This window comes from Populus nigra, chromosome 6 (genome assembly GCF_951802175.1).
Source record: "Populus nigra chromosome 6, ddPopNigr1.1, whole genome shotgun sequence".
NCBI classification, from domain to species: domain Eukaryota; kingdom Viridiplantae; phylum Streptophyta; class Magnoliopsida; order Malpighiales; family Salicaceae; genus Populus; species Populus nigra.
Window position 1 is genome coordinate 8,230,450 of NC_084857.1, and position 139,013 is coordinate 8,369,462.

The 139,013-nt window shown below is 34.7% G+C and overlaps 17 protein-coding genes and 1 pseudogene across 32 annotated transcripts; 7 read left to right on the forward strand and 11 right to left on the reverse strand.

Moving 5' to 3' along the window:
- The first annotated feature begins 4,337 nt into the window (after positions 1–4,337).
- Positions 4,338–9,203, forward strand: LOC133696739 (uncharacterized; annotated as a pseudogene).
- Positions 9,204–11,419: 2,216 nt separating this feature from the next.
- Positions 11,420–13,508, forward strand: LOC133696828 (transcription factor PERIANTHIA-like). The gene is made up of 7 exons (XM_062119106.1): positions 11,420–11,535; positions 11,712–11,815; positions 11,954–12,030; positions 12,150–12,347; positions 12,964–13,041; positions 13,129–13,210; positions 13,315–13,508. The coding sequence occupies exons 3-7, from the start codon at positions 11,959–11,961 to the stop codon at positions 13,353–13,355; spliced, it is 471 nt and encodes a 156-aa protein (XP_061975090.1). The 5' UTR covers positions 11,420–11,535; positions 11,712–11,815; positions 11,954–11,958; the 3' UTR covers positions 13,356–13,508.
- Positions 13,509–14,838: 1,330 nt separating this feature from the next.
- On the reverse strand, positions 14,839–15,639 carry LOC133696829 (uncharacterized). The gene is made up of 2 exons (XM_062119108.1): positions 15,151–15,639; positions 14,839–15,064 (listed from the first exon to the last, which is right to left on the reverse strand). The coding sequence occupies exons 1-2, from the start codon at positions 15,527–15,529 to the stop codon at positions 15,024–15,026; spliced, it is 420 nt and encodes a 139-aa protein (XP_061975092.1). The 5' UTR covers positions 15,530–15,639; the 3' UTR covers positions 14,839–15,023.
- A 1,321-nt stretch (positions 15,640–16,960) lies between these two features.
- On the reverse strand, positions 16,961–19,402 carry LOC133695772 (protein PLANT CADMIUM RESISTANCE 9-like). The gene is made up of 4 exons (XM_062117716.1): positions 19,250–19,402; positions 19,046–19,117; positions 18,127–18,336; positions 16,961–17,637 (listed from the first exon to the last, which is right to left on the reverse strand). Exons 1-4 carry the CDS (start codon positions 19,362–19,364, stop codon positions 17,561–17,563), a joined length of 474 nt encoding a protein of 157 aa, XP_061973700.1. The 5' UTR covers positions 19,365–19,402; the 3' UTR covers positions 16,961–17,560.
- A 1,328-nt stretch (positions 19,403–20,730) lies between these two features.
- LOC133696699 (cell number regulator 2) lies at positions 20,731–22,231 on the forward strand. Its single transcript, XM_062118966.1, has 4 exons — positions 20,731–20,971; positions 21,668–21,739; positions 21,842–22,054; positions 22,155–22,231. The coding sequence occupies exons 1-4, from the start codon at positions 20,731–20,733 to the stop codon at positions 22,229–22,231; spliced, it is 603 nt and encodes a 200-aa protein (XP_061974950.1).
- A 9,702-nt stretch (positions 22,232–31,933) lies between these two features.
- LOC133697959 (probable carboxylesterase 6) lies at positions 31,934–33,308 on the forward strand. Its single transcript, XM_062120802.1, has one exon. The coding sequence runs from the start codon at positions 32,020–32,022 to the stop codon at positions 33,073–33,075; it is 1,056 nt and encodes a 351-aa protein (XP_061976786.1). The 5' UTR covers positions 31,934–32,019; the 3' UTR covers positions 33,076–33,308.
- Positions 33,309–40,592: 7,284 nt separating this feature from the next.
- LOC133697371 (serine/threonine-protein phosphatase 2A 65 kDa regulatory subunit A beta isoform) lies at positions 40,593–47,093 on the reverse strand. 2 transcript variants are annotated; one of them, XM_062119854.1, is made up of 13 exons: positions 46,951–47,093; positions 46,271–46,675; positions 45,457–45,703; positions 45,037–45,149; positions 44,045–44,124; positions 43,748–43,889; positions 43,548–43,628; positions 42,967–43,071; positions 42,364–42,546; positions 41,785–41,877; positions 41,323–41,462; positions 41,166–41,232; positions 40,593–41,024 (listed from the first exon to the last, which is right to left on the reverse strand). In XM_062119854.1, the coding sequence occupies exons 2-13, from the start codon at positions 46,661–46,663 to the stop codon at positions 40,905–40,907; spliced, it is 1,764 nt and encodes a 587-aa protein (XP_061975838.1). In that variant the 5' UTR covers positions 46,664–46,675; positions 46,951–47,093; the 3' UTR covers positions 40,593–40,904. The 2 variants fall into 2 exon arrangements, with proteins under 2 accessions (XP_061975838.1, XP_061975839.1); XM_062119855.1 differs by having other exon boundaries at positions 46,271–46,687; positions 46,951–47,092.
- A 1,020-nt stretch (positions 47,094–48,113) lies between these two features.
- On the reverse strand, positions 48,114–51,857 carry LOC133696718 (aluminum-activated malate transporter 9-like). 2 transcript variants are annotated; one of them, XM_062118984.1, is made up of 7 exons: positions 51,670–51,857; positions 50,805–51,190; positions 50,098–50,238; positions 49,710–49,979; positions 49,487–49,623; positions 49,258–49,404; positions 48,114–49,049 (listed from the first exon to the last, which is right to left on the reverse strand). In XM_062118984.1, exons 1-7 carry the CDS (start codon positions 51,747–51,749, stop codon positions 48,450–48,452), a joined length of 1,761 nt encoding a protein of 586 aa, XP_061974968.1. In that variant the 5' UTR covers positions 51,750–51,857; the 3' UTR covers positions 48,114–48,449. The 2 variants fall into 2 exon arrangements, with proteins under 2 accessions (XP_061974968.1, XP_061974969.1); XM_062118985.1 differs by lacking the exon at positions 51,670–51,857 and adding an exon at positions 51,630–51,652.
- Positions 51,858–57,132: 5,275 nt separating this feature from the next.
- On the forward strand, positions 57,133–58,133 carry LOC133697717 (small ribosomal subunit protein cS23z). Its single transcript, XM_062120462.1, has 2 exons — positions 57,133–57,569; positions 57,659–58,133. Exons 1-2 carry the CDS (start codon positions 57,288–57,290, stop codon positions 57,944–57,946), a joined length of 570 nt encoding a protein of 189 aa, XP_061976446.1. The 5' UTR covers positions 57,133–57,287; the 3' UTR covers positions 57,947–58,133.
- Positions 58,134–59,344: 1,211 nt separating this feature from the next.
- On the reverse strand, positions 59,345–61,275 carry LOC133697716 (uncharacterized). Its single transcript, XM_062120461.1, has 5 exons — positions 60,842–61,275; positions 60,648–60,741; positions 60,509–60,546; positions 60,272–60,407; positions 59,345–59,944 (listed from the first exon to the last, which is right to left on the reverse strand). Exons 1-5 carry the CDS (start codon positions 61,196–61,198, stop codon positions 59,535–59,537), a joined length of 1,035 nt encoding a protein of 344 aa, XP_061976445.1. The 5' UTR covers positions 61,199–61,275; the 3' UTR covers positions 59,345–59,534.
- A 3,028-nt stretch (positions 61,276–64,303) lies between these two features.
- LOC133696252 (uncharacterized) lies at positions 64,304–67,303 on the reverse strand. The gene is made up of 5 exons (XM_062118384.1): positions 66,821–67,303; positions 66,614–66,717; positions 66,357–66,528; positions 65,323–65,445; positions 64,304–65,243 (listed from the first exon to the last, which is right to left on the reverse strand). Exons 1-5 carry the CDS (start codon positions 67,004–67,006, stop codon positions 64,497–64,499), a joined length of 1,332 nt encoding a protein of 443 aa, XP_061974368.1. The 5' UTR covers positions 67,007–67,303; the 3' UTR covers positions 64,304–64,496.
- A 3,048-nt stretch (positions 67,304–70,351) lies between these two features.
- On the reverse strand, positions 70,352–80,177 carry LOC133695893 (uncharacterized). 12 transcript variants are annotated; one of them, XR_009842567.1, is made up of 17 exons: positions 79,600–80,177; positions 77,865–79,024; positions 77,561–77,742; positions 76,815–77,017; positions 76,601–76,669; positions 76,393–76,465; positions 75,647–75,803; positions 75,252–75,543; positions 75,038–75,152; positions 74,706–74,869; positions 74,486–74,560; positions 74,206–74,386; positions 73,974–74,063; positions 73,487–73,547; positions 73,201–73,252; positions 73,056–73,087; positions 70,352–70,636 (listed from the first exon to the last, which is right to left on the reverse strand). XR_009842567.1 is itself a non-coding variant. In XM_062117860.1 (15 exons), the coding sequence occupies exons 1-14, from the start codon at positions 79,924–79,926 to the stop codon at positions 73,504–73,506; spliced, it is 3,132 nt and encodes a 1,043-aa protein (XP_061973844.1). In that variant the 5' UTR covers positions 79,927–80,177; the 3' UTR covers positions 71,903–73,252; positions 73,487–73,503. The 12 variants fall into 12 exon arrangements, 5 of the variants coding, with proteins under 5 accessions (XP_061973844.1, XP_061973845.1, XP_061973843.1 ...); XR_009842568.1 differs by having other exon boundaries at positions 73,201–73,287; XR_009842571.1 differs by having other exon boundaries at positions 73,487–73,552.
- A 4,335-nt stretch (positions 80,178–84,512) lies between these two features.
- LOC133696211 (uncharacterized) lies at positions 84,513–85,312 on the reverse strand. The gene is made up of 3 exons (XM_062118324.1): positions 85,027–85,312; positions 84,810–84,891; positions 84,513–84,732 (listed from the first exon to the last, which is right to left on the reverse strand). The coding sequence occupies exons 1-3, from the start codon at positions 85,054–85,056 to the stop codon at positions 84,551–84,553; spliced, it is 294 nt and encodes a 97-aa protein (XP_061974308.1). The 5' UTR covers positions 85,057–85,312; the 3' UTR covers positions 84,513–84,550.
- Positions 85,313–85,882: 570 nt separating this feature from the next.
- LOC133696209 (uncharacterized) lies at positions 85,883–89,551 on the reverse strand. 2 transcript variants are annotated; one of them, XM_062118323.1, is made up of 3 exons: positions 89,197–89,551; positions 88,992–89,073; positions 85,883–86,170 (listed from the first exon to the last, which is right to left on the reverse strand). In XM_062118323.1, the coding sequence occupies exons 1-3, from the start codon at positions 89,311–89,313 to the stop codon at positions 86,016–86,018; spliced, it is 354 nt and encodes a 117-aa protein (XP_061974307.1). In that variant the 5' UTR covers positions 89,314–89,551; the 3' UTR covers positions 85,883–86,015. The 2 variants fall into 2 exon arrangements, with proteins under 2 accessions (XP_061974307.1, XP_061974306.1); XM_062118322.1 differs by having other exon boundaries at positions 85,883–86,176; positions 89,197–89,546.
- A 1,476-nt stretch (positions 89,552–91,027) lies between these two features.
- LOC133696717 (uncharacterized) lies at positions 91,028–95,847 on the reverse strand. Of its 2 annotated transcripts, XM_062118983.1 has the most exons (7): positions 95,401–95,541; positions 94,165–94,227; positions 93,796–93,878; positions 93,577–93,699; positions 92,645–93,478; positions 92,270–92,486; positions 91,028–92,168 (listed from the first exon to the last, which is right to left on the reverse strand). In XM_062118983.1, exons 3-7 carry the CDS (start codon positions 93,808–93,810, stop codon positions 91,627–91,629), a joined length of 1,731 nt encoding a protein of 576 aa, XP_061974967.1. In that variant the 5' UTR covers positions 93,811–93,878; positions 94,165–94,227; positions 95,401–95,541; the 3' UTR covers positions 91,028–91,626. The 2 variants fall into 2 exon arrangements, with proteins under 2 accessions (XP_061974967.1, XP_061974966.1); XM_062118982.1 differs by lacking the exon at positions 94,165–94,227 and having other exon boundaries at positions 95,401–95,847.
- An 11,436-nt stretch (positions 95,848–107,283) lies between these two features.
- On the forward strand, positions 107,284–111,952 carry LOC133697470 (dihydrolipoyllysine-residue acetyltransferase component 4 of pyruvate dehydrogenase complex, chloroplastic). Its single transcript, XM_062120035.1, has 6 exons — positions 107,284–108,538; positions 108,669–108,860; positions 108,979–109,066; positions 109,184–109,254; positions 109,334–109,417; positions 111,595–111,952. Exons 1-6 carry the CDS (start codon positions 107,651–107,653, stop codon positions 111,697–111,699), a joined length of 1,428 nt encoding a protein of 475 aa, XP_061976019.1. The 5' UTR covers positions 107,284–107,650; the 3' UTR covers positions 111,700–111,952.
- A 5,219-nt stretch (positions 111,953–117,171) lies between these two features.
- LOC133696505 (protein NRT1/ PTR FAMILY 3.1) lies at positions 117,172–120,294 on the reverse strand. Its single transcript, XM_062118706.1, has 4 exons — positions 120,119–120,294; positions 119,822–120,039; positions 118,883–119,445; positions 117,172–118,232 (listed from the first exon to the last, which is right to left on the reverse strand). The coding sequence occupies exons 1-4, from the start codon at positions 120,192–120,194 to the stop codon at positions 117,341–117,343; spliced, it is 1,749 nt and encodes a 582-aa protein (XP_061974690.1). The 5' UTR covers positions 120,195–120,294; the 3' UTR covers positions 117,172–117,340.
- A 14,162-nt stretch (positions 120,295–134,456) lies between these two features.
- On the forward strand, positions 134,457–138,552 carry LOC133697784 (ubiquitin receptor RAD23d-like). The gene is made up of 12 exons (XM_062120554.1): positions 134,457–134,651; positions 135,065–135,226; positions 135,618–135,671; positions 135,896–135,957; positions 136,071–136,166; positions 136,339–136,516; positions 137,187–137,336; positions 137,423–137,491; positions 137,586–137,633; positions 137,707–137,816; positions 137,896–137,974; positions 138,178–138,552. The coding sequence occupies exons 1-12, from the start codon at positions 134,586–134,588 to the stop codon at positions 138,292–138,294; spliced, it is 1,191 nt and encodes a 396-aa protein (XP_061976538.1). The 5' UTR covers positions 134,457–134,585; the 3' UTR covers positions 138,295–138,552.
- The last annotated feature ends 461 nt before the right edge of the window (positions 138,553–139,013 follow it).

The window sequence follows — 139,013 nt, forward strand, 5'->3', positions numbered from 1 at the left end:
GCAGATTCAAGGAGAGCAGGCGATGAAATCCTTCCAAAATAAATCGATGGCACAAAGAATAACAGATATCCAACAAGGGCACCAAAACAAAAACAGAACAAGGAAGCTCGAGTGGATGCAACCCATTTGCCATCATGAAGACAGGAGCACTAAAACCCAAACAAATTAATCTGATGGAGAAAATCCAAAGTCCAAGTCTCCTTAATTCTTGAAAATATAAACTAAATTATAAGATACTAAATATAATTTTTTCAATATATTTAGTAAACACATGGCTTTTCAAAACTTGTTGATGCTTTTTCCAGTTTACCCTGTATAATTTAGAAATCAGTTTTCCAAAGACTTGTATTGCATTACCGAGCATGTATTAAGAAAGTATCCAAAAAGTAGCTCTGATTGTTTTCTCCTTTTAATTTTTTGGATGATTAAGAAAATCTTAAACGCGCCGACGAAGGAGGAAATGTATTTTTAAGACGATGTAAAGAAATTTAAATTGAGTTGATATGCAAGGTGCTCCAAAAATATCAGTACGATGGAAAAAGAAGAACAAGGAAAAACTGCTAAAAAAGAGGCTCGGTGGAAAAACTGGATTTACAAAAAACATAGGACACAGTCAGCAGGCAGCAAGAATCCTGGCTGTGCACGAATACAACACACCAATAGAACTCTCTTGAAGGAACAAAGTGTACAGGGAATATCCTTAATAAGGTTCCTAGATCGAACAGCCCATGGCAGGAGGCAAAAATGCTGAGAGTTGGAAGTTCTGTTGGTGACAGCGAGGTGATTAGGTTATATTTAATTAATCGGGGGTAGTAGCATCAAAAACCTAGCTTTTCTTTGACTAAAATTCTCTCTCAACAAAGTGGCTGATAAGAATCAGGTGTCAGATGAATTCAATAGTAAAGTGGATATAGATAAAAAAAAAAAAAAAAAAAAACAAGAAAAATGTAGAGTCCAAAAGGCATTTTGAGCTATTTGCACATATTAAATTACATCCGTGTATCCCAAATAAAACTTACATTTTACGGTATGTGACCATTAATCTTAATGAGCAAGGAAAATTAAACTAGAGACCACATAGAGAATATACCTATCAATCCTATTCATTTTACCAACTCAGTCACCCAAATGCAAATTTAATTCCATCTAGCCCAATGAATCCCCCGTGCCTGTGACACCAGCCAGAGACATCATAGTCGTTTTTATTTTATATTTTTATAACCTAGAAATCAATCCAGATTTCCAGTGACATTTGATGAGGACATTCTGATAAATAATCTGGGAAGCATGTGCTCATTAAGGAAGCATGGTTAATTTAGCTATATAATGCTCATAAAAAAAGATGTTGAAATGCGTTGGAGCAAAAATTTTATGAAATTGAAAGACCTTTTATGGTTCCCAGATGAACAAAATCACTGTAAATTTATTTTATTGCAAACAATCTCATGAGTAACCAGCAGAAACCTCGAACAATCCAATAGTGTTGAAGACAACCTTAAAGAGGTTAATATAGTTTGGGTATAGCATAGTTGGGACCTCCTTTCTTTTCATACAGACATGTTGCATCTGTACTGATAAGCATCTGCTTTCCTCAAGCTTGGAGCGCTGCGTACATAGGCGAAGACAATGCATGTTCATGCTGCGCGACCATCATGATTTGTGCAGGTGTGGAGAGTGATCATGAGTAGGAATTTAAAGGAAAGGCTCGTACATGTCACGTGCCCAGTGTAATAAGTACTTCTGACTCACTATCACTGGACACGGGTTATATATATGCAGTGCGCCTCCGTCATTTATATGATAACATGATGAATGCATTGCCCAGGCCGAGATCTCTCTCTATCCCATCCCGTCATAAAAGGCTAGAACTAACGCCACTATTCATCTTTTATTATAAAATTTTAAAGTACTTTTTTTATTTAAAAATATATTAAAATATTATTTTTTATTTTTAAAATATTATTTTTGAAATTAATATATTAAAATATTATAAAAACATAAAAAAAAAACATAATTTTTTTTAAAAATACTTTTAAAACATAAAAATAAATATATTATGAGATTAGATTATTGATATTGATGTATCAAAAGAGGTTTCAAATGGTACGTGTAGTTTAATTTTAATCTAATCAGAAATTATTTGTTATTAACGTAATTAGAGTATAATTCATGATTTATCAATTGTAAATCTAAGAACAGGTTTAATGATCGTGGAGGTTTACTCAATTTATTGAGTTTTAATGAGAAATTATTTTTTTAAAATTATTATATTAATACAAGGGATGCATCTGTAAGGTTATTCTAAAAGATAATTATAGTTTCGATAAATGATAGTTAAGAAGTGAATCGCCAATCATATAGGTGAGATTTTCAAAAAAAAATTTATTATTATGGATGGGTTTTAATTAGGTCGTAGGAGATTAATTACACCAACACTGATGTCGATAGCAAAGACAATCCAATTAAAGTAAAAAACTATAGGGGAATGGTTAAACATTCTTGAGCCGATAATGTTCATGCATTCACAACTTATTGTTGACTTATTATGTATTTTTTAATAATTTATTCTTGTTTTTAAAATTTTATTTTGAATAACTTAATTGTAATTAAAAACTAATTGCCTTTTATTTCTTAAACAAAGGTGAAATAAAAAGTAAAAGGATTGAAATGAAAAAGATACTAAACATGACTGACGTGATATAATTTTTTAAAATAATACACTTAAGCTCTCAAACTTTAAAAACAACATAAATTAGACAATTTAGATCTCTTTAGATTTCAAGAAAATTAGTTTTGGTACAAAAATTTATTTGTAGTATTTTTTTTCAGTTTTTTGTTAAAGAGAAGGGTTGTCGGGTTTCGGGAACGAGAGAAAATGTCGTTGTTCAAGCCATTTTCAACCACCAAAATAGATTTTTTTTGTGTCCATGGATTCCATGAGATATGATGAGTTGCTAGATTCCGTCAATGAGAGAGAATATCACTGTTCAAGCTGTTTTCGTCCACCAAAATAGATTTTTTTATGTTCACGAGTTTCATGAGATGAGAGAGTTTTTTATGGTGGTTGTTTAAAACCTCAATGTCACCTAAAAAACAAATATAAATCGAGAAAGATAAATCTAACCCAGTTTGATTTTGTGGTTTTGAATATTTTTGGGTATTTTGAGTTGATGGATTTGTTAATGGATGTTCCAAAGATGTTGGCGGTGTGTTTTTTGATTGAAATAACTTAAAACTTTTTTTTATTTTTTGGACAAAAGAGGTTTGCCTTTACTTTATTTTATAGTTAATGTATTGTTTTTTTTTAAAAAAAAAGAGTGGACACCAACCCCTTTACAATATATAAAACATAAAACAAAGTTTAAGTGTGCAGACCTTAGCTTAAAGGCCTACCCACGTGCCTGAGCTTTTCCTTGCAATGACCGAGACATATTAGGCCATATGCTTGAGAGCTTTAGCTTATTTCTGGCTCTTTTTTGTTTTGTTTTTTAAAAATTAAATATAAATTCAAGAAAAAAGATTAATGATCCCGGTTGAACTCATAGCCCGGAGTACATGTTTTGACGTGTTGAGCCACAACATCCAGGCTATTTTTTTCTTTTTAATATTGCTTTACTTATTTGGCATATTTATTCTTAAATAATTTTAAAATTCATGTTTCAATTAACATCTATTATCGATTTTTTCTATTTAACCTTTTTTGATAAAGATTTTTTTTAAGGGAGTCATGTGTATTTGTTTTTTTTGAAAAGAATATTCTGATTCATTTATAATTTTTTAATATTTAATATAAATGAAGTTTATTTTTTATAATAAAAAATATTTCCAATATGTATTGTCATGCATTATATATATTTTTTCAATCAATTTAACGTGTGTCTATTTATATTATTGTCTGATTGAATAAATAATTAATTTTAATAAATAAATTCAGCAAGCACAACCTAGTAAATATTTTATTTAGCAATATTAAATATCTTGATCTATATTTGTCTTTTGATTTTTTTTTAAATTTTTTTTAGTGATTTTTTTCTCATTTATGATCATACATAGTTTTTAATTTATTTAACTACATGTTCACATAAAATTTTTAATTTATACATTTTTTGTACATATAAAAGGACGTCAAAAAATTTAATAAATATAATTTTTTTTATAGGAAAAAAATATCTGATCGTTGGTAGACTGTAGTTATAATAGCCAGTTAAAAACTAAACTCTGTTGGATTAAAAATTAAACTCATTTCGGTGCAGAATTTGACAAATAATAGCGCGTGGCGGCAGTGCATTTCCTTCTCGCAAGTCGCAAGACGGTCCAAAACACACAATAAGCACCATGTTGGCGAATCAAAGCGACTTCCTCCAACATTTCCGTTAACTCCAATTTCTCTCTCTCTCTAGCCGTTGAGTTTCAGTTTCCCCTCCATTTCGCGCAACGTTCCTCAAAATAAACACTGCCATTATTTAGTCTCACAACTCTCCATTGACCTTCCCCTCTTCCCTTGTCTCTCACGTTTCCAGTCTCCCCACCCTCTCCATTTACTTTGACAAAACTGTTTTCAATTTGACCTTCTCCATTAACCATGCTTTAACCATTCAACTCATCCTTCAAATCACTCTCTTTATCAAAAAAACGTCATGAACGACTCTCATAGTTCCTCCTTCGATTCCGCCTCCAAGGCTGCCATCGATCAGGTTCTCTTTTCATCCAACTCTCCAATTTCCTCTCTCTCTCTCTCTACAACAGTGTAATTTTCAATTTCGTGATCTTAAATAACGAGGCAGTGATTTCAAAATTCACGTTTGATTGATGTTCGATGTTTCTTACTTTGTTTTTATCAAATTTAGAAATCATTCAGTGTTTATGTTTCGGTCTCGAGTCCTTTCAGTATCTGTGCGAGTCCCGTACCACCCGGGTGGGACCAACATGTACCTGTACTGTACAACGTTAGTACTGGAGTTTTTCAGTTCAGTGGCCATTTTTAGTATATGTCGACACTAACGTTTGGATTAGGGAACAATTAATTTTGATAGCTCTTTTTTTTATATATAATTCCCTGTAACTTTGATTTAATTTTACAATTGATTACGGGAACAATTCTTTATTATTTTTTTACCATTTTAATGATTGAGAATGCTGAATTCGGATTTTGTTTGTTTGTTTGTTTTCTCTATGCTTGATTGTGGTTGCAGAATGTCGGGAGGAGTCGAAGAAATGGGAATGGTGATCAAACACTGGCGACCGATATACCACGCCACTGGCATGATATTTTCTGGTTAGGAGTCTTTTTGTTTCATTTGATGGGATTAGCACTTGCTCTTGCAGTTCTTGGGCTCAATAGGTTTAAGAAATCAGATAGGTTTAATTTCGATAGATACACTACTAACAAAACTGGCCCCGTGGGAAATAGTCATGGACTTACGGAAGATTATTGGCCAATGTATGGTCTTGGTGGTGGAGTTGGGACTGTACTTGGATGGGCTTGGTTGTTGTTGCTTGGTTTTCAGGCGAATCATATGATGAAGATCTCGGTGCATATTTTGACTACTTATCTTGCTGTGGTTAGTGTTTTGTGTTTCTGGAGCGAGCATTTTTTATGGGGTGTCACGTTTGCAATTGGTGCTGCTTTGCAGTTTTTATGTCATATCTGTTATAGACAGGTACGAGCTTGAAATGATATGGTTTTGCGTTAAATGTGATTATGGCGAGTGTCTGGTGCTTGTAAGGGGGTGTCCTCTGGCTCACAATTTCATTACTTTAGTGCAAAAGGTTGAAAAGTTCTAGAAGAGAGTTGTGCATCTTATGTTCATGCAGTAACAAGTTGAGCACTTAAATTTGAGTTTGAAGTGTTCCTTATTGCTCCTTGTCAATGTGCTCTCCTTTAATCATTGACCATTTTTGTTATACTGGCCTCTATATCAGTGCTTTGCTTGTGAATCAGTATATTATAAACTTACAATCTTCTAATTTAGTCAGATCAAAAGCTTTTAACTTATTGTATTGCCTTAGTAAATTTGAAATGTAGTTGATTATCTATAACTTTAGCCGGTGTAATCTTTAGAAGAATGATTTTATCGCCTAAATAGGCTAAAATTTTACTTATTTTTTCATTTTCATTAATTATTTTATCCATAACTTTTGGTTTTTCAATTCTCATGAAATTGTTATTACGAGGCTTTGAACTGTATAAGAAGCACACCTACATGAAAAATAGATTTTAGTGCAGTCCCTGCTAAATTTGTTTTGTGAAAGCTAAGATATATTCTTCTTCCTGGAGAAGACCTGGAACATGTCAATTTGCAGGGGTCAACTTTATTCTTCACCGTCTATATCTTAAAGCAAACGTGGTAATTATTATGCACTGTAGTTTCAGTGATTAAATCATGCGTAGATCATAAGTGTCTGGAGTCAAAGCTTTTTCTTTTTTTCTTTAAACTTGAATATTTACATCGAGTTTCACTATATTTTTTTCTCCCATATTCCTTTCCAACTGGTGAACTTGTAATGAAACAACCTACAGATCTATCATGATAGTGATAAAATTTAGAACACTATGCTTGTGCAATCATGCAGTAAATAAACTTTTCCGTAATGCCAAAGCAGATACAATATTTAGTTTCCTTTAAGGGTTCTATGTCTAAGTGAAAACTTGGATTTCTAGAAATCCCTCTGAACATTTGCTATTATTTCAGACTCCCATTTACCATGCTGGTGCTTCAAAAAGCCGTGAAAATGGTATGGAGCCTTCCTGAAGTTATGAGAGTTTCGCAAGCATTTATGCTAGTCATGCTTTTGTGGATGGGATTGTGGTCTTTTGGGGCAGCTGGTGTTGTGGCTTCAAACATCAATCTCAATGGACGCTGGTGGCTTCTTGTGGTGAGCTTGCAAGTTTTGCTCTTTATTCCATCTTTTGTTACTGGGATGAGAACTGCAACAAAGCTCTACTAGAACATCCCTTAGCTATAAGAGACCTTTTTAATGTTGTTAATTGCACACCCAGGTTTTGTCACTAAGCTTATTTTGGACGGGCGCAGTCCTCTGTAATACTGTACATGTTATAGTGTCTGGGATGGTGTTCCTTGTTCTTATTCATGGTGGCCGAGAAGCAGCATCAATGCCTCCCAACTCTTTGATGAAGTCTCTGAGATATTCTGTGACGAAATCTTTTGGCAGCATTTGCTATGGATCACTCTTTACTGCTGCAATTAGGACACTGCGGTGGGAGGTAGGCATGCCAAAATTTCCTTTTATCTAACTGTTTCGCTAGCCTGTTTCCAAGATTGATTTGCTTCTGTTTCTCCATTTTTTAACTTCGAAGTACATTTTAGATCAGGGGATTGCGGTCAAAGATAGGCAAGAATGAATGCTTGATTTGCTGTGTTGATTTTCTATTTCATCTCGTGGAGACTCTTGTCTGCTTTTTCAACAAGTATGCATACGTCCAGGTACTTTCTGTCAATTATTTGTGGCTTCAATGGCAGACGATGCATCGCTCAGTATAGAAGCCTCTTGTTTTCATGGAATTTTACTTTTACTTTTTGTTTTGAGTTCATTAGAACTTTGTTGGTTTGTCATCATTCATGTGCCATTTTTTGAAAATTTATACAAAAATTCACGGTATTGCTCCCTCCAGATAGCTGTTCATGGGAAAAGTTTTAACCGTTCAGCTAGGGATGCCTGGGAATTGTTTCAATCAACTGGAGTTGAAGCACTCATCGCCTATGATTGTTCAGGTGCAGTTCTACTGATGGTAACGCTTTTGGGTGGGCTCATCACCGGGACTTGCTCAGGTGTTTGGACACGTATTAAATGGGATGATGATAGAGTGACAATGGTGGGATCCACTGCAATGTTGATGGGAATGGTCTTGGTAAATTCTGTTTTTCATTGATGTCTCTTTTGGAATTGATAATCTATTTATATTCTAAAACTGCGTGTGGCATTTAATGGATGTGGAGTTGGAAGTTTTAAACCTTGGTTATTTTAGAAGTTGGGTTTCAGAATTATAACTTAATTGATGTGGCAACTTACCCATCATCTGGCCTCATGATCATCCAGTCCCTTTTTCTAGCTACTTCACCCCTAGTTAGAGTTTATCACTCATTCATGCACGCAGACGTGCGCGCGCGCGCACACACACTTCCAAATTTGATCTTGCTTGACATTTCCACTGTATGAAGTATCAATGGACAGCATGCGCTCTTCTTCTTCTCTTTCTTCTTCTTGTTGTTGTTGCAAAATCAAATTATGGAAATATAGTTGAGGGAAACCCTACAAATCTGTCAACTTATGGACGAAACCCTACAAAAACTAATGAAAGAACTTGATCCCAATTAAATATAGTTGAGGGAAATCAAACCTGAAATTAGAAGTTGAGGGATTAATTCTCAAATGAGTTATAAGTTTACGGGAGATGGCACCCTGCATGGTAAGGAGCATTCCATCAGCTTTCCCCTCTTTTATTTCATTATGCATATTATACGAGTAGTGATTTTCCATTATCCCCACACAGCAAATACCCCTTTACAGTTGTTGGGTTGTATCAATTAAAGGCTGACTTCGGCTCCATGCAATGCTGAAAAAAAAGTAAATGAAAGCCAACCATTTGTCAACCACAAAATTAGGAGGTGGCGTGCAAAAACACTAATCCACAATGAGTTGATTTTAATCTGAATCATGAACCATGAACCATTGACTGTGCTCTCATTCCTCCATGACTACCATTTATTTTATTTTGATGCTGGGTGAGTTCATCTGTATAGACATGCCATTTTTTTCCGTTGGAGCTTAAACAATGGATATGCTTGCTACAGGTTGGGCTAGCTATGGTGGTTGTTGAGAGTGCTGTTACATCCATATATATCTGTTACGCAGAAGATCCCCAGTTAATACATAGATGGGATGCTGAATTCTTCAACCAATTGTCTGAGGCACTACACCAGCGTCTTCAACATAGAAGTTCCCGGGCAAGGGAAGTATTGACCCAGAATCGATTGAATGTTGGCATACAGGAAAATTTCCCACTCTGACAAGCTTCGCCCAAGCAAATTTTGTCCAGAAACACGCACTGTAATTCGTTGTACTATATTCCATCGATCGAAGTTCTTGAATCATTTTGTTTTAGTTTAGTCTGGGACCTTGATTGCATAGAAATCAGAAGAGTTGGTAAAAAATCAATTGGAAGCTGCATTTATTCAGGTATAGCTTTTCCTCCTCCTTTTATTTTTATTTATTTATTTTTGGTGTGTGAAGTCATATACAGCTGAATGGCTGAAAAGCGGTTGAGTGGATTCCCCTTGTGGTCAGAATTCAATGATTCTTTAGGCTGAGGAGGAATCGGATTGGTTGTCTCCTAAGGAGCCGTATAATTCTAAACCCCATCTTCTAGTGACGTGGTTATATTTTGGAGTTAAAAACTTGGTGCATAGATTGCAGCTGCAAGCTCTTCCATGGTCATTCGGTCTAGTAGATAGCCATTTTTTAGTAGCATTGCTTAAGGGATACAAAAAGTGAAGGTCGTTTGCATCATCATTTTCTGGTCTCAGTTTGCTGGCAGATTGCTCAAAATCTCTATTTCCTCGCTGCTCTTGTACAGAATGAGATCTTAGAAATCCCATATTTAATGATGGATTTTTGCTTGTCTAGAGGGATATATAGTTTTACAAGACATGGTACAGATGTTCCTTCCAATCTTCATGGATTCATAAGTGGTATCGTTAACGGAACCCTCTTGGTCTCAGCTCAGCCATTGTGCTTTACAGTGGTTATTTTGTTTTTGGAATACATTTTCTTCTTTTGCATATTTAAATGTTTACCTTTATTTTCTTAAAAAAATAAAATAAAATCTTGGACCCCGAGCCGTCAATCTGGGATTCGTTTTTGCTCGTTGTGTTCGGTCCAATCTTGTCTACTCCTATTGTTTAGCCAAGGCACCACCATAATCTTACCACAGGCCCATGTAAGGCTAACATATTCAAGCCCAAGGGGTGCAAATGGCAAATTGGCCCGGGAAATGGAGAAATGGGTCGTAGATGAGAGACATTCACCGGAGATTTAAGAGGGCACGCCCTCCTGGCTAGGAAGAAGTATCGGAGATCTTGGTTCGCGTCGTGGAACTGGAATTCTTGTTTCGTGATCACTCTAAGCTGTGAAAATAACTTCAATTTTGATTCAAATAAATGTAATGCATCCTCTAAATCCTCGCTTGGAGATGAAGTGCTATTCTAGTTCTTAATAAAATTAGAATTGAAAAAAGTAAAAGTAAAATCTTATTTTCAAATGTAATATTTTTATATTTAGAAAATTGAAAAAACAGTTTCCATGTTCTTCAGAGTTTATTTATAAGTTTTTTCACTGTTTTTAAGAAAAGACGTGATTATTATATATATTTTTATTTTATATACAAATATTTTTTTAACGATATAAGTTATTAAAAATGATTTTTATATATATTTATAGTTAGTTAATGTAACGAATTTGATTTTTATTATAAATATAATATAAAAATCTTCTTTTAATTTTTTAATTAATAGTATAGCTTTTTCATGATAATTTTTTATTTATATAAAATAAAAATAAAGTTAAATCATTATAAATTCTTTGAACGTGGATATATAAATAATTCATCTTTTTGGTTGCATGGATGTATTTTTAGTCTTAGTTCGTAAAAACTTAATCCAATGATATTTACAACCATAAAACCAAAAAAAAAAAGTTTTCCATGTAAAAAACCAATACAATTATTTGTTTATTTAATTAAAGAGCATCATCAGGGCACAAACATAGCCTATGGAAATTTAATGTGGTGCTGTGTGATTTAGTTATGTTTTGCTATAACTATAAATTTAAAATTTTAAAAATACCTGGTTAATTATCCAACACTATAATTTTACATAGATTATACTAAAAACTATTTTATTGATTAATTACTATACACTATAATTTTCCATAAATCACATTAAAAACCTTTTTCCTTAGAAAACTCCTACTATGCCATACACACACGTACTTTGTTATTTTAGTTTTTTTTATAATTTTAGAATTATTGGTTATTTTTTAAAACATATATTAATATAAAATTTTTTATTTTAAAAAAAATTATTTATGATATAGCATATTAAAATAATCTAAAATAATTAATTTTTTTTTTAAAAAAAATTAATTTTTTTAGAAATATATTTGGAACACAATTTCAAACAACCAACCTCTTAGTATCTGTTTGAAATTGTATTTTTAACTATGTTTAGGTATATTTTAAAAACATATTTACCTTAAAAAAATATTAAATTAATATTTTTTAGTGATTTTTAATAATTTTAATATATTAATAAATAATAAATAATTATTTTAATATATTTTTATTATAAAAAAAATACTAACTACAATACGCACCTTGCTGGACAATCCTTTATAATAGCAAGACAAACATCTCGGGAGTCGTAGTAGTAAAAGCCAGCAAGTAGCGACACACGTGCAGAGCTTCAAAGCAGCGATTCCTCACCCTGAAATGTACTGCCACTCTTCCTTCCTTCTTCGGTACTCACTTTCTTCTGCTCTCCTTCATTTCAGTTCTTGGTTTCTATTGCCTACTGGGTTTTTAAGGAATGATTTGTGCAGTAAAAGATGATCATACCTATGTTTATTTATTCATTTGTTGTTTGGTTTCTCTTTCCGTTTGTTTTTATGTTGAGTGAAAAAAAAAAAAAAAACAGATAAGATATTAGTAGCAGGAATCAGACGCGTCTCGCGGATCTTGGAAAACTTCATCAACCAGTTCCTGTTTCTCCTCACGACGATGCTGTTGATTTAAGCTCAAGTATCGATCACCTTTTCTTTCTCTCTCTTGAAGCCTTGCTGTATAATAAAAGAATATATACTTTTTTGTCTATAGGGAACTCAGCTTCTCTAACCATTAGTGATTTTTTTATTTGTTTTTAAAAATAAAACTTTGTAGGCTCCATGTTCTGTCTAAAATCAGGCAATGTCACCGTTGTGTCCCATAACTTACCTTATGCAACTGCCTTGAACACGGTACAGTACACTTCCATCATCCTCACCCACCTCTTTCTTTTGCTGAACACATGACTTGTTGGTATTTATTGATTAATGCTGCTAATGTATTTTGCTTTTGTTTCTATAATTTGTTAAAGAGCATTGGGTCAGCAGAGATAGCAACAACTGGAGCAGGGTGCCTGGACACAGGGCAATACGTGTACCAGAAAGGGACTGGGTTTGATTCCTCGTTGGGAAACGGGCAGAGTTTTGAGAACTGGGGAGACTCAGGGATGGCAGATAATAGCCTACAGACGGACACCTCAACAGATGTTAATACTGATGATAAAAACCAGGTGTTTTTGTCGCTTTCTCTGTTAATTTGCTATTTTGCTCTGTTTTCTTGTTGTTTTATTTATGCCGTGTACTTTATTTGGTTTCTTAAAATGGGAATCTTTTTGTGAGAGGTGGTCTGCTTGGCAATTGAGGAATCGACCACTGTGTACTTGCATTGTATTTTGTGTTCAGCTTTTGCTTGGTTTTGTAGAATAATGTGCTTGAGTTAGGTCTTGGTGACGGGGACTTTAATTTACAGTAGATTTAATTTACACTCTGTTTAACTAACTCATGGTGCTTGAATTTTCCAATCCTATCGAATTTTTTTTCTCCCTTTTGACAAAGGTAGGAACCCGTCCCTACCTCAACCTCTCACTCTCCACACAAACAGGAAGCAGGCATTGGGGAGTGTTTAACCTGAGCTCTCCTGAATATGAGATCTCAAGTTTTAAAACTATGCACCATTGATCCACCTGTTGTGGTTAATTCAGTTGAATTTTAAAATTGTTTACTTGTATGCTCAGTTAATAATTTGGACTTTTCTAGTCGCATTAGTTGCTAAAACTAGGAATTACATCCTGCCTGACTTTTCGATATATATAAGCTTCTGATTGTGCTCTTGTTATGATTATGTAGCTTCGTGGAGTTCCGCATGGTGCAGTCATGGTTGTGAATTCTATGGATCAATCCAAGGGAAGAACTAGTGACCAAAAGGTTTTTTGACATGATGTTGCATTGGTGATTATGTTGCAGTATAGTTTAATTTTCGATGGTTAGGTTTCAAGTGTTTACTCCTTGCAGACGCAGACACTTCGAAGGCTGGCTCAGAATCGTGAAGCTGCAAGGAGGGGTCGACTTGGGAAGAAAGTAATGTCTTTGCTAGGTATGTTATATTGTTTCCTTATGCTGATGATTGGGATTCTTAAAATCTTTTTTCTATTTTTGGAATCTTGTTTTTCGAAGTCTTACATTCTCTTTATCTTTCAGTTTTGCCCTTGAATTCCCCTACTGTAGGAAATAACGATTGAAACTCGTGAATCTACAACAGACGCCCAACAACACTTGTGTGAGAGAAATTTCATTAGAAAGATTGTGCTGTTTCATCCATACCCTTCTAGCTTGAAGGGTACCATGTAAAACTCACAGAAAAATAATAGAAGCACACCAGTTCATATTCTGTACGAGGTGTCTCTTAATCTATATCTAGCTGTGAACCTGGTAAAAAAACTCTATGCTTCTTTTGCCAAGAACAACAGTTCACCCTGAGAATCAGAAACATATAATTTTGGATCTGAATTAATTGGCATTGTCATCGAGCTGACTTGCTACAGCAATTTTGAAGTGGATCATTTATAAGTTTGGAGGGTGTTTGGAAATATGATTGCGATTGTTTTTCAAATTGCTTTTTACTTGGAAATGTATTAAAATAATATATTTTTTATTTTTAAAAAATTATTTTTGATATCAGTGCATTAAAATTATCTAAAAATATTAAAAAAAAATTAATTTAAAAAAAAAATTTAAAATTTTCAAAAATACTTTTAAAAGGTAAAAATAAACAAGTTCTTAGGTTTTGGATAGGCATTTGTCCAGCAGCTTGAGAATAGTCGACTCAGGCTTACCCTACTAAAGGAAGAGCTTCAACGAGCACGCCAACAGGAGCAGGAAGTTTTTTCATTATCCTCTAGTGCAATGTGCTTGGAAGTGTCCTGTTTCTATTTAAGTACACAGGCTATATTTCTTTCATTCCTAGTTTTGCAAATTTTACTGCCGGTATTTTTTATTGCATCTGGATTTTGTGGGGATCATGGCCATCAATGGATGGAAATGGTAAGGGATTTTGGATATACCAAAATAGATTCAGGTCCTAATGTTGAGCACAGCTGAATGTCTCTTCCTCAAATGGTTTTAAATAGATTGTGAAATGGTTTACAAATTAGTTATATGTATGTTAGATTTTGGTGAATGCACGAACCATCTGTACTAAGTTGTTTATTCTTGAATACTCTATTGATATTTGAAATAGCTGTATTTCATGCCGCTAGACATTGGTTACATGAATCTTGCAATTTGGAGTGAGTTTGTTTTTACCTTTCCAATGAAGAAGTTACTTTATGGACTCAGTGACTTCATTGCTGCAGTAAATGCTTAGATGTGATGCTACCTTAAAAGATGACTTGAGTACCCCATGCATGTCATATTGTTTCTTGTTTGATCTCTTTGATTGTTGCTGGGTATTCCCCCCCCCCCCTCCCCAGTGTCAAAGGTTCTGCATCATATAGAAGTGTATGGTATTGAGAAGAACATATAATACTATAGGTCGAGAGGTTGCTGAGTAGATTTATCTTGCATGTGTCATTAGGCATGCCTTATAGCCGTGGATGGACATAATCGTCACCTCACGTTGCGACAATAGTGTTATAAGATAGCTAGTAATCTAATGATGCTCTGCTGTATAATTGACACCCAGAAATCCCATTTCTTGGTTATGATCCCACAGCTGGGGTGATGTTTAGGATTCATGTGGCATCATTGTTAAAATATTTCAATCGATTTGCATACATGTCGTTAAAGCACATCTCTTATTGTTGGTACTGTTACAGCTGTTGATTCTTTTACAGGCGTTATATTGCAACCTAAAACCCCCTATCAATAGCATGATCTGGGAAGAATCAAATTTAGCTATCTGCAATACTTCACTGGCTTGTGTATCGTCTCCTCACGTTATTCACTCTACCTGCAATCCAAATAAAATCATTTGTTGAGAAAATTAAATACTTTGAAACAGGTTCACCTGTTTAGAGAATCATGTGAAGCGCATACCACGCCTGTATCTTCTAGATTTCACAATTTGAGGGATGAATACCCCAGTTCCATTGCCATTAGATCTCCATAAGTTCTCAGGCCAAGTTGGTACCAAATCAGTTTTCTGCCTCTCCCACCAGTTGAAGTGGCTTCCTGGCTGTAATGTTGTAGGAAAACTGTTGGTTAAGCTGTTCGAGTCCTGTTTCCTTTGAATATCAACCAACCTGGAATGGTTTGTAACATCAACTTCTTCGTCGTCATCGGCGGTCAAAAGCAAAATCTGCTTCTTAAGCTCCGCATAGTAAACATCGCTGTACTCGACACCTTCGAATTCAAGATTAGGGTCTGTTCCCATTTGCCTTTCAGATCGAGTATGACTGCTACAATGAAACTCCATGGAAAGGTTTGAGTTGAAGATTTGGGATAGGATGTTCCGATGGAAAACCTGGGTGGGGTTTATATAAAGGAATCGGTAAGTAAGTTCTTAGATTGAGGTCAGGTCCACGTTTGAATGAAATATTTCCAAATGGACTCAAATAGTCCAGGCACATGGAATATCTCCGTTTTCTGTACGTTAATGGATGTCTTGTTCTGTTGGTTCTTGATTACGGCTCCGTTAACATTTTTCTTTTCTTTTCTTTTTGATGAAGAATCTCCATTAAATAACTAATATATGCATTTGCAAAGCCTTTAACCCGTGTGAATGATTATGACTTCAGGGTTACAGTAGGGAATCCAATGAATGTGAATGCCGCTGGAACCTGGGATTGATCTTATATTGGATTCACACGGCCTTTTTCTTTCCCCGCTGTCAAAGGGATATATGTGAACTCATTTGGAAGAATCAAAAGGCTTGTTGTCGACCATCGCAACTGGTAGTAATAATAATTTATTAGTCAAATGTTCAGACAGTGATTCCTGGACGGGTGTTCTTTTTTTAATTTAAAAATCTATTTTTTTTTTGTATTTTAAAAGTTTTTTCTTAAAAATAATTTTATTTTACATTTTTTCTTTGAATTATTTTTTGTTGTTTTTTTTTAAATTATTTTGATGTACTAATATTAAAAATAAATTTCAAAAAATAAAAAATATTATTTAAATATATTTCTAAATAAAAAAAATAAAATTCATTTTAAAAAATAAACAGTAACAAACGGCCTGTAAGATACAAGCCAGCAATTGACGGCAGCCTGTTGATTTTAATTGTCCAACATGTATATTGTTTTCATTGTGTCAGAAAGAAATAATACCAGTCTCCCGCATGAAAAATGCTTGAAACAAATGGATTTTTTTATAGTAAAATTAGCTCATTAAATATAAAAATTTATAGAATAATATTATTTTTTAAAAAAATCGATGAAATAATATAATTTTATCATATTGTTTTTTTGAAACACAATATAATTAAAATATGTTATTTTTAACTCAATTGATCAACCAATTAAATCTAATTACATTAATTGATTGATAGTTCCACACTGAAATTTTATAAATTTTTTCTTTCAAATATATTTATAAGTTAAAATTATCCATGTCACATCTGTAAAGTTAAAAATAAACTTCAATTAAATTCTAGAAAAAAATTATAAGATCTGCCACAAACTGAAAAATTTGGAAGGTTGAATTTACAAAAAATTGACGTTAAATAACGATTCACTGTTCATACCGTAATTCAATTTTTTTAGTTTATATTAATTTTATATTCCCGACGTGTTTTTAATTAAAACTCTTAATTTTCTGTTTAGTTTTTAAATTCGAGGGTCACAAGCAAGCACATTCCACAAAACAAAAGAAAAGGTAAGTGTACAGAAAGAAAAACCATCACGCATGAAATGGAATTGGAAAGTCTTGATGAAAATAGAAATAAAAATTAAAAAATCACAATCCACGCAGACGGACTTCCTTTAGCCCAACATTAATTAGTATTACAATATTTATTTTTAATCAACAAATTACACTTGGAATGTCTCAAGTGAAAGAAACCAGGAAAGAGGTAAGCAAACGGTCCAAACACAAAGATACATTACAGATACGGGAGGAATATAATTATAGTACAGACCCATAAGTCTTCTTATTCCCATAAATCAGTAACTATTGTTGGGCTATTTCTATCTTCTTTAACATGCAAATAAAGGTCCGGGGGGTAACAATTTGGCTAATTGATAAATGATCCCTCAAGTATTGGTCAATCTCAATTTAACCCTTATCTTTTGATTTTATGATTAGATCCTTCGAACTATCATGTCAAAACAATGCACCCCTTCTGCTTCGTCTGTTGCTTTGATCTGATGGCTCGAGAGATCAAAACTACAAAAAAATAAAAGATTAGAGGCTAAGTTGAGCTTGACCAATAATTTGAGGATTATTTTACCAATTAGCCTAATATGTTTCCTCCGAATAAATATAGCATGGGTCGCAGCCTGCAATATTAGCGATCCATGCCTGGCGCAACAAAGGGGGGTTTAAGTCCCTCTCGGTTCCACTTCTCAACATTAGCCTGCCAACCTTCAAAGTTCAAGATAACCACCATCAGGAATTATTACAGATCATTTTTAACGATAACAGAGAATCATGCAAAATAGCTCTATCCGTTGTTGCATTTTACACCGTCGACCCCATATTTTTAATTTCTTAATTTTCAGGCAGCCACGCTAGACTCCTCCCGGGTTAAAATCTTAGCTCACGATGCGCTCCATTTCTTTTGATACATTAATTCTTGAAGTACGTACCAGGAAAGTTTTAAGATACAAGTTTGTAATTCTATGCATTTTAAATTCATTTGTATTAATTTGGATTATATGCCATCTATTTTTTGTTGCTGTTGAAAATCAAGGCTTAAAACTAGGAGAAAAACTATATTAAACGAGGAAAAATAAATCCAATAAAATAATAATACAAATTTAACTGTGAAATGTGATTGGTTGGTTTGACCATCTACAACATATAATTAATTATATAGATAGGTCTTGCAGAAAGAGGAAAAGGGATAGTTACCTAGAGAGGGATCAGCTCCATGATTTTTGAGCTCTCTATACTCTTGACACAGAGAACATACACAACAGCAACAATGGACCAACCAATCCGCGCATGGAGCTTCTGGTAATGAAAGGAAACCTCGCAGCTTAGATCGGTAAATACCACCATATAGCCACTCACAGCCAATATGGCTCATGGCATAGTAGATGAGGCCTTGAAGTCGACATGCTGCTCATTCAAACGGAAGGAATGTAAGAATAGCTGTTGTTTTCAACAAGATACATACGACCTGGTACTGTGGAATTGTTAGATTTTGATGCTGGTGATGCTTTAATTTACTTTAAAAAACAACATCCCTTTTGTTTTTAGGAACATGGATTGTCCCTGCATCCACTTTTAAGTTCTGGCTAAAAATACGCAATTCGCGTTGTGATTAAGGGATTTATCAAAAATTATTTCTTACAGATTGACAGGGATTCAACCCTAATAAGAATAAGCAAGGAGGGATGACATGGCGGCTTCACCCACCTATCGCCTACTATCACCTCTTCTTGAAAAATAAATCTTAAACTCAAAAAAGTCTTAACCACGCTACTCTGGTAGTAGTGGATGTAGATTGGATGAGACATAACTCAAAAAAGGTTATGATATACAGGGTCACAGGCTGATAATCCAAAAGTGTTGGGTTAAGTGTTATTTTTAAAAATATTTTAATATTAGTATATTAAAATGATCTAAAATTACCAAAAAATTTTAATTTGAAGAAAAAAAATAAATTAATTTTTTTAAAAACACTTCTAAAACATAAAAAAAAATAGTTTTTAATGCTAGAGTACAAAGTACCCACGGTCCAATAAATCTTCCAATGAAAAATAAAATAAAAACTACCAACCATGCATATAGATTGAGAAAAATTGAATGAGATAGTAGAGCTCACATGTGTTTCCCCTGTCAAGGATCTCGGCTATCCGTCCAAATGTGATGCATGGACAGAAACAGGTGAGCAAACCTTCAGAAAGAAGGCAACAGACGTGTGATTAAAATCAGCAAGAGAAATAACAAGCAGACATTGTAAATGGAATGTATTAATTTCAAGCGACAAATTAAGTGTTTGTAATGTGGCAGCAGGATATATAATTACAGTTAGAAGGGTCATCAAAACAATTGCATATCCCAGTGGACCATTGCCCTTCAGGAAATTGTGAAGGTGGTGGAACAGCTTCAGGGTATTCAGTCCCTTCCCTCCTTGAAGCCATACTGCCCTTGCTTGGTAGAAATAATACTGCTGATGTAGGAGATTTGAAGACGGTGGAAGGGTTTGGAGGTGTAGCTTCCCATTTATAGGCATGTAGCCTGGCTCTCAATCGCTGACATTTTTGGAAGTCGATTTTGCGGGGAAATTCCTGTGCATAATTAATTAACTTCAAATAGTGGACTAATTATTATTTTTTGTTTTATTCAATCGTTTTGATAAATGTGACCTCACAAATGGTTGAACTGGCCATTTCTTAACTTTGTCATTCTCAAATGTATGCTTTCCTGGTTATTTCTTTCCTGACCAAGGGCAAAAGATCTGGTACGAGTTTTTCAGTATATACTATATATATAGTAGAGTAAGTTAAGTTATTTTTATTTTTTAATGTGTTGATATTAAAATTAATCTTTAATAAATAAATATAAATATTATTTTAATGTATTTCTAAATTAAAAATACTTTGAAAAATAATAATTCCTATAATACCAAACACCATCTTAATGTAGCTATTTATAAAAATAAAAGAGGAAAATTACGTGTATATAAGTATAACCTATTAAAAAAACAGTACACGAAACCTGCTAGGAAGATTCAAAAATTCAAAATCCTGACATTATCTTAATCAAGGTTAGTAAGAGACGCAGTTAGCCGAAAGATGGACAATTAATGTTTTCATTATTAAACTCATGAGATCAAGACATACGAGCACATACGTTTTCTACCTGACTTTCTTACGGTCAATGACAAAGATTGTGATATGATTCTGGACTTCTACGAGGTTCGCAGGAAATATCTAATTATTATATTATTTTTTCTTTCCAATTTTTTTTATTAAAATAGGCTCATTGATATATCTAAAGTTAAACCCACACTCCATATTATCAAATCTCTTGTTCAACCTAAATTTATCCCACATGTGGACCTCGCACGGTCTTCAACGTGGATTTGGGCTCCTCATTTAAATATTTTTTCCAGACATTCATAAATTAAAATCACATACATGAACATGTATAAAAACTTAAATCCCAATCCCAATATCATATTTCTATAAAAAATTCTCAATACTAGGAAAAGTTCTTGTGATGGTTTTAAAATTAAACTAACATTTTATATTAAGAAATTAAAAGGCTAATTTTTATCCACTAATTGAAGAACATTAAGAGAAAAATGGATGCACATGAATTCTTACAGGCTACTCAAAATAGCACACATTAATTTGATAAGTTCACGTATCATCAAATCATTTTCTAAGGAAAAAAAAAACGGTTGCTGACAGTTAATTTTTGAAGAGACACGTTCCTTTGCAATCTTCCTATTTAAATCAACTGTGTGGCACACCCTTCCCCTTCCTCACCCTTTGCAACGAAATGTATCCTTCAATTTCCAGTGAGTTCCAAAAGGAGCCATCACATGCAACATCATCGGCACCACCGCAGCCACATTTTTTCAATTTTGAAGACGCCGTGGCTACTGGAATCCCAGTCCCTTTAGCGAATCAAAATAATCCTGATCCAAGTCCTCCTCTCCCGGTCAACAATGCCAGCCATTCTATTTCTTCAGGGCCTTGGTCCACTAGTCTCTGTGGTTGTTTTAGCGATCTTAATAGCTGTGAGTACTTTTCATGTACACATACATATACAGTCATTATGGATCGATGAACCGTGTTACAGTTTTTAGATGTCACCAAAAGTTTATTTTCAAAGCACTTGTGTGGTGCCAATATTGCATGGTAATTAAGTTAATAACGTGTAAAAGTAATTAAGAGTGTTTTGTAGTTGATGGTGCTTGTAGAAACAATTAGATTCTACTACACCATTGCAATTCTAAGATTTAAAGTTTGTTTTCAGTGGATTTTCAAAATCGCATGAACGCTGGTGCCAAAAATCAGATTCTGAAGATTAAATGGCCATGTAAATCGAACCTGATGTTATACTTTTATACACAGGAATCCTCTTCAATGACATAAATGGTGCTATATATCATGTGTTTTTTTTTCCTCTTGCAGAAATTAAGTAGTGTCGAGAAATAAGTAAATTTTGAGTATTTAGCTCTTCAAATATAACGTGAACATGTATATATAAATCAGATGCGGTTAAATTAAGATTTCCAAAAATGCTAGTTGAACATGCATATCTTTTTTTTTTTTTTGGTGATTGAGATCTTACTTCAATTTGCCAAATCTTTTTCTACTAGCATGTAGTGTGATTTCTTCTGCTTTCCTTTCTCTCATTATTGTAGCCATATAATATTCTAGATCTTGCAAGGAAGAAGTATGAGTATTAACAACGGACTCTTGTCCTGCAGGCTGCTTAACATGCTGGTGTCCATGTGTTGCATTTGGACGAATTGCAGAAATTGTTGACAGAGGATCAACTTGTAAGTTCTGAAAATTTAAATGAATTTAATTAATGCTGATTACATTGGTCTTTTTTTTTTAAGAATTGACTGTTTCTTAACTAGTTAAGGTGAAATATGCAGCATGTGGAATGAGTGGAACCCTTTTTACATTAATACTATGTTTGACTGGGTGCTCTTGTTTGTACTCGTGCTTTTATCGATCTAAGTTGAGAGGGCAGTTTTTCTTGAAGGAAAGCCCATGCACAGATTGTTGTGTCCATTGTTTTTGCGAGGAATGTGCATTGTGTCAAGAGTATAGAGAGCTCAAGAACCGCGGCTTTGACTTGTCTATTGGTGACCCCCTCCCTCCTCTTTTTTGGAGAAACTAATAGTGTTGTTCTGTTTTTCTCTTGTATTTTTATCTGGCTTACTTCTTCTGTTTCTGATGGAAAAGGATGGCATGGGAACATGGAAAGGCAGAAAAGATTGGCTGCCACTGCTCCTCCAACTGAAGAAAGGATGATGAGATGACTTGAAGGAAGGGAAACCAATTATAATGCTCCAATTTTATTTATTTTTTGCTCCCTAAATGGACGAACTTTCTTACGATTTTATTCTGCACATTGAGCACTTGCCTTTGTTACGTGGAAGATCCGTAAATGTATAAGAAAGTGCAGCACCACCCTGTAATTAATGCTCAAGTTTTACCTGCAAGTCCATAAAGAAAAAGGTTATGCGAAGAGGATTACGATATTTGGGCTATGTTTTCAAACAAAAAAGGTTCGTGTAGAGGCTCCCGCCTATAAAAATATTCCAAGTGAGAAATGCATGCAGGTAACTCTATGTGTTGGCGTTTTGTCATCAGAGCAAATTGAACCAAGACATCAGCCAATCTTAATAATCCTCTGTTTCGTAAGGGGAGCAAGCTGCATATTGTTAATCCTTTTGGGCTACCATAACTGATTGCTCTATATATATGTTGAGATACTGTTAGTGTTGGGTTATTCCCGAATTCAAACACACAAATTTACGTGGTTCGGCAACTTGCCTACTCCACGGAGCTACTGGTTTGTATTAATCAAGTTTAGAAACAATACAAACAAGAAAATAAGGAGGAGGAGAAAATCTTCTCTACTCAACTCAAGCTCTCTCTCACGTTTTTTCTCTCTGTGTTTTCACTCTTCTCTGCGTTCTTCACACACCAACACACCAGCTCTTCACTGAGCATACATATATATTAAGCTAGAAGAGTGAAGGGCATAAATCATGCCATGATTTATGCCCACCGCTTGTGTCCACCATGTGCCAAGTGGGAGATTAGGTATTCCCACTTGCATATGGTGGGACATTGTTTGTCTTCCACTTGCTAACAATCTCCCACTTGGAGACAAACAATGAAATCATCTTTTATCCTTGAAGACCAACTGAAGTTTTGCACAACTTCAGTTTATCAAGTGTAACTCCTTTGGTTAACATGTCGGCTGGATTCTTGCTTCCGCAGACCTTTTCTAGCAGTAATTGCTCCTCATCTAGCAATTGTCGGATGAAGTGATATTTGATCTGAATATGCTTAGTCCTGGAGTGATATGCTGGATTCTTGGCAAGGAAGATTGCACTCTGACTGTCGCTATACAAAGTACCCTTTCCATTCATCTTGCCCAATTCTTTCAGAAAACTCTGCAGCCATACGATCTCTTTTGCAGATTCTGAGACTGCAACATATTCAGCTTCTGTTGTTGAAAGAGCGACGATCTTTTGCAAGGTAGAACTCCAGGAAACAGCAGTACCTCCTAGAGTATATACATATCCTGTAGTGCTCTTTCTGCTATCAACATCTCCTGCTAGATCAGCGTCTACAAAACCTTCAAGTTTCAAATCACCAGCTGTGAAGGTAAGACATGTCTCTGATGAACCTTTTAAGTATCTCATGATCCATTTCACCGCCTCCCAATGTTGCTTTCCAGGATTGCTCATATATCGGCTTACAACTCCCACTGCATGGGCAATGTCTGGTCTAGTACAGACCATAGCATACATCAAAGAGCCGATAGCTGAGGCGTATGGAATCTTATCCATGTATCCACTTTCTAGCTCAGTTTTTGGTGACTGGTCTTTGCTGAGCTTGAAATGATTCCCCAGAGGTGTACTTACTGGTTTAGCATTATCCATACTAAACCTGCTGAGAACCTTCTTGACATACTCTGTTTGTGAAAGCTTTAGTATGCCTTTGTCTTGATCTCTGATGATTCTCATGCCAAGTATTTGTTTAGCAGCTCCCAGATCCTTCATTTCAAACTGTTTTGACAATTGTTGTTTCAGCTTGTCAATTTCCTCAATGTTGGATCCTGCAATCAACATATCATCCACATATAATAGTAGAATGATGTAGGAGTTGTCAAAATGTTTGACATAGCAACAGTGATCAGCCTGGCATCTTGTGTATCCCGAACTACACATGAAGTTGTCAAACTTCTTGTACCACTGTCTTGGCGCTTGCTTCAAACCGTATAGGCTTTTCTTTAGCTTGCAGACTTGGTTCTCCTTTCCTGGTATTTCAAACCCCTCTGGTTGTTGCATGTAAATGTCTTCCTCCAATTCTCCATGAAGAAAAGCTGTTTTTACATCTAATTGTTCAAGATGTAAATTCTCTGCCGCTACTATCCCCAGAACAACTCTGATTGTTGTGAGCTTCACAACTGGAGAAAATATCTCAGAGTAGTCAATCCCTTTCTTTTGTTGAAACCCTTTTACAACAAGTCTTGCCTTGAACCGTTTGCTTCCGTCATGCTCAGTCTTTACTCTGTAGACCCACTTGTTTTGCAAAGCCTTCTTTCCTTCAGGTAGTGTGGTCAGCTCCCAAGTCTTGTTCTTCAGCAACGAACTCATCTCATCCTTCATGGCTAACTCCCACTTGCTTGAGTTTCCATCTTGTAAGGATTCTTCATAACTTAGCGGCTCACCACCATCTGTCAATAAAATATAATTCAGTAGAAGTGTGAACCGTTGTGGGGGCTTTATAGTCCTTGAAGACCTGCGAACATAAACAATTGGTTCACTTGGCTCTGCATCGTCTTGTGTAGTGGTGGGTACAGATGTGCTTGAATCTTCTTGTAAAGACTCTTGAGTTTTGTTATGCTCGGTAACATCAGGAAGCCCTTCTAATCTGATGAATTCAGATTTTTGTGGACTTGTATCTGAATCAGTCATATCTGTTTCTGCACTTGATCTGTCTTTGTACAAAACTTTCTCATTGAAGATCACGTTCCTGCTTCTGATAATCTTTCTGTTCTGATCATCCCAAAACCGAAATCCAAATTCTTCATCTCCATAGCCAATGAAGAAACATTTCTTGGATTTGGCATCTAGCTTGTTGCGTGCATCAGAATCTATATGCACATAGGAAACACACCCAAAGACCTTTAAATGAGAGATTTGTACCTCTTTTCCTCTCCATACTTCCTCAGGCAATCTGAACTCCAAAGGAACTGATGGTCCACGGTTGATCAAGTAAACTGCAGTATGAACTGCGTCAGCCCAGAATGTTTGAGGTAGCCCTGAATGCAGCCTCATGCTTCTAGCTCGTTCATTGATGGTCCGGTTCATTCTTTCAGCAATGCCATTCTGTTGTGGTGTGCCTGGAATGGTCTTTTCCATTCTGATACCATTAACAGCGCAATACTCCTTGAAACCTCCATCAATGTATTCTCCTCCATTATCAGATCTTAAGCATTTCAACTTTAAACCTGATTCATTTTCAACCATAGCCTTCCACTTCTTGAATGTTTCGAACACATCAGATTTATTTTTCAGAAAGTAGACCCATACCTTTCTGCTGAAATCATCAATGAAAGTTACATAATACCGAGAACCTCCAAGAGATGCCACTGGAGAAGGTCCCCATAAATCTGTGTGCACCAGTTCTAGCTTTCTTGGTCTTAAGGCCCTGCCAACCTTTAAGAAACTAAGCTTCTTCTGTTTTCCAAGAACACAGCTTTCACAAATGTCTAGATCAATATTTTTAAGCTCTGGCAGTTTTCCCTTCGACTGAAGTATTTTCATCCCTTTTTGACTCATATGGCCGAGTCTACAGTGCCATAGCTGTGCTTGATTTTCTGCTTCAGTAGAGGCAATAATGTCTGCAAATCTTGTGGTCATATACAGGGTGCCGGTTTTCTTTCCACGAGCCAAAACCATTGCTCCCTTTGATACCTTCCACATACCTCCAGAAAAAAGGATTGAATGACCACTCTCATCAAGTTGTCCGACTGAGATCAGCTTCTTCTTTAGTCCAGGAACATGCCTTACATTTTGCAAGTTCCATGTAGATCCATTCATTGTCTTGATCTGCACTTCTCCTATACCCACAATCTTCATTGGTTGTCCATCGGCTAGATAGACTACACCGTGATCTCCAGCAACATAGTTTTGCATCATCTCATGGTGTGGTGTACAATGGAATGAAGCACCAGAATCAAGAATCCAATCATCAATTGGACTTTGTACAGCAAGAATCAAAGCGTCTTGCACCTCATCTGTGGTAGTGTTTGCAGAGTCAGCTTCAGGTTTTTTCGGTTTTGTGCAATTCCTCATGAAATGACCAGGTTTGCCACAATTCCAACATTCAACCTGCTTTCTGGGTCCGAACTTGCTTTTACTTCTGTATCTTGATTTGGATCTACCTCTGGATAAACCTCTATCTTGTCTCCTCCCTCGAGTGTTAATGTTGAGAGCTGATCCTGAACTTGAACTTTCACCTGAGTCTTTCCTTCGCACTTCTTCAGCTAAAATCAAGTCTCGAATATCATCATATTTCAGTTTGGATTTTCCAGCTGAGTTGCTCACGGCTGTCCTCATACCTTCCCAACTGCTTGGAAGTGAAGCCAGTAAAATGAGTGCACGGATCTCATCATCAAACTCAATCTCTACAGATGACAATTGATTTGTGATAGTATTGAAGTTGTTGAGATGCTGTGTAACAGAAGTGCTTTCTGTCATCTTCAAGTTGAACAACTTCTTCATTAGGTGCACTTTGTTATTTGCTGAGGGCTTCTCATACATCCCAGACAGGGCTTCCATCAGTCTTGCAGTGGATCTTTCTTTTGTAACATTGTGCGCAACTCTTCTTGATAAGGATAGCCGGATAATACCCAAAACTTGTCTATCAAGAAGCAACCAATCTTCTTCTGGCATATTTTCTGGTTTGCTCCCCAACAGAGGAAGATGAAGTTTCTTCCCATATAAATAGTCTTCAATTTGCATTTTCCAATATCCAAAATCTGATCCATCAAATTTTTCAATTCCCGCAGCCTTTATTTCATCTGCCATTTTTACTGTTTCTCCGATTTGAATTTGTCAAATCTGACCTTACAGATGTGTCCGGAACGGCCAAAACTATTGGAAACGACACTGAGATCACCCCAATCGGACTTCGGATGGCTCAGATTTTAACAATCAAAGTTTTGGATCAACGGACGGTGCAGATGAAGCCGCGTGTCAGGCCAGAATAGTGTCTGCGAAGCACTGGATCAAAACTCACTTTTGCTGACGTGTCAAGATGACGTGGCATCCACGTAGGCCAACTGGGACCCACTTTGCTGACGTGGCAAAAGCACGCGTAATTTCGGCTGACGTGGCAGTTGATGACGTGTCTGCTGACTGGACAGTTGACGTGGCGGATGACTGTGCAGGATTGCTGGCGTGGCTGCTGACTGGCTGCTGGCGTGGCGGGTCAACCCGGTTCAGTTGCAGACAATCGGGTGAAGACGACGCGTGGAGAGCGTGGCGCGAGTGGTCGCGCGTGGGCAGTGCTGTCGTCGGCGCGTGTTGGCGCGTGCGGGCATGCAGGACGTCGGTTCTTCGCCGGGTTTTCACCAGTGAATTCGTCTCTTCTTCCTCTACGCGATGGTAATGTCAAAAACACGTTTTGAGAACTTTGATTTTTGAGTTTGGATCAAACACCCTCTTTTTCAAGAACAAGCTCTGATACCAGTTGTTGGGTTATTCCCGAATTCAAACACACAAATTTACGTGGTTCGGCAACTTGCCTACTCCACGGAGCTACTGGTTTGTATTAATCAAGTTTAGAAACAATACAAACAAGAAAATAAGGAGGAGGAGAAAATCTTCTCTACTCAACTCAAGCTCTCTCTCACGTTTTTTCTCTCTGTGTTTTCACTCTTCTCTGCGTTCTTCACACACCAACACACCAGCTCTTCACTGAGCATACATATATATTAAGCTAGAAGAGTGAAGGGCATAAATCATGCCATGATTTATGCCCACCGCTTGTGTCCACCATGTGCCAAGTGGGAGATTAGGTATTCCCACTTGCATATGGTGGGACATTGTTTGTCTTCCACTTGCTAACAGTTAGGATCATACATACATCCTGATGAAGAGAAAATCACAGCAAGATAAAGAAGAAGGTTTCAACTATGCTTACGTCCAGGATTTATATATATATATATATATAAAACATTTTAATATTCCCTGCACCAGAAGTAAAAGGTCACATATGCCGGCCTGAGTTAATTTAGAACACAAATCATACTCGAGAAAAAGATGCTTAATTGTTTTGTCAAAACAGCAACAAAAACATAAGTGCTTTTGGAATAAGCTATATTGACCACATAATAAGGATTAAACAGTTTTAATTTATGAATATTTTGCAATTCAGTTCATTGACTGAAAATATTTAGGACTCGTTTATAATATTTATCACTTTATCCTAATGTGTCTAGACTCTTTAGCTATACAAAGGACCAAGAAGATATATTTTTTTTAATATTGAAGGACTATAAATGAACTTAAAAATAACTTTTATCTTCTTTTATTTGTAGCGAAGCTGGATCTTCTTTTTAACTTGCAGCTCTTCAAAAACTACTGTCACCTGAAACAAAACAGCAATTCACTGCAGCTTTCCATCGCCTCCTCCATCTTTCTTAAGATTCAAGCACTTGTATGAGTTAAGTGGTGGTCCAGTGGTAAAAACTTGAGATCAAGAGGTTTGCTCTCTCTGTGGTCTCAGGTTCGAGCCCTGTGGTTGCTTATATGATCGCCACTGGAGGCTTACATGGTCGTTAACTTTAGGGCCCATAGGATTAGTCGAGGTGTGCGCAAGCTGGCCCGGACACCCACGTTAAACTAAAAAAAAAAGTCAATTCTCAACCAGGCAAACACCTCATCAAAACCCATGAATTGTTCTTTGACGCGAGAAAAGAAGCAAGATTATGATGAAGGCTGTCATAGCGGTCATACACCCTCTCTGTTCTACTCTTTTTTTTTTCTAGAAGAAGAAGACATCGATTTATCTCAGAAAGGCAAAAATGGTACCCAAAAACATAAAGAAGGTAGGATCGTCATGATCGCCAATATACTACCGAGTTAGGAAACGATTTAATCACGATCTCATCCGGATGTTTTATGATCTTGCTTCGCAAATAAAACTGTACTATTTGAATCACGCGTTTCTACTAACCTTGCTTATATTATAGGTGTGTCTATTTGGAAATATAAAATCTCCGAACCACTAGACCCAGGAGGAGCCTTTACCGTGTCGATTTGATTTGATTTGAATTATTTCTCGAACAAGAAATAGTACAATTCGAATTTCCTCCAGGCACACCTAGTGAAAAAATTATTCCCATTCATATGCCATGTGCAATAGCATCCATCTGATCATGGCTTCATTTTTATCCTTCTCTCCAAGCCGCTGCGGAATACCAAGGAGGAGGGCTCGGACACATGCCATGTGCAAAAGGATATATGGCTTCCAAATTGCAGGGCTCGGAAGATTTGCTTGCCTAGCTAGCAGTATCCATACACTTCTTATCTTTCCCTTTGTCAGGTATTCTGTACATGACAACGGCTGGATATTCTTTCCCAAGAAAAGAGACTCAATTCAAGAACCCTTTCACTTATAATACACGAATATTCACTTTATTACTCTCGTGAACTCTATTGATGACTTTAATTTGTTATGGTGCATCACTTTATATATCATTTGCTTGCATGCACGCTGCTATAAAATAGAATTTCAGTAACAATAACTACATTACAGGTATTTTTATTATTTATCTGTAAAGATATTAATTTATATCAATTTTATTAACAATTAATAAACGTTTATCTAGAGATATTTGTTTCAAAGGCCATTAAAATGTAATGACATTTAAAAATAAATGCTTTCATATCCAATATTGATAAAAATATACTACAATTAAAAAATACAGTTAAAAACATAAAGTAATGACAGTTATAAAATCCCATTATTCTTCTACACACATATCACAACATTTATTTGAGTAATTTTTTAAAAACAAATTAAATCCATCAAAAATTAATTTTGTTGTGATGACATAAGACATAAATAAAAGGGATTGCCAATACTCTAGGAACAGGAACATTATATATTTTGATGCAAAAGCAAGCTTGTTAAATTAAATTTAGTGGAAATTAACCCCGATCGTAACTTTCCCTTTAGGCGTCATGCACTATTAATTGCAAGTGTTTCGTAGAAATCTTATGACAATTGATCTTGAATTATCTTCTCAGGAATAATTAAGATAGCAAAATGTTCTGATATTATTTAAGAAATTTGAACATGACACCTAAAAAAAATTAAATGATAACCATACATTTAGACTTGAATCCAATAAAAACTAAATTATACTTGATGAGTCCATTGAACTGAGATGTTAATGCAAACACCCTGTTTAAAATAGAATTTAATATAAAATATTTATATAAATACAATCTAAGATTTTAAGGTAAGCAATTCAAAGAAACCAGATCCTCTTTATATATAGGTAAATATAAAAGAGAATATATATATATATATATATATATATATATATATATATATATATATATATATATTGTGCACCAATTAAGTTGCGTGGAGGCATTGTCCAGTGACTAATGAGTGACGAGTAGTGCTTCTTTTTTTTATTTTATTTCTATAATGTCGGTATTATCCTTTAAATCTACCATACCTATGCGTGCTGAGTTATGGTCCAACAGGATGCCCGAACCCGAGCTGTGTGCATTGAATGTGAATGTTTAAAAGGACTTGACAAGCAAAGGCCTTTGACCAAACAACTATGGTTATATATGGGTCCTGAAAGAGATGTTATGAAGAATGAAGTGCATGTTCCATGGCAGTCGTCCTAAGAACAGGGAATTGAAGGGCTGCTGCTGCTAAAAAGTTACTTTTGTTGACATGCCCTGTCGATCTAAGGCCACACATGACACGTCCTCTTCCTTTCAGTGGGAGAAAAAATCCAGAATGCTCCACTTTAACTTGTGAGAAATTTGTCCCAACAGTTGTTTCGAAAAGATGTTATTGGGAGGCAGCCAAAAGTTATGTTGATGGGTTTTATGACTCCAGTAGTACTGCATCCAATATATATGCTTTTGTTACTCTAAATGTCAACAATGTCATGCCACGCACTAGGGAATATTTCTTAGTGCTAAGTGCTCTCCTTCCTTGTGCAAATGTTTTGCGTATACCTCGTGTGACCTTCGATTTTTTAATTAGTACATCCAGCACTCTAGCTGAATTTTTCTTCTTCTTTCAGGCCCCCCGAAACCCCTGGTTTAAAATCACATTTTGTTTGATAAATGTATTCCCATGGCAAGGATGAAAAAAAATATCATTGCTGGCCACACTTAGTATATAGTTTAATTGGAACCCAATTACTCTTCCTCAAAAAAAAAAAAAAAGTTACATCAATGATGGCCTTGGCTAGCATAATTGACGCAAATATCGCTCAGCGAGAGTCAACTATTATCATGGCCTGCCACATGTAAAATATAGAACTACAAAAGAAAAATAAAAAGACATATTGGACAGGTATAATCATGATATTACAATTCTTAAATTGCTAGTCAAATATTGTAACCCTATATAAAACGGCAAGTTTTTGATGCTTTCCTACACACCTAAATCCGAACGACTTGTTTAGAATTTCCCCCCCTTTTTGGTAGGCTGGAACAGCCCACTAACGTGCAATGGCACGACAACAAAACATTATGATTAACGTAACCTAACTTTTTTTTAATTTAAACTTGAGAGTGAGGAGCTCTAGCCAGGAGGCAGGAGCACAGCCCCCGGCCCCAACCCATACTTGAATCTCGTGAAGACATGTGTCCATTTTTAATTGCCCGCTTGCCTAGAAACAACAGCATAGGTCAGCCCTTATCTTTTTACCCTCCTATATATACACACAGCGCTAGGAAGTGTAAGGGACAGCGCAGTACTTGTGTGTGACCTAAAAACCCTCAACGATTCTTGCTCTTCATTTTCACTCCTCCATCTCATGAGAACTAGAAGAATGGCTGCTGCTAAAGTTGGTTCAAATTTAAGTCATAAGATTGGCAAAGACTGTCATCAACATGGGGCTGTAGCCGAGGAAATTGATGGCCTAATCAAAGCGTACAAAGATGGGCGAGTGGAGAGACCGCAGATTGTTCCATGTGTCACAAGTACTTTAGCTCCCGGGCTCGGTGTGACTTCACGGGACACGGTCATTGACAACTTCACAAACATTTGGGCACGTTTTTATGTCCCAATTAAGTTCCATGGTAAGCTGCCTTTACTTATATATTTCCATGGGGGTGGGTTTTGTGTAGGCTCAGCTGCTTGGAGTTGCTACCATGACTTCCTAGCAAGGCTAGCTGCTAAGGCCAATTGCATAATCATGTCAGTTAATTACCGTTTAGCCCCTGAAAATCCTCTCCCAGCAGCCTATGATGATGGAATTAAGGCTCTAATGTGGTTAAAACAACAAGCTCTTTGTGCTTGTACTGATAATTGGTGGGCTAGTCAATGGAATTTCTCCGACGTCTTTCTAGCTGGAGATAGTGCTGGTGCCAACATAGCCTTCAACGTCATCACAAGACTTGATTCCTTTAATGCAGGACAAGCTGCTGCAGCCATAAAGCCATTAACTCTGAAAGGCATTATCTTGATTCAACCATTTTTCGGAGGAGAGGCACGTACTCATTCAGAAAAACACTCAGTACAATCACCTCGGTCGGCGCTTAACTTGGCAGCCTCTGATACATATTGGCGATTAGCTTTGCCTTGCGGCGCTAACCGGGACCATCCATGGTGCAACCCTCTAGCAAAAGGGTCAGTGAAATTGGAGGATTTTGTGAGATTTCCAATTATGGTATGCATATCAGAGATGGACATTTTGAAAGACAGGAGCTTGGAGTTTGTTGCTTCTTTGGGTAGAGCAGGTAAGAGAGTGGAGCATGTGGTTCATAAAGGTGTGGGGCATGCATTTCAGATTCTAAGCAAGTCTCAGCTCTCACAAACTCGAACATTGGAAATTATGGCACGGATCAAGGGCTTCATTAGTGGATTATGATCCCCTCCCTCAGCCACAATATATACACAGAATTCTATTTAGGATTAAAAAAAAAAGGAGAGATTAATTCTCAATTGTAGTAATATTATATTAATTAATCTTCCCAGCGTTGACATTAGGGTCTACGTATATATAACTGTAGCCCGTTATGCGTGTGTTGTAGTGCATGTCAATATAACGTATGATTGTTGTACTTGTGCATATTGATTTTACTATCACGATGCAAAGGTCAATGCTCTCAGTGCCACAAATAGAATTAGGTTATTCCACTTATCCGAGTATATATATATATATATATATATATATATATATATATAATTTACGATAAGAAAACAGAAAGGAAGTGGCTCATGATATATATAGTGGACTATACCTTTAATTTCTAGTGTGACATAATAATTAATTAAGAGTGGTTTAGAATAAGAAGAAGAGTATAAAAGACAGGCTACCATGGCTGCTTTCCTCCAAAATGAGGCCATTCTAGAAGTAAAATTTGATATATATATATATATATATATATATATATATATATATATATATATATATATATATATGAGGAATGAGTTATACCATCATATTCTATCAATGACAAAAAATCATGATTATCGAATAATCTTTTTTCCCCTGCCAGTTAGAAACAAGTATATATCTCGTAATATTTATTTAATATCTATATCTTAAAACTAAAGAAGAAAGTGAAAACAAAAAAGTTGTAGCGTTAGGAAGTAAAGTTGTGTTTGAAATTGTGTTAATAAATATTGTTTAATTTTTAAAGTATATTTTTATTAAAATAATATTTTTTTAATTTTTTAAAATTTATTTCTGGTATTAATATGTAAAATCAAAACATAAATTTAATTTTTTAAAAAACTACTTTTTAAACACAAAAACAAATTTACTCTGAAATCAAGTTACGGGTTATTTGATGGCCTTCAAACAAACTCATCAATTTGTTGAAGAGGTTACAATAAGGGGCGCGAGACGCCGAGAAATTTTATGCTGTTAAAGCTGCAAGTATTCTATGTAAATTACAACTTAGTCCTGGCTTTATTAAAATAGATGCCACATCATCAACTCTTATAAGCCTCCATTCTTTTCAACTCCTATTCTTTTACTCTTTCTCACACATCTAGAAGCCTCTCTCCCCAGTCGTTGCTTCCTCTCTCAGCTTCACCTCTCGACTTCAACGCCAAAGCCCACGATTTCAACATGGCGAGTGTTGTCGTGGGAGGAGCCTTTTTATTGCAAGGTTAATTGATTAATGTATTGAATTTCTCGTTGTTGAATGTGAGAGTGGATTGGTTGATTATAGAAAATATTGATTCAGTATCCCGAGTGCTCCTGGAGGAGGAACCTTTTTCAACATCACAAGTTTTGGAGTCTAATAATGATGCTGAGAAAACCCGCTATTTCTTCTGTGAGAATTTGAGTCCTAAAGAACAGGTCGTGGTTTCATTATTAGCTTGTTTGGAATTAATTTAATTATTTTTTATTGTAATTAAATTCAACTATAATGTTTAAATTAAATTAAATTTATAAATAAATTGAATTCAAAAAAATATAATTTAAATCATTTTATTTTTTATATATTATTTTTATTACCAAGTAAATGGGTATTTTGAAAATTTTATTTTTTAGATTAAATTTCTTCGAGGTTGAGTTCTGATTTATTTTTGAATAATTTTAAGAAATTTAGAATCCAATTCTCAATTCTCAGAATGATTTTAAACTTGAAATTTCATTAAAAACATTGTATTAACTTATTCCATACAAGTTATATAATATTGTGCTGAGAGATAAGAGGCATTGCGCGGCTAAAATGGTTATTTTAATCTGGTTCATTGTGTGTGGAGAAGGTGGTATGGATGAAGGTTTTATAGCCAATTAAAGGTTGGAGGGATCAAGCATCTAGTCAAGGCTGCTGTGTGGGAAGTACTGCCTTGATGTAAAGTTTGGTTTTGCTGTAAGATCATGTAAAATATAAACCAGATGTTAATACCAAAATCTCCATGTTCTCGTCATTTTATAGTAGCTGTAAAAGGGTCTTTTCATGCACATTGGTTCTTCAGGGTTGATCTTCAAACCTTCTTGCTTAATTTATGCGTCATATTTGCATTTTTTGATGTATACTAATCTTACTACTTTCTAAACCTAAAATGGTTATTTTTATTGATCAACAGAAATGATGCCCTGCATTTGCCCACTTTCTTTGTGTTGTTTCTTGTTATTTTAATTCTGTAAACTTGAAAAGTCGTTTCTTACAGTTAATTGGGTTCTTTGGTACTATTACTAGAATGCTAGGATAATTGGGCTCTTTGTAGATTTCTCGAGAACTTGAAGCTTTTGTTCGGTCTTGAAAATTGCTAAGATGATTTACACGAAAGATTCTTTTCACTTGAGACTGCCATCTAGATATTAACAAATATTACTGTTTAAGCCTCGATCCGACTTCTGCCTGTCATTTTGCCACCACTTCTTTTCGCCATTAAATTCTGAGTTTTAATAAACAGAGCTCAAGTGGTGTTCAGGTTTCAAATCTATTACTTTCTTTGCAATGCGTTCTGCAATAGCAGAGTGTGAACTGGCTATACAAGCACCAAGAAGAACCGTCTAAAGAGATGGGTCATCTCTGCAATCTGCTTTCTCTATCAAGTTTTCTGCTTCTTCTAGCAAACCAACATGGCCTAGAAGATACATCCTGCAATTGTGATGCTTCATTCCTGATTTAATGTCATCTGCCTCAGTCATTGCGGCTTAATCCCTTCTTCAATGGTCTCATCGAATAATTGAAAAGGGCTCCTCCTACAGCAGAACTCGCAATGTTGAATCGATATTTTCTCTAACTTCACCCTCACATTCAACAACAAAAAATTCATGCGTAAATCAATTAACTTTGCAATAAAAAGGCTCGTCCCACAACAGCATTCGCGAATTTGACCTCGTGGGTTTTGATGTTGAAGTCGAGAGGGAGGCGAAAACAATGGTCTTTAGAACTGGAGTGGTGAGGCTGAGATTGGAAGCAACGATTGAGGAGAGAGGTTTCTAAATTTGTGGGAGAGAATAAAGGAGAAGAGGTTAAAGAGAATGGAAGGGGGAAAATTGAAGAGAATGGCTGCTTATAAGGGTTGATGGTGGGGCAAATCTGATGACGTGGCATCTATTTTAATAGAGCCAATGCGACCACCTTTGAGGGCTTTTAAATTTCTTTCGAGCCCATTGAACGCCTAGTTATTTTATGTGGTCTCGGCTTTATGTGAAAAAAGTAGGGTAATGGGTAGTCAATACGATACGGGCCTAACTCAATTATCTCCTCGGCCGTGCCATTTGGTTTGAATATTATGGGCCTTAATCGGGCTACCTCGACAAGTAAGGGCAGGTGAGAGAGTATCGGTTAGTTTATTCTCACAGTTGTCATCCGATCCGATGGATAAACACATTTACTGAAGAAAGTTTTTATTTTATTTTATGAATTTCTCAGATTTTCAAAATCCGTCAATGGAATGTTCCATCTGTGGTTGTGTATATATTTCCTTATGGTTGGGGTTACTGGAAAAACAAAAACTCTGATATTTAAATCAATTTGATTTTTTTGTTAAGTAGGTTAGAAAAATAAAGATCATGAATCGTGTCTTATTGTTGGGTGTAGAAATCAATCCCCTTCTTCACCTGCCCTCTGAATTTTTATTAAAAAACTATGGGGATGTGCACAACTACCTGGGCTGACCCAGGCCTGGATCAGGCATTTCGGCCCTTTTGTTTTTCCTTGGCACGTCAATTATATACCAACAATTGTAACAAATGTGGAAGATCTGTTACTTGATATATTGCTGATGAGTAACAATATTTACACACACACACACACACACACAAGAAGATATATCTTATGAATTCGAAAAAAATCTTACAATCTGAACCCTTTCTGTTAGAGTAGTCAGGTTTTAGCTATATATAATTCACCTATCTAACTCGACATTTTATCTTCCAAGACAGCTTTATAACAAGTCAGGAATTTTATTTTTTTTATTCTCATATATTGGTAAAGGTTGTTCCAAAATACTAGTGCAGTATTTCTTGTGCATGCATGTTATATAACAGCTCTGCCAGTAGTCAAATAGAACATGTCCAGGTGCTGATTCTAGTTCACGATCAAAGCTTTCACATATTTGGTGATTCAGTTTTAAGTGGTTTCTAATTAAAACAGCCTCGCAAACTGATCGGCCAAAAAAACCTAGACAACAACCTGTCCGTCTAGGCCTTGTTCCAGCAACAAACCGCAGACAGGTCACATGGATCGGGCCTCAATCTAACCCCCAACTATCTTGATTGGGTCCAAATCCTATGTGAATTTCACGGGAGCTCAACACCAGCACGCACCCATTTACGCCTTGTTAGTATCAAGGCGCTACGATCTCTAAGCTTACAAATGCACGAATTATCAGTGTGACGTGTAATTTTCTCACCAATGATGATCACATATGTACCTATCTTAGCTATCATTAACAGCAATAATAGTGAGAAGTAGTTTAATTAGTTAGGTCCTGAATTTATTTTCTAGAAATTACTAGTTTGAGTTTCATAAACTTTAAAGTCATTAGAAATTTATATGGTCGTTAACTTCAGAGCACGTGAAATTAATTAAAATATACATAAGCTGATCCAAACATCCATGTTAATCTGAAAAATAAAATAAAAAAGTTCAAATCTATACTCAACAACTCATGTTACAAGTCACCATTAGTACAATATATCTATAACTCTATGCTCCACAAGAATTTTATATGTTCAAGATATAAGTATATCAAATTACTAGGTAACAAACCATTTAGGTGGTGGTCTAGTGGTAAGAGTTTGGAACTAAAAGATTTGCTTCCTCTGTGGTTTCAGGTTCGAGTCTTGTAGTTGCTCATATGATGGCTACTGGAGGCTTACATGGTCATTAACTTCAGGGCCTGAGGGATTAGTTGAGGTGCGTGCAAGCTGACTCGAACATCCACGTTAAACTAAAAAAAATCACCGGGTAACAAGATACAAGATTATATAACAGGCCGCACAACACACGACCATCACCAAATATATTCTTTGTTTTCTCTCTCTTTGTTAAATCTTTCATATATTCTTTGTTTTCTCTCTCTTTGTTAAATCTTATTTTTCATCTATAATTTACTAATTAAAGTATTAGAAGGTTTTCTATCCTTATAAATAATTTATTTTTATAGGAAAGTCGTGAGACATTTTAGTTCAGACACATTAGCATATCAAACATGGATAGTTCAATTTCAATTTGAAGTTTATGTCAAAAGTTAATTAAAACAAAACCATCTATAAGAACATAGAATACCTCAAATTAATTGCCGGTATATTATTGTTTTTTCATGTTAAAAAAAAAAGGAGTAGAAGAAGGTATGATATATATTAATTAAGGCGTGTAATTGGGCCGAGTTTCCCACACTCCAGCTTCCTCGTGAGTAAATACCTCAGAGTATAATCATGTGATATATATTAATTAAAGCATGTTATTTGCCCGAGTTTCCCACACTCCAGCTTCTTCATGAGGAAGTACCCCAGAGTATATAATCATATGATATCTATTAATTAAGGCTTGTTATATTTGTATGGTGTTTTATTTAATTGAAGATTGAGCTTTGTTATTATTTGTTTTTTATAAGATTTCTTGCTGATTTTAAAAATGACTTGGGTTGTCTTGAATATTTTTATTTGTTGTTTTTTTGTTAAATTTAGTTTTTTTTTAAAAATTTTGTTTTTGAATTAAATTAAATTAAATTAATTGATAAAATATAATCATGAGTTATTAACTTTATGATATTTTGTTGATTTTCTTTTCGAGTCATTTCTCTAACGGCACGTGTGACCTCTTTCGATGTCTTCATGTAGCTTTTCGTAAAGACATTAGAACCGTTCTGATGAGATCTTTTTAGTGGTGAGGCGGTGTTAACAAAGAAGCGATGATGAGTCTCTAACAAACTTTTCTTTCTTCTCCTCCTAAGTGTAATATTGATAGTTTATTTTTTATAATTAATTATTGCCAAAAAATATTTCATCTTATTTACTATCGATATCTTTCCAAATCATTTTATTAAATTAATTAAGTTTATTAAATCTAATTAAATCAATGATCCAGATCATATATTTTTTTATTTTTTAAAAAGGATACTAGCATCACTTGAACATTTTTTTATATTAAAATTGTTTTAACTTTATAACACACCACAAATCATTTATCCGGTTTTTACTAAAACCGATTCAAGTTGATCTAGGACACTTATCATTCAATCCCTGGAATCCAAGGGGAGCATCTTCTAATCATACTAAAAGATAGAGGCTTCCAACCCTAAGGGGTGGGTTAATTGGTCATGTTCTAAGTTTACTTTCCAATGATCACGAGTTCGAGTCCTCTCAGAGCCACTGGAGGCTTATATGGTTGTTAACTTCAAGGTCCGTGAGATTAGTCGAGATACGCACAAACTAACCCGGATTCCCACATTAATAATAATAAAAAAGCCAGAGACTTCCACTTCAAAAATCAGATGTTCCTCTAAACCTTTGGTATTATTCGAAACTGTGATAAATATTATTTTTCAAAATGTTTTTTTTAAATATATCAAAATAATATTTTTTTAATTTTTAAAAATTTATTTTTGATATTTAAATATCAAAACGATAAAAAAAATATTATTATTAAAACAAAAAAATTTATTTATTTTTAAAACATGACTGAACCATACAAACAAACACAGACATTACACACGTTACCTTCATGACATACATTGATTCACGTCAACAGGCCAGCATGAATGCTGAACTGGCAGTTGTTCATTGGTTGCTTTAGCAACAACTACATCAACGATTTTTTATATTTAGAAATATAATAAATGTTGCTACTTAAAATAAATTTTAATTAAAAATATATTAAAATAATTTTTTTTATTTTTAAAATTTATTTTTAATATCAACATATAAAAGGATCTAAAAAAGCTTTATTTGAAGCTAATTTGTTTTTTTAAAAAAATTAAAAGTATAATTAAAACACAATGCAAAATATCACTTAAATAAAAAAAACAAATAGACAGAATAATACATTAAGTGACCAAGTATATAATTTTTTTATAATTCATTCATGTTTTTTAAATATTGACTAGTGATATATAATTTTTTATAATTCATTTATGTTGTTATTTAAATATTGACTGCAAAAAAATATAAATGCTTAGGAGGGCATACCCCTTGGTTCTCTCCAAGTAATAACTACTATATTTGAAATTATAACAAATATTTTACACGTGAAAAAAGCAACAGCAAACACCAACTAAATGGTTTAGAAAGTGATTGACATTAGATTTCAATTTTCTTTTAGTTAAAATTTAAATTTATTTTTGCTTCATTTTAATATACTGATAAAAAATTTAAACATTACCTCATTCCTAAACACGTTACTTAAACCATGTCAGGCCATACGTTCAGTTCACTGTTTTGGGCTCCACTCCTTAAAACGGAAGTAGTTTCATGAAAAATATCTTTCTTATGGAAAAAGGATACAAATAAAGGGGGAAGGGGATACAAAGAAGGCAAAAACAATATTTCTCGGGGGGTTACTAGAGGGGAAAAAATATTAGGGCGGTTCAGGGGCCAAAGGAAAAATAGCTTTTTACATGCCAGTCACAACTCACAAGAGATACAATTGCCTGCCACTCGAAACGTTAGCAAAGACGAAACTGATTCGATGAGCAGAAATTATGGCAACTCCAACAAGGGTCTTCACTTCAGTACAACTTGGGCTTCACAACGAGATTCCAATCTTACAAAGAGTCCGACTAGCTAGACATCATGACACTATCAATAGTCTGAAGAGCTTGGTTCGCGAAAAAACGGACATCGACATCTGGGTCCTCACTGAGCTCAACCAAACAGGGACGGATTGTCTTCTCTGCAACCTGGGGGAACATAATTTACAGCCCAATGAGGTTTAAAAAGTGAATGGACACCCATGGACAACATAACCAGTACTTGCATAGAACGATGAACAGATAAAAAAGGAAAAAAGTATAATATTTGGCTGAAAAGAAAAGACTTACAGACTGATCAACTATTGGAATGAGGGATTGCAGCACCTTCGCCACATTGAACTTGATATTTGACACCCTGCATAGTGTAATCAAGTCCCGCATTCAGAAACTGCCACTTAAGACACAATTTTACAAACCACACTGACAACTTCCACATATCCATTACCTGTCTTTCGATGCATTGACGACCACTGGCAGCAGTTTAGAACATGTAATTTCTGAACCCATGACAGGAGCAAGCAACGAGACAGCTCGTATAATTGTCATCCGGTACAAATAATGGGGATTGGTGCTCATCTCCAAAACCTGCACAAGCGAAATGAGACAAATGTCACCATCCATTCTGGATGCTAAGAACATAAATTTTATGTGAAAGAATTTGAACACAAAACTCATGCCAGAAACTGCTAAAAAACATGACTACACAGTTAGCTTGTTAGATTGAAGCAGAGAGAAACCATCGAATAATCAGGAAAGATGCTAAACCATCACCACAGGATTTATATTGATCATAAAGTACGGTGCAACATTCAATAAGTCCAACCCCACCATAGGGGAATAAATAGCAATGAAATGTCAGAATCATAAGACAAAGTGGTGAAATTCAAACAAACACTGTAACACAGACCTGTGGAATTATGTGCTCCATTGCCCACTCAGGACCAAATTCCTCAGCAAGGCGCTTTAAATTGTTTGCAGCAGCATCGCGAATCGAATAAACCTGCAGAAATATCCAGACAAGATGGTTCCAAATAAACCATTTAACCTTCATGAGAATGTGATTGGCAGAAAAGAGCTTAATTACAATAGTAAAGGATTATATAGAAATTCAAAGATTGTTTTTCCTTTTTTTTTGAAAAAAAAGCCCTCCAGAAAGCAATACTAGAGGAAAATACAACAAAACCAAAAGTAAACAAAGGCTAACAAACTACTTGAACAAGATTCATGTAAAGACTTCAACACAAATTCCGAAGAGCTGAAATCCTCATAGAGACCTGAACATTCTAGTTCTATGATGCACAACTTTTATCCATCTCTTTGAAAACGAATCACTGAAAATCTTATTTACATGAGAAATTTTAATCATTGAACAGAGATGCATCAAACAAGCGTACAGAGAAAAACTGAGATTAAAAGTTGTCTAGTACAATACATAAGCAAAAGTGAGAACTTTAACAGTTGTCACACATGATGTGGAAATACAAACCTTATCCTGTAACCACTGCATGCAAAGAGCGCCAAGTTTATCATCAAAGAACCCAACACCCAATTGACTTGCCAATAAAGGAATGTACTCTATAATTGCAAGCCGAACCCTCCAATGCCTATCCTCTGCAAGCTCAACAATTGCTGGCAATAGTGATTGGGATAGTAGATCAATCCCAATAACCTGCAGTGAAGATTATTTCCACATTATCATAGGCAATGAGGAAAAAATTGCATTTTGGTTACATGTTTACTTTGAGCTAAAAGCATGCTGAGCAACATTTCTAAGAGCCCGCAGAACCAAAAGAAAGGTCAAAACTATATCATGTGTTCTGGCAGTGATTACAGCATTAGCCTACTTGTTTATATTGGTATATCCAAGTAATGGAAATCAGACAAAATCTAAGGAATAATTATTGCAAAACATGTTTCAAGGAATGTTTGGATTTTTTTGACGACAGAGAGCTTCAGAGCACTCATTTAGGCAAAAAAATGCAATCTATCAAGCAAAACCAGATGACAGAGATGATTGAGCTGGCCCATGTGATACAAAAGACTGAAACCTCTTGAGAATCCCCTTGAGCTGTCTTAAGTTGTTGCAAACCTGATTGACTTGATCAAGCTTGCTGATGATGTTCAGTCGCACATCAGGAAATTCATCCTTCAAGAGGGATAGAAAAATTGGAAGAAGCTGTTCGATTGTGGCATCCTGCATTGAAAAACAAAATAAAGTTTAGAAATCCATTCCCAGGAATTTAGACAATTTACATTCATGCACTAGGAATTGAAACATGGATAAAATAACCAAGGATATTTGACAATACCATGCAAACAATACCACTTCTTAAACAAAATGAAAACCAGACAGCTAATCAGCTATATAAATTTACAGAAATGAGAACTATGAAACGAGGACTGCTAAATGGCCATCTATATAGCATCTACAATACAGCATGAAAATATCCGAGTAAACCTAGCAAAATTGGCCCAAAAGATACATCTCTATCTATTTCAAAATTTTTCATATATCATCCAAAACTTGAAGAAAAATATGTGGTTGAAAAGCTTCATATGACTCAAAGTCAGATCAGGACAAGAGCATTTAAATAAATAACACGTCTTACTGTACAAGAACCACGTGAACAATGACAAGGTCATGGACAGCCCACTACATTACATTCTCACCTTCCCCAAGACAGGAGCCATTCCCATTATAACTGAAGCCAAAGCAGAGCGGACATGCTGGGAAGAATCTGATGACAGTTCCTGAAAAATAAGTGAGAACACTACAATTAAAAGAAATATCAGGCAAAAAATCAGTTCATGCTTTAACAAGAAACAACATACTCAGATGCAGAATTCTAAAGTTTGAAATGGATATGCACCTTCACACAGGGGAGAATATGCTGAATAGCATGTTCTGGACTTAAAATGCGGCAGAATTTAGTTACTTTTCCAGCAGCTGCTATACGTACTTCAGCCTCATTATCACGAAGTAACCGCACATATGCAGGGACCAAGTCCGTCCTTAGAAACAATTACCATAAACAATTTTTTTTTATTAAGATACCACAGAATCCATCACTAGATCACCATCAAACATGGAATTGGAACTTAACAAAAGAAAATGGGCACAAAAGTACATCTGCATTTAATCCAGCAATTTCAAGTTAGATAGACACCTGGTAGGCTCAGGCCCCACAGCTTCACAAAGTTCATACAGTTGATTTGCAACCATGTAGCGTACACGCCAAGACTTGTCCTACGCAAAGACAATAACAGTTGATCCCAATATGAAACAAATTGAAAGATAAAAGCTAAAAGCTCGCAGAATCAGCAAACAGATATCATATTACAAATGCCACTAGGCAACGTATAAACTTTTTCTTCCAATATGGTATCATATTGGTACAAAGTTTTACCAAATAAAACTTTAATAACATTGGATGTAATCCAGTATAAAATTCCATCCCTCATCCTACCAAATTCATACATATCTTCCAAGTTGTCAATGACTGCCAGCTTTTGGGCCAAATGGTTTAAATCAGTGTTATCCAAAATGTGGTGCATTCTGAATTGTGGCACAACTTCTGGGACATGGTACACATTAATTTATGGCACAGAGGGAGGGAGGAGCTTTATTGGTGCATATTGGATGGTGGTACACTTTAAACCGCTTATATGGGTTTTTCCTAAGGGTTGAACCTGACACAAGGCAAGGTATCAGGCATCCCATATTTATATTTCTAGTATAATGCCTAAGGCAATAAAACAAGTGTGGTGGTAGTTTAAAAGGAGAGGAAAAAGAAATGGATAGGAAGCTTCCATTACTTACGGAGGTCAAAGTCATCAAATTGGGCTGGAAGAAAAATGTACCATGAATCGGGACATGTGATCCGGATAACGGTGCAGGGGGTAGCATTAGCCTGGTAACTCTGGTTCAAATCACCTTATCCACAATTTAATAAAACCAAGAGAAGAAAATATCTATCTTTAACATTGATTACTGAAATGGATGTTCAGTGACTTGTTACTCTAGTTAGGAATTGAAAGGTCTAGACCTTACACACCAAACAACAATGAAAAACCAAAATAATTCCAGAAAACTAAACAGAACACAAGAAAGCATAAACTACATTGCCCCTTTTGTTGGATCTATAAACTTCATTAATACCTGAGAGAAATTAACAATAACAGGAAGAATGTGTGCAACACAATCCTGAGGCTCCAATAATTTCCCAAGAGCAGCACAACCCTCGACAGCCAATAAACGAACAGAATCTTGATCTGAAGGATAAAAATAATATAATTAGTACATGTATGAAGAAATCCAAACATATCTAATTAAAAATGCAAATTGATGTCACTACAAACTATGGTATTGCATATATCAGAATATTATATTATAAACACAGAATTCGTGATACCAAGTTCATTTCTCATGCATTGTTGACTATTCCACCATTCCAAGTCAAAACTTTATATGAGTTCCATGTGCAGTCAACCACGTGATAGTAGTTATCTTAACCTTATTCCATGTTCAACATGCCCAGTTCAAATCACACTTCATTCAACATATTGAAAGTTCAATTACCATCTTGGGTAAGGTCCTCAAAAATTGACAGGATGTCAGCCTTCAAATGCACAGATTCAACAGTGGCAGCAAATTTCCCCAAATTAGAGGCCGCAGACCTCCTAACCATGGGCATGTCATCTTGACACAACTGACTGTATATTGACCGCAACTCTGTCTTCAACATCTCTGGGGCGCTAGGGTAGGCAATATGAAATAGCCCACATGCAGAAACTCGAGAGGTAAACCATTCCCCAGCTGCCAGTCTCTGGAGATAAAATTTAACAATAAGGTAATGAGGGTAGGCAAGAGCAGGAGAATAAAGTAAATCAGTAGTTAACACAAATAGGACACATCCAAAATTACAATATATTACACTCCTCGGGGGTTCAAAACACGAGTGAAATCTCTCTCTTTCCCAAACATGCATACAAACACAAATACAAGTGCCATAGCAGGCCACAGGGTAAATGCACATTTAGGATATAAGTTGAATAAATTGGAACTATGGAAGAATCAAATGGTCGTTCCATACTGCAATTCATTCAAACTAATTAGTTTCTGTAATCTTTGTTTTTCTGTAATCTTCGTATCTTTGGAAGAGCAACAAAAAAAAAAGCAAAATAAAAGGTAACTCTCACTAAGATGAGAAATAGTAATATGTGATGAATAGGACAGGCATGAGTAACCGAAGTAAATATAACGATCTAGCAAAGACGAACAGGGTTTTTTTTAAAAAAAAATGAAAAATTATTGTGCTGGGCAGGTAGATGCAATTAATTAAATCATATGGAATTAGCATTATTACAAACTCAGCAAAAGGAAGTTGTCTGACCTTGACAAGAGGAATGAACCAATCAACCAGGTCAGTCTCCCTCATCTGAGATCCAATCCTACACAGCGACTCCACAGCTTTATCTCTCACACAGGTTTCCTCAACAGTGCAGAGAGTCTCCAGAGGTGGAAGCAAAACATGAGCATACTCAACTCCCCCAACATAAGGAATAAACACCCCCAATTCCTCCGCCAATGCAAGGAGTACCTCATCATCATCATCATTATTTTCACTCAAAAATGGAATTAACTCCTTCCGGGTTCGTTCCTCCCCGAGAGCACGTGCAATAGTCGATAGTCTACGTATCGAGTTTAACCGTAGCTGAATGTCATCATTCTTTAATTCATCTATCAAAACGGCTATAGGATATAGTGGTTCTTCCATCGTTGACATTATATCCAAGATCTGTAACAAACCCTAGAATTCAAATCTATCGATTGATGAATATAATATATAATAATAAACAAATCAGATTGATAGATTTGCTAAGAAAAAGGAACAGGCTAATTTTTGCAGTTATAATAAGAAAATGAAACCGTCGAGAATCTTGAATTGAAAAAAATAAATAAAGAATTTAATTTGATATGGTTTATGCGCAGTTTTTTTCTCTGACAACCAAACAGAGAAAGTTAAGGGTTCAAAAACAAATAAAAACCGAGGGAAGCTTGTAGTGTTCTTACCGATCTGAAATGCGTTCCCGCCGGCTGCCTCTGAATAGTTACAGAAGCTGAGAGAGAATTTATTAATCTCTTTTTTATGTGATGATTTTTGCACTATAGTTTGGAGTATTTATATGCCTTTCTTTTTTGGGATTATTGTTGTTGTTAATACCAAACTATCTTAAAGTGAGGCCCGGATTTTGTATGTAAATACTTGGATCCTTGTGAAACAGGCTTGGGCCAAGCAAATTGCCTGTGTTCTTCTCTTAAGCCCGAGGCTAACAAGCTACGCCACGAACACTATAATGCTTCATTACATTTCTCTGTGTTGATTGTGAGATTTTTAAAATTATCTTGTGATCAATGACTGCAATTGCAATGATTTATCACGTTCATTGCAAGTATCATATTAAAAAACTCATGTAACGAGCCATTCCATGATCAAGAGTACTCGGTGTTCAAAAACAAAAAAAAAGACCAGGATTACTGTAATTTTTATAAAGATACGACCAAAAATACTTAAACAAGGACCAAATTGTAAATGGATAAAATACGGGGACTCTTCTTGTTGAAAGTTATAGAGACCACAGTGATTTTTTTATTTTATTTTTTTACACGAGATAGGTTCAAACTCGAGAAATTTTAAAGGAAAAAGGATACTAATATCAATTGAATTATAATTCATTGACTATAATAAAAATAAAAATAAAAATGAAAATGAAAATGAAAATGAAAATGAAAATCTGCTATTTCCTTGTTCCCTGCTGATTCATCAACCAGAGTAATGGTTGGGCTAACGACTATTTACAAGCTCGACAAATTGTTTGGGCCTAAGGTTGGCAATGGCTCCCACCTGCCCCTTGGGCTCCCTCCACTGGTCATATGATTTAAAATTAAAAGCAATTTAATTATTTATTATTTTATTTTTCAAACCTGATCTATAATTTTCATTCAAAACCAATAGTGAAATTTAGAAAATGACCGATCATATTCTTTTCCTGGAAGGCGAGAATATCCAAATCTCTAATTCTATTGCTATACTGACCATAAAAAATCATTGGTTCCAAAAACACATTACTTTTCCACATTTATTAATTTAATTTTCAGCTGAAAATAATTGAATCTCGTGATAATTTATACAACGATGTCTAAAATAAGAACTAAAATTAGGATTAAGAATACAATTAAGAAAACAATAATTTATGTATTTGGCTGAACATATCTTGAGCTACACAATGAGATAGTGCCCTCTTGTAACCTTAACTAACCAAGCAAAACTAGTTAGTTTAAGGTTTCAACTCTGCTTCACTAAAAAGAGCGATGAGGTAGACGACTGCTATGCCAAGCGTGCGTGTGACGCGACAGAGAACGTGATTTTATTGGAATTACAATTAAAAAAAAAAATTAATTCTCCTTATCTCTCCCAGGAGAAAACATATGCATTATTCTTTTCCTAAATACAGCTCCTAATCTTGCAACCCGCAGCACCTAGACAGGATGGTCCAAAACCCAGCCTTCTTTTAAACAATCTCAGAGTTCATAATTGGCTCTACAAAGTTGGCTTTCTCACTTAGTTCTTCAAATGATTCAACTACATTTTGAAGCCTAGCAGAAAACTCAATCAGAAGTGAAGCAAACATTGCTAAAGATAAGGCACTTGCGCTTTCATATGTTCTGCGCCCACTTTCTTCAATGCCTGTATCAGCATTGAAAGAAAGACGGGAAGGCCAGGATGCTTGTTTTGCAAACAAATTATCCTGGGAGTCTTTCGGAGGTAGGGAAGGTGTAGAAAGAGTGAGTGACCTTAAGTCCAATACTGCTTCACTTGCGGATTTAAATCCCAATTTAATATTCCCGTTCTCTTTAAGATTTTCAAGTTCTTGAAATACCTGAGGATCTCGTGCAATTTCCCAGCTTTCAGAATTTACTAAAAGGTATGATCTTTGGTCTATCTTCTTTTGTAGTTGCTCTGCTGCTTCATGCACCTCTTTTAGTATGTCTCCCGGGCCTAGTTTTTCCATTTTGTCTACTTTGCTTCCAAGCTCACGCAAAACATTTGCACCTTCTGCTCCTACTCTCTGGAGCTCGCTACGAAAGACTTGCCGCCTTTCAGCAGGAGCCTACATGCACAAATTACTTTCTGGTAATTTAATTCTAGCCATGCATGCCACAAACTCGGTTTTTCTGCGCCAAATTGAATCAGTCTTAAAAGTGACTGCACCACAAGGATGCCGGATAAGAGGCCTCTTAGTTATTGACTAGTAACTTTAATACTAGTATATTTTGATTCTAGAATTAAGATTAAAAGGGAATTCAATGAATAATCACCTGTATTTCTGACAGAATGCATCCATGTAGTGCCATGACCATAAATGCAGAATGCCTCAGTGCACCACTCAATTTGACATAGTTTTTCCAAGGATAATTGAACATTCTGAAACGACCGTGAGGTGGTTCCCAGATAGCGAAGCCAAACTGCAGAAATGACAATCAGAAGTTAGTACGTGTGTTGTCCAGTGAACTTGCTATTAGCATAGGTTCTCTGCTGTCAGAATACCAGACTATCTTCTCTTCTTGTAGATTCCAGCACTGATCTGTAGCCATTGTAAAGTGGATCATCATAAGCCTGGAATGTAAGAATCTTTGAGGGAACCCTTTCGTATTCAACACATTTCAGGTACCCATTAACACAACCTAAAGAACAAAATTGATAATTATGCACTCATAAATGAACAATACGCCTCTTTACGCAATATAATTAACAGGAAGTTAAAGCCAACCTTCCAGGGAGATAGCCAGGTCCATGAAATTTTTTGCCACCAAACTGTGCAATGCATCACCGGCCCAAATGGGGTATATGAACAGATTTACAACAAAACAAACACCAGCACCAACTGCAATAAGTACTAATCTAGTTAAGACTGCCGTGGTATATTCCCGAGTCCGATTCCCAGCTACCATAAGAATACAGTATGTTAATATGAATACTCGAAAACCATATTCATATGGCGCCATTGTCGGGTACAACTTCAAATAGGATGAGAAGAATCCTAATTACCACAGGGAAAGGTTGGTAAATTTAGAACATATAGCACAAAATTCTCTGAAAGAAGAAAATGAATAAGTCGATCGATCAGACACTAGCAAATCAAAAGAATTTATACAGACCTGCAATAAAAATACTAGCAACAATTAGGACCTCCTCTCCTTGATCACCAGCCAATATAGAGAGCTCAGCACAGAAGAAGGCAAGAATTCCAGCACATACTGTACCCAATACACGATTAAATCCTTTTATAAATGTTGCTCCTGTACATAATGGTGATATTGCAGAGCACTCTAATCAGTAATTATGACAAATGCATTGCTATTGAAACAAAAAGAAAAAAATTAACTCTCTAAATTTCAATAAGATATACTTAGGCTGTTCTTTTTGTTTATGAAACTAGATTGATTATCTTTCAAAGTGGTTTTTCCCCACAAACAGATCACTTACACTGATTATTACTGTTAGAAAAAACTTAAGAGAGACGGCCAACTCTTTCTGTATTATATTTCTCGCATAAGAGAGGAAGTCCCGCGTACTTGGACTTAGATTGCAGTACTGTCAACACTTATATTTATTCTAGTGTAGGGATAATTCAAGAGATCTAAAAGATAACTACATCATCAATACTTTGTATATGTGCACCTAGAATAACTAAATGAATTTTTTAGATGTAAACTTCAAAAGATTCCAGCAAGTACCTAAATTTTAACATTAGTTTAAATTTTCATAATCATACAGTTTAAAGTCAGGATCAAAAGCTTTAGGAACGATATCCAAAAGGAGAAACAAAATCAGAACAAATTTCTTAGGATCTTGAGAGTCATACCTATGCTGTATTCGAACATCACAATGACAGTTAAGATTGCCCAGATTGAATACTGAGAAATGTCCTCGTTGGATCCTTTCCAGAATATGAGCAAGGATACAATAGACAATGCTAATCCCATCTTGATAGCAAATATGACTTTCTTCGGATCAGAACGACCCATTTCCCAAGCTCTCACAGCAAAATCTTGGAAATCATTCAATGACTTGCTGATTTTTTCACTTAACAAATTCAAATACTTGCATTTTCCTGCTTGTTCAACATCTCCACTCAAGCTGCCCAAAAGAGGCTGCCATTCTTTACTACTTTCCACGTAGTTATGCCTATATGGCGCCATTTTCATCACCTTGTTGATTTTTCTCGATCTTCCTTCAACTGAAAATTCACTGTGCAGCAGTACCATCATTTAATTAAGAACAGAAAAAATAACAAAAAAAATATTAATTAATAATTGATGAAAGAATAGTATAGAAGTTGAGTAAACATAAATAGCTACACTAACGAAAACTGTAATCAACATGTCGAGTTACATAAGTGGGGATCCTGCATCGGTTAGAAAAAAAATATGAAGTAAATACAAAAAATGGCTTTATAACCCAGTAGCTTAAAATTTTGGATCAAAGGTGGTATAGATCAATGCATAGAAACCATCAAGTGCAGGCCGATGTATAAGCCTGGAGAACTGACTCACAAGAAGAAGAAGAAGATGAAGAAGATTATGCTATAGCATAACACATCCTGTTCTTTGACATGAAAAGAATAGCATGGCACATGCAGACTACTACTTGACATGAAAGAAGAAGAGGATTATAGTATAGTTCTTACTCAGAATATTGTCATATAGCTTACTGATTAGAACACTTACCGAATGTGCGGGAAGTGGTGTTTCAAAAAGGATTTTAGTACTTGAGAACTAATTGAATTTGCAGTTTGTTCTTGCAACATTAGCAGTCATGGAAGCATTTAGAAAAATCCCACTGACCTATTTTGATTCTTTTCTGAAACCAAATTAACAAAATCTTAAAAGTTTGTAGCCACAGGAACAAAGTGGGGCTCGTTTCATAGATCAGATTGGACAAATATATATGCACATCAGTCCTGGTCAAATTCATGGAGAAAGACATGTTAACCTATCATATGATAACTCACCGCTTTCGAGAAAATATAAAAAATAATCTGCTCCACGTAATATTGTATTTTTCCAGAAAAATGTTTACTGTTATCTTCTAGGGTTAAACTACGTACACTGAGTTCAAGCGATTAAAAGTCTGGAAAAATATCGGAATTAATATTTTTTAAATTCGCCGATGTATCAAGTTCAAATACAAATAGATCTAGTAAACTGACAGATTTATTATTTTTAAATTTAAAATTATTTTAAGTTCAAATACATATAAAATTAATAATCTTTTTAAATTTCTATTTGATTCATAATAATTTGTTTATTTATTCTTATATCTTTGAATATAAAAAGTTAAAAGTTAAGAATAATCTTCTTCCTATATTCTTAGGTGCATAAAAATCTCTTAAGGATTTATCATATTTCCATCAACTTTAATATCTTATAAAAGAAATTTATCCCTAATTAATATTGTAAAAATAATATTTGTCATTTGTTAATGTTATAAGAAGAAGATGACATTTCAATCCATTTATTTGAGCAATATGAAAAGATTCAAATGTTACATGTACCTTCTAAACCATTCAGATAAAATCTCATATTTTCTTTATTCTCAAAGTATTTATAAGTTTATTTTCAGGGCATTTATTATACGTTCAAGCTTTGTGAATGAAGTACACTACCACTAAAAAAGCTTTACCTCTTAGTGGGCCGACCCGGTTCAATCAGATTAGTTAGAGTCCAGTGAACTTCTAAATACCGGGGTTTAGAAGAAGAAAAAAGCATTTATCATATACAACTAAAAGCAAACACTTTTGTTCCTGTAATTTAAAACTCATTATTTATTGCAATTTTTTAAAAAAATTATTGATTTTATTATCAGAAAATCTCTAAATCCAATTAAAAAAGATTGTTTTATGAATATCAGATTTTATATCACTAATCATTAATGAATTCTTAAAAAAAATATTAATATGAATGTATAATTACTTTCTATCCAAACACTCAGAAAAAAAAAATCCTCATTTCTTAACTTATTAAATTTCATAACATCATCATTGTCCATGTTCTTATATGCACGCTACTTCTGCTACATTGTTTTGGATACAAAGAGCAAGAAAAAAACAGAAAATTAACTGCTAGGACAGGACCATGGGTACGAATCCATTATTGTTTGTTCTTCCTTTAATTGTGAAAGTTCTTTATTTCGCAACAAGATATTATCATCGATAATGAAAAAATAATAAAAAAAGTTCTCCATAAAACAACCTGCCCAGTAACTTTACTTCTTTTTTTTTTTTGTTTTTTTTAAAAATATGTTTAGAAATATAATTATCGTTGTTTTTTAAAATATTTTTTACCCAGAAAAGTATATTAATAATATTTTTTTATTTTTAAAAAATTATTTTTAAAAACTGTACATTAAAATTATTTGAAAATATCAAAAATATATTAATTTAAAAAAAATTTAAAAAATTTTTTAGAACTACTTTTGAAAAGCATTCTCAAAAGCGCTTTAATTATAAAAAAGCAAGTACAATGCCTTTTTGACTTGAAGCGGGGAAGGAAACAACGAGGAACTACATTGCTGCAGTCTTTAAAGGGGCGTTCTTTCCTGCTAAGAACTTCATATCATTCATTCATAAATTCTAAAGGGTGTATAAAACTATAAAATGGAGTAATTAAAAAACCATAATTCAGCACAGAGGCAAATTAAAGTCAACGCAATGAGAGTGGCCTGGAAATGAATTGCCTCCCTTAATTATTGTTTTGCTAAATAGATAATAGTATAATTAAGTTGCAGCTTTGGAATATTGAAATATTAATACATTTTGGAGCATAAAAAAATAGTATAATTAAGTTGAAACTTTACAATATTGGTTTGCAGCTTAACCAAGCTTTTTGAATTTTGCCGCCGATCGATTTTTAGCTTCGCCGCCCAATCAAGGACAAGGGACTGAACCTTTCTTATTCCAGCATTATTCACGGGGCCACAGAGAGGATAGGATGCATAGGATGTACGATTAAAAGGTTGTTACGTGTGGACTCCATTTAGTTTATTAAATTAATTTTCTTCAATTTTATATTCTGTTAAAGGCAATATTCCATTCCATTCTCGGTCGGCTATTAATTTCAATCCATGGTACTCCGGCTGAATTTCATAGAAAAATAAAGCTACATGCCATTTTCCACGAAGCTTCCTGCTAGGTGAAGCCATCGAAGAGCTAGTCTAGCCACCCCACCATGTAGCTCACTCACTCTAGTCTCGAGGAAATTTCTTGTGAGTTGGTTTCTTATGCCTTGTTTTTACTTGTTTTGTCCTGTTCCTAATGGGGTAAAAAGGATCCACTTAATTAACAATTTTCCAGATCTCTTTTCTAATGGGTAGACTGGATTAGTTAATAAATTTCTAGCTCTCTTGGAGCCTTGATGGTTCGTATCTATGCAAATACACGCAGACATATATACATGCATACGTTCATGTGTATGTATACATGCATGTGTGTTTGTATAAATTTTAACTGATGAAGTCGTAAAAATCTAAGTAGTCTAGGAATAATACTCTCAAGTTAAATAATTAATTAATCGACATGTTTTAACAATTTTATTCATTTTCTCTAAGTAAAATAATTGATAACTTATACCTAGTATTAGGTAGATAAATATAGTTCATAGTTAGTACAAATATATTTTTAAAGAGAAAATATAATAATATTCTAAAGAAAAATGCTTTATATATATATATGCAGTAAAGAGTGAAAATTTAAAATATTTTACTTTGATGGTTCGGGAATATTTATATCCCTTGAATCTTATCATTTTTAGAAAAAAAAAGGGACTGAAAAGTTCTATGCTTTTAGTGACATTAATTAGAGACAAATATCTTTTATATATAATTAATGAGATAGTGAATATGACATATCTTTTAAAAAACATTGTATACACCCATGAGTATATAAATGGTGGTTTATCATGTCTTTAATATTTTTATTATAGAAATTTGTTTACGATTAAATATATAACCTTACAACTTGATAATATTCAAATTCTTTAGACCTGGTTTGTTCGTCAAATCCACGTTATTTTGGACTTGACTATATGTCAAGTCCAAGTTTTTTGGATATGACATGTTTATCAAGCTCACATTACCTTCAACTTAGTTGAATATCAAGTCTAAATTTTTTTAATTTAATATATTTACCAGATTCATATTACTTTAAATTTAACTAAACATCAAATATAAATTTTTTAAATTTAAAATGTTCATCACATTCATTTTATTTTAAATAATTTCTACTTATAAAAATATTAACCAAAAAGTTAACTCATCATTAACCATGCAAAAACATCAAGTGCGAGTCTCATTCCTAAATAAGACTTTTCGAGAAGCAGATCGGCAACTCATTTGCCATGAAAGAAAACTTTTAAATCGTTGAAAGAATTATTGAGAAACTTGAATCGGGTATTTATTTTACAATCATCATCTCTAATCTTACAAAAAAAAATAAATCTCTACTCAAGCTATGCGACCCCATTTTCCGGTGTTGCTTATTTACACAATCACCCCCCTTTTCTTCCACTTGAGATTTGACTTAAAAATGTATGAGAATTTCCTTGAGAAGAAGGAAAATAAATAAAGGGTTGAAATCATAATTAATAGCTAGAAACGAGCAATGACTTAAAATTAATGAATCAAATGAAATGGGCTACAATTTTTTAGTTGACATCAAATCTCATTTTTGTTCACGATGCAGCTGAGAAATATAGCTTCAAAGTTCAGAAAATGAGAATTTACAGTTATACGTGGCCAAGTTGCACTTTACTTAAGCTTGCACTTATGGTGGTCTGGGAACACGATGTAAATCATATTTTTAAAAATTTTATTTTTTTAATTAAAATTAAATTTGTTTTTGTATGTTTTAGATTGTTTTGATGTGTTGATCTTAAAAATAATTTTTAAAAAATAAAAAAAATTATTTTAATATATCTCAACATGAAAAACACTTTAAAATACAATCACAGCCGCATTCCCAAACACATATTCACCAAATGCATTTTACTGCTAGTACTGATTAAATATAGCGGAAATCCACTTCCTTAGATTAATATAACGAATATAACGGGGACACAAAATGAAAGTGATCAAATTTTTAGGAGACTTTTTTTTTAATTTTTTAGGACAAATTTCAAATCTATTATACAATTATTAGCGTTTTATACTCAAAAGTATTTTTTTTATCAATTATATTATGAAAAATATTTTTTTATTGAGTTATTTTATTAAATACAGATACTAATATTATTAGATATCGTGTGGTTTTCACTTGATTTTCATTAAAGGTGTAAATTAAAGAGAAATTTATCTTTTATTCTTTAAGACAAATCACATGTTTACGTAACATTAAAATATAAAATCTCAATTTTTTCACACAATAACTCTAATAACGGTTCACTCATATATATATATATATATATATATATATATATATATATATATATATATATATTAACACCTTTATAGCCATGTAAGTTTGTAGCCCCGAAGAATGCTTGTATTTAAAGCAAAGTGCAAGGAAGTTTCCCGTCTGTATCCCGGATTAAATAAAAATTCAAAATTAGTCCCCAATGTATATAGCCACTGATAAATCAGTTCATAACTTTTAAATTTTTGCTAGTTTCTCCCTAACCAGTCCACCACTCTTTGATTTAAACATTGAAGAGTCCCTCATGCAAGAGGGACGTGTTTTTTTAAGGCAAACTTCAAGCCAACGATTAAGCCCAACAACCAGACCCGGATATGAAAGCTTACAAGCCCAGGCCCGGTATTATAGCCCATGAAAAATCCAATTTTTGTTTGAGATTTTTTCACAACTTTGTAGCTGCTTTAAACAATTAAAAAAAAAAAAACAATACAGCTACCAATTACTCATGTTCTGTTCTGTAAAATATAAAAACCATGATGTTACTAAATTCATCCCTGTACGTTCATCATCTTCTTCAAATACTTGGATTTTTTAATGTTTGTGTGTGTGCGTGTGCGTGTACAAGTCTTCCTTTCATTCACCGACAAGCCTAAAGTTGGAATTCTGAAAAGAAGCCAGCCTGATCTCATATTTGGGCCTTGACATGACATAGGCCGACTTATATAGAAACTGTGTTATTAATCGAAGCCAAGCCTATAAGTCAACCCATTCTTTTGCACACCAGAATTTATTCCATCACCCCAAACGCCTTATCCAAACCCAGGTGGTTCTCATCTCTGATGTCTGAAGAGAAAGACCACCATGGTTTTGGTCAGGACATAACCAAGCTTTGTCCTCCTCTCTATCTCCAGAAAGTCTCTCTCTCTAAAACTCAATAAGATGTTATCCGTGGCATTTCAGTGTGGTTTCAGTAATGTGTTCACATATTCTTCATTGCCTTGTCAGACCCCTAGTTGCAAAACATTCAAAGCCACATTTTCCACCAATCCCAAACCAAATCTAATACATTCTTCAACATTTCTTGACCAGAAAAGGAAACGCGTTTCAAGAAACCAAAGATACACAACTTTCGCCGCCCCAGAAGCTCTCACAGTTGAAACACCCACTGACACTCCCCCTTCCACTGAAACAGAAGAATCCATCCCCACCAAAGAAACCGAGGTGCAAATTCTTCTCTTTCTTTAACTATTAATGCGTGTCTATATGTTTTTTGTGCTGTTTTTTCAAAGGGGTTTTCTTGATTTTTGCAGAAAGCTGAGGTGTTAGTAAAACAAGTGGAGAAACCAAGGTTGGTGTTGAAGTTTATATGGATGGAGAAGAATATTGGACTGGCTCTTGATCAGGTGATACCTGGACATGGCACTGTCCCGTTGAGTCCTTATTTCTTTTGGCCAAGGAAGGATGCATGGGAAGAGCTTAAAGCCGCTCTAGAGAGTAAGCCATGGATATCCCAGAAGAAGATGATCATACTTCTCAATCAGGCCACTGATATCATCAATTTGTGGCAGCAAAGTGGTGGCAATCTTACCACACAATGAAATTGATGGTTAGTTTTTTTGGGGCGTGGAATTGGGGTTTGTTTTGCAGTGTGTTACTGTGCTTAGGCTGTAGCTTGCTTGCATCCTTTTGTATCTTTCTGGTATAATTGAAAGTAGAATTATGTCCATGGTCGTGTAATCATATTGTTTTAACTTTGTGAAGGTTTAATGATACTTCAATTCTCAATCTGTAATCCCACATTTGAGAATTTTGGAACTTGGTTATGGTATTTTCCCAGCTCAAGTTGAAGGTGAGATAGGGTTGGATTGGAACTAAATGATCATGCAACGATGTTAGAAACAAATGACCAATGTTAAAAGGTGTACGTTTTCTGCCTCAGTTCACGTGGGCTGCAATACTAGAACTTAGAAGATTCAGTGATGCCCGCTGCTAGTTGTTTTGGGGAGATTTTCTGATACTGTTACCAGGAAACTTTCTTCTCTGTGTACGCACAAAGTTTGCATCGGTGGAAGATTGTTGACTCTAATTCAGCTGGTGACTAGTACTTGTCACATGGCAAAACATAATTGTTTGCCATAATTGATGTTTCATCTTAAGAGATAAATGAATTTGCCGGCGATTTGTTTTACTCTTGGTGAACGCTACATCAATGTCTTCTACTGTCAAAATGAATAACAGGAGAAATTATAAAATCGAGCCACCCCAAGCTAGGGAACCGTCCAAATTAAGAAGTTTGAAAATTACAAAGGAGGGGAAAGATGGGAGACAATCAGCCCAACTCAGAAAGATTGAAAAGTACAAGTGAAGAAGGATTGGAAGGACCCTGTCAAACAAAGAGAACACCAAATCCATCCTTCCCCGAATCCCTCACTTCTCATATACTCTCCCTCATCCATCCTTCCCCGAATCCCTCATAGAAGAGTTTGCTGAAAAATCGTATTCGAGAACTGCTCTGAATTTGCGACACTGAAGCTAACACGATTGTGTCAGCGGGCCTCATTTTCATCTGCTCTGCAACATCTGGTATTTAGCAGAATAGTGCATGTCCAATCTAATTCCAAAGATATCTATTCTCAGCATCACCATTAACAAATTCCTTTGTGCAATGCAAAAACACTAAGGGAATCCATGACATGAAATAAAAAAACTAGGCTAATTTCCATGACATGAAATAAAAAAACTAGGCTAATTTCTGTGAAATTGTGCTCTACACCAAAAATGTCATTTTCTGCAATAAAACATCCTGAAAGATGATAAGGAAAAAAGCCATTTCGCCAAAGTTCATGAGAAACTTGAAAGCATAATACTGATTATTGGGCAAAAAAGAAAGGAAAAGGAAAGGGGTGCTCGTAAATAGCTTCTGCTCAAACAATATAACAAAGGATCTTTCAAATACCGTTTCTGGATTGATCATCTGAACAATAGAAGCAGCTAGATATAAGCAACGCATCTCCAACTCATTATTGAGCTTCACTGTCATCAACCACAAGGATTCACTTGTACATTTTCTTTATAATACTACAAACACAGATACGAAGATTCCTTTCATGTACATATTTAAACTGGTTTGAAAACTCCAAAGCTGACCCCAACTCAAATCTAGTAGAAAACTACATGTAGCTATAGCTACTCGTCAAGATTTAAACAGAGAAGATAGGCCACCAAGCCAACCACAGGAACAAATCTAAAATAATTGACCACGCCAACTTTGCTTTTCTGAACATTTTGCAAATTTTCACCTATCAGCCAGGGCTGGAAAATTATGTAGAGACATATATCCCAAATGAAAGCATAAGCAAGCCTCTCTGATTCTAAATAACTAACCAAGAACTCACATCTGTCTGTTATGCTCCCAAAATTACCATCAATTCGACCAAAAAGAGCCCATAATACTGATATCAGGCATGCAGCTCCACCAATCAGTCCGACTACTGGTGCGCCAGTTGTCATGATAGTGCCTAGTTGAGAGCGCTTGCTTGGTGTATAGTCGGAATCAGCCTCATTCAGCCGGATTGCCATGTAAGGTATCAAGAATGCTGATAATACACATGAACAAAATGATGCTTTAGTTAAAACAAAACGTAACTAGACTCTACCAATATTTCCTTATACAGCAAAAACATGAGGAAAAGGAAAAGGTTATAAGCGATGGTAAGGGGGGCTTGTCCTCTGTGAATTTGAGGAAAATTGCCCATTTTATGACCAATGCAAACAAAAGAAAATCACCGGTAGCTATTAAAAGCCAGCTAGCCAGACCAAGTAATCATCCGAAAAGATCTTCCAATCTTGCACCACGGCTTTAAAGGGAATGGTCAAAGCTAATCTATCTACTCATCAATCACAAGAGTGTAATGGAAGCATACTGTTGGTGAGGAACATCTGGAAGCCCCATAAAACATCCAGTGACCATCTGTATCTATCCCTCTTGCAATCAGTGAACAGCAAAGGAGCAAACATGAAAGTCCACCCAATAACAAAGTTGAATAATCCTTCAGACATCTGGTAAAGGAAATAAAAATCACCAGCACCAACGTTAGACTGTAAGAAGGGTACAAAACCAAGTGCCGACCAAATCAACATCACCTTATGATCATTCTTACCGGGTGAAGAACTGGGGCATCAATAAGACGTATGCCGACTACTCTGCCAGAAAGTGCATTGCCATCAAGATTAAAATATACTCGACAATTAGTAACTCATTTTATCTAACAATCAGAAGCGAATTCCGAAAGGACAAACCAGAATTGATGAAAGGCAAGATGAAGAAGAAATTGAGAGAAAGTCCAATGAGAGAATTAACAGTCTCTGTACTGATAGCCCACACTGGATCTCCCTGTGTCGATCAAAAACATATATACAAATTCACAAATTGCATTTTATTTACGACACGATACAATATTTTAAACAAAGAAGAAGAGGAGTAGTTTACTTACAGGGGCATAAGGGAGTAGAAAGAGCCACAAAATGTAAACTCCTTCAACAACCCAGAGAATAATCTGAACCACTTTCCGTGCATTATCATCGCCCTCTTCGGCAGAGGAGATGGTCTTGGTGTTTGGCACGGTGGGTGGTTTGCGGCGGGTCGCGTGACATAGGAAATTGGAATTTTGGGACAGGAAAAGTGGTGTTGCTGGAGAGCATTGGGTTTTGGAATTAAAAGCTCTGATATGTTGCAATTTATGATGGGGAGAGATTGAAGGTGGTCCTTTTGAATTGAACTGTGTTTTGGTAGCTGCTGTGACCAAAGAGCAGTAGTAGTTGCTGCAGAGGAGAGCTGGAGTTGCTGCCATTGTTCGCGATAACTTTTAGCTAACTCCGAGTCAGCTACTGCTAACTGCTAGGCTACTGGGTAATGGGGCCATTGGCTGGCTCAGTTTTGAACACGAGGAACAGGGTGAATTATTCTCTAGTCCCTGCGTTGTGAGCGTTTTACAACTTAATCCTTCATAATTGAAAACCTATGACATGACATGATCAATTGCTTGGTATAATTGAGATATATAAACACGTAAATATATGTTTATAGAGGATTGTTATCTGCCTTCACCCGTGTAATTATTCAATTATCCCCCTCGTATTACCTTTATATATATTAAAATTTTAAAATTGATAATTATAGTTTTGTCATCCCTCCTTCATTTAACAAGGGTTTTCCATTTTTTCTCCGATCATAGTTTCATATTTTGAAAAAGGGTCGATTGAATTTTTTTTTATATATTATCTGGGATTTTTCACCGCCACTCATACTCGTTGAGGACAAAATTCAAGGTGAAAAATCATTATCTTTTCTCTTATTGAATATTTATTTTGGATTGCATGAGAAGTTTGAATTTATATTTTATTTAATAGTTACTTGAAAACTCCTTCTAAAAAACTAATTACCTGGATTTTTTATTTTTATTTTTATTTTCCAAGAAGACATTTCTGTTACTTGGAATTCATTTTAAAAAAATCACAGTCTTAATACAACTTTTTGTTATGATTCTTGCTTCATGACTTGTTTTATATGTTGCATTGCATTCTCAAATTATATTTTACAGAGTTTAAAGTTAAAAAAAAAATCTCTCTGTCTTTAAAACAGGCCACGATGAATAAAATTCTATGAATTTAGCAGGGATATTTAAAGAAACTTGAGTTATCTATAATGTTAATACCCGATTTAACCTATGTTTCAATATATCAATTTTTTTTTATGTATAACGCTAACTATATGTTTGAAATACCGTAAAACACATTGAATTATCAAGTGTGATTAAAGACAAATAATTATATGTTTTTGAAACAATATTTATTTTAAAATTATGGATGAATAAGAGAATTTATATTCTCAACTCGTGAATATTTATAATATCTATAAAAAAAAAATTAACTCAATTTAATATATCCAACCTATTCAAGTCTTTTTTTATATATATAAATTGGGTCTATAATTTATAAAATATTAAAAATTTAATTGGATATAATTATGGGCAGTGACCCAACCCCCACCCATGAACACCCCTAGAATTTAAGTTAGCTTATCTTTAACCATATTAAAGATGTGAGCTTAGAGAAAAGTAAAAGAACCAGGGGAGTATATTGTTCTCAATAGCAACATAAGTAATGGAATGCATGAGGAAAGGTCAGATTCGTCCTTTTGTTGCTGAATTTTTTTTTTTTTTTTAAAAAACCGCCCAGCACAACAAATGAAATAATTAAAATACGTGATCGACAGTTTGAAAGATGGAAAGTGACAAACCATGTTAGATAATGTATGGCAAAGACATTTGATTGACTACAGTTTCTGCCTTTAAAAATATTAAAAATTATTTTAATATATTTTTAATTAAAAATAACTTTTAAAAAACACTCCCCACAACATTACCCTACACACACTCAACCCAGCCAGGGACCAAGAAGTAATTTACCTCCGGCTCCAGGGAAACAATCAATATGACAGCGTATCGGTATAAAAACTTAAAGAACAGATACGGCGCCGTACGAAACAAGTGATAAGAAGCCCAATTTTTCTTCGTATCGAGTAAGTTTCAATTTTTTTCTCTTATTTTGTTTTCCCGGGTCGAAGATAGATGGATCCGATAGCACCGAAGGTAGATAACCTCCGAATCTCAAGAAAACACTCCAATAACTTTAAGCCTTCATGATGAATTAGAACTCAAATCGTGCTCGATCGCTTCTTAATAACCGTTTTAGGTTCTGTTTATTATTTAAAGCTTTAAAATATCATCTCTTTGTCTGCAGCTATCGTGCTCAACTTCGTGAATGAGGTACGTAACCATTTCCCATTTTTACTACAGAAGAAATAAATTTTATCTATAAATTTGAATTTTCGGTAGGGTAGCAAAATAGGCCATTGAATTCTCAGAATGTGGCTGACTTGTTGCCAAAGTTCAAGCTAAAAAAGGCAGCAATACAGAAAACACTGGGTAATATCTTTCGGATAATGGGAAGATGTCGTTTAAGGAGTATGGTAAGCAGAAGATACATCTTGCTCGGAAAGACCATTTTAACATTCCCAACAGCCAAGAGCTTAATCAGATGAAGGAAGAAAATGCTAAACTGCAGCAACAGCTGGATGAGCAGAAGAGAGCTATTAGTGAGGTTGAGGGCGGTCTGTTCTATACGCGGCCGTTATGTGTTCCAAAGAAATAGGCTTTTTTTTTTCTTTCATTAAATGAAATGAATATTGCCTGGTTGAATCTGATGAATTTCGCGTTAGAACAACTACTTAAGATGTCTCAATTGTTTTAATATGTTATGAGAAATACTGATTGATGTACACAAAACTTGACACGGATTTCAGCTTTGTGAATTTCAGGAGAAGTACTGCTAACAAAAATATGATGGGAGCCGGGTTGATGTACACTATTGCAGAAATTAGAACCTTGGAGTCGAATCTGACACTGCAACAGATACGCGATAAAGAAGCCAAGCTGAGGAAGGGGGTAAATTACGCGTGGGCTTTTGAAGTGCTTCTTTAGTGGGAGTCTTTTGAAGTTGTTTCTGTGAAGAAGAATGGATAGAGCTCAGGACTTCTGATTTCCGTATCAGGTTAAGGAAATGGAAGACAAATTGGTAAAATTGCGCGAAGGAGTTACCTTGGTCAGGCCAGAAGAGCGGAAGGCAATTGAGGAAATGTATTCAGAGAAATTAAGTCAGTGGAGAAAAAGGATGTTCAAGGATGTGTGGGGTGTCATAACTGAGAACTCACCCCAGGATCTAAAAGAATTTAAGGTCATCCTTATATGTTTCCTGTTTTGCCAGCACATGCAATCTGTCTTTGCAGGAGTTGGGTTTAATAAATATATTCACGTTTTTGCAGGAGGAACTTGGACTTGAATATGATGAAGAGATGTTAGTGTGAGCTTGCAGTCATTTAGTGACCTGCTGCAACGTTGCAAGAAGCGAGCCAGAGGCCAGTAACTTTATAGATTCCTCTGTTTTTTTACAAAATTCAGTAAAGATACAAGGCAATCACAACCAAAACAACAAAATAAATTCACAAAATTTAGGAAAAAGAATAAACAGATATAACCTATAATTAGCAGAGCTCGCCAAAACATAACAGACTCAATATGCTCATGCTTCTCAGAATCCTCGCACTCGTCTGGTCCTGACAGAAATCGGTCCCTTCTCTATGTTTAGGCGCTGTGAACTTTGAATACCAGGTCCTTCTGTAGCACGTGCTGTGGAATATCCATGTCTTGAATCCACCTTCAGATCACCTTGAATGATTTTAGAAATTTTCTTATTAGAATCTTCTGTTGTAGGGATCTCTCCTTCAAGCTCGCTGTTGAAATGCAATTCGTGACTTTCATTGTCGCTCTCATCGAAAACTATATCCTTCTCTAACTGCTTGGTTGGGTCCTCTGCATCCAAGGACGTTGCACTTACCTTCAAAGTCTCTTCTGATTCCAGACTTGAAGTAGACACCAACCTCTTGAGTTCTGTTACACGAGCCTTCTCTTTCACAACTTCATTTTTTTGGTGGATCTCCTGAGTTTTAAATCGAGATTCAATTTGTATGGGCTCGCCTTTCTGAGACCTGTTTCTTCCTCCATTGTGACTGTTCTGATTATCAGGTTCATGAGGACCAGATCGAGAGAGTTCCACAGCTGCTCTTGCAGCTTCGGCTGCATTGGCAGCTGACTCAAAAGCTGCCTGGGCTGCATCCGCTACATCCCTGTACTTTTTTCTTGCACGCACTGAATCAGATAGCCCATCTTTTTCTATCTCTTCAGGCGACATTTGCAAATCGTCAATCAGTTTAGTGCCAGCAGAACTAGTTAATGTCTCTGTTTGGGCTTGTTTTTGCTTGTTGGCATTCAAATTTTCCTGCATTGTTCATATGTTTAGTCTTGACTTTATATATAGCACTATAGTTGACTTCATGTTCTTATTGAAACCTGCATACCTCAGTGGTACTGGAAGAACTCTCCCCGAGTTGCAGAATTATGCTGTTTTCTGAAGCAATTTCCTCGAGCACCTTCATTCTGCCCTCCAAGTCTGGCTGCCGGGTTGACAGCTTTTGTATCATCTACAGAAACCAAGACGGCACATTATAACTTGCATATATTGTCAAATATAATAGATAAATGAGAGCTGCCATCAAAATAATTCTGAATATTTCTCTCGATTTAGACAAAATATGCATGTTACTAGATTATTAGACATTTTATACTCCCAGGCAAACAAAATAATTGAAAGTGCAGTTTTAGAAGCTTATCTACACAGCATGAGAAAACAGCTCCTCTTCTTGCTGCCTTTGCCCCTCACTACAATGTTCATCAAGCCCAATAGCAGCAAGTTCTGCCAATAAATTAAATTTTCCATTCCTTTTTTTTTCTCGGTTTTAAGAAATGGGTGTTCTAATAGACTAATCACACAACCTTTGATGGGATCCCCGTGGTATCTATGTAGTGGTTGAAGCTTAGAGTATCTTTAAAGGGGCTAATCGGATGTAGAAATGTCACCTTTCTAAAAATTCATGACGGGACTCTAATATGAGACTTACGTTGAATGAGTCTTCTCCTTCTCACTTGAACCGACCCCTTGGCAACACAGTCCATTCCTCGTAACCATCATTTATCAGACCTCAAAACAACTAAAAAAACTAATTCTCCGAACTTATGCTTTACTACCATCATCAAGCACCACATCAAACAATTGTATCACCAAAATCTCACGAGAAACAATACCTTTGTTCTTCTTTACAGCACCATCATTGCATGACAATGATTGCCTAAAAGGGTGTCTTGACAGAAAGTATAGGTTTTTGGGGAAAAGATCGATCAAATTACTCTTACAAAATTAATATGTTGTGCTGATTTTTATGGAAAAGATCGGGCAAATGCCTTGTTTACAAAATTAATGCGTTGTGCTGAAATTAACCAGGTGGGTAAATTCTCTCCCTGCTTAGTTTGGCAAATTCTTCGAATCAAAACATACCTTCGGGTTCACTCTACAATTGTTTCGCAATTCAATAGCACTAGCAACAAATTCCTTGCCATAACGGGAGGTGAAAGCAGTACGAATTTCTTGAAGCTCGGGGAAATCCCCACACCTCGAAGAAGCATAAAGCAAGCTTGATATGGCCTCCTTCAATTCATCAGGACACACTCTGTAATAAAAAAATAATCCCATCAACAGAATGAAAAACTGAAAATTACTGATGAAAGGATAGGGATGTGGAAACAGAAAGCAACCTTTCTTGTTCAATGAGCTGGAGTCTTTCTACCATTAAATTGCAGTATCCTTCCATCATCACATATACATCCAACATATTCTGATCCTTGATCAAATACTCAACCTGTTAAAAAATAAAAATAAAAGAGACTAGTAAACAAAAGTTCATAAAGAAAATAAAGAAAGAGGTAAATGGAGGCATGGTGTTCATTCGTCAAAAATCTTACTCGATGAAGAGCACGATCATGGTGTCCTTTTTCAAGAAGCTGAACCACATCAGAGCGGGCTTGGTTGCACCTGACCTGGCGTTGGCTCTTGAATATAGCAATGCGAGAGATGGCAAGACTGGCCACTGCTTTCAACTTATAGGCTTTAAAGGTCCTTCCCAGAATAGCATCAAGCTTTTTCCCCATGTATGCCCGCTCTTTACTGTTTGATTACTAAGCTTTTTGAATGAGCTCTTAAGAGCCAAGAAACACACACTCTCAAAGGAGTTGATGATAGTACTTCGCAGGGGCACGGGGACAGGCACAAGCGAACAAACAAGCAGATGCTTGTTTGCTCCTTTATGTGATGACGAGAGAGAGAGAGAGAGAGAGAGAATTGCTTTTTGAAGACCTTGGAGTTAAAAATAAATACGCGTTTTTGAGTTTTCTTACAGACCAAGTTTAGAGATGGCAGAAGAAAATGGAAATTGAAGGTTTAGATCTACGCGGTTGGTTTGTCCATTTCGAGGAAATGAGAAAGGTTTTGGTTTCCTTGTGGAACATTGTTTTACGAGACAACTTCTTCGGTTGTGTTAACTGTACGTGTGGAATCATTTGTGGGGCCAGTTTGGCTACAGGTAAGGTGTAACAGTCTCACCATCGTTTTCACTAATTTTTATTTTTAAATATTATAAATTAATTTTTTTATGTTTTTAATTTTTTAGTATATTAATATTAAAAATAGTTTTTAAACAATAAAAATGTATTATTATAATATTTTTTCAAATAAAAAATATTTTAAAAAAATCTTTATCGCTGTTTCAAACCCACTTTAAATAAAAAATAATTGTTTTTTTTTTAGTCCTACCTACTATGAAAAATTATTAATTAAATTATTTAACTTACATAATTCAAAATGAAAAGGTATCAATTAAATTATTTTATAAAAAATTTGGAGAGTAACATGTCTTGATGCACTTCACACAATCACTTACCTGTAACACTCCTTATAGTTTTATAAACTAGATTAACAAAGTTGCGCTTGAAAATAAGTTTGCAAGGAAACCTTAAGGTATCTCATATAAAGTATGAAGTAATATTCTCCTGTTTTAATTATTTTTCTAATTAATTTTATATTTAAATTATTTATTTTCTACTTAGCCTAAAATTTTTAATTTAATTAGTATTTTATTATTTAAAAAATCTAATGCTATATATAGATTTAGGTAAATTTTAGCTAGAAGTCATTTTTATAAAGGGTTTTAGAAATAATATAAATATAAATGTCTAATTTATTTTATGAAAATAAAAATTATTATTCAAATATACTAGATAATTTTCTTTAGATTTCTTTATTTTTTAGCCTATAACCTTAGAGTTTGAAAATTTTAATTTTATTTTCGCTGCATAAATCACACTACTGAAATGTATGTGGTGTGGTCTTCAGTCGTGTTTATATTTGACGAGGAGAAACATAAAGCCACTGAAGTAGCAAGTTACACTAATCTCGTAATATAATTAAGTTTTTTAAACTCAAATACATGCCTGATTTAATTTACATTTTGCGAGTCCAGATATTGCTAACAACCTCACACGCACGGTTTTGTTTTAAAATAAATTAAGTTTGAAACTCTCGGTATCGAATTTCAAGACATTTAAAAAAAAATAAAAAAATCACGAGGATATGAAGAACAAATTGAATCAGATACCATAAGATTTTCTTATCGAAGCAGTCTTCTCATTCCAGACTATATGATGTGGATACATTTCTTTCTAGATAGTCACCTTAACCTCAATTTGTTAAATGAGAAACTAGTGGTGTTTTTGAGAGATAAAACTAGATTATTCACCTACATTATATATAATACAGATCAAGTTAATTTGTTTTTGAACATAAAAAAAAAATTAAATGTTGCTAATAATTTTTTTCTAATAAAAAAAATTATGAGTTAACCCAGTATGATGTAATTGATTTTATGAACCCAAAAACAATCCGAATAACCAATATAAACATAATTTAACTCAAAAAAATTTCAAGATAACATGTTTTTAATATTAAAATAACAATATAGTCTATGACTCAAGTTATAAAACTATGTTAATCTTATAAAAAACAAATCAAAATAAATTATTAAACTTTATTCTCAATCAATCTAATGTTGAAGGATGAAATAAAAAAAACCTAAAAATATATATAGATTAAGTTGCCAAGCTTGCTAACTAGATCATAAAATCAAGATAACCCAATAAAAAATAAATCAAAACAAATTATAAAGTCTAAAAACCAAGATTTTCTTTTCAATGTTAATAAATTTTCTTAGATGCAATTCATTTTACCCACGGCCAACTTTATTTCATCCTCATTAAAGAAGATGAGGCTTCAAGAATCAAACTCCGAAACACTTCATAACAAGAACTTGTATATTATTTTATTAGTCTCTAGATTTATACTACGTTTCTCAACCGTCTAGTGCCAATTCCACTAAGATCACGACGTTATTCAACCTGTTTGAGAGCCACAATTGATTGTTTAGCTTGCTTTGTTTTTGATATACCCCTCCTTTTCTCACAAAGATGTTGAAGATTGATCTTCAATCGAGATAGAACCTGCTTTCTCGCTCCAAAATGAGTGCTCGCCTTGTAATGGGCTATAGTACATACTCTTTTTTTTTTTTTTTACCTGAGGAGTAAGGGAATTTTTTTAATCAAGCACACATTATGTGTAATACCACGTCAAGATTGTGTTCACGTTCCAGCCACGTGAATAAAAGTCATTGTTTTCCTCGACATGCATTTGAGGGAATGAATTCCCCCTAAAAATACATGTCAACAAAGATCAAAAACCAAAATATTGACAAGCGAAAACCCGAGGGCATACTCCACGTGGCATAAATTGCAAATGCAAGGGCATGATCGAGGTCATGAATTACGAAGACTTCAGCAGCAAACCACTGCTGCAAGAAACTATGGAAATAAGTTTCCTCCAGCTACTGCAGACCTAATAGTTTGTGGAGTACTTTTCTTGCAGTGGTAGAAAAACTATCAAAATCAAACAATCTTTATCTAATGCACCCTTGCATTATTACCATCAGAAAAGCAATGAGGCACTTTTCTTGTACATTGTCTCTTGATTCTACTCATTCATACCACGGGATGGAATAGCATATAAATTTAACTTCGTAAAAGAGGAGGTGAGTGACATCAGAAAACATAATCAATGACCCAGGATCCATTTTGAATAGTTATGGCTGATATGATTTTTGAAAAATGTTTGATAATAGGTATTATGTAACCCAAAACATTAGCTAAACAAATTGAAAGAAATCATTTCATGATATCATACTCAGGAACAAACAAGGAGCTAACAATACTCATTTTGCAGGAAACAAACGCCTATATTTTTTTTTCTTCTGTGAACACAAGGAAAAACAAACCGTTCTAGAAATTGCATTCAATTCATAGCCTCAGTTGTCATTTTGGCGATGGATGGCAAAGCTTAAAATAAACCGTTTTAGGAATTTTGATGTGAAACATAAAACGATGCGCTTAATGTACTGAAAAACGTGATATACGTGACAAGTATAATTGATGTGGCGCTACTATCACATAAAATTGCATGACATGGGTTCAAAACAATAGATTATACATTCAAACATATTAATATCAAAGGCATCATAGAACACAGATCCACAAACCTCTGGCCAACACCATCCTCCATGGATGAGGCAAAACTTTTTTTTCTCTCCACCCACGCCATCTCCACACCAAAACGAAAGGGAGGAAAGGGGTGAACATCTACTAGGTCTTAGATAACACTAGTCGGTTGGCACGCATCCGCTGCATGTCAAATAAATGTATAGGGGTTTAAATATTTTTAGCTTCAAAGACGCTTTTAATTGAGAATTTTTGACAAACATAAATGTTAAAAAAAACTGTTTGACCTGGAGCCGAGATTATGAGATTTGATCCAGGTCAACAAGTATTATTCATATTTTTAATCTAATTATATGTTACAATTAGTTTTTAACAAAAGTAAGAAATTAAATTACATTAAAATAAAATAATGTCAGTGTAATTAATTCTTTTCTTATTAATCTATTTTCCTTGAAAAAGCTTTTTAAAAAAATCAAAAAAATAAAAATAAAAGAAAAGATATGTTTACAATCAAAACCATTGAACATTATTTAGGAATTTATTTCTTACCTGAAAATTTATTTGAAAAAAAAAACCTAAATAAAAAACCATAAATAACCCCGAACTAACTTAAAACATAAAAAATCATCCCAAATAAAAAAAAACAATCCCAAATCTAATTTTTATTACTAGTCTCATAAAATGACTTTTCAATTAGATTCTGATCTTGAGGTTGAGTTTGAATGTGGAATTATTCCTTGAATCACCCACTACAAGATGTTAAAAGTTCAAAACAGAACACAAATGTCAATTATAGGTAATGCTTACACGGGCTATTTAATCTTTTTTCAAATAATTGTTCCACGGGGGTCAGTATCAAAATGGACTTGAAGCACAATACACATCAGTCCAGCAACTCAGCACGTCATTATTGAAACCAATTTGAAGGCAGAATGAGGAGAACAAGTTTTCTTTGACATGTTTGCAGGGCAATCATACAGCACAAGCACGTGACTAGGCTATTCATAGAAACAAACGGAAATGGAAACCCAGTAATGCCTAAAGTTAACTGACATCAAATAAGAATCGCATGTCCTGCATTTTTTTCTATTGAAATAGTGACGCTAAATATGGAGAATATTTACTTTAATAAACTAGGTCTCCAGACATTGTCCCTCAACTTCGCCCTAAATGGCAAACAATCCGTACACAAATTCAATACAATGAACTCCCTACTTCCATGTTGTGCAAATTTTAGCTCCTCAGCACGTTTACCATCAATATCAGATCCTGATGTTTAATAGAAGGCTCCAACCTGCCTTAAATTAAATTATATTTTGTGTATTGCCATTTCAATTGGCAGATCACCATGAGACAAGGCATCAAGTATCTGGGACTCATTTCAATTTTGCCAAAAAAAACATATCATCTCTATATAATTGAAAAAGAAAAGGAAAAGAACCCATCCGATTAAAACACATGGAAAAAATAGCAACATCATCATTTATGTTGACATCAATATTCAAATCTACATTTTAATCTCACTATCATTACTTTCTCTTTCCCTCTCCATCCCCTGTTTATCTATTCTACACCCAAACCTAGACCTAGAACAATCCTTGTAGCCATACTCAATTGGGAAACTGAATACAGATCTCATGTTGTTAAGGTCATAGATCATGAGGGTAGATGAAAACCTTGGAACTTGACAATATCATTGGACTACATATTGCCAAGCCTCTCCCTTTGTGCACAAAATAAAAAATCAATAAACTTGAAGGCCTGTAGCTTGTACAATACTTCTCCAAACAACCTACTTTCCTGACAACGTGTCCAAACACAAAACGCTTTCTTGCTAAATGTAAATGTCGACATGTGATGTCAGAGTAGGCTATGAAAGACAAACAGCTCAACTTCTTCCAATCCATAGTTACCAGTCATGGTTGAGGCTCACAGAAAAATATTTGGGTCTAATGCCACATGAGCTTGACAGATGTCTAAAACATCATCTCAAATGACAATGATAGATGGGGACTAAAAAGGGCACAAAATGAAAGTTGATGACTGCATGTATCAGTTTTTTTTTTTTTTTTGCAAGGATTATATTGCCATTTAGAGATCAAAAAACCAATTGGGTCAAACTTCACCTAATAGTGACTATGGGTTTTGGTGATCACATCCATCACAAGAGGGTTTCAATTTTCAAACAAATGAAATTAACACAGATAACTGGTTAAAACGTAGAGGAAAGTTATCCAGCTACTCAGAAACATGTTAATTGGTCTATATTAAACTATAATTTTATCATTGTTAGGACAGACTTGTAATAAAAGTGTCAACAAGTTCAACTAGATTTCCTACTTCAAGTGCAGTTTTGACTGAAGCTTATGCTTCACAATAGCATTTCGTCACATCCTATGTTCTATATTCAAGTAACTAATAAGACTTTCATAAGAGAAACACCGACTACCACATAGGAGGCGATGCATGAATCTTATGAAGCATCTGTGACAGACACTATACCAACATTAGAGATCAAAATTCAAGAAACCTAAATATCAAATATTTAGAATTTTTAAAAATGTACTAAGCTCGGGCAACCAATTTGTTTTCAGATACTTACCAGAGCTGCAAATGGATGAGATAAGAGGAGCCCTAAAAAGCACAGGAAGCAATGTTGATACATTAGTATTTCAAATTGAATACAACATGTTCCCCTGATAGTATTTAAGGAGAAAAGTATCAAATCTAAAAAATGAATTACTTACTAAAAATTACTTTCACTTCAAGTTTGCAGCGGCACATCTCCAGAACAAGTGCCTCCAGAATGACAGGCCATGGATCAGATGCATTCACTAAGTTAGAACTTATATTAATATTAACCACATAAAAAATATGAACAAAGACTCCCTATGAAGTCTAACATGTCTCAAACACAAATACATATTGTGAAACAAAAAAGGATGCCAGATGTAGCAGCACTGCCATCTAAAAAGCATATTTAGCACTTTCAAGGGGTTATCAAATAAGCTCCTAATAAACAAGCCAAGGTACCTTCTCCTGGGAGCCTTTTAAGCATTTAAGCACTGGAAGGATGCCTCAATGCAGGGGCAGACTATCCTGAATGAAAAATTCAATTAGACTCTCAAGGACCAGAAAACTCACATAAAATGGTAAGAGAACATATAGACTGCAAGTATAAAGAAAAAATAATTGAAGCAGTTAGAATGACAGATGTTTTGATATTCAGCACTAAATACAAACTACACAAGTAGAAACTAAAAGTTAACACAACAGAAAACGAGATTCTTCCTGCCATCTTTAGCAAAGGGTCTCAGAACAAATACAATTACTAACTCGTGGGATAAAAAATATTTCTTCCCTTATCATGTAACCCACAAATCCAATTGCAGTGACCATGTTCAGAGTAAAAAAAAAACAACAATCCTAGAGAAATAAGAGCAAATATGATAAATTTTCACAATGACCACGATTAAAAATGATTACAAGAGGAAAAAACGCCTTTGGCAAGTTGTCTTACAATAGAACCAGTACACCACTGAAATGAACCCGCCTGTAAAGAGTACTGCTGACCACATATCACCAGTTTTGACTTCAACCATGCCAAAAACTGCTCAAAGCTCAGAGGCCAGAACACATAAGATAAAGATAATGTGCAATGATTAGATATCTGAATGAGTTAGGTCATAATGTACAAAATCTAGCGCAACAGCATTTCTGGAGTCAGAAAATCAGCAACATGGTTCACTTGCCCGTGATGAATGGGTGAGCTAGTGCTTGATTAACTGTCATCCTCTTCTCAGGATCCAACACAAAAAGTTTTTCTAGAAGATCTTTAAAGTTTGCTAACATCTTTGGATCCTCACCAGGAGAACCCGAAATAATAGATCCAATATCTTTTGCCTTTATGTTCACAATAATCTTTTTCATAATCTGCAGAAGAAAAATATATATCAATCAATTTGAAATTGAACTACCATGAGGTACAAATGTTAAGAACAGGTCTGTAAATGGGACGTGCATACAACATACCTTTTTAGTGACAGGATCTTCCTCTGTAGCATGAAAATTCAAATCACGGTCAAAATGTTGGTCAACAAATGCACCCTGCATACACAAGTCAAATCAATATCAGATAAACAATGAACCCCAAATTCATTAACAGATATGCAGACCACCCTAGAGAACAGCTTACACCAAAAGGTTGCCTTTTTGTGAACCACCAACAATGATTATCAGGTGTGAATTTTACCTTCTTAAGCATCTTCTTTGGGAAAGGGCCCTTCAATTCCATGTGGAGTCGTAGCATGTCATTGTTTGTAGAACCAGGAAATAGAACTTTTCCAGTATAAAGCTCATACAAGCAGCAACCAACAGACCACACATCCATTGGATGATCATACGTCAAACCAAGAACTGCAAAGTAAGTCAAAATAAGCAAATACTTTTTCCTATATGGAAATGAAATTTTAGTGTAATAAATGTTAGGCCAATATCTACTTATTTTTTCTGGAGAACATGTCAAAATCAATTTATCCAACAACAAGACAATATCCAATATAGTAGTTTAACAATGGAGCTTACTTATTTCAGGAGCACGATAAAACCGGCTTACAAGGTATGGTGTAATTTCATTTTTACCAGAAAACATCGCATTACCAAAATCACAAAGCTTCAGCACATTTTTTGCCTCATTTACCTGTGGGAAACGAGAGAAAAGAACAGGTCAGTTAAATAGCAGGTAATCAATGGATGATTAACTAAAGCAAAATAACACAATTGTGGCACTGAAACTTACCAGCATATTATCAGGCTTTATATCACTGTGAAGAACACCACAGTTTCTTAGATGCTTCAGAGCAATAAAAAGCTGCTTTGCATAAGCTCTAACAGCAGTTAGTTTAAGGCCAATATCTCGACCAAACTTTTTTAAGACCTCACGCAGGTTCATGTGAAGAGATTCAAAAACTAAACAAAGATGATTTCTATACTTGAAACTTGAAAGAAAACGAACGCAATGACGCTTGTTCTCTGGATCTTGACCTGCTAATTTCTTCAATATTGAAACCTCTGTATCCCCAGCCTTGCGCCTAGAACATAGATGTAGAATCAGTGGCCAGTAAGATAGGTTGCCAAGACAAATATGGATAAGAAAAGGGAGAGCACAATGTTATTAAAAAAATAAATACTAACATTGTTTCATTGTTACGTATAATTTTTATAGCCACTTCTTCAGGTTCATCAATGCCAGCCTTCAGATCCTTCGCACGAACTACTGTAGAAAAGACACCTTTTCCATGAGCAGCAACAATCTCATATCGACCATCAAGTACTTCTCCAAATCGGTAGCCTACATACCAAAAATGATATTAGCATAAATAACTGAAATAACTATTTGAAGAACAATAGCAGCATATTGATCAACCAAATCCATAAATTTTCAAGAACTATAAATGTTTGAGACAAATTGAAGGCATGCCTTGTACTTTCTACTATTGCCTCTGAAATGATGTAAAGTGAAGTCACATCTTCCAGAACAGGAAAAACACAAGCTCTGGATATAAAGGAAAAGAAAATAGAAGAGGAACACTTGAAATATGATGTCAAAGAGACTTCTTTACTTTTCTTTTTTTAGCAACAATGAGAAGTAATAAGAACTGAACTCTTTCTTGTCTCTCACCAAGATAAAAACCAAATATTTCCGATCTCTTACTTTAGAAAAAAAAAAACCACAAGATATTTGTAGCTTTATCGAAACCACTAAACAAATAGCTAACATTTTATTGGGATAGAAAAACAATCTCATAAAATAGATTAAAAAAAGGCCTTTAGCATGAAAAGTCAAGTTCAAAACCATCCGTATATTTTTAAAAAACAGATTTCTGTATTGGGTTCTCTATTTGAAAAAAGAAGAGATGATCACATATTAGAATACTTACTATAATACCCTACAGGATCATCCCAATTGTCATGGAGACCACTCCTCACAATTGGCAAACCTTCTCCTTTACCCTGCAGCACATTCAAATCACAAATCCTTGGCATAATTGAGCACGACTATTTTAAGAAACTGCATTATACAACTAACAAAGCAAGTATAAACAGCACAAAATACAGAAACAAATTGCAGGAAAAAGTGGATCTTACTGATTTACGAACTCCAACAGGCGTCTCTCCAAAAATATCATCACAATATTTTTCATCTGATCTCTCACTCTGTAAAAAATAGTAACCAAAAAGAATTGATCAACTCCAATATGATTCAGTAGTAAACGTGCATACACTTCCCACCTATATGAATATTAAGCTTGATCCCCCAAGTAGCTTAAAAAACATGACATTAGAGAAAAAATGGACACACCTTCGGAGAACCTTCTCCAAGCCCTGCAGCACCTGAAGTCCTCTCAGAAGTAACATGTATTCCATTTTGTGAAGGTGATTTCCCAACAGAAAATAATGTCTCGGCAACATAAACGCCAGCACCATCTGTCCTACCATCGAGAGTTTCTGGAGCAACATTGCCGGTTGCTGCTGAGTTACCAGGACCTTCTAAAGGCTCCTTATCTGCTCGACACAAACAATTTTATTGTTAAGAGGAAATTGGCATGAGAAATAAATGATAAATCACAGAAAACAGATAGAAATCAGTTGGTTTAACTATCCATAGGTACTTAACCCTGCTCAATATAAATTATGAATCAGCAGATTTTTCATTTAGGATTTTCAACTTAAACACACACATCATCCACCCACCATCGTTGCTTGTGAGATGGCACCAGAATTATTGCATGGATGTAACTCAAATTAACAAGTTAAGCATTTTCTAACAACAAAATCCAGAGTTTTCTAGCACTAAGATGAGAAACAACACACACATGTAAAAACACATACTCATTGTTTAAGATGCAAAAATTGCAGGCACTAGTGGAACTCTGAATCGTGTTTCTTGAACTTCAATAAGAAAATTACCAGATCTAAGTGAGACTCATCAAGCAAGCATGTACACCTTGAAAATCATGTTTATATATGATATCACAAACCAAACAGTTTACTGCTGATCTTGAGCTCAAGAGTAAATATAAAACATTACAAGGACAGGGAAAGTACCTTTGTCTGCATCTTCTGATCGAGACTCATTCTGCTGCTGTAAATGCTGATTTCTATATTTTTCAAGAATGGCTTCCCTTCGCTTTCTACTCTCCTCCTTTATTCTATTGAGATCTTCCTCTTCCTGTTCAGCTAATTTTAATGCCATCCTTTTTTCAAAATCATCTTGTTCATCTTCATCTCTGAAGCCAAATATAAAAAACATAATGTTAGGTCCAAAGGTGCCCTACAGATACATATTTTCTTTAAGTAAAAAAATGTTTTCAATTAAAGCAAGCATTTTTATTTTATGTATAAAGAATACCTCTTTAGATTGTCTCTTCCCTGTCCAAAAGAATTGCTGTTGATATTATAAAGTTTTTCTGAATCACTCTTATCCCTAGATTTCTCCCTATCCCTGTCATTTCGCCTCTCCCTTTCCTGTTCATTCCCACGATCATGGTCCCTAACTCTATCCCTTTCCCTGTACCTATCCCTATCCTTCTCCCTTTCTCTCTCCCTGTCTCTATCTCTGTCACTAGCCCCATGCATATTTTTGTGTTTGCTCAAATCTGTTTCCTGCTGTCTTTTTCTATCTATCTCCTCCACCCTGTCCCTACTCCTCCCCAGTTCTTTCTCCCTCCTCCTTTCCCAGTCTACCTCAACATATTGATCCTTCTCCCTTCTATGGTCGCTTTTCCTACTCCTCTCATGTTCCATCTCCCTTCTCTGGAAGCTTTCCCTGCTCCTCTCATGTTCCATCCCCCTTCTCCTAACCCGATCCACCTCCCTCTCCCTGCATCTCTCTTGTTCCTTCTCTCTTCGTTGTTCCCTCTCCTTGCTCCTCTCTCTATCCTGTGAATTCTTGTTGTGATACCGATCCTCTCCATCAAAAGACTTGTTGTAACTAACACTGCTTTCCCTATCCACATTTCTCACTGAATCTCTACTGCCATGTCGAAGATCCCTGCTGTTTCGAGACATTCTTTCACCATCAGAGTCATAATCAACCCTGTCATGGTGTCTTTTTCTTGTCAAAAGATCATTGTATTCAATAAGGCTACGAGAACGCGATCTTTCCCTAACTAGATCTCGTGACATTGATCTACTCCTAGAATGAATCTCATAATGGTACCTTTCACGCGAAGGTGATTGTGCCCTCTTATGCCTATTCTCACTGCTTTCAGAAGATGATGACTTTCTCCAATCCCTTAATTTGCTATCATCACCCTCAGTTGTAATATCCAGGTTACTTTTTGGCTTGTTACTTCCCTTTGAAGGGGACCTAGATTCCAAGTGCCTCTTCTTATCATCTTTATGGTATTCACGACCTAAATTACCATTGGCAAGATCCTCTGAGTCAATTTTAGAAACTAGCTCATCTCGAAGCTCAGCCCTAGAATCTCTTCGAAGGCAGACCTCATTGTCAAACTGATCAACAACTGGATGATTATTCACAAAACCAATGTCACTCTTGTCAAATCCCTGCCATAAAATATATGAATAATATTAAGTAACACAAACTTGCAACATGACAAGCAGTGTGAATAATTATTAAAGGAAGAAAACACATGTGGCGAGTATGCAGTAAAAAAACATAAATGATGAGAATAACAACTTCTTACGAATGAATATAAAGCCACCAGTTCTCCATTGAAACGCCTAGAGGACACTTCTTTCTTTTTGCAATGCACACATGTTCGTGTTTGTAGTGCAAGCAGGTTCTTACATATGTGTATGGAACATTCTCTATAAAACTCTCACCAACCAAAAATTCATCACATATTCCAAAAATCAAAACAAGCATCCGTTTGGCCGCTGAGAAAAGCATAAAAAAAATATTTTCATTCAGAAACTCAAATTTTCAAAAACCGAGGAAAGTCCCAGAAGGCAAGCAATTACCAAATTTTTGTAGCTATAAAACGTAGTATAAAAAAAGAAATGAAATTAAGATTCCACATTTTGTTATATTTCTCAGCGACCAAACAAGAAGCAAAACAAGGCAAAAGAGTAACAGTTTGCTTAAAAAATAGAGATAAAAGAGGGCAAACAGAACACACCAGATTTTGAGAATCTGGTACTTCTTCATGCAATTCATTGGCCTCGACATCGACGCCACCAGAACCTTCCTCCTCAAGGATCTCCCCTTCCTCCACGTCATCATTATCAGCTCCATTACTATTCGCAACAGGAACCGGAGGAGGAAGAGTAGCAGGAACGATGTCTTCACCGCCTTGTTTTGTATCCTCTCCGTGCTTCTTGCTACGGCAGTGGCGATGTCGGTGGTGATGGTGGCGATGTTTGTGGCGTTTCGAGGACTTCCCCGCCTCGTCATCGGAGGAAGATCGTCGGTGCTTGCGACGAGAGGCATCGGAATCGCTGGCCATTGTTTGGTGTTGGAAATGCTGCAGCGACCTAGGTTAGGGTTAGGGTTTTGTTGAATTAGGGATTTACTTATTTGTTCGGAGAGGGAGGTCGAGAGAATGAAAAGAGGGTGAATTTTGAAACACAGTAATTTGGTAGCGTAAGTTAATTGAAGAGGAGGGGAGGTGGTTGTGTTGCGCTGGCGGGGTATCTATCATTTCCAGATTTGGAGGGTGGGGCGAGTGCCTAATAGCGTGTAAAATTTGAAAATTTTTTGTTTTTTTTTTTTGCTAAAATTTAATATGGTTTGTACGTTTTGGATCGTTTTGATGTGCTGATGTCAAAAATGATTTTTAAAAAATAAAAAAACATCGTTGGCATGCATTTTGGCACGAAAAGTTATTTGAAAAGCATCCGCAACCACACTGCCAAACACGCTCTAATGGGCCCATTAGCTCATTTATTATGCTGCTGTCTCGCTTTTTTCGTCCCTTTCGATCATGGGATATGCAAGTTCATTGGAGATTCCACATAAAGCAGTCCTACCAGTTGTAATTGTTTCATTCTGCCCTTTTTTTTAATGGTTAAAAATCATTTTTATACTTGACCAACAAGTAAGTCCTTTTTTTCCGTAAAACAAAATTTATATTAATTAAATCATTTTTGAAGCGGATATGTGATACAACAGAGGCAGTGTACAAATTTTCCTTCAGTTTCTTGGGGCACGGACTAGATGCATCAAATGCCCAGGGGGTAAAAATTCAGAGACCTATGGAATGCAAAGAAGTTTTCTCTGGGTCCGGAAAATGTAATCCCACCACATGCTATTTGAATGGAAGCAGTTATATCTGGGTGTTTATTTTTGCGTTATAATATATTTTATAAAATGTTTTTAAAATTATTTTTTGTATGAAAAAATTAAATTGATATTTTTTTAGTTATTTTTTTATGTTTTTAATGTATTAACATTAAAAATTAAAATAAATATATAAAATACACATTAGCCCTACTTCAAATAGAAAACAATTAGATCATAAGGTCAATGTTACATAGTACATTGGATCATCTTTTCTAGTCTTAAAAAAATAAAGACATTAAAAAGTAAAATACAATGCATTCTAAATGGAATATTTTAAAAATATTATGATAGTAACATAATAGATAATACATTTAAAAAAATATTCAAACACGACACTTTAGATTTATCCAACTTTACCAAAATTAACATGTAAAACTCGCGTTCTAGGATACAAGATCATAATAGCCCCTTGAAACACAAATTAGAAAGTTATGTTCTAATCAACCAAACATTAGAGGCTGAAAATAAAAATAACATTTAAAAACAAAGATAAAAAAAGAAGTGATATCTAGGCAATTAATCTAACTTAATTCTAAAACATTAAAAAAAAAGAAAATAAATTTAATAAAAACTGATAAATAAAAAACTCGAGAAAACTAAGGTTATTTTCAAAATTAATGAAGAATCCTATAAAACAAAAAAAAATTAGTAAAGCTCAATATCCAATTAAATTAAATGATAAATGATGAAACTAAATAAAAAAAAGCTTAAAAGAAAATAAAATAAGTAATAAACATTAACGAATATCTTAAATCAGTCAACGTTACATCGTAGGTTGGATCATCTTTTTTAGTTTTAAAAAAATAAAGACGTTAAAAAGTAAAATACAATGCATGCTAGACGTAATATTTTTAAAATCATAGTTATTAAACCCGGATCGGCCTGACGGGTCGACCCGGGACCCTGCCGACCCAGGGGCTAGACGGTCCGGGTTTTTCAAAAGATCGGTCGATGCAATGACCTTGTCAAACTCGGTCGACCCGGCAGGTCAGCCAGTGACCAGGGCGAGACCCGACCAAGACCTGGTTTTTTTTTTCAAATGTGAGATTTGAAACTCATTAGTATATATACTCTATACTCCCAAGAAAAATATTATATTTTTTCAACGTGGGATAAAAAACTTTTTGGTTTAAATATTTTAACTTAAAAGGATAATATAATATCTTTTTAATGTGGGATTTGAAATCCATTAGTATATATACTCTATGTTCACAAGAAAAAAAAACTATGTTTTTTCAATGTGGGATTGAAAACACACTAATGTATATACTCTATGTTCCCAAGAAAAAAGTTATATTTTTTCAATGTTGGATTGGAAACACATTAGTATATATACTCTATGTTCCCAAAATTTTATTTTTTTTTTCAATGCGGGATTGGAAACTCATTAGTGTGTGTGTGTACTCTATGTTCACAAGAAAAAAAAGTATGTGTGTTTTCAATGTGGGATAAGAAACTTTTTTGGTTTAAATACTTTAACTTAAAAACTTAACATAATATCTTTTTAATGTTGGATAATTTTTTTTAAAAAAAATATTCTTTTAAAATTTATTATTTACAATATGTATAGCCTATATTTACATGAATTTTTTCTTAATTTTTTCATATAAAATATTAAAATTTTAATTTTTTTTAATTTTTCAGGGTTGACCCATGAAACCCAGGACCCAGCCCCTTGGCCAGGTCAACCCCCAGACCGGGTTTAATAACTATGTTTAAAATATTAAGATAATAACATAATAGACAATATATTTTTTTTAAAAAAAATTCAAACACAACACTTTAGATTAACCCAACTTTACCAATGTTAACATGTAAAGCTCGCATTCCAGGATACGAGATCATAATAGCCTCTTGAAACACATATTAAAACAAATTAGAAAGCTATGTTTTAATCAACCAAACATTAGAGGCTGAAAATGAAAACAACATTTAAAAAAAAAAGACAAAAAAAAGTGATATCTAGGCAATTAATCTAACTTAATTCTAAAACATTTTTTTTAAAAAAAGAAAATAAATTTAATAAAAACTAATAAATAAAAAACTCGAGAAAACTAAGGTTATTTTCAAAATTAATGAAGAATCTTATAAAACAAATAAATTTTTTTTAGCAAAGCTCAATATCCAATTAAATTAAATGATAAATGATGAAACTGTGAAAAAAGACTTAAAAAAAAAGAAAAAAAAGCAATAAACATGAACGAATATCTTAAATCTAGGTTAATCTCTCAAATTTACAACTCGTGAATCTCAAACATGTACTCAATCAAGAAACTTAATTCTTAATCAATTTAATGTTGAATAATGGAATTGAAAAAAAAATATCAAGTTAAAAAAAATCCAAAGTAAAAAACCAGTAGTCAAGAGAATGGGGATAAAATCCTATACAAAAAAAAAATAAAGGATGGAATCATAAAAAAAATTAATTTTAAAAAACATTTCAAATAGAACAAATAGCAATGAAAAAAAATAAAAGTCAAACTTGACATATAAAAAAATTAATAATGAAGAAATTGAAAGCATATTTCAATTTTATAAAATTAATTTTTAAAAATACCAATTAAAAGTACAAAGATCAAATATAATGAAAAACACAAATTAAATGGCTATTATGAAATTTTGAAAGGTCACGCGCAAATATTAAAAAGAAGAGAGAAAAAATAAAAAAGTTAATTAGCGTCAAACCAGAGAGAATTAACCCACATGCGTCACCTAAGGATGGAGGTCACATCGTGATGCTTCGAAAAAAATCAAGGAATTTAGTTTTTGGTCGTCGTATATATTATCTAAATATAGCGGAGTGGCTTCCTCGTTGTTGTGTGCAACGCACACGCCAACCATTTATTATTATTATTATTATTATTAAAATACTTAATTACACGCTCTCACTACATGAAAAAAAAACTAAGATTAAATTAAAAAAAATTATTTTTAAAATCAATCAAATCATTTTATTATACTTTTAAATAATAATAATAATAAAAAACACTCCTAAAAGCCATTGATTGAGTTTCGCTTTCAAGTATAATGATATCATTTGAATATGAAAAAAAGGCAAAAAAAACCGAGTTATCTCTAATCATTTTTATAATAACTAATAAATCCGATAAAAAAACTACTTTACCCCCAGAGACCAAGCTTTTATGAGAGGGGAAAAAATGTACCCACATCATTTCAATTCACAGCACTAGTGTTAAGCTAAAATACCTTTCCCACATCCTTTAGTTTTGTTAATTAAATTTATATCATTTGCATTTATTAAATTTCTATCATTTAATTAAATTTATATCATTTGCATTAATTAAATTTCTATCATTTACAAACTACAAATGAAGTGTTTTGCAGAACTCATATTTGTGGATTTTTTTCCGACTACCTGTGTTGTTCCTAAGTACATAAATATTTAATTGCATTTGTACATCTCTACACCAATCATTCACATTTTGCTTCAATTTTCCACATGCCTGCTTGAATTTTTAGTTTCCTTTCTATTACAGCAGCGTCTGCCAAATTTCATGAGGTATGGTTTGGTCACGCGTACTATAATCGCACGAGGAATTTCGTACAACATCATCATAAGAAGACAAGAAGCGGGAGTAATAATGAGTGATGTGGCTTAACTGGTTAGCTTTAAATTTATCCTTTAAAGATTAAAGATTATTAATTTAAATTTTATAAATTTTAAAATCAGATTTATATAATTATTAATTTTAAAATATATAAATTAGTTATACACAAATCAGTCCGTTGCTAATAAAAAGAAGAAGAAGTGGGAGTGGGAGTACATGTTAGCCAGACACCACTGGCGTCGGGTCTTCCTGTTCTTTGCTGCTGCCGAAGTCCTGAGTGACCAGTATTTCAACTCTGCGGTTCATCTTTTTCCTTGGTTTTGTCGCCACATCAGATGGTCTAAATCTTCCACATACGTTTATCCTGCATTGCTGCTTCTCAATCATGTGTGTCTCTACCTCTTCAATATAAAGGGAAAAAATAAAGGTTAATTTGCTATTAAACGAATGCTAATATCTTCATTCAAGACAGTTTCACCTTTCATGTTGAGAATGATTCTCCTAGCTTTTTTTGAACAAGCATTGCAATCAAGGTTAATTCTCAGCACCATGCAGCAAGTCTGCAGTCATGGATCATAAGTAAGAGCCTATTTACTTTGCAATCTTATAGTTTTCTAGGAGAATGAGCTTGACGTGGGGGGAAAGGAAACGGAAACAAAAACAGAGCCCGCTTGAAGACAATGTTTGTAATTTACCCTAGCAGGTACGAAGCTGAGAAAAGACATGGTACGAAATCAACGATGGGTCGATATGATGGCCAAGAACATCTGGAAAAATAACGATTTTGAGAATTTGAATAATCATAGACCAACTGTTTTTTCGGCTTTTGGAATGTCCGCTGGAAATCCTTTGCGTTCATTTTGGAAACTTCACTTTTGTGCTTTGTTTATTTTCCACACAGGTACAAGGGGAAGCATATCTTTCCCTCTTGTCCCATGCTTTGTTTTACTCCATGACACATTATACGAAGCATCTCTTTCTTGTTTGTGTCAAAGAACCATCTCAACCTAAAAGTTTAAGCTATTAGGTGAGGTCCTAGGATATGATTTATATTATTCTCTAACATACCCCCTCAAGTGAAAGTCTTTTGGGCTTGAAACTTGCACAAGCTCACTTTACCTTGTGCTTAATTTTTTATCAAATAAATGGGAATGGTGAGATTCGAACTCGTGACCACTTAGTCATCAAGGCTCTGATACCATGTTAAAGAACCATCTCAACCTAAAAGCTTAAGCTATTAGGTGAGGTCCCAGGATATGATTTATATTATTCTCTAATAGTTTGCAAAGGTTTGTGTTACGCAAAATTGAAGCCATCTTACATGTTAGCCTGCCCTGAATTCAATGCCCTGAAAATAGAAAAGGTTAATAATGGAAGATTTTACGTTCATGTAGTTGTTTAACTCCTTCCTAGAAAAGTACTTTTTTTCCCTCCTTCAAATTGGAAATCAAGCTCTGCACAGGACTGCACTTATCAACAAAAACTCATAATTTCCATGTCTGTCCAAACATATCTGCCTTTTTTTATCTGTTTCCCTAACAAATTCAAGCATGCTCGATAAGAAGTATCTGAGATTCTATTTTACTTTCTCAACGTAATATAACAATTATATACGTGGTTATTTCACGCAGCCACGATCTTTTGATAATAGAACTGTGTTCATTGTCGAAACATTTACATGTCATCAAGGGCAGTAAGAACGAAAAATTCGCTTGATCACTGCCATTTTGCCTAGAGGATTTCTGTATACAGCAGCAACTTGCCTTGTAGAAACTCTCACAACAGGATACCTACAAGTGAGAGTTACCTTCTTTTCCAATACATTGATCGATATAGATTCTGTCTCTGCCAAAAAAAAATTGTAAAAAAAGAGGAGCAACAGTTAAGATGCTTACTGTGTTCATAGAGAAAAAGAAAACATTATCCAGTATCACACTATGGAACACGGAGTCCAACGGGAATGGCTTTCTTATAATATTTCTTTACGTGGATGATTTAATTTACTTGGGAAATGACCAGATGACAAAGGATTTCAAAAAGCAGATGACGAGTCGGTTTTAGATGACTGATCTTGGGCTTATGAGATATTTCCTAGGCATGCAGGTGAAGCAAGAACCTGGGAGAATTTTTATTTCTCGGGAAAAATATGCAGCTGATTTGTTAAAGAAATTTAACATGTCACAAAGCAAGCCTGTGAGTACTCTTTTTACAGTGAATGAGAAGCTCTCAAAGAATGGTGGTGAAAAGAAGATTGATGAAACTGTAAGCAGAAAGCTTTTTGGCTCACTCGTTTTCTTATACACACAAGACCTGATATTGATAATGTTGTTAGCATAGTGTCAAGGTTTATGAGTAAACCAGGCAAGGTATTTTGCAGCAGTCAAGAGAATCCTGAGATATGTGTAGGGAACAAGAAGCTATGGTGTCGTATATGAAGTAGAAAAGGTGTGCAGCCCGATTGGTTACACTAACAGTGACTGGGGAAGGTTCTGTTGATGACAGAAAAGGTACAGCTGGGTATGTATTTTGTTTGGGATCAAAGGTTATCTCTTGGTCATCAAAGAAACAACAAGTTATGGGTTTATCATCAGCAGAGACATGACATATTTCATTAACAAGTGCGGCAGTTGAAGCATTTTGGCCTAGAAGAATTCTGGAGGATTTGCGTCAGAGGCAGTTTTTTTCAACAACCATGTTTTGTGAGAACATGTCAACCATTGCCTTGACTAAAAATCTAGTGTTCCATAATCGCACAGAGTACAATATTAAACTTCGTCATTGCTATATCAGAGAGCTTATGAGATAAACAGCAATTGAACTTCATTTTTGTAGAAAAGAACATCTGGCAGATGTCCTCCCCAAACCAGTTGCTACAGAGAAGTTCTTTTATTTCCGAGACAAACTGGGAGTTGTAGATTTTTTGAATAAAAGGGGAGTGTTAGAAATAATTAAGAAAAATCTAGATTCGTTATTCATTAGAATTTCATGAATGTATGTAGTTCATGTATTTAGTAAGGGTTCTTGTATATGTTATATGAATATATATTTAATGAGTCTCTAAAGAGTTACTTAGAACCTCTATGTAAGGGGTGTTTTATTCTCTTGTGATAAGAAACTTGTAGACACTTTCAGATTCATTAGAAAGACTTCTGGCCTTATGCTGCTGTTAATAAATTATCACTGGTACAGAGCTAGATCAGTCTAACAGGAAGGGATTAAAACATGTGTGTAGAAAGAAGAAATCCCAAAAGAAAATGGAAAGTAAACCCTAGAGTGAGAGGATGGAGGAGTGACATCAAAAAATTAGAGGTGCGAGATAATAGATTCCCAGACAAAAGAACTAGGACCTTGCATCAAGAGAAAGATAGAAAAAGTCCAAGAGGGGCTACCTGCAAGTTGACAAATTCTTGCACAAGAAATGATGTGGTACAAGAGAGACCACACATAAAGAGAGAAGAGAGCTCTTCCTAATGAAGGAGGTGGAAAATGGACAAGGAGTCATGATAAAAGGAAGGTAGCATCTTGATGAAGAGTAAGCACAAAAGCCACTTGAAGAGCCAAATCTTGAAAGAAAGATGTTTGGCTAGAGAACTGTGGGGGCGGCCATAAGAGGAGAAAAATGACTAAGAATGGCCATGTTTAGACAAATACAGTTGCTGAAGAAGGAGATTGAAGAGATGGCAATGAGATTTCATTAGCTAGCCATAATGAAAAGAGATGGCTCAAGATGGCGTTGTAAGAAGAAGGAAATGGTGGCAGCAATGTAGTTGTCTAACAAGCTATAATGAGACAGTGGCTACAACAAAGCAATGAGTGCTTTCCAAGGAAAATGGTAAAGAGTAGGAAAGTTTGCAAGCATCTGCAATACATATCTAAATTTCAAGAATTGTGAGATTTCCAAAATTAAGGGGAGTGTTGGAATTAATTTTAAAATCTACATCAAAAGAATCCTTAGTTATTCTAGGTGCATGTATACCTTGTATCATTGCAAAACGACATACAAATATGCAGGCTAGATCCTTAGTTGAATAATATTCCAACAATCAGAGTCATCTAAAACGTGGAATGTGGAAAGGAAATAACTGGAAGTGTGAATAATTTACAGACAGAGTCTGAAGGTCCAGCCCACAAGGTAACAACTGCTGGATTAGGTATTATAGGAAAAAGGATGTGTATTTCTCAACAATGACAGGAAAATGAACTTGTGCCATTTCAAAGGTTGATGTTTAAATAATGTTCTTCTTTTGTACCAGCTTTTCACATAACAGAACATAAGATGAAACTCATGCATTGCTACAGCGAGAGGCCTAATTATTTGATACAAGGAAGCATTTACACGAAATTGCTAAAAGGAAGTCAGTAAACCCCAAGAAAAGAAAAGAAGGGAAGAAGAAGGATGAGGTTACTGTGGCAGCAAGCAACCAGACCGCCCTTAAAGGAAATGAAAGGGCATTTTTGCGGTTCAAAGAGTATTATTAATTTTAGGACCACATCAGTGACCGAACGTTAGCTCAGTCATCGCTATAACTCCAAGAGAATTCCTTGGAGGTGCTTCCAAAGACATCCAAAATCATAATTAGCAGCCTGGAGGAATCCTAAGAACTTGTTACATTTCTTTGAAAGCTTAACACCTAAATGGCCAAGTTTCAAGAAATCTTACCGTTCATTCTTGACATTATGTCAGCTACTCTCCTTTGACATTCTGCACATCGAATATCTGCTGAAAGAACAACTACCTGAACCTGCTTGCAATCAGCACCCACAATAAACCATGAGAACTTACACAATTGTTTGACTGTAGGTGAAAAAAATAAAACATGTAAGCTCAACGTAAGCAAATGGAGAGAGAGGGAGAGAGTGCTAACAAGAGGCACGGTTAAGGATTCAACAGAGGCCAGGCTAGTTCCAGAATATAGCATGTTCTTTGACTTCTTGATTCCAATTCTCTGTATCTCCTTTTTAGGCCGTGAAGCAAGAGCCATATCTTTGTTCTGTGACTAAAATCAGCAAAGATACTCATATAGGAAAGTGAGGTAACAAGTTCAATCCCATCTTGAAATGGGCAAGGGAAAGAAAGATGGAGAACGAAAATGATCTGAAAAAGATCTAAGAACAGCTTCTGCTGTGCTGATAGAGCAAGCCCAACTTTTAAGATGCTTCAATTGTTGGAGAACAAGGAATCAAGATAGAACAGGTTACAGAGCCTAGTAAAAGTGAGAAGGGGTCTTTAGTGCTTGGTTGACAAAGATGTTTCATTCACTGAGGCAGGCCCACACAAAACACTGTTTTTGAATTTTTTCTCCTCTTGAATTATTCTTTGTAGCTTGCTTATGAGACCAAACACTTGCATTAGTACTGTAATCTTTTTTTAAGGTCAATTTAGATGTCGTGTCAATAAAGAGTTTGGCTATGGCTCTGCAGGCTGCAGCGAGCCAATAGAGCTGAGTTTTTAGACGAAGAGCGACCTTGTAGAAGGTTTGATGGGTCTCATTCTCGGCTTTGTCACAGCTCCGCGCTAATCAAGCCACTAAAGCTTGTGTTCTTTACCATAACAATGTCAAACGTTAACAGCTAAACAAACGAAAAATTTCGCCTACTTGATTTGATTGTTCGGCAACTTTCATGCTGAACAACTGGATTAACCAAAAAAATCAAACAAGTGGCTTGTGGTTTTCTACAGACAAGCAAATTGCCTGAGGCCATGTTTGAGATAGGGTTGATTATCTTACAGTATTTTTTTTATTTGAAAATATATTAAAATAATTTTTTTTTATTTTTTTAAATTTATTTTTAATACAATAACATCAAAAAAATCTAAAAAAATAATTAATTTTAAACAAAAATAAATAATTTAAAAAAAAACTAGTTGAAAGCTACAAAATTAATTTGAATACGTATCTTTTTGCTAGAGTTTACTGGCACGGAGTGCTTAACCGCTAACCACTCTTTGATAGATGATGCTGTTAGCTCATCCAGAATATCGATAATGAAATTAAAAAAGTTATTAGACCTAAAAAGGATAATAATTATTATTAAGCCAAAGATTAGTTTGCGGTCTACCAAATAAGTTCTTATTTGCCATTGAGATTGAAATTGTTTTACGTCAAAATATGATATTTTTTTAAAAAAAATTAGATTATTTTGATGTTTTAATATTAAAAAAAAAATTTAAAAATTATTTTAAGATATTTCCAAACAAACAATATTTTAAAAAGTAATTTTTATTCCTCTTAAACACCCCTTAAAAAAATATTTAATATTACAGTGCAAGATATTTTTTTTCTTAGAAATAAATTAAAATAATTTTTTCAAAATACTTTATATATATATATATATATATATATATATATATTATCAACCTATCAAAATCATCTCTAAAATAAAAGGAATCTTAGAATTGAGCTGTTTATATCAACCAATGGACCACTTTTGGATGTTTCTAGCACGGGAACCCACAGCCATAACAGAAATATAAATATATAGGTTCCTAATGTTATCGAAGAATCACAAAATGCATCATACTTGCCACAGTGGCATTTGTCAGTTACACTACAACGCTGGTTTTTGCTGCTGAAGCGAAAAATACAGGAAAGCGGAACAAAAGGAAGTCCCAAAAGGCGGCACAGCTAATATCCGTTCAACTTAAACCACGCATAAAATGAAACTTGTCAATCTAAAACAGCTTGGGCATGGAGATAAGTAAGAAGGTAAAATTTTATTGCCAGAGACGATATACAGATACAAATCACAAGCAGAAATCATGCTGCAATAGTCTTTCAAGGGTACAAGTATATGCAGGGGTTAGAACTCTATAAGGTCATTCAAAATTGCTGCCTGATGTTTGTGGACCCCAGCGGCTACTGTTAGATACAAATACATAGCTCCGGTGAAGGAGCTTGGGATTGGATGCCATCACTTCTCAGAAAATAGTTTTCAAAACCGATGGCAATGGCCTGTAATCTATTGTGTTGCATCGAGTACATGCACCATGAGAATATGTACCTCTGAAAAGAGGAAGAACAAAAACTACATCTACTTGAGAGATGGACGAATAACCCTTCCACGTCCCAACAAAAAGAAGCCTGTCTCAGGCAGATTTATAAGCAGGCTTGTTAGAGGCTGAACAACAGAAAAAGAAAGAACCCCCAATGTACAGCAGCTCTCTTCGTCCACTTTCGAGGTCGTCAACATCAAAAATCTATCATAGGCAAGGATTCTATCGGCTACACATGTATACCTCTGCAAAAGATCAAAAAGTAACATCTGCTTGAGATATCCTAATAACAGGGAACCAATCATCTAGACATAACCAAGCTTGATAGAGGCTGCACAACAGCAGAGGTAAAGAGAGAATCCCCCATGTACTTGCAGTTCTCATGATCAACTTTCAGGGCAGTTGGAATCAAATATCTTTCACCTGAATTGGATCCGATGACTTCTGATAACCTTCGACCCCCACTATTGTTGAGGTGCATCTTATGGCCAGAACTCCCACTACCACGTCTTCTCTTCTTGATTGACCTCCACCTCAACTGGGCTAGCAAATTATCCTTTGAAAGATCTGGAACTACCTTCAATTCTTTTCCCATATCACATCCAGAGTCTAAAGAATAATCAATACATCCAGGGTTCCCTTTTCCTGATTGCCTGGTATCAGGAATAGCAGCCTGGGCCAATTTACTCTCATCAGATCTGAACTTTAATTGCTTTCTTTCCAAGCAGGATGACAAATGGGACAGAATGTCTGGTCGTCCCTCGATATGTATCCACTCATTTCCCACCCACTCTTGGGAAAGTCTTAGGTCAGAGCAACAGAAAACTGATTCCTTCTTTTCTCCTAAAAAATGTTAGGTTACAAAATTGAAGTTAACAAAAAAAAAATGACATGGGACTGAATAATGTTACAATTTCATTTCCAAGGAAAGAAAGTTTCCAAACCTGGGAAAAAGACATGGATTCTATCTTCAGATTCTTTTTGGACAATGACGCCTTCCCACCAAGCATCATTCCACCAAGCATCTACAGCAGTCCCCACATCAGCAATTGATGCAGCTCGGTCTTTATTGAACTGGGGGGTGGGACGGACAACAGTCCTTCCACCAATCCGGATAGCTAATTGGTCAGGAGCAGCAACCCTAGAGGCCAAAACCCATTCCTACAACATAAAACAACACTGTATGTTGGAGTGAACTTGTAAAAATATGGGCTTAACGGGACATAACTACATGCGAATGACTTCTTTATATCCCCTCCTGTTTTCCACAATGAAAAGCAAAAAAGTTTGCAAACATAAGGAGGTTTAACAATACACACCTCTAGTTTATTGGCTTCGTCAGCTGCATCACTGATATCTTGATATCTCACCTTCACCTTATCTTTGTGCTTCTTAATTATCGAAGCTCGGAACCAACAACCTCTAATACCACTATCCTGAGAAAGCACTTCAACTTCAGAGCCAACATGTAGATTTTGAGGATTTTGCATAACCTCTGTTGTGGACAAAAAGGCAGTATGCTCTTCTCCCCTTTGACTGCATATCTCATTTCCAGTTTTGCTGTCAATCCGACTGTTACGCAGGTTTTGCATGTTAAAACACCTAGAAGTAGTTGATTCTTTTCTGACAATGCAAAAATCATCATTGTCTTTTAATCTGCGAAGCCTCTTCTTAGGTCTCATCCTACTAGCATTATTGTCATGTCCTTCACCTCTCAAGCCATTGCCTGGATATTGGGAATTCGCCAGACACTTTGAAGGAATGACACTCAAATACCCAAGAATTTCCTGTCTCCAGTAACCTTCAACTTGAGTAATGTCAAAGTGATTAACATCTTCATTGTCGAACAGCTTGTCACAAACAAAAGCATTGAACCTAGTACATACAGCCTCATTTAAGAATTTCTTGAAATGCTGAGGACTCAAAACAGTGGCCACTCCATCTATGCATTCGATATTGAGATCTTGAAGACACAGAGAAAAGAAAATCTCTCTGTCATTAAAATTGTGAGGCAAAACAATACCAACCTCATCAATTTTGTGAAACCATCGTACCATAACCATTTTGTTCCCTTTCAAGTCCTCGTAGAGGTCTTCCAAGTAAGCAATGAGTCGTTTATCCTCCTCGGCTAAGACATAAACAAAGTCATGAATCTGAAATGTTTTCAAGTAAAGCACATAAAGAAGTCAGATACAATTGGGGGGGTGGAACTAGGGTCCACAGAAAGGAAAAAAAACACAAACACACTCACAGAAATTTTGACACCATTCCGGTAAAAAGACTCATAATGCTTTCTTTTCTTCCTGCAAACCCATGGAGAACCTAACCACAAAAATTCTGAAGAATAATGCCCCAGCTTTTGCGACTGAATATCCTAAAAAAATGAAAACAAGTAAGAATCAAAAAGGCAATGCCTGCATCCTAAATATCTCAATTTGAAACATCACTGAGTCAATAACACCACTCTTACCTTAAATATTTCCATATCGAACTGAGAAGCATCACTGTTATCCAAGGAGCCTGCTTGAAAGATTGGTGCTTGTAGAAGGGAACCTGAAATTCCATAGCAAACTCAAAAGTCAATAGATGGCCATCACTGAGGAAAGAGACAAAGGAAAGACAGAATAGGGAGCTGATGCAAAGAGGAGCGTACATAACCAAACGGGGAGCATTTAATGGTTTATCATCAGATAAAACCCATGGTACAAATGCAATTACACAAACAAGAGGCCTTGGCGTTTTTACAGGAGGGTATAATTTCAATATGACAGCATAAAAGGGTTGTGATCAGGAAATTTACTTATAAAGTAGGATAAATCTAGCCATGAAAGATCATAACCTAGATAGTGAAGGCATAAGCATCCGATGCTCTAACCAGCTCTTTAAAATTGAATAAGTATTCCTGCATCCCAGATCATCATCAGTTCGTAGTAACATGGCACAGAAATAGGTGATTATGACAAGGGCAGAGTTAATAGTTAGGGCAGTAAACACATAATAGGGAGAAGACATGAAAAAAGGTTAAGGAGAGCAGCCTGCTCTTAATAACGAGAGGGGTATAGAGCTAAAAAAAACTGATTATGAAATAATGGGCTGCTGGCCTGTAGAACGGATATTTAGAGCACCTATAGAAAAATTTGCTCTAATAAAGAGAGCAAGGATTTGAATATTTTATCTCCCTTCAGATCCAAAAACAAAGATAAATTATGAATTTGTTATTTGGACTTGGAAAGAAAAATTTACATTTCTAGATATGCTTGAACAAAAAGAAGTGTTTTCCATTATCACAAGAACACAATTCTTTCCTCCTTGAGAAATAAAATCTAGGAAAAAATAAGAAATGTCAAGAGATGCCAAAAAGAATTCACCCATCCTCTAGATGGGCACAGCACGCGAGGAATCCAAGGAAAGAAAATGGATAAGCGCATCTTCGAGAAGAAAAGGCACATGGACATGACATCATTGACAACAGCCCTAATTAGGGCATCTACAGGCATGTACTCGCCACGACAGATTGGAAACAGATACTTAAAGATGCAAACTTTTCAATTTGATATAATCGGTCATCTTTGGGCAAATTCTAAGAAAAAAGATTTTCCATATATTTCAATATAAATGATAAATTAAAGAAAAACATCCAAGTATATTTCCTATTCAGATCAGGAGAGGTAACAGATAGAATTCTACCGCGAAATAAGAAATCGCAAAACTAGGCGAGGGTGGAGACATCTTCAAAGATAAAATTCAAAGGCCTGAAAAAGCCCGTGCAGCAAGGGAAGCAGCAATAAACTGAAAAACCAGGCTAGTATTAAAACGAATTAAGAACAACACAACACAGCTCCGCGAAGATTTACATCCCCCGATGCAAATATCGGAAGAGTTTGAATTTTGGACTGAATTACAAAATCCACGATCGTATTTCCAACTATGCCAAGAAAAAAAAAACTGGGATCCAACATAATACCGCAAAGAACACAAACCCTTGAAAAGAAATCCCCTAAGCTTCGAGATTTTCGGAATTTAGAGGGAAATTAATAATAATAGAAAAGTTTCAATTAGGTTTTTGCTTATGTACCTGAAACAATTGAATCGAGCAAGTCAATAACCTCTCTTCTTGACTTCGGCTTCAGAGAGGGTGCCATAGGAAACAAATTCGACCGGTTCCTAATTTCAAAATAATAAGACATGTGCCGTGAGCTCTTCTCTTTCCCTGTAATTGCCAGGTCTTTTCCACCGTCGTTTCTCTTCAGATAATACTGCACCTCTCTCCTCCTTCTGTCGCTGGATACGTACACCTCCTCCCAGCTCACGTACCCCAGCGACGTAGCCTTCTCCGGCGGCGACCGAGTCCCCGACCTCTCCATCAATTGCTATTGAAAAATGAAAAATGAAAAACGAAAACGATAAGTATAAATGAAGAGGAGGATTAGGGTTTCTCTCTCTAGCCTCTCTATTTTATCATTTCATCTGTTTGTATCTTATCTCCGCCTGTTTATTTGAACGGGGATTTAAAAAAGGAGGGGTTGCTAGGGTTTCGTGATGTGGGGATTTTAAGGAGAGATGGGCGGTTACGATTGCGTCCACGAGGGTGCCACGAAGGAGAGGAGTTTGGAACTGCGTGGATTGCTATGGTGGGAAAACGAGTTTCCGTAAATACCCTTATTAATGTTCGCGAATTACCTTTGTGTTTTGTATTTTTGGTTACACGACACGTATCCTGTACGGGATCCAGGCAACAGACAAGGAACAAGTTGAAAGAGAGCGAGATAAGGAAGTGGTGCCCGCAATTGCCGGGTTCTTATATGGGAGACTCGCTCAGTCTATTTGCCAGTTGTCAGAAGAAATTAATTGTTTTCAAACTACTACCACTACAAAAATAATTGAATTAATTACTAGATTCAAAAAATTATGATAACAGCTTTATTTTTCAAAAAATGGTGTTATTTCGGATTTTGGTTTGGAAAATATGTTAAAAACTTTAATTTCACCTGCTGCCTGTTCATTATTCGGTGTATGTTTGGGAGTGTGGTTGCGGTTATTTTTTAAAGTGTTTTTTATATCAAAATACATTAAAATAATATTTTTTATTTTTTAAAAATTATTTTTAAGATCGGCATATCAAAACAATTTAAAATATATATATATATATAAAATATTTTTTAATAAAAAAATAAATATTTTAAAAATACGGATTGTCTCGCGTTTCCAAACAGAAAATAATAAATCCATGTTATTTTGAGTATCAAGATTTATAATTCAAATAATCAGACATTGCTTATATGTAAATAGCATTTAGATTTCCTAAACTTGATCCTGGATTGGATGCTGTTGATTGAGTTGAAGTGCGTATGTCATGTAAATAGATGTGCAGTCATGGATTTTTCGTGAATTGATTATGAGTTTTTAAAAGGGTGATTTTGATGATTAAAGTTTTGATTTCTTATTTTAAGATATATTGTGTAAGTGTATGTTTCGAATTGATTTTTTAACTATATGTCCGTGTATGCTAAAAATATTTTACTTTAAAAAAAATATTTATATTTCTTAATTATTTTAACGTGTTAATATTAAAAATAAAAATAAATATATTTTAATATATTTTCAATTAAAAAATATTTTTTAAAAAGTCCATATCCCACGTTAACCAACATACATTGAAGCCATTCTAGAGAGGGGGTGGGAATTTATAAACAAGTAAAGCCTATTTTATCGATTCGTTGTTAACTATAGCTTGATGAAAAGAAGACAAATCAATTAACTATAACCAGTGTATAGTTGCATCATAAATACATGAACATGTGGTTAGAAGTCGCTTAGTTGTAATTAGTTTACTGGGTTGTGAGATGCCCGCCTCGAATAAAAAAAATATGTACTTAAAAAAATATTCACTGTAATGAATTACTTGTTATTACTATTAAATTTGGTTTAATATATTAATTTTAAATTTTTTTTACTCTGATTTATTTTCTAGTTCAAATATAAAACTAAACCATATAGAAGTTAATATAATATAACTAAACTGATTTGATGGGTTCAAAAACAACTGAATTATTAGTAAAAAATATAACTTGATTTTTTTAAAAAAATAAAAATCAAGATGATTTTTTTTAATATTAAAACGTCCACAATTCCACATGATTGATTTGCCTTTGTGGCTTAATACGCTAAATTCACAACCAAGAGACTTTACTAGGTTTAAGATTTTTTATTTAAAAAAACTATGTTTTAACTGCATGATAACAGAAACAATTGTTTATAAAATTAAATATAAATTAAATATTAAGATATTTATTTAAAATTATGATAATTTTATAGAAAACAAACTAAAATAATTCAGGTATATAAATTCAATATCCAATAAATTTTAAATGATAAAAAAAAAGGAGATTAAGAGAAGTGCAAAAAAAAAAAAAGGAATGCAAGAAAGAAAAAGAAAGTAACACGTGGAGATGAGATATAATCCACTTAAAAAAAAATGTATCAGGCAATTTGCAAATCCAAAGTTTATTTTTGATTTTTAAACAATTATTTTTAACACTATCATTTAAAAATACATGACGTGCCGTGTAAACAAGCATGGTCAAACGAGATTTCTGTGTAACCGACGGCGGGAACGTCAATTGAAAAAATAATCGCTGGAGTTTGTGAACCACTTTCTACTTTGTTGTTGAAGAGGGTAACAGTAATTCCTTTTTGAACTTCCTTACACCGACGATTGATTCAAATCCCCCATAAACATCACCTCTAACAAATAAAAAAACATAGAGAAATCAAACCACGTACATTAACAAGTCAGGTCTAGGTGAGCTAGAAGAAACATAGGAATAACGATTGCACAAAAATATTTCATTTAAAAGAACTGTAAAAATATTTTTATACACGCCTAACTTCAAAAAAAGCAAAATATCTAACTCCAACTCAATGCTACCAACTCATCTGGGTTTTTTCGTATGAAGAAAATTATTCTAAAGCTTCACAGATAAAAAAATATTTTTAATTTTGATCATACATCAGATGCAATTTAGTAGATTTCTGTTGCGCATTTTAAAATTAATTTTTTAAAATATATAATATTTTTAAATGATCAATGCTATTTTATTCTCAATAATAATCTATTTAAATTTCAATAAGACTTTTTAGAGTTAACTAATAATCCTATCAATCATCAATGGAAATTATTAGTTGTGATCAATTTAAAATTCAATTAGAATATTTTTTTAATAGGTTAGTTACAGTCAATTTAAATTATTAATTAACTTAGAAGGTTAATGAATGACTATCAATAAAATTCAAATGTGTTGTTACTGATAGCTATTTCTCGACAACCTTTTTAAAGTGTGATAGTTTTTGAAAACCCTTTTTCAGATACCATTTGCAAGAAACACTTCTTTGCTGTAATAGAATTTCCCATTCCTGGTCTCCTCCCATCCTAGTCACTGTTTGTAGCCGTTGGTCGAGATAACGTTGTAGAAATTGCCGAATCAGTCTTGCCCTGGATGTTTCCTTACTTCCCTGTTCAAAATCAAGGGACCGCTACTACTGGCAATATATTCATAACGCTATGAATTTGAATTTAATGATTGCTTTTACTGTTTTATTCAATTCAATAATCCACTGGACTGATAATCCAATGTCCATCAATATCAAAGTTGTTCACACCCCTCCAGTTTTTTAATCGGTACAAGATTTTCTATACTGAAACATCTCAAAGACCGTTTCGAGAGTGCGCGCGTATATATGTTAAAAGTAGACTTTTTTAAATTAAAATAAATAAATCAACCTCATATATATATATCAACAAAAACAGCATGTCAAGCGTCTAAGAATATATTCTAAATTTTTTATCATTATCGGATATCTAAACTAAAAAAAAAACTAATTTAAAATTGTCCGTCACAATGAAAGTTAAATATCTAAAATAAGGAAGTTTGGATATGTTTCAGCCTTGAAACATAAAATAATCCGATATAAAATAATATTTTAATTGATATAGAATTTCGCTAGCTTTAGAGATGGAGGATTTATAACCGGAACAGTACTGATATTAGGTTAGTGCGGAAACTTCCTTCTGGACTGTTTGGAATGCACATAGTGTTTTTTAAAAAATTGCTTTTTTTATTTAAATTTTTTGATATATTAACATTAATAATATTTTAAAAAAATATTATTTTAATATAACTATATAAAAAAAAAACTTTGAAAACAATACTCACACCAATGCCATCCAAAGCTAAAACGACAAAATGGTTGCCACGAGCGAAGTGGCTGCCATTACAGAATTAAGAGACCCCACATTCCTGCCTTGTAATCAGATCAACCGCCCGCCTTCCTCCGGCTGGTGTGGTTGTGTAATAGCAATTATTTTTTAATATTTTGCAGCCCGCCAGTATAGCGTGAATGCACCGTGACTCCACGTTATGCTTTCCTTTTTTAAAAAATTCAATTAAAAAAGTCAATGATTGTTTCGAAACAAATTTAATAAACAATTGTTGCTCGATGAACAAATAGAACAGTGGTGAATAAAGGCAAAATAGGTGACGTAGTTCTGGGAAATGGCTCCAAGTGACAGCTAAGCCGGCCTCAGATTTAGCATTTTAACATTATCCACTGCATGTATGTGAGTGTCATACGTAATGTTTTTTAAAACAACTAAAATAATATATCTTTTATTTTTTAAAAATGATTTATGATAAGTTTAAAAATATAAAAAATTATTTTTTAAAAATTATATTTTTAGTTTTTAAATGCATGAATTTTTATTTTACTACTCGCAAAGGATTGTTTATGATTTTATATACACATTTAAATTTTTTTATGATTTGCAAATGCTAATGCAATTTGCTCGAGCTTGAATATTATTTTTATAAAATTAACTTTTTTAAAATAGATTATGTCGAACACTTGATGGGTAATTGTTTGGTGGGAAAGTTTTTTTTACTCATTTTGAGTTTAATTTTAACTAACCAATCTCCAATTGCCTGGTCTATTTTTTTTTTTTTTTTGTGTGTGTTCTCATATTTTAATATTATAAAAGAAAAAAGAAAAGAGAGAAACAAATACATATTTATGTACACCAAATCTCCTAATCTTGCATTTTTTATTTGTCATGGAGACCTATTTCCGAGAAGCCTCTAGTCTAGTCTTTTTATTCCGGCTTGTTAGGCAGCGTGCGTGGAGAAGGCTGGCATCTTCAGTCCACGTTCTTCGTTTCTTGCTTTAGGATCTTTGAATATTCTTAACGAGGCCGAGATATCGCTCTTTTCCAAAGCTAGAGTGATGTCGAATTATATTATATTCTCCAAAATATAGTAAGTGTTTGTAAAAAAAAATTATTTGAGATTATTTTTTTTTATTTTTTTAATGTATTGATATCATAAATAAAATAAAATAAAATTATTTTAATATATTTTTAAACAAAAAAATTGTTTTAAAAATTATTTGATATTTATGTTTAGTATTGTTTTGACGATTGATTTTTAAAATATTTTTTAATTAAAAATATATTAAAATAAATTTTTTTTTATTTTTTATATTAGCATAACAAAACAATAAAAAAATTAAAATTAAAAATTTTAAAAACATATTTCCCACCCAAAAAGTCTATAATACACGCTTGACAATCTAGTACATCGAGCATTTTCCGGAAAAAAATGGTTTATTCTCCGTATGCAAGAAACTTGTGTCCAGGTTCGTCTATTTCTTTTGGGTTTATTTTCAAAAGGCTAAATAGTAATGTGACCCTGAATTATTGATTGAATTCAACTTGATCGTTGATCTTTTAATTTTTTGAATATGATCCCTCGAACAGTCTCTGTCGGAGATTTGGGTGGGTGGGGTCGGAGATTTGGGTGGGTGGGTGGGTAGGGGGGGGGGCCGCATTTGCTCGGAAAATAATATACATCCACGTGTCTCCGTTTATTCCTTTGACCGATTACGAGATATTATTTTTACCCCACATGCTAATTTGAAGTTTGACCAATTATCAAATACTGATTTTATCCCATGTCTCTTTTACGAGTTTGAAAAAACAAATTATATATATATATATATATATATATGAATGATAGAAACAAAATTATGTTTAAGATAAGATAAGATAAGATAAAATATAACAAAATATTATACTATTGATATATATATATATATATATTATTGTTTAAGAGAATAATTAGATATTTTTTTTCTTATTTTATTTTAAATTGAGTATTGAGATTGATAATAGTATAATAACTATGGTTACAAAACCTGAATCATCTCGAAAAGCTACCTTAAGATTGGTCTGAATTTTTTTAAAAATTGAGGAATGATTGACCCGATCATCCTAGTAAAAAACCTGGATCGACCCATGACTCTATCAATTCGGGGTAAAACCCAAGTAAAATCTTGTTTGCTTTTAAAAAAATGATTAAAACAATGTCATTTTATCCTTAGTTTTTGAAAAATGAGGTTAAGCCTTACAATCTGTAACTCAATTCTTATTTGGGTTGACTCTCGAGTTGAGTTTTAAAATTGTAATGATGATTATTTTTATCATTTCATGTTTTAATTTGACAAGTTTAGAATTAAAAGTTTTTTATAATAGTAAAATATAAAAAATATTATATTTGAGTATCATATTTTACTATTTAAAAGTATACAAATTTACTAAAAAATTATTATATAAATATATTTAATTTTATACGTGGATAATTGTTTTTTAATTAAATATATTAAAATTAATCTTGTTTTTGTCTCTTTTGTCGCGTGAATACAGCATAACATGGCATATATCATTGGTTGTGGGTCGTAATTTTTTTTAAGGTAAGAAAATAATTAAGCATGGATAACGTGTCTTCCAGTAAAAAACAATTATAAATTCAAAATATTATATATGTGATATGGTATTTTTTTTTAAAAAATATCAATATGAAGATATATTTGATATTATATTTATCACACATGTGCGGCGTCGCGGCGATCGTCCTCTACACTCAATATGTGTGTATCTCATCTGGCAAATATGGGGAAACAAGGAATTCTTGTCTTTTTATCAATGGAAAAAATAGAATGAGAGTCGCCACATAATATTCTGGTCACTAGGAATCTTAACTGGTCTCAGAGATCGGGTACGGAGACTGGTTGCGTAAAGAGAAGGTATTAACACCACAAATACGTCCTACCCAAGGTAAGCTGCATTGTTTTATTGTCTGATAAAAATCTTAGGTCTTGTCATGTTTTTTAATTGTTTGTACGTCTATGGTTCAAGAAAAACCCTCCTCAATAAGAAGGTTTTTATCTTATAGGGCAAAGTCTAACCGTTCTAATTTCTATAAAAGAAAACTACCTTTTTAATATCGGGAGTACGTTTTATGTATAAATTCATAATCTATGATATTAAGAAAACAAAATATTTTTTTGGAATTTTTGAAATATTAGCCAAGTTCTCGTAACTTTAATAAACTGGTTATTAAAGCCAAAATGCATGCTAAAACATTTTTTTTTTTAAGTTTTCTTTATTGTATGAAAATATGATGTAATTTTTTCTTTGAGAGACTTGGCCGTATACATGAAAAAAAAATATTTTTTTCAAAGTTTTGACGAAAATCGTGTATTTTAATACCGGATTTGTATCTTTACGATATAAAAATACATACCGATATTAATCAACATGGTGTAGAAAAATACGCGAAAAAATCACAATTTTTTCCAAAAATGATTTTTTGAATATATATTTTTTTAGACTGGGCCGACTCGACCCAATAAAGAGGTTAGGCCGAAATACACCCAAACTGAAATTGGGTCAGGATTGGCCCAAAAGAGAACCTTGTTGTGGCTGGACTCAACCCAGTCGCGTGGGCTGGGCTGATGTTCCAGCTCAAAAAATAAATAGTGAGTTACTGTGCAAGCAGAACATGAGCACAATAACTCGTTATATATAATTAGTCGTTACTATACGCAGCACAGTAACCAGCTAATTATTTTCCACTTTGCTGCAGAACGTGAATTGCTCACGTTCTACATGCAAATGGTCAACACAACAGAGGAGCCAGAAAAGGGGAGGAGATTACCTGGAGTGAGGGAGCGTGGTGGTTGGGCCGACGGTGGCTCGTGGTGGGCGTTCTCGGTGAGGTAGCAGGCGATGATTCTTCTGCGGTTGTTCTTCTTCCCTTGATGTAGAGACACAACGGTCATGCTGGAGGAGCAGACGATGGCTTCGCTGATGAAGACGGTGGTTTCCCTTCCTCTCTGTTTCTGCTCTCTCTCTTGTTCTCTCTTATTCTTTGTTTTGTTTCAATTTCTCCTATGTTGCTGCTGGTGGCAGCACTGATGGTGGCAGAATGGCAGTGCTGGATGGTGGTGGCCAAATGCCACGATGTAGAGAGAGGAGCAGCTGCTGGGAACCTGAAAAGGATGATTTTTTTTCTAACTTTGGATCTGCTTCGTTCCCTCTCTTTTTCTGTTTTTCTTCTCTTCTATCTGACCTCTGTTTTCTATTCCTCTCTCCCTTCTCTCGTCTTGCTTCCCTCTATGTCACTGCCCTTCTCTCTTTCTCCAAAATTTTGCCCCCTCAGTTTCCTTTTTTTTCTTTTCTCCCCTCCTCCTTTTTTCTTCTGCGCGTCACTCTGTATTTATAGGCAGTTGGGGAGAGGTTCGCCATACCCTGTTCAAGTGCAGGGCATGGGTCTCCGCCTCATTTTTCTTCCATAATGCTTACAGGGTATGGTTGTGTGGGTATGGGTCATGCAGGTTTTTTGGGCAAGTGGGGTGGGAGAGAAAGTGAGCGGGAAAAAGATTTTAAAAGCCTTCTTCTCCCCTATCTCTAAACGGCACCGTGTTCCTTCCTCTTTTTTTTTAGAAAATGGATTGTAATCAGGAAGAACCCAAAAATGGATTATGACAATATTTATAAAAATATTAAGATGAAAACACATTAGATTGACTGCAAGTTAACTTGCCAAACATATAACTCTAGTTGTGAGATTGTGATGAACTATAGAAAACAAATCAAAATAAATTATGAAAATTGATTTCTAACCAACCCGGTGTTAAATGACATAATAAAAAAAACATACTGAATTAAAAAAAATAAAAAAACTACTCGATCTAACCTGTCAAACTTGTAATCTGGATCATGAGATCAAGATAATTCAATGTAGAGCAAATCAAAAAAATATACAAAACTCAATTCTCGACGAACCAACAATGAATGATGAAACAAAAAAAATCAATTAAAAATTAATAAAATCAACCAAGGTCAACCTAGTCAACCAAGGTTAACCTTATCACGACCTGAATCTCAAGTGCATGGCCGACAACTCAGGAGTGGTGTCGTAAGGACACTTCACCTACGCTAAGTCTTAGAACAAAAATATCAAAAGAATAATTTATTTAAAAATATACAACATTTCATAATTTTCCAATATATTATATTATTAAAAACTAATAAAACCAAATGATAGTTAAAACTAATCATCAATAATTAAAACAAAAATAATCATCCACAATACTCATTACATTGTCAAAATCTAAGCTTAATTAAAACAAGGTAATGGTGAAGCATCCAAAACACTGGATCAAAACTAAAATAAAAGCCTCGTTAAACAAACAAGGCATGCTGGCAAAAAATAAAGAAGCATGAACACTCAACAAGGTCAGTTCGCTAACAAAAACCAATGATCTGGAAATAATATAGAATGAGGAGTGAGTTCAACCAACTCGGTGAGAGGATAACATTTAATACATATCTTTGATATTATTAATTTGTAAGTTGTAAATATCTTGATATAAATATACATATTGAGCATATTAACATACAGTAGTAAAATACATGTCAAATATCATATGACACCCGAATGTGACCATCATGGAAGGATCAGTTGCCACAGTAGGTGCCTCTCTCACCAACTAGGTATACAAAATACTATGTGCACATGAACTAACTACTTTTCGTTGGCATAAAGTTACTGATAAGTCATATGTCAAGGCATAATAGATATCCACGTAATTATCAAAGCAATATATATCACATCAAATATAACAAATTCAAGAATAGATGAGTATTTGAAAAATCATACAACATATATAAATATTCAAAAAATTAATTAGTTGTACTCATCATATAATAAACATACATATTTATTTATATTACATGCATATTAAAAATTATCCCACTCATCCGAGAAAAATATAAAAGTAAAATGGATATCGAATGAAAGACCTAAAAATCTTATCAATGATCGTTAGAGGTACCTATAATGAATATACAAAATATATTAAAAAAAACTTAAAACAACATAAATAAAATACTCTAATATATAAAAGAAAATCAGGTTCTGTCTCATGAATTTACGGACAAAACAAATTTTTTTAGAAATCAGAGGCAAATTCACAATTTTACAAGAGTTGGATGATCAAATTGTAAATATTAGAAATACATAACAACACTGAAATTTCACCCATAATCCATCCTCCATTATGTTCATAATCTAAATTTACATTATAGGGACCAAATTGCAAATTTCTAAACTTTAGGGACTAAACTGTAAATCTCTAAAGTTGAGGGACTAAGTTGAAAATTACACAAATAAAATTTCAAACCGAGATTCATCATCCTTAAACTTATAAGAATAATGCATATAATTCCTAAATACACTTCAGGGGTCAAATTATAATTTTATAGAGTTCAAGGACTAAGCTGTAATTTTTATAAATCAATGATCAAAATAAAATTTCATCATCTTCAACTTCAAGACCATCCTGTCCAGATTTTCCAGCAAAGTTTAAACAAATTTCTTAACTCGTAACAAATCAATTAACAAATTATTTTCTAATAACACACTCAAAATCAATTATTTAAACCTTAAACCCATAATAATCATGAATCAATCTTAACAACATAAACTTTAAATCCTTATAAACCTTAATCTCCTTTTTAATTCTTCCATAAACAAACCACAATTGAAAGTAACACGAGAGGAAATCACTTGCTTGCTACTTTCACATTTCTTGAACCTAAAATCTCAAGATCAAAAACTGAAATATTTGGTTTTATGAGGGGAGGGTCACGACAACCATATGAATTAGAAGAGAGAAAATAATTCTTTTGCAACTTTTTCTTATATACTTAGGTTAACTTAGGTTGAGCTTGGGTTGACTTGAGCTTGAGTTTGGGCTAAAAGTTAGGGTTTTACAAATCCAATATTGAAAAAAAAAGTTGCTGAAATGTGAAATTGAAAATAAAATATTCCATTAAAAAAGGATAAAAAATAAACCGAATAATCTCGTGTTAACCTACTAACCTCCAACTTGGATCATAAATTCGAGATAACCCCGTACAAAGCAAAAAAATTTTAAAAATACAAAGCCCAATTAAAAAAGAACAAAAAACTAAATAGAGTAAACTTGGTTCCACATGTCAAACATGTGACAAAGTTTATGAAATTGAGATAACTTCATATAAAACAAAGAAAAAACCACAAAGTTTAATTCGCAATTAACCCAATATTAAATAGTAAAATTAAAAAAAATAATTAGAAAAAGTAACAAAAAATAACCCGAGTTAATATAAATTTAACTTGTTAAACCCATGACTTGAACCATAAAATTAAAATAAATTCATAGAAAATAAATAAAAAAATTATGAAGCTCTTGTTCCTAAGGGATCTAATTTTTAAGGTTGAGATTAATAAAAAAAATCACAAATTATAATTACTAAAATAACACAATATCAAAAGAAGAGTGAAACTGAAAAAAATAAAAAATAAGAGGTGAAATTAAAAGAAAAATAAAAAAACACCATACTATTTTAATGAAGGGATTTAATCATACTTTTTAGTATTTTATTAATTAATAATTTTAATGCAAGCATTATACATCGAGACCTTGTCCGATGAATTTTTCACTTCACCGCACGAACCAACACCTCCACTGCCTAGCGGTGCCCAAAAAAAGTATATCTCAATCGACAACAATACAACATCACAACATCAGGGAAGAAAATAACACTCGGGGGAGTTGGAACTTCCAATGAATTGACAGTGGGAAGCTTAGAAAGCTAAGCTCAAAAGGAGCGAGAGAAAAAAGAAGTGCACGAAAGATGAAAAAACATTGTGTGCTAACAAACTTGACGACTAATAAAATTAAAGGGAAAAGCCACGGTAGCGGGCGATGTAAACACAGCGGGGGTAGCTCTTTCTCCCAACCAACTTCATCACCTCGTCATCTCCGCCCCCTCCCCTTGTCTTCCACTTTTTAGCTCTTCCAGTCGCTATTCCCCCTCATTTCATTCCCCCTCTCTTTCGCACTAGCACATTCTCCGTTCCAGTCTCTAATCTCTCTTCAACCAAATGGCTTCATCTCCCTTCCTCTCCAGAATCCCCATCAACAACAAAACCATTTCCTTCTCCTCCTCCCTCTCCCCTTCCTTCCCTTTCTCTCCCTCCACACTCTCCCACCGCAAAAGAAATCCAAATGCCTTGAGAGTCCAAGCCAAGATCCGCGAGATCTTCATGCCTGCTCTCAGCTCTACCATGACCGAGGGCAAGATCGTCTCCTGGATTAAATCCGAAGGAGATGTTCTCTCTAAAGGCGAAAGCGTCGTCGTGGTTGAATCCGATAAAGCCGACATGGATGTCGAGACCTTCTACGATGGCATTCTCGCCGCAATTGTAGTTCCCGAGGGTGAAACCGCTCCAGTTGGCGCTCCAATTGGACTTTTAGCTGAAACTGAAGAGGAAATTGCGGAAGCCAAGGCGAAAGCTGCCTCCAAAGCTGGTGGTTCGAGTTCACCTGCTACTCCCATTTCTCCTCCTGATTCTTCCACTCCCGCTCCTGCAATTCCGCAACCACCTCCTGCTCCGGCTGCACCTGAGGGACCGAGGAAGACGGTTGCCACGCCGTTTGCGAAGAAATTGGCTAGGCAGCATAAGGTGGATATTAATAAAGTGGTTGGAACGGGGCCGTATGGAAGGATAACTCCTGCTGACGTGGAGGCAGCTGCGGGAATTGCTGTATCAAAGCCGAGTGTGAGTCCAGCTTCCCCTGCTGCCGCTGCTGCGCCAGTTATGGCTGCAGCTAGTTCCTCGGCTCCTCCTCCGCTACCGGGGTCTAATGTTGTGCCATTTACTTCAATGCAAGGGGCTGTTTCAAAGAATATGGTGGAGAGCCTTTCCGTTCCAACTTTTAGGGTTGGGTATCCAATCACAACTGATGCTCTTGATGCATTATACGAGAAGGTACATTGTGTTAACTATTAGAATGCATCCGTTCATTTTGTTGGTAATGGTAATTTTATTGACTTGATTATTGAGGGTACGAGATGTATGAGTTCAACTTGTTTGATGATATCATTATGGTTATTTTCAGGTTAAACCGAAGGGTGTGACAATGACTGCATTGTTGGCAAAAGCTGCGGCGATGGCACTTGTTCAGCACCCAGTTGTGAATGCAAGCTGTAAAGATGGGAAAAGCTTTACTTATAACAGTAACATTAACATTGCAGTAGCTGTGGCAATCGATGGTGGGTTGATAACCCCTGTTCTGCAGGATGCAGATAAGGTAATCTTGTTATTTAATCTATATGATTCTCGTTTTATTGATGGATGATCGATTTTTTATTGGTGTCAGGATCATGACCATGTTGAATTTAAATTAGTAAATTGCTTTGTTGGTGTAGTTGGATCTATACTTATTATCAAAAAAATGGAAAGAGTTGGTGGAGAAGGCCCGAGCAAAGCAGCTTCAGCCCCAGGAGTATAATTCAGGTTTTTACTATATGAGTTTTTTATTTTATTTTCTCTCTCTCTCTGTATCCGCTGAGGGGCTTGGATTCATGTTAAAAATCTTTTTGGAGTGATAATTATAACTCTATTTGTACGCAGGGACTTTCACTCTATCCAATTTAGGAATGTTTGGAGTGGACAGATTTGATGCCATTCTTCCTCCAGGCCAGGTGAGTAGTCATAGACAGGTCCTTTTTTTTTTGTCATGACTTTTTAGAAATTTACTAAAAAGTTGGAAACAATGTTCAGGGGGCTATCATGGCTGTTGGAGCATCAAAACCAACCGTGGTGGCTGATAAAGATGGATTCTTCAGTGTGAAAAGTAAAATGCTGGTGAGTGAGATTTCTATTCTTTTATCATTTTCTGTCTGAAAACAAACAAAGGTTTGAAAACATTAGAGACTATGATAGAACATTTTTCTTTTAAATCAACTTTGATGTCAGTTTTCATGTTTTGAAATTATCAGTAATTCTGTAATTCATACTTATGGCATCCTTTTACCAATTGATTAAATCTTGGGAAACTTGAAGCCTTCTGTGGTGGAATATATAACATAATTACTCAGAACTATCACTGCAATTTTCCTTCATCAGCACATGAGCTGAGCCAATGTCAGGCATTGCATAAGACTAATTAGGAAATTCTTGAAAGATCAAGTGAAATTCTCTTCAAATCTTCATTTGACACTGACTTGTGCTTATTTTATTTCAGCTAAAGCTTCTCCCAATTTCACTTATTATTAGTAAAATAACAATAGATCAACACCCCTGGCCTAAATAAATCTTTCAGCTCATTGCCTTGAATTATGAACTACACGCTATTATAATTCTCTCTCTCTCTCAGTTTCGTGATCAGTAGCCTTCAAATTAGGAATTCCTTGTACATATCCATGAGGCTTATAGATGGCTCTGGATGTTGGTTTCTACACTGCATAGCTTTCCAGTGGTTACGCTGTCTAGCTTAGTGACTCCAATATACTGTCATTAGTGGTTATGCTCGACAAATCTGCTGGTTTCATGGGTTAGAAGTGATGTGGTTCATACTAGTTTCTGAAACATGGAAGACTGGAATGGATAGGGACGATGGGAAGTGTAAATTTCATGAGATTATTGTGGCATAATGTGATTTTAATTTGACCTCAGACTGTTAGAAGTGAGTTCTCTTTGGTTCAATTCAACTTAAAGATACTGTTATAGTAGTCAAAGAGGTAAAATATTTTGTTTGATCCATAATCTAGTTTGTTTTATGTGCATCAGAGGTCCTTGGGTGGAGTGGGGCTGTAAGAACAAAAGATTTACTAGTGCATAGCCATTGACCTTAGCATATGGTTTGTTGTTCATCTGAGAAAGTGATTTACATTTCACAGTAAGCATCAATTATTCCTGGTGCTAAAAGCTAACATTGATAAGCTTTAATCTACTGATGATTAATCTGAAATGCAATTCACTTTCCTGGATGAAGCATAGTTCAAGAAGTACAATTGTATCAGATAACTTGTACATATCAGACACAAATTCCTTCTCATCAGCAGTTTGATCATGAACCTCCTTGTCACCATTTTGAAAAACAATATCATTGTTTTTCCTGGTGAAAAACAATATCATTGAACTTCAACTTGAGGTGCCAAAAAATGCTGCCATTTCTTCTTACCTCTTTGGATTATTTTACCAGAAGAAAACCCACTATTTCTACTTATAAGTGCCTCGGCAAGCTTCTCAATCTTCTTTTTTGTAATCAATTTATCTATTTTCCTTTTGGGGTCTGTCTGTGATTGGTCTCAGAGGAGCAGGGGCACTGGGTTAGTTAAATACACAGGATCACTAAGTGATGTTAAGTGACCTTGGTCTCACAATTATTTGGTTTCATACTTCAGGAGGGATTATGCAAAACCTCTATGGTTGTCTCATGCTCAAGTGATTGGCCTTTTTCTCCTTGAAATATTTTGTGACTAAATCATCAGAGTATGTAAACTAGAATTAATTTTGAAACTATAGGTATAGGAACTCCTTTTGTGTCTTTTTCTTGGAATTTTGTCCTCGAAAAAATTCACTGGTTGCTAGTTGAAATACTGTTGCTGGAAAACGATATTTCAACTAGATGTTAACTTGAAAGGCAACCAAAGTTTTAGCTCTAAGGAGGAAACATCAATGGAAAAGTCATATGAGCGAACCTCAAGTGCTGTATGCTCTCTGGAGGGGAACACAATCCCTGCTTTGGTGCTGTTCTGATTATTTATGGTCCCTGGCACCTATCCTCTGAGATAGATTAATATCTCTTATTGCTAATGGGATTGTCATGCATTAGGTCCCTTTGCTTGCCCTTTGTAGGTTATTGTATGTTATCTGATATTCTTGAAAATCAAAGTATGTTGCTATTTGGTCATTTGATGTTGTCAAACATCAAACACAAAAGAGCTCCATAGCTTGCAGGGGATGTACCTTTCAGCTTTCCTTCCAAGCAAATGGTTCTATAGGATACTCTAATTAAATTGGTGTTTGATTGCTTTCAGGTGAATGTGACAGCTGATCACCGAATCGTCTATGGTGCTGACTTGGCTGCCTTCCTCCAGACCTTTGCTAAGATTGTTGAGAACCCAGAAAGCCTGACATTATAGATGTTCCAGATTTTTATAGAAAGAATGCAGTTGACTCTGGCCCCTATTCTTTGGTCTTTGGCGAGATGATGGCATGTCTAGCGAGAAGAGCACTGGGCACATGGAGCTGGTTTTGCACTGCCTAAGTGATACCGTGCTTCTTGTATTTCCTCTTACCTTGATTTTGTAAGAGTTTCAGTACCAGGACAGATACTGTTGATTATAATTTTAAAGATGAGAATAACGAGCTAGTTCTTGAATGTTTTTGACAGAAGCCAGGGTAATGTTTTGCCACAAACATAGCATTTGGATAAATCTTTTGATGATAAATTGGGATAACGGTGGGTATCAGGATTTAGACTGTACTGTTTGATTGGTTTTGAAACGTAAAACATTAAAGAATTTCCCCCACAACTGCGAACTGATAAAGGTGGTAAAACTGGAATGTGATTCAGTGGTTGGTACCAGAAGGAGATCATGTCATGCGTCCAATTTGGATCATAAATTTCATGATATACCACTTTCAAAACCACCAGATTTCTTCCCTTCAAAAAAGAGATTCAGTACCAGGCATCAAAACAACATCTCGTGGACAGAAACTAAAGAGGTCATTCACTAATAGCAGGCATTAAAGTCTAGAAAGGAAGGGCATATGCTCAAGTGAAACAACGTGAAGATAAAGCCTTCCCCAGGACCAAGTCCTTAACACTGAAACGTGGGATAAATAACCAAAATACAATCTAACATGTTGCTGAAGGATTCAGGTAGGTGTTTGGACTCTGGCTAATTATGATATTACATGATTTGTTTGGTGGTGATCAATAACCAAAACAATCCTGTCAACTATATGAATACGTTGCCCTAGCCATGGCCATAAAATCTGAATTAGAGGTCCAAGCTGATGTTCCTGGAAATTTAAAGCCTATCAATAGACTCGATGACTGGAAGCGAATCATTGATATACCTTCTCATGTTCTTCTCCGCTGACTGATCTGCAACTACAACTACAACATAAATCAGAGGTCCTCAGGACGAGGAGACTAAATTTGAATTTCAACCGATCTCAATGGTGACATGTGTTCAGTCGAAGATATAATGATAAAGCATCACTGAAGAAAATGGAACAGCATCATTTAGCATGAAAGGACACTGCGTGTGCATCAAACTGTTTATACATGCAAGACATGTTATAAAAATGGACACAAGCTCGCCAGTTTCATTGGGATTCAGTAGAAGTTGGTCCCTTGTTGGAAGAGTATGCATCCCAGCATAAACTGTTGTCTTAACAGCCCACGTAAGGCATGGTGCACAAACTTGAGAATAAGCTGTTGCAGCGCGGCTTCGAGTAATCACAATAAAAGTAAGTAACAACCTAAATGTCAGATTGCACAAGAACATAACCTTAGGAAACATTAAACTAGTATGATTCAATCCATTGCATAAACGCAAATTAACTAATCAATTCGACTAACAAAAATATGCCATGGATATGGAAGAAAAAAGAGAGAGAGGAAAAGAACAACAAGATTTGAAAGGGCAGGAACGCTCAATAGACAGAAACTGCTCAATCAAAGCCCTGATGCGATCAAGACCCTGCCTGGCTCGATGAATGCCTGGTGTTCTTATTGTGCCTGAATTTATCCGATCAAGACCATTTTTTTTCTAAAATTTTTTCTAATTGATTTTTCTTTTTTCAAACTTTCAATTATTTGCATGCCACACTTGTCATCGTCTTGTTGGTCAACAATAAGTAAACCAATAGAATGCATCAAACCAATGGAGTTTCTCAGAAGGGTAAGTGCATTAAAGGTGAAGTAAAAGGGTAGATATGAGCCAAAACTGAGTAAATGTGTTGATAGAACTGAAATTCAATAATACAGGAGCTCATAATGACATCTTTTTGCCTCAGGATATGTTTTTTCTGGCTATATCCATTCAAAAATCGCTATGTCATATCAAGTTTGATTCATCCCTCTCTTGACACGCTTGCTTGAGTTAAATGCCGAAGGTTTTTTTTTACGAAAATGGTGAGGATTCGATATAGAAGATTCTAGAAGAGCAGAACGCTCGGACTCGGAGTTGTGCTTATTTTGACAGTAGTCCAAGTCCAGTTTCAGGATATTTTGTGCTAATTTTGGAATTTCGGCCTGAACTTTTGGCTATTGGTATCGGAACGATGCAAATTATCCCGATTCATGAAACTCGTTTCAGGGTGCACATGGTGAACTACAAGCTATTCTTGTTGGGGTTGTTTTGAGCCTAAAATTCCATCGTTTAGGTCTCCGTTTCTCTATGTTCGTGTTTTTTTTTCCCGCCATTTCGGTAATTTTTGGAGGCTTAATTTTGTGATGATTTTTATTTTTGCTTTATTTTCCTGACTGACTTATTTTAGATTGTATTTTAATTTTATTGAATAATAAAAATTTATTACTTTTGATAATCCTACGGACCCTAGCTATTTAGGCCCAAGTTATGGACTAATTCAGCAATTGAGTAATGACTCAAACTCTCTTACCCTTTGCGTGAGACTATCTACGAACGTCTAGGATTTTATTCAAGTTCTTTTCGTTTTCAATTTCCTTCGTTAATTCCTTTTCAATTTCAATGTTTTTCTTTATCATTTTGTGTTTTGGTTTCGAATTTGATTCTTTAAGAAATGCCATGTATTTCATTCAAAGAATGAATTCCTACTGCTACGTACTTCCTAAAATCTCAGATAGCTTGCTATCGTTAGTAAAAAGGTGTCAATTGAGCAGCAAATAACGTAAGAGTACATCATGTAGACAACCTATTTGTCAAATCATACACAGGTATCCTATTCTACAATTTCCCCAGGGTCATTGATTTCTTCCCTGGGGGCTTGAATTTGCTTCTAATTATGCATCTGTGTACTGAAAAAAGTAGTTAAATAGATTTACAATCTGCAGAGATGTGATCAACCATTAAAAATACCCCAGCTCCACTGTATTCAAATGATCATCGGGAAGCCAATTTGATCCCTTGGGGCGAGCACTAAATCTGTGCATTACGGTGACCACAATGTAGCTCAAATAGCTCCCAACCGAAATTAAAGAATAATATCACGCCATTGAAATGCTTCTTATGCTTTCTGGTGCTTGATCATAGAAAAACTCCAACTGGCCAATGGCCATAAAGGCATCAGCAATTCCCATCAGACAGAAAAGTGGTATAAAGGCATCAGCAATTCCCATCAGACAGAAAAGTGGTGAAAGCTGTTAAAAAAAACCAATTCAACCCAAAATCTTAAATTATTAGGTAAAGTTCAAGATATGATTTATATTATTCTCTAACATATCTTCTTAGTAAAAGATTTTTGGGTTTGAAATTTGTACAAACTCATACTATTTTGTAATTTATTTTTTATTAAATAAATAAGAATGGTAAGATTCGAACTTGTAATCGGTTGGTTATTAAAACACTAATATCATATTAAAAATCAATTTCATTTAAAAATTTAAATTATTTGATAAAATTTAAAATAAAATTTATATTATTTTCTAATAAAATTTAAAATAAATAATGTTGATATCACAAAACCGATTCCGGTCGTCTTTAGGAAATTGATGCCATGTTGGAGCCCTGAGAATTTACGGGCAACAAGAACTAAAATTCGATAGTATAATGCGATCGTGGTGAACCTGGACGTGGTGGCGAAGACTCGCATCGGACTTGAAGGAATCTGAAAAGATTTTGTGAGATGCTTGTCCATGAACTGGGCTTCTTGGAAGGAAAATGAGCTTTGCAAGTTCTGTGCTGTGGCAGGAAAATTCTTGCTGTCCATAACGGTCCCACTCCGAAGACAGATTTAAGGTCTTTGACTGTGTGCACTGTATTTAGTTTCCATAGTTTAGATGCTTGGCGTGGTTGGAGGTTGTCATCTTCAGTCACGATTGCAGCCTTATCAAGAAATCTGGGAATTGGTACATAATATCAGCAAGTACGAACTTGTTAAGAGGATAAAAAAATTTATCTGCACAGTATTAAGGCTGTTAGTTGTTGATTGCAACTTGATACTTTCATGTCATAATCAACGCTTCTTCCTTGTTTTGTCTTCTATTTTCTAAACAGAAGAAGCAGGATGAAGTTGGAACCACGCGTGTAAATCTTATATTGAGCCATACGCATATTGTGATACAAAAACATGATGTCACTAACTTGATGGTTCAATTTTTTTTTTGATTTATATACTGTGTTCAAACTGTTTATATATCTCAACTAATCATGAACTTAAATATAATATTACCGGGAGAGCAAATCCTTGGACACAAGCTCATGTCATTGTACTATTTACTTCATGGTTTTTTGATGGTTCAATTTAGGTGATGTTGTGATGATACTCATCTGTATACGTTTTGAAGTCATTCACCACTATAATTTAAAAGAGATGATGGGACTGTGGTGTGCCCAACAAGGTGATCTAAATCTATCGATTTTCACTGTAAGGAAAAGGGATCGAAAAGGTTAGGTAAGTGTATATATGCCATGACTCAATCCATTCTAATTTGGTTCGATCATGAGTTGTAGTTTGCGATATCTTATCGCAACTAAAACAAATATCACTGGACTATAAGCAAGAAAAGAACAAATAATACAAAACCATAGCTTCCTCTTCCTGAATGCAGCCAGCCACACAAACTTGTAACCATCTAGTAAATGGACTCCCAGCTGGACCCAGGTTCCGGTAAAGTGGGTATCCACCAACAAACGCATTGACTGAGAGAGAGAAACATTGCTATGGTTGGAATTCCAAGCCCCCAAGCCCATCCAATGTCGTACTGAATATAGAAAATCAGCGTCACAGCCATTGGCGTAGATGTTCCCACGGAGAAATAGTACCTGTGGAAGTATTTTATTTCTTTGCCGATTGCTTAAGATCTGATTCATCGGATTGGTCTGCCCCAAATGTGACGAAACAAGGTCGGATCCGTCCTGCTACTATTAGGAGCAAAATTGTCATAACCGGAACGGACCTTAACCCAGCAGAGGTGACAGGTCGCCGGTTCTCCGATCAAACCATCAGATCAGGGTTTAACCGACGATTCCTTTATATGACATAAAGTATTAGTATTACATATATAAAATGGATAGGCAGATGACGATGCTTTTTTGAGGTGGGAATTGCTTTGATTTTTGAGTTCGGGTGTTGAAGATGAGTTTTACGGTACTGTTGGGTATAAGTAGAATTGTAGAAAGGTGGGGTTTATGCATCCATGACCTTGCTCGATGGTGAAATGGTGTTGGAAGGAGAGCGCATACGATGTATCATTCTTGTTTTGCTAGATCTACATTCAAGTGGAGTTACTTGACGAGGTTGGCTATAAAGAATAATGAAGCGTGGTGTATGATTGTGTGGAGACACAATCAATTTCATTGAAGGATGACTTTAAGATTTGAACTTAAAAAAATTAAGATTAGGAGGAGAAACATGCCCCCCACTTGAGATACTAATATATGGAATTCAAGGATACTAAATTAATGTAAAAGCCAACGGGAATCCCTTTTCCTTTCTCTAAAAAGATCATACAAAAAGGGCCTTGGTAATTCTTCTATACTATATGACATGCTTCTTATTCTAAGGAACACCGATTCTTTACCAGCTAAATTGTGCAACCTAATTATTACAAATATCGAGGAAATGCAACTAAACCTTATTTGCGAGCTCTACGCCACTTTCTTTAGAGTCACTGATTTCTTTGTTGTGGACTTGAATCGGCTTAAAAGTATACATCTTTGCACAAAATAGGTAGTAAATAAGATTAGCAACCTGCAATAACGTGATCAACCAGTAGAAGTACTCCAATTTTCCTTTGTTCAGATTATCATCTGGAAGCCAATTTGATCCATCAGAACCAGCACTAAACTTATGCACTAAGGTGACCAAAAGTGTGCTTGCATAATTCCCAACTGAAATCGCAGTCCAAAATAGTGCCATAGCACTGCTTCTCATACTTTCTGGTGCTTGATCATAGAAGAACTCTAAATGCCCAATTGACATAAAAGCTTCAGCTATTCCATGAAGACAATATTGTGGCACAAGCCAAAAGACCGGGATAGGAATAGGCTGGTGAGAATTGATAAGACCATGAGCTGAAGCAACATGTTTTCGCTTGATTTCAACGAAGCCAGCAACTAGAGTGGCAAATATTGATATGACAAAACCAATTCCCATCCGATGCAGAAAGCTTATACCACGTTCAAGCCCTGTGAATTTACGTGCAACAGGAACCAAAATGCGATCATAAAAGGCTATTGTGGTGAGCATGGAGGTCATGGTGAAGACAGACATTGAAGCTGCTGGAATTTGAAAGGATTTTGTGAGATGCCTGTCCATGGACTTGGCTTGTTGTAGGGAAAATGTGTTTTGCTGGGCATAGGCTGTGATCAGGAGAATTCCTGCTGCCCATATTGGTCCCATTCTGATGATAGATTTGAGTTCTTCAACTCTGTGAACTGTATTTAGTCTCCAAAGGTTGGGTGCTTGGCCTTGTTTGAAATTATCTTCTTCAACCACAATTGCAGCCTTATCAAGAAATCTGCGATTTGGTACATATTATTAGCAAGCCTGAACTTGGGAGGAGAAAAAATAAATTCTCTCTGCTTTTCAATTAAAAATAACATTAACTAGATTGTTAATTATTTATAGCAAATGTACAATATTGAGGAAAATCTTTGCGGTTGAATACTAGAGGATTTACTATTGCATCATGTTACTGTAAAATCAAAGGAGAGTCGTCACTTGGAAGCAAGTTAAATGTGAAAATTCATATGCTCTTTAGCAGCTTCTTCGTTTTTTTTTACTTTTATTTCCGAACAGAAGAAGCTGGAACCGCAGATAAAGCCTGCATTGAGCAAAACGCAGATTTGTTCAAAAACTTCTCATGAACTTGTTGGGCCATAGGTGAGGCTGTGATGACACTGATAAGACACTGGAGAACGTACCAGCATTTGTTGTTTAGCTGGAGTTGAAAGTGATTACTGTAGAGTCCGTGTGGTCATACATAAGAAAGATTTAAAGTTGTGGTCCTACCATATTATTGCACACAAAGACATGACCAAGTCATCCTTATGCTTTTCGCAGTCAATCACCACCATAATCTCAAAGAGGCGACGGTGTTTGTGGTGTGCTCAAATTTTGTTCTTTCCCCTCACATTGTAAATGAAAAGTAAAAGTTAAGACACTTACTTCATATGTATAGTGTGTAGAAGCTTTCCACCAATAGAAATGGGTGCATCAAGCTCATCGTTCTGGTATAATAACTCAGGATCCGAAACCATGGCCAGCTTCCTCTTCCTAAATGCAGCCACAGACACTTGTAGCAATCTGGTAAATGGACTCCCGGCTGGATCCAGGTTCCGGTAAAGTGGGTATCCACCAATAAAAGCAATAATTGAGAAAAACATTGCTATGGTTGGAATTCCAAGACCCCAACCCCAACCAATGGTGTCCTGAATGTAGACAAGCACTGTCACAGCCACAAGGATAGATACTCCCATGACAAAATAGTACCAATTGAAGTATCTCCATGTCTTTGTTGTCTGCTTAGGGTCCGTCTCATCGAATTGGTCTGCTCCGAATGCGACGACACACGGTCGGATCCCACCTGATCCTAAGGCTCCTAGCAGGAGAGATGCATATAGGATTGCTAGTTGCCGTGTATCAGCTTCTTGGCACACTTGCTCTCCTAATTTACATGGCGGTGGCCTTAGATGTGGAAGAATTGCTGATAGTGTTAAGCTTGTCATGCCCTGAGGAAGAAGAAGAAAAAAAAAGGAGGAGAAGAACAAGCCAGTCAATTTTTAGTAAGATATGAATTTCAAAGGTCTACACCTTTTGAGCTTTATTTGACATAAACCTGGACCGGAATCTCGAATTCAACGGATACAACAAACTTTTAAAGTGTGAATTAATGCTGCAGCCAGCATATTTTGCATCTAAATTAATTGCTAGAGGATAGGGTGCTCATCCATAATTAGCATTTTTTAGAGGATCAATAAAGGGGATTCGTGTAGTTTAGGTACTGTTCAAATTTATTAGGTTCTCATGACTTTCTTTCACATGATAACCAAAACACAAGCAATTCATGATATATATACGCATGAAATTAAGAGGGGTGGCGTTTACTATTTGGTATATTATGGAAGCAACTGTTATAGTCCAGAACCGGCCAGCATACGCGTCGGCCATGAAGGCACCGAGCAACGGTGTTAAGCTTGAAGTTCCTCCGAAGTTGGTGAGGGTGTTGGCTGCTTTGGTCAATGGCATATGGAGCTGTGTTGTCAAGTAGCTGATCATATTGCTATTGAACCCCACCACCGCCAACTTCTCACAAGCCTCATTTGCTGAACCAGAACAAATTAATTAAAACCAAACTATACTCTTGCTATCCTGTACACAAAGGAGAATAGAAATCAGCCTTACCAAATATAAAGGGCATTGTAACCAATCCACCATTCTGCCTTCTCCTGCGGCAACCTTTGCTCTCCATCCTTTCCATCTTTCTCAGTGTGTTTGATGCTTTAAGTGGCACCCCGGAGCCCTATTTATAGGCTATCACAACTCACAAGTTTTTTCACTGTAACCAATCCCTGCCATTTTACTTCTCTACGACCGATCCACTCCTAAACCTGTGATAGGCATCAAATGATGACATCACTGACTTTGATAGAAGTTAATTTAATTAACGTGGAAGGCTTCTTAGCAGTGAAAAATAAAAATAAAAAAAATCAATAAAGTGATATGTGACAGGTATGACAATGAAATCTGGTAATATCATTAGTTTTTCATGGTTTGTCGCGTTATTGATTCAGTGCCAAAAATAAATAAATATCGCAGTGCTTATTCATATGGGATCCCGCTGGATGAGATAACAGGAGTACCGGACCGGCTCTCTTCATTACTGTGAAAGGAGTAATGTAATATAATTACAACATAAACGCGTCATGAACTGGTAGGGTTGTAAGGTGTCTAGCACCACCGCCACACCAGAAAAATACAGGGTGCTGTTCTGAAAGTAGGATTCTATTTAAGGGCTTAAGGTAACAAAATAAATAAATAAATAAAGAATTGAGAGCAGATTTTTGTAAATTCTCCTCGTGGATGCAGTGTAAATTCTGTGCATGATATTATGAAAATAAGATTTAGCTCTTCTTTTTAGTGAGTTCTGCACTAAAATCAGGTTAAAAATGAAGAAGCATGCGAGTCATGTGAGGTTTAATAGTAGATCCATCAAGTGTAGATAACAGTTGAGGTTGATTGCGTTAAATCTCAATAGGTGGAGGATCACGACTAGCATGATAGTTTCGCCCAAATTTGTCCGACTCCTTTATCTTATTTTGTTTAATGAATTTAGGATTATACATAATAATTATTGTTTTTCATAATTTGGATATTAATTTAAAATGGGGGATCAAAAAAGTTGCGTTCAGGCCTGTATTACTGTTCTTAGAAAAAAAAGCGAGTGATAACCATTTGCTTCTCTTTACCATTTCTAAATAATACGGTAGAAACGGTGTATTTTTAAATTTTAAATTTTTTTATTTTTAAATTATTTTAATTTGTTAATTTCAAAAATAATTTTAAAAAAATAAAAAATATATTATTTTAATATATTTCTAAATAAAAAAAAATCCTTAAACCATAACCATTACCGCAAATCTCAAAAACAATCCTTCTACCAATAACAAATTAGGCTAAGGATTGAAGGTACAAATTAGGCCAAGTCCAAAATCACGCGTCAGAATTTTGAAAAACTGCTACGCTGACCATATCTGATATAAATCAATAATTGATGAAAATAAGAGAATATATTCTTAATTCTTGTCCTTTTAGCGAAGCGGTTCTAAAATGCTCAAAAATCCAAAACAGTCCCTTTTTAATTAGCTTAATCAAAACTCATCCTTTTGCTTCTATTTCTCTACAAATTAAGCCAGACTAGAGGGATCCCCCCCCCCCCCCCCCCCCCGCCATGCAACAAGCTAGCTACTTACATTATATGAAATCATCTAGATTATTTTTTCAGAAAAACGAAAATAAAGCAAACAGCTGACATGCTAATTAAATTTGTTTGAAATCTTGAATGATCATTTATTTATGAATGAGAGCGCGTTAACGTTTTTTCTTCTCGAATAATTTATCAAATCCATGCAATCAGGATATCACTCCGCCTATATTTACCTGATATTTTTTAATCAAAATCCATGGATTTATTGCAATTATGCAATCATCTGAAATTGCAGTAAATCACCACACGTCCATTGTTCTAATCCATGAGTACTTTCGTGTTTTTTTTTTTTAACTCCCCCCAAAGTCTTCATAACCGGCCTGGATATTTTTAAGGTATGCAAAATGCAGGCAGAACTTAATTTCTTAATTACACCATGGATAATTGGCTGATGCCACGTATAGGCACTGCGATATTAAGAGCTTTGCTAGCTGGCCTCGGTTATTTCTTGCTATCAAGAATTTGAAAAAAAAAACAAAAAACAAAAAAAAGAAACAAGATTCCACACGACAGCTTATCAATTTCCCTTCCATTTGAACCTCCGAGAACGTTACTGTATCTCAATCACCTTCCTCTTCGTTTTTTTCCCTGTGGGAAAAGGGATGGAGCCCAGCCAAAGAGAACAAGACAATACACTTGCGTGGTTAGCAGCTGCCATCCCAACCACATGATATCTCCATTAAAACAAATTGTGCATGACAAGACAGGAGGTATATAAACATCATTATCCAAAATCATACGAATGCTGCACAGACCAATACACTAATCTTTCTTCCATATTTTATGAACAGGAAAAAAAAAACTTTGAACCCAGAAATTGGATTATTACTTAATACATAAATATATAAACAATTTTAAGTTATGTCTGTGTTACTAATAGAATTTCTTACTTTTTTTATGCTTGACTTAAAAAATTTAGTCAATCAAAAATATTCTACAGTTAACGAAAAATAATATTAAAATAACATAAAAACGATTTGAATTTCCAAGTGATGAAAACTATGAGATTACCCACGTCGAAAATCATGGATCCCACCATTAAACAATTCTTCTATTTTAAGCACTTATTTTTCGTATACATCAATTAATAAATAGTTAATTTTAAATAGTTTAATTGGTGACTAAGCCGGGAAAAAAAAAAAAAAAAAGACCCAGCCATTTTGGGCATGGCTGTGTATGGGTTAGGCCCAAATATACAACTCATTTCCGGTAGACCTTTACCAACCAATCGCTATCCAACTTTGACACACAAAACAATATATTGATACCATCTCCAAGAAATTAGAGTGACGTTATCTAAGTGTCCATTTTAGAAGTTATCAGAGCTTTTGAGAAGTTATCTCATTATTGGGTTACATAATAATTAGAGAAATATTCTTTCAAGCACCAGTGCAAGCAAATCTTATTTTTTTGTTAATCTACACGACCTATCATTATTTTCATTGGCTGGAAAACGTTTCTAACAGTCAACCCAGCTTTCCATCATAGTTAAGATCGCAGGTCTACTACTCTATTTCTTTGTCGGAAGTTACGTAGCCTTGGTAATCAGGGTATTTACGGATACACGTCATTGATTAAAAAATACATAGAAACCATTCTCTAGCTACCGTTTTACTAATCTAGTTATCAGAAGGTCTTCTAATTGCATATGAAACTGAAGTCCAGGTGTAGCCATAGAAAGCCTGGGATTTGTTTGGAATTTCAACAAACTTCATCAACTAGCGTAGCTTGATAATAAGAAATACTTGTATTTTGGATAATATCTTTCAAAATAAGTTCTTTTACATGAAGTATATATAGAGCTTAAATGATCTTAATTTTAAAATAAACCCCCTTTCAAACAGTTTGATCCCATGCTATCCTTTCACCTTTTAATTATCGACTAATCAATTAGGCCAACGTAGAGTCTTCCTTCTTTAATAGTTGAACATGTACGTACGCAACTAACCACTAGATTTTTTTTATTTTTTTATTTTAATTAACATACATGTCCGAATTAATTTATGAATATTTTAATTAATTTTAAAATTAATAATAGTATTACTTAGCTATATGGGCTGAGATGATATGCAAAAACCAAAAAGGCACGCGGGTTGCATACTAATCGAACTGGTTTGAAATTTTTAATAATTGTAAGGTACGTATTTACTCACATGATTGCGTGGATAATTAATATCTTTTATTTGATGTATTGAAGCTACTCGGTCCTTTTCGCTCAGCCGGCTTGGAGCGAACATGAAATCATCCCACGTATAGGTACCACGCGAAGTTTAAATCAAAATCTATAACTATTTTGAATTATTTGCAAGTTGTCGTGTTCAAACCTAGCTAGTGGCAGTTCCACGATATAAATTCGGTAGGGTTTTTTTTATTCTTCTGAATTGACCCCATTAGTAATTACGTGGATGATTCTTCGAACACGTTTTTGGGAACTATTTTTAATAGACACAGGTTCTGGCATCCTTTTCAATCTGCTAACAAGATTTGACACTTGATTTCGACTTCTTAAGCTAATTAAGTATCAAGTGAATATTATTATCTGATGCCGATGAGCAGCCATTTTATATATAGCCCTGGGTTGATGTGCTTCCACATGCTAATTGGTTCAGACGATATACGCGCGCGCGCGTATATACATATTCATTTAAATGTCTGAGGTATCTTAGAATTTATGTATAAAATTCGCTACTAATCTTTTTTTAAGATGGTAGATATTAATATAATGTTTTCAATCCGCAATCTTTTTGTAGAGCTATCTTTTGCAAATAGTTCCATGTCAATTACGTAGCTCACCCGCAAGGAAATACGTTGATCATCGATCCCACCCGTTTTTAATTTTGTTTTTTAAAAAATGATCATATACCAATACTAAATATCATCCCAAAGATGACTGGTAAGAGAGAGACTTTGGTAGGTACACGAAACCAGGGTGGCCATAAATCAAAACAACATGGCATGCCAGAAACCAAAAATGATGGAAGTTAATTCAATTCCATGGCAGGATGATACCGCGGAGGTGAGTGCTTGCAGTTATATTATTCCTTCTCCTCTCTTCCATCTTTATTGACCTGACGCGAGAGATGATGCAAGCAAGCAATGTTTGAATGGCAACGCCGAGATTTCCTTTCGCATTTAAAGATATATAGTAGGCTTAATTACCAATCACCTTCTATAAAACAGTGAGCTACCTTCAAATTGAAGGTTGATCTTATACCAACCACGTGTCCCCAAGCTTTCTCAGCTCTTCTTCCATTATTGAATCAGGTCTATATATCCGGTTGTTAATTTCTTAATTTGGTCACCGAAGAAAAGTGGTACCAGTACGAGCAGAGCAAGTGGGGTGGGCTAGCTAGCTAGGTGGGGCAAATGAAGGGCACGGGTGGAGTTAGTGTCCTTGCAGTTTTAAATACTCAAGACCAACAATGACTTATTTGCATTAATCATCTTTTCGACTTCTCTTTATTGTTTTTAGCTCCTTCTTCTAGGTTCATGTGGCTGTGTAGGATGTTTTTCATTGCCTGGGAATTGAGAAAGAGAAAGGATCGGAAGTCGCGGGGACGTAAATCAGTGCATGTTTTTGCAAGAACATGGGCGGTGAGGGTATTAGGTGTCTTCTACAAGGGCACGTGGCATTTCCAGTCTCTCCATCCCCACCATTTGTTAATTTATAAGAATCCCATTTCAATTGTGATTAAAAAAGTTACAAAATCAATAAGATACATTTATTAATTATACTTTATAAAATAAAATTATTTTTATTTAATAAAAATATCTCAAAATAAATAAGATATTTTATAATTTTATATAAAAATATCTCAAAATTAAAGTGAATTATCATGACCCATCCCAACAAAGAAGAATAAAGAATGTGATATTTAAATATAAGATTTTGATGGATGCATGTAGTTTTAAGGAATCTCAGTATTCGATTTCAACAATAAAAAAGGAGTGCTTGTCAATTATATATTATACTATCATATCCTCAAAAAGTAAAAGTAAAAAACGAATGGGGTCAGGGGGTCATGTTTGCACTCGGGGACTGGAGAGAGGTGGGATTAATAAATCTAATTATCTAAGGGTAAAATCATCAGAACCTCCTCGAGGTTTGACCTAATTAACACTTCCATCCCTCTTATTTCTTAATCAAAACACTGTTCTCCTTGACCTTTACAATCATTTACTCAGTCATCATTTAAGGATTGATGTGCTAGATTTTACGTCAAAACAATATGATATTGTACTTCTTGAAAAAACCCTAGGCTTTCACTCAATATATAATCCACATTGAGTATACATTTTAGGATATTTTGTAAATTATCGATATGTTAACTGATTAATTTGCCGTCTAGGGAGCTAAGCGTTTGTTTAGAAAAGCAGGTATGTAACTATTGATTGCACCAAACTTTAAAGAGGATTCGATAATTTACCCTAAATATATATTACTGTTCTTGTAACTGTTCTAATTTTCAATTGAAATATTCATTTTTATTTCTACTTAGAAGCATAATTATTAAACCCGGTCCGGCGGGCTGACCCGGAACTCGTGGGCTGGACCAGTCCGGGTTTGTCAAAAGATCGGCCGGTGCGACAACCCGGCCAAACCCAGTCGATCCGGTGAGTCAATCTGTGACCTAGACGAGACCCGATGTTTGTTTTTTTTTTTTTCAAATGTGGGATTTGAAACTTATTAGTATATATACTCTATATTTTCAAGAAAAAAGTTGTCTTTTTTCAATGTGGATAAAAAATCTTTTAGTTTAAATGCTTCAAATTAAAAGGATAATATAATATTTTTTTTAATGTGGGATTTGAAATCATTAATATATATACTCTATATTCTCAGGAAAAAAGTTATATTTTTTCAATGTGGGATTTGAAACCCATTAGTATATATACTCTATGTTCACAAGAAAAAAAACTATGTTTTTTCAATGTGGAATAAAAAAATTTGTGGTTTAAATACAACTTAAAAGCTTAACATAATATCTTTTTTAATGTGAGATAAAAAAAATTTTAAAATATTCTTTTAAACTTCATTATTTACAATATATATAGCCTATATTTATATGAATTTTTTTTTAATAAAATATTAAAATTTTAATTTTTTTGGGTTGACCTATAAAACTCGAGACCCGATTCTTTAATATGGTGAACCCCTTAACTGAGTTTAATAACTATCATCAGAAGTAGCTGTTAAATATTGTCGAGATAGCTTTTGGATACAGAAATGAGGTTTTTTTTTCTGTTTAGATTTTGAAGCTAATTATTTCGCACTTGAGGGCCTAGCTGCTGTGGTCAACCGTGTGACTTGTTCCGCCCCCGTCCCGGGTTCGACCCTCTATGTGCACGCCTGTCACCCCCGCGGTGCCTAACCTGCCCCTGGGCTTGCAGGATGTCCAGTGGGCCGTGGGGAATAGTCGTGGTGCGCGCAAGCTGGCCCGGACACCCCACGTGAATCAAAAAAAAAAAAAAAAAAAAAAAAAACAGGTATTTCGTTTAGAAGGGAAAGACGTTTGTATCCATACGCACATAGTTGAAAAAAGAAAGGCAACTTAAAAGACATTTGCTGCACCACTATTTGCACCTATTAATTATTCGACTTGAGATAAATCGAAATTAATTACTGTTAGAGTCTTCATTTAAGAAATGCTAGGATGGTCACGTGATATGATTCTAGAAAATAAAAGGAATACTTCTCTGTGCATTCCAAGTCGTGTGCGACAGTCTATAGAACTCATCCTCCAATCTTGAAAAAGTTACGGTACATTGTCCACCCACTGAAAACAATATGGATTAAAACGCGTTTAAGCGTGTAAGCTGTGAGTTGGACGTTTCAGACAAAATATTCGCAGCTGTCCGGATTTGTAAGTATTAGGCAAGGTTTGATAATGCTTGTTTCCTTTTGATGAAGACTACATTAACCTTGATCCCTTACATAACTGGAAAGGGAGCTTAATCAAACAATAGGTTTTTGTAATGATTGTTTTATTTAATAGTGCGTGTGTGCGTGCGTGTGTGTTATAAAAGGATATGTATTTTCAAAATATGATCAATTGAATGCCTATATTAGATTTCATATAAAATTAAAAACATATTAAACGGAAAATGGTCTCGTAGTTTGAGGTATCTCATGGGTTAATTCTCAAATTCATGTACTTAATGGCTCGTTTTTTCTATTTGAATGTCTAAATATTTAATTTTTTTTATTTGAAGGTTTTGTGCGATTAAATATGTTACATAATTTTAATTTACTCTAAAATAATTACAAGTGCGAAATCTATACTAATAATAAAACATTTCAACTTAAGAATACAAATTGAGTTTTGTAATTTTCTTTGGTAACTTTGCTGCTAAATAATTTGCCTTTTTTTGTGCGGTTAAACATGTTACATAAGTTTATTTCTAGCACAACATGATAATATATTTCCAATTAATTAACCATTTGTTTTGCTGCATAACAAACAATAATATTCTAAGTACAGTGCAGCACGACAGCACTACTCAACCGGGACGAAACAATCTCTCTAATTAAGGTTAACCGTAGAAATTAGAGTACTTAGAAAATAACGTAAATGCTAAAAATAAAAATGTTTTAATTCATGGCTCCTGCATGCCAGAAATGTGAAACCAATGACAAATACAATTTCTAGAAAATCCCAGCTATGGCCGAGAGCTTATCTTTTATGGCAAGCCAAACAGCAATAAAGAAACAATTTGTTGCCGGCCACTATAATGCCACGCAGGTCAGTTTGGATAGAAAGATCGGTACTGAGCAACTTGCATTATTACTCTGCGCGTGCTTTCCACTATCGATCCATCTTAATTTGGAAGAGCCAGAAAAAAAAAAAGTAACTTTGGAATGAAAGGAACAGATATATCAAAATGGTGTGCTGGTCACAGTATACCCACTCCGTTCTTGGCTTCATAATTTGATTTTTGACTCGTATTATACTAATTTATTGCAGACAGATAGTTCATGCAAACTGTGACCTTCTTCTTCTTAATTCTTCTTTTTTTAAGGTAATAGAATGCATGAAAACACCTAATACATACAAGAGAACTAGAATGATAAATGTGACCTAAATGACGATAAATAGATTAATTTCCACGCACAATTTACGCTAGTTAGTGTGCCTCAATACCCATGCAGAACCCACAGATTGTTCAACTTTTTTAATTACGAACAGTGGTCTCTATTTCTTTTGAATCTTTGATCGCTCACTCACCACTGCGCTGGCGCTCCCACAAAATGCTCTCGACACACTGTTTTCTTTTGCTTTTTGACACGCAAATTAAAGACTTAACCGACCCTAAAGTCCTAGACCAATTTGGACAGAAATCCTATATATTCGGACAAACTGCATTATATCCTTCATTTACAAGCACTACTGATCATATGTCGACTTCAATTCCTTGTATCTATCATAGCTTCATTTAATTTCTAGCACAACTTCAATGGATTTCTGGATTCTGTATGATGTTAACATTGGTTTTTTTTGTTGTTGTTATTATTAGAAGTCTGAGTTATTAGAGAAGAACTACATCTGCTTTAGCTGCAAGAGCACTCAAGCCTAAATGATATAACATTATGTATCGGGTGTTTGGTTTCTAAGAAATGTTAGAATATTTCCGAGGAGTAAGTGAAGTATGGGCCATGTCAAGCTTTTCAATAGCACAGTAATGGAAGGAATTGATCGTAACTTTGTATAATAAAGATATAGTAGTGGTCCTCTCATTGGGACGGATTCTCGCTAGTCCATTTCACCTGGGCTCTTTTTGTTGCCTAATATTCCTGTTCTGAGGTGTGTGTGTATAGGACAAGAAAACCAGACAATAGTTCTAGAGCGTTTTTCTGATCAGAGGCGGAACAGATAAAGCAGCTGAACACAATGCACATGCACTTTGTAAAGGGTTTAAAATGGCCAGTGTTTGAGGCTGAAACGGAAGCACTTACTGGTTCGATTCGATATTTTCACGCACATGCCTTTTAAAAAGAAGAGACAGGCCAGTTTTTTTAGCAAAAGCACATCCAATAGAAAAGGAAAATTGGTCTTAGAAAATTAGAGCATAAAAGTTGTTCAAGAAAACACTATTAAAGAAACTTGAGAGTTGAGATTATCAGTGGACTGTCTTGAGATTTGATTGATTTTGGCTTAGTGTTCTATATATGCTTGTCTACATGTTGGAGTTTTTTTTCAATGTAGCAAGGTAGAAGAAAAACAAAAGAAGAATAATAACATATTTCATAACTTATTTAGAAAAATTAGATAGTTTAGCAAACCACAAATTTTATATTGGATTCTATTAAAAAGATAGCAGAGACAAATTTTGTCTTGAGATTTGATTGATTTTGGCTTGGTGTTCTATATATGTCTATTTATATGTTAAAGGTTTTCTTCCATGGTTCAAAACTCATTTAGAAAAATAATGTAATTTAGTGAATCACTAAATAGTTTCTTAAAATGAACTCGTAAAGGCAAATTTGAAAGCTATTTTAAAATTTAACTATTTGAATTTAAAAAATAAATCAAACTTCTTTTTATAAAAGAACAAGTGTTTATACAAGAATAAGTGATACAAACTCTGTTTTTATACAAGAGTTATGTTTTTTTATGTAAGATTAAATTAAAGGAGTTTGATATACGATATGATTAAAAATGTTTCAGAAGAAGAAAATATTATATATTCTTGAAATTAGAACATTGTGTTTTATAAACTCAAATGTTTAAAATTTAAAATTGTCCCTGCCAGTTTTTCTTATATTTATGATTTGCTAAATTATATTATTTTTCTAAATAAAATTTTAACTCTTTTTTTTTCAATCGATTATACTATAAAATTGAAAAAAAAAACCCTCAATGTTTGTGGCATCAGTTCTTCGGTTGAGTACTCTCCATCTCTGACAGCAAAAGTAGAAAGTGAGAACAAGAATATAACGAATTGCCATCTGGGCTGGACCTGTTAATGTTGATTTTAACCACTCAAGGATATTTGTGGCCATGAGTCTCCATCTCTGCAAATATATATATATATATATATATATATATATATATATATATATATATATATATATATATATATATATATATATGCTCTTTGGACCACGATATATCTTTCTGGGTTTTTTTGGACTCGACCGAGAGCATGCGTGAATCGAATTGGACGTCAATGGGGCAAGATTTAGGGTGGATAACTAGATAATTTGTTAGGCAATTAAAACTTAAAAGAATTAGAAAAATAAATGCTCAATATTAAATATTAAATCAATAACTAAAAAGAGTAATAAAAATAATTAGAAATAAAAGTAAATATGTAAAAGAGCAAGGATTTACAAAACATCTAGGGTAAAGAAAAAACACTTTATTTGTACAAGGATAATTTTATATGTAATAATGTTTCTCTACAAGATACAATAACTCGTTATAATTTTTGGATATTGTAAAAAAATTCCAAAACTTTTAAACATTAATTTTGTTCACTTAAGTCAATAAAGTATAAGAAATGAAGTGTAATAAAACTTAAAAGGAATACATACAAAAAAAAAGGTTTTAAATTATGTGTAGAGATATGTGAGAAATCAAGTAAAATGAGAGTATTTTTAAGAATTTCTGATAGTGCGAAAATATCATAGACATGTGTGTGTGAATGAAGATACCGTTACTAAATATATTTAAAATAACTAAATATAATAAATTATTTTAATCTAATGGTAAAGTCAGTAAAATTTATTAATTACTAAAAAAATATTATTAATTATAATTTTGAATCTTGATCCTTATATAATTGTACAGGGTAATTAGTTATTACATAATCACCACAATGTATCCCAATGCATTTGCATTGCCTTCTGAAACAGTATCTCGCATTCTCATCTCTTTTTACGGTTTAAATTCCCAGATCTGGGTTAATTTTACTCTATTCGAGCATCATTTTATTACATAATCTTCAATAGAAAAGGAAAAAAAATGCATGTTTTTTTTTTGTTCAAGTTGTCATCGGAATGCCAATTTATTTGCTTATGCATTAGAGAGAAACCAAAAGACTGGACTTCATGCTTCCAGCCCAACTCTGCGTCCATAACAGTCCCGTGACGATGATCCTCGCTAAATATACAAACCGATTAATGTTGAGCCCTCATGTACTATTTCGACGATTACATACCTTTGTGTTTTGCTCTTACAATTTGTTTGAGGGTGCCTCGGTTTTTAAAACAAGCTGCCTGGGACTGCAGCTTAAACAAATCCATGGATTAACTAGCTATGGCCCAATCTCAAGATAAAATCAAGAAGTCTAGAACTCAAGCCCAAGACCAAGTTATCTCTCTAGTCAAAGCCCAAAGCCTCCTTATGCGAAGTGCTCAGCAAAATCCCATCCAGCAGCCTCATTGTTCAAGAAGCCGAGATATGCTCAGTTTGAAGACAGTCTCTTCTCCCCGAGACAAATTTTACGTGAGAAAAAATTGTATGGCTGAGCATGTATCCTCTCCTTCCTTTCTAAAGCTTCCAACCGAGCAATTAGTTTTTTTCCTGACACTATTAGATCCTCTAACCTGGATAGCCAAAGCGAACTACAAAACTCACTCTTATATAAACGCAACATCAAATGAATAAATCAAATTAAAATATAAAGATCAAATTAAAAAAAAAATAAGAACAAAAAAAAGGAAGCAAAACACTAGGGGAACACTACTGTGGTCCATAATGTTTTGTTTATGAAGGTACAATGATTTAGCCATCATATTTGTTTTTTTAATTGTAATATTAACTCCAATCAATTATAACTAAAACATACTCGTCCGAAAATACACAAATGTTACTGGAAGCAAAATAAAATTATAAAACTGTTTGACCAAACTATTTCAGAAGAGTTTGTAATATAATTACATTACAGTTACAATTATAACTGTAATGAAAGCTAATTCTTTTATTAAAGACATCGTGTATCCTTTCATAAAACACCGTGAATTTGAACATTGTTTCGTGCGATGGTATGCAGCACTGTAAATGATTCATCATTTATTCTTGTTTTTCTTTAAATAATAGGTGAATGAAACATCATCCGTACATTCTAATAAAAAAATAAAGGTTCTCGGGCATGTATGCCTACCCTTCTTTTCATAAACTGGGCTCGCTAGCCCACCCAGGCCCAGCACATGGCCTTTTATCGTTCTTTATTTTTTCTTATTAATTTTAATAAATATAATTAAAGTAAATTAGTTAAATATATATCTAGGATATTATTTAATTTAATTTCATTAAAGTTTTGCTCTTTTTTTAATAAAATTATAGCATTTTTATAACACTAGTACACGTTCTCTTTTTTAGAGCCCTTGGTGATCTTTTTTTTTCTAAATTAATTAGGCGACTTTCAAGCGTTTTATTTTTTTATTATCATTTAATTAAACAAGAATTATTTTAAAAAAGAAAATTATTAAACATAATCGAGTTAATGACCTGGTTCGTGAATTTAATGGATTAACTGGATCAATTTGAAAAATCATCTTCTTAGTATTTTAAAAAATTAAAGTGATGGCATCTCGTAGACTCGGGTCTGATTTAAAAAGTCATGGCCTCAATATCTAGATAAAAAAATCAATCATGGAGTCTTGAGTTTTTTAAGTTAAACCAAGTATTGATTCGGTTTACCATATCATGTCTAAAACTCACCAAATCAACTTAGTCATATCGTGTAAAATTACACGCCATTTAATTTTGAAACCCAGACCAAGTAAGTAGTCGGTCAGAGAGTCTCTTGATTAACCTATCAAGCTAAATTAAGTTTAGTTACATCAACAAAAGAGTTTCATACGATAACAGATGAAACAATAAATTATCCTTGTGTTTTTTTAATACAATCAAATTAAAATTATCATAATATTATTTTTATTTTATTTAAAAACTTTATTCTTGTAATCATGAAAAGATATTTTCTTTAAAAACAAATGGTATGGTTAAAAATTATCAAAAAAATTGACCCCGTTAATGAACAAAGGAGTTCCAATTAAAAAGACATATTTTTATCTTTATTTTAAATTGTTCGGTTTTTTTATGTCTCTTCTAATTGCTTTTATTTTTTATTAAATAAATGAAATATATATAACAAAACAATGGAGGTAAGAAATATTAATAAGAGAAGGAGAAATTATACTATTAAATTATTTTGTTTTAGTGAAATTTAATTATTAATATTTTTATATAAAATAATTTATAGCCATATAAAAAATAAAAAAATACTGGAGGGCTCTTGTGATATAAAATTAGAGATTTTAATATGTATCTATCACTTACTTTGTCAATTCAGTTCTTAGTTAGAGTTATTATTACCTCATATATTATTTGGTTATGCTTTAAAAAAAATTAATTTTTTTTTTTAAATTATATTAATATATGAAAACTATAAAAAACAATTAAAAAAATAAATTTAATATTTTTTTAAATAAAAAATAATTTTTAAAAACAAGTTAGAATCACAAAATCAAACATTCGATTAACAGTTACTATCCCTGCACACAAACCGATCCCTTCCTTGGCTTACTCTACAGTACAACACACAGCACACACGTCACGCCATGTAGGACGACCTGGGTCACCCTCGCCATATGGCAATACCTCACCCGTCCGACCCAACTCACACCCCGCGTGTCTCCCCCAGATCTTTCCCAAACCTCACCGAATTGTTTTTTTTAAAAAACCTGCTTGACATTAATTGACATAAATACCCTCGGATATTCCTTGCTTGTCTGTGTTCGTGCCTGCATACCTTTAACATCGCACTTTTGGGTACAGTAGCAGTATATATACAACAAGAGCCCTCGCGGATCGGGGGAGTGAATTAAAATCCGGTCGAGAGTGGAGATCGTGAAGAAGAAGAAGAAGAAGAAGAAGGATGAAGATTTTTGTTAAGACTTTGAAAGGCAGCACTTTTGACATCGAAGTTAAACCTGGAGACACGGTTCGCATCTGTTCTTTAATTTTTCTGTTTACGTCTGCAATTCTAATTCAATTATCTAGGGTTTTTCTTAACCATTAATTTTTAATTGCGATTTGTTCTTCTTCTCGTGTCTTGTAATTGAATTGCCTAATTGTGGAATTGAATTAAGATTCAAAATTGTTGCGATTTTTTTTACCTGTGTCAGTTAGTTTTAATTTAAGCTGCTGCGTGTTTTCGGTTGTGATTTTGGGAATTGAGTGGACTAATGCTCCTATTGTGTGAATTGAGGTTTTCTTTCCGTTGTTTTTTTCGGAATTATACCTCCTGGGTTGTGTTAGTTGCCTGGCACTATAATTTGATTTTTTTTTATTTTTTTTTGTCTTGTTTGTTCGGTTTTTTTATTGCAATTTGGTTTTATTTTATGTTGTGTACAGGTTGCTGATGTCAAAAGGAACATAGAAACAGCTCAAGGGGCATCTGTTTATCCTGCTGAACAGCAAATGCTTATCTATCAGGGGAAAGTTCTTAAAGATGACACCACGTTAGGTGAAAATAAAGTTGCTGAAAATAGTTTTGTTGTTATCATGTTATCGAAGGTGAGATTTGTTTCTCTTGTGTGCTCTTTTTGAAATCTGTTTCCTCTACTTTTAATTTGAACTTGCAAGAGATGCACTCCCGACACCAGCAAAATACTTGTTGTGTTTCTACTTATTGTTTGGTTTTTTAGACTGGAGAATAGCAATGTTTCTTGTCACGTTGTACCCATCCTGTGTTAAACTATTAATTTCATACATGCATGCATACATTGTATTTTAGCAATTGGTTTAGAGTTATGTTTATGCTTTGTATGCGTGAAACTATTTATCTCAACACTTTCCTTTTGCTACTTTCTCCAAATATCATTGATCAATGTTGTGTTGTGACACTATATTTTTCAGGTTTTCTACTTGGTTTTTTTTTCTAATTGTTTGCTTTAACAATTGTTAGGCTAAGAGCTCATCTGGTGAGGGCTCAACTACATCAGCTGCTCCTACCCCTAAGGTAATAACACTGTAGTTGTCGTTTCTGATGCCTTTGCAACTTGCACTAAACAGCTCGAAGTACAAGGGCTTCAATTGCACTATTGCTTCTATGGGAAGCCCCTGGCAATTCATTTGTAAAGTTTTTGTTACCTGCACACTGGCCATAATGTCTCAATTAGAAATATTTGTTTCCCCCCTCTCCCTCTCTATTCCCTGTCTTGAATTAAACTGGCGCTTGTGCAGGCACCCACAACAAGTGCCCCAATGTCAACAGCACCTCCAGCTTCCACAGTGACTTCTGCACTGTGAGTCTAAAGGGTTCCATGCCAATTCTGTCTGCAAAGTTGTTGACTTCTCTAAGATTCTAACATCTTGCATTCTGTCATCTGCTCATTTTGTATATGTTTTTACTTAACAGGCCAACATCTGTTCCTTCCCCTGCTCCAGCTCCAGCTCCAGCTCCAGCTCCAGCTCCAGCTCCAGCTCCAGCTCCGGTTTCTTCAGTTATTGCTGAGTGTGTATTTTATTCCTTCTTTAGATCTTTGTTTAGTGGTCTGGCATGTTTGAACCGTGGAATGTGCCTTTAATCCTCTTTTTTTCCTTTGATACCTCCCTCTCCCATTTTATTTGTGCAACATGGTTTCTTTTCTTTTCTTTTTTAATTTTGGTATTATTTGTTGAATCAGATCAGAGTCTGGTGTATATGGCCAAGCAGCATCTAATCTTGTTGCGGGAAATAACTTGGAGGGAGCAGTCCAGCAAATTCTTGATATGGGTGGAGGTTCCTGGGATAGAGATACTGTTGTTCGTGCTCTTCGTGCTGCTTACAATAATCCAGAGAGAGCCGTTGAATATTTATATACTGTAAGTTTTGTCTGTCTATGAGATTCTTTTAATTCCTTTTCTTTCTGGGGAAAGACAGTGGATTTATTTGTTTGTTATCTCATTTATGAAAAAAGACATTCATCAAAATGCTGGGTGGGTTTTGCTTGTGTTGCAATAAGGTTCAGGGGAGGACCTAATATTGCCCAGAAGTTTTGTTTGGTGCATGTTTATGTGATATTTATTTTACCAAAGAATAAGATTGAAGAACTTTATATGTAGTTACGTGAGTACTTGCATGCATTCTAATTAATGAAGAAATTAATGTGCTACATAATTGATGCTGTACTTAATATCTAGTTAACATGGAATGTGAATGCGTTCCATTGCACAATAACTTATTAGAAGTAAGGAGTTGCATGAATCAAAATGTTCTTTTGAATGATTTTGAAATTTGAAGAATTGACTGGGAAGCAGTTGTTAATAAGAACATTTTTTTTCTGTTAATTTCTTTATGAAGTTGCTGTTGATTTTAGTTTTTCATGTCCTCTGTTCATTACTTTTGCTCAAACATCCAAGTCCCAGGAGGGTCTCTTAAGTAGAAGTTTCATTTCCAAGTTACTTTTTAAATGTTCTGCATGTTTAGAGCACTCCCTTATATTTGTGTTATTTTCAATCTTCTTGTTTCAAATTTGGTGATTGCAAATATCAGGGCATCCCAGAACAAGCAGAAGCCCCACCTGTGGCTGAAGTCCCTGTAAGCGAGCAAGCTCCTGCAGCCCAGCCTCGGCAGCAGCCAGCACAACCAACTACAGTTCCTGCTGGTGGACCAAATGCAAATCCTTTAGATCTCTTCCCCCAGGTAGTTGCCATGTATATAACTATTGATCAATTATGTAAGATTTTCTGGGTGGTTGACTCTAGAAGTTATGTTTTTTCCCCACAAAGGGCCTTCCCAACATTGGTTCAGGGGCTGCTGAAGCAGGAACTCTTGATTTTTTGAGGAACAGTCAACAGGTTTCTCTCTCTTTCTCTGTCTGTTTGTTAACTGATACCTTTTGACTGATGCATAGCCAATGGTACTGAATCTTTGTTCTGTGATTATTGCCAGTTCCAAGCCTTGCGAGCTATGGTGCAGGCTAACCCACAGATACTGCAGGTTCTTTTTTTACCTCTTGTTATTTAATGTTCCCTCCTCTAAAGAGGTTGTGTTAATTCCTTTTGTTTGACAGCCTATGCTCCAAGAACTGGGAAAACAAAATCCTCACTTAATGAGGCTCATTCAAGAGCACCAGGATGACTTTCTCCGCCTGATCAATGAACCTGTTGAAGGTGGAGAGGGGTAAGATCAATTGCTTTTTTGTTTTTTTCCTATTAATTATGCTACATTGCTGTGCTCATTTGTTTTCATGTGCCTATAGGAATGTATCGGGGCCGCTTGCCGCAGCAATGCCACAATCAGTAACAGTCACACCTGAGGAGCGCGAAGCAATAGAACGTGTAAGTTCTGCCTCATTTTTACATTAACTGGAGTCTTGTAAAGTGTTATTTGAATGATTTTGATAACAGTACCTTTTAACTGTAGTTAGATTTCATTAATTATGTCTTTTTTAAGCTGTGTGGATGGTTTGGAGGGCGCTTTTATCTACCAGGATGATTATCATTTAACCTTTTTTTTTTTGTCATCTTTGCACCCATTTCAGCTTGGAGCTATGGGTTTTGATCCTGCACTTGTTTTGGAGGTGTATTTTGCCTGCAACAAGAATGAGGAGCTGGCAGCCAACTACCTCTTAGATCACATACACGAGTTTGAGGATTGAATTTGGTGGAAATGTAGCCAATCCTTCCGTCCCCTTGATAAATTTACTTAATATTTTTTCCCGTTTTCTACATTCCCCCAACTGCATTGCAGTATCAAGTTTGGGGTTTGGAGTAATATGATGTGAAGTTTCTGGAAAGGGGAGACGTGTCAACTCCCTATCCCGCTCTCTCCTTGATTAGGTCTCTTATATTTTTATATAAATGGTCATCTTGTTAAATTTGACTTTTCTATGTAAATTTTATGATCTTTGTCTGGAGTCTGGCGCCATCTATCAAATTCACTGGGAATTTACCAGGCTATGGTCCTGACCCGTAGTCTCTGCTTGACAGCTATTCTGCTCCGCATGCTCAGACTGTTTGATGTGCTTAAACAGTGATGGTCTTTCTTCTTCTTCTTCTTTTTTCCTGATGAGCACACCTACCTGGGAAACTCGTCCTTTTATCCTGCTCCAAAGGATGAAAAGGCGTTGTTCACGCTTCACAACTTCGGCTGTTGAGAGGTCTATGCAAAGGGGGCGAGGGCTCTGAGAAACTCCATAGCACCTTTACATCTTCTGTATATATCGATCTTCACTTGAGTTTCAGGAACAGACAAAAGAAATAGAAGTGGTTCGGATGTAAGAACAAGCACTTGATAAAAAAAAATTATTTGATCAAACTTCAAAAATTGGACTGGAAACACGTTCTATCTCTTGCTTCGAATAACTTGATTAAAGAT

Excerpts from the sequence above, each read along its gene's own strand:
- LOC133696828 (XM_062119106.1), top strand. The coding sequence starts at position 11,959 with ATGTTCTGTCTAAAATCAGGCAATGTCACCGTTGTGTCCCATAACTTA. Across the intron at positions 12,031-12,149 it reads ATGCAACTGCCTTGAACACG|AGCATTGGGTCAGCAGAGAT; the intron begins GTACAGTACACT and ends AATTTGTTAAAG. Across the intron at positions 12,348-12,963 it reads ATACTGATGATAAAAACCAG|CTTCGTGGAGTTCCGCATGG; the intron begins GTGTTTTTGTCG and ends ATGATTATGTAG.
- LOC133696829 (XM_062119108.1), bottom strand. The coding sequence starts at position 15,529 with ATGGAGTTTCATTGTAGCAGTCATACTCGATCTGAAAGGCAAATGGGA. Across the intron at positions 15,065-15,150 it reads ATCTAGAAGATACAGGCGTG|GTAGAGTGAATAACGTGAGG; the intron begins GTATGCGCTTCA and ends TTTGGATTGCAG.
- LOC133695772 (XM_062117716.1), bottom strand. The coding sequence starts at position 19,364 with ATGGCTTCAAGGAGGGAAGGGACTGAATACCCTGAAGCTGTTCCACCA. Across the intron at positions 19,118-19,249 it reads TTTTGATGACCCTTCTAACT|GTTTGCTCACCTGTTTCTGT; the intron begins GTAATTATATAT and ends TTCTTTCTGAAG. Across the intron at positions 17,638-18,126 it reads TGGAGCTGATCCCTCTCTAG|GTTGGCAGGCTAATGTTGAG; the intron begins GTAACTATCCCT and ends TGAACTTTGAAG.
- LOC133696699 (XM_062118966.1), top strand. The coding sequence starts at position 20,731 with ATGTATCCTTCAATTTCCAGTGAGTTCCAAAAGGAGCCATCACATGCA. Across the intron at positions 21,740-21,841 it reads TGTTGACAGAGGATCAACTT|CATGTGGAATGAGTGGAACC; the intron begins GTAAGTTCTGAA and ends TGAAATATGCAG. Across the intron at positions 22,055-22,154 it reads CGGCTTTGACTTGTCTATTG|GATGGCATGGGAACATGGAA; the intron begins GTGACCCCCTCC and ends CTGATGGAAAAG.
- LOC133697959 (XM_062120802.1), top strand. The coding sequence starts at position 32,020 with ATGAGAACTAGAAGAATGGCTGCTGCTAAAGTTGGTTCAAATTTAAGT.
- LOC133697371 (XM_062119854.1), bottom strand. The coding sequence starts at position 46,663 with ATGTCAACGATGGAAGAACCACTATATCCTATAGCCGTTTTGATAGAT. Across the intron at positions 44,125-45,036 it reads TTATTGTTAATTTCTCTCAG|GACAAGTCTTGGCGTGTACG; the intron begins GTATTAATGAAG and ends GTCTTTGCGTAG. Across the intron at positions 43,890-44,044 it reads GTGGGGCCTGAGCCTACCAG|GACGGACTTGGTCCCTGCAT; the intron begins GTGTCTATCTAA and ends ATTGTTTCTAAG.
- LOC133696718 (XM_062118984.1), bottom strand. The coding sequence starts at position 51,749 with ATGTTGCAAGAACAAACTGCAAATTCAATTAGTTCTCAAGTACTAAAA. Across the intron at positions 49,980-50,097 it reads TGCTAGTATTTTTATTGCAG|GATTCTTCTCATCCTATTTG; the intron begins GTCTGTATAAAT and ends TGTGGTAATTAG. Across the intron at positions 49,624-49,709 it reads CCTGGCTATCTCCCTGGAAG|GTTGTGTTAATGGGTACCTG; the intron begins GTTGGCTTTAAC and ends TTTGTTCTTTAG.
- LOC133697717 (XM_062120462.1), top strand. The coding sequence starts at position 57,288 with ATGTTATCCGTGGCATTTCAGTGTGGTTTCAGTAATGTGTTCACATAT. Across the intron at positions 57,570-57,658 it reads TCCCCACCAAAGAAACCGAG|AAAGCTGAGGTGTTAGTAAA; the intron begins GTGCAAATTCTT and ends TGATTTTTGCAG.
- LOC133697716 (XM_062120461.1), bottom strand. The coding sequence starts at position 61,198 with ATGGCAGCAACTCCAGCTCTCCTCTGCAGCAACTACTACTGCTCTTTG. Across the intron at positions 60,547-60,647 it reads CTTGCCTTTCATCAATTCTG|TCGGCATACGTCTTATTGAT; the intron begins GTTTGTCCTTTC and ends CTGGCAGAGTAG. Across the intron at positions 59,945-60,271 it reads CCAGATGTTCCTCACCAACA|CATTCTTGATACCTTACATG; the intron begins GTATGCTTCCAT and ends GTGTATTATCAG.
- LOC133696252 (XM_062118384.1), bottom strand. The coding sequence starts at position 67,006 with ATGGGGAAAAAGCTTGATGCTATTCTGGGAAGGACCTTTAAAGCCTAT. Across the intron at positions 66,718-66,820 it reads ATGATCGTGCTCTTCATCGA|GTTGAGTATTTGATCAAGGA; the intron begins GTAAGATTTTTG and ends ATTTTTTAACAG. Across the intron at positions 65,446-66,356 it reads ATTGTAGAGTGAACCCGAAG|ATGATACAAAAGCTGTCAAC; the intron begins GTATGTTTTGAT and ends TGGTTTCTGTAG.
- LOC133695893 (XM_062117860.1), bottom strand. The coding sequence starts at position 79,926 with ATGGCCAGCGATTCCGATGCCTCTCGTCGCAAGCACCGACGATCTTCC. Across the intron at positions 74,561-74,705 it reads CAAAGAAGATGCTTAAGAAG|GGTGCATTTGTTGACCAACA; the intron begins GTAAAATTCACA and ends TTGTGTATGCAG. Across the intron at positions 74,064-74,205 it reads AGCTCACCCATTCATCACGG|TTTTTGGCATGGTTGAAGTC; the intron begins GCAAGTGAACCA and ends AGCTTTGAGCAG.
- LOC133696211 (XM_062118324.1), bottom strand. The coding sequence starts at position 85,056 with ATGTCTTTTCTCAGCTTCGTACCTGCTAGG. Across the intron at positions 84,892-85,026 it reads TCAGCTTCGTACCTGCTAGG|ACTTGCTGCATGGTGCTGAG; the intron begins GTAAATTACAAA and ends CCATGACTGCAG. Across the intron at positions 84,733-84,809 it reads AATCATTCTCAACATGAAAG|AGGTAGAGACACACATGATT; the intron begins GTGAAACTGTCT and ends TTTATATTGAAG.
- LOC133696209 (XM_062118322.1), bottom strand. The coding sequence starts at position 89,313 with ATGGCTCTTGCTTCACGGCCTAAAAAGGAGATACAGAGAATTGGAATC. Across the intron at positions 89,074-89,196 it reads AATCCTTAACCGTGCCTCTT|GTTCAGGTAGTTGTTCTTTC; the intron begins GTTAGCACTCTC and ends GATTGCAAGCAG. Across the intron at positions 86,177-88,991 it reads CATAATGTCAAGAATGAACG|AGACAGAATCTATATCGATC; the intron begins GTAAGATTTCTT and ends TTTTTTTGGCAG.
- LOC133696717 (XM_062118982.1), bottom strand. The coding sequence starts at position 95,689 with ATGGAGAGGTCGGGGACTCGGTCGCCGCCGGAGAAGGCTACGTCGCTG. Across the intron at positions 93,879-95,400 it reads GCTCGATTCAATTGTTTCAG|GTTCCCTTCTACAAGCACCA; the intron begins GTACATAAGCAA and ends ATGGAATTTCAG. Across the intron at positions 93,479-93,576 it reads GGAATGGTGTCAAAATTTCT|ATTCATGACTTTGTTTATGT; the intron begins GTGAGTGTGTTT and ends AAAACATTTCAG.
- LOC133697470 (XM_062120035.1), top strand. The coding sequence starts at position 107,651 with ATGGCTTCATCTCCCTTCCTCTCCAGAATCCCCATCAACAACAAAACC. Across the intron at positions 108,539-108,668 it reads TTGATGCATTATACGAGAAG|GTTAAACCGAAGGGTGTGAC; the intron begins GTACATTGTGTT and ends GGTTATTTTCAG. Across the intron at positions 108,861-108,978 it reads TTCTGCAGGATGCAGATAAG|TTGGATCTATACTTATTATC; the intron begins GTAATCTTGTTA and ends TTGTTGGTGTAG.
- LOC133696505 (XM_062118706.1), bottom strand. The coding sequence starts at position 120,194 with ATGGAAAGGATGGAGAGCAAAGGTTGCCGCAGGAGAAGGCAGAATGGT. Across the intron at positions 120,040-120,118 it reads TACAATGCCCTTTATATTTG|CAAATGAGGCTTGTGAGAAG; the intron begins GTAAGGCTGATT and ends GTTCTGGTTCAG. Across the intron at positions 119,446-119,821 it reads CTTCCATAATATACCAAATA|GGCATGACAAGCTTAACACT; the intron begins GTAAACGCCACC and ends CTTCTTCCTCAG.
- LOC133697784 (XM_062120554.1), top strand. The coding sequence starts at position 134,586 with ATGAAGATTTTTGTTAAGACTTTGAAAGGCAGCACTTTTGACATCGAA. Across the intron at positions 134,652-135,064 it reads AAGTTAAACCTGGAGACACG|GTTGCTGATGTCAAAAGGAA; the intron begins GTTCGCATCTGT and ends TGTTGTGTACAG. Across the intron at positions 137,817-137,895 it reads CCTGTTGAAGGTGGAGAGGG|GAATGTATCGGGGCCGCTTG; the intron begins GTAAGATCAATT and ends ATGTGCCTATAG.